The 144,179-nt window shown below is 34.5% G+C and overlaps 8 protein-coding genes across 13 annotated transcripts in view; 3 read left to right on the top strand and 5 right to left on the bottom strand.

Moving 5' to 3' along the window:
* The window catches only part of LOC106068912 (E3 ubiquitin-protein ligase AMFR-like), a 21,840-nt gene extending 1,782 nt beyond the window's left edge, over positions 1-20,058 (top strand). For both annotated transcript variants that reach the window (XM_056035520.1, XM_056035521.1), the window contains exons 2-16: positions 4,251-4,558; positions 5,272-5,364; positions 6,003-6,167; positions 6,314-6,466; positions 6,780-6,820; positions 7,786-7,918; positions 8,230-8,363; positions 8,456-8,566; positions 11,682-11,860; positions 12,244-12,353; positions 12,659-12,784; positions 12,961-13,035; positions 13,211-13,326; positions 15,119-15,223; positions 16,372-20,058. In XM_056035520.1, coding sequence (XP_055891495.1) covers positions 4,283-4,558; positions 5,272-5,364; positions 6,003-6,167; positions 6,314-6,466; positions 6,780-6,820; positions 7,786-7,918; positions 8,230-8,363; positions 8,456-8,566; positions 11,682-11,860; positions 12,244-12,353; positions 12,659-12,784; positions 12,961-13,035; positions 13,211-13,326; positions 15,119-15,223; positions 16,372-16,573 — 2,019 coding nt within the window. In that variant the 5' untranslated portion in view covers positions 4,251-4,282 and the 3' untranslated portion in view covers positions 16,574-20,058. The remainder of the gene's footprint in view (positions 1-4,250; positions 4,559-5,271; positions 5,365-6,002; positions 6,168-6,313; positions 6,467-6,779; positions 6,821-7,785; positions 7,919-8,229; positions 8,364-8,455; positions 8,567-11,681; positions 11,861-12,243; positions 12,354-12,658; positions 12,785-12,960; positions 13,036-13,210; positions 13,327-15,118; positions 15,224-16,371) is intronic.
* A 2,958-nt stretch (positions 20,059-23,016) lies between these two features.
* On the top strand, positions 23,017-32,145 carry LOC106068942 (cytochrome b-c1 complex subunit Rieske, mitochondrial-like). Its single transcript, XM_013228458.2, has 4 exons — positions 23,017-23,275; positions 29,315-29,458; positions 31,005-31,307; positions 31,682-32,145. The coding sequence occupies exons 1-4, from the start codon at positions 23,032-23,034 to the stop codon at positions 31,846-31,848; spliced, it is 858 nt and encodes a 285-aa protein (XP_013083912.2). The 5' UTR covers positions 23,017-23,031; the 3' UTR covers positions 31,849-32,145.
* A 123-nt stretch (positions 32,146-32,268) lies between these two features.
* On the bottom strand, positions 32,269-44,023 carry LOC106068930 (E3 ubiquitin-protein ligase TRAF7-like). Of its 3 annotated transcripts, none has more exons than XM_013228436.2 (14): positions 43,872-44,023; positions 43,242-43,475; positions 42,312-42,571; positions 41,135-41,354; positions 40,537-40,643; positions 39,866-39,983; positions 39,457-39,598; positions 38,673-38,777; positions 38,170-38,247; positions 37,459-37,545; positions 36,574-36,718; positions 35,356-35,504; positions 34,388-34,507; positions 32,269-34,032 (listed from the first exon to the last, which is right to left on the bottom strand). In XM_013228436.2, the coding sequence occupies exons 2-14, from the start codon at positions 43,451-43,453 to the stop codon at positions 34,006-34,008; spliced, it is 1,770 nt and encodes a 589-aa protein (XP_013083890.1). In that variant the 5' UTR covers positions 43,454-43,475; positions 43,872-44,023; the 3' UTR covers positions 32,269-34,005. The 3 variants fall into 3 exon arrangements, with proteins under 3 accessions (XP_013083890.1, XP_013083900.1, XP_055891166.1); XM_013228446.2 differs by having other exon boundaries at positions 36,583-36,718; XM_056035191.1 differs by having other exon boundaries at positions 43,899-44,008.
* Positions 44,024-44,304: 281 nt separating this feature from the next.
* Positions 44,305-60,752, top strand: LOC106068922 (mRNA (2'-O-methyladenosine-N(6)-)-methyltransferase-like). The gene is made up of 13 exons (XM_013228424.2): positions 44,305-44,386; positions 46,082-46,437; positions 48,079-48,272; positions 48,597-48,751; positions 49,044-49,275; positions 49,443-49,545; positions 50,260-50,422; positions 50,656-50,831; positions 51,435-51,521; positions 52,043-52,227; positions 53,111-53,305; positions 53,465-53,542; positions 54,139-60,752. Exons 2-13 carry the CDS (start codon positions 46,108-46,110, stop codon positions 54,296-54,298), a joined length of 2,058 nt encoding a protein of 685 aa, XP_013083878.1. The 5' UTR covers positions 44,305-44,386; positions 46,082-46,107; the 3' UTR covers positions 54,299-60,752.
* A 2,094-nt stretch (positions 60,753-62,846) lies between these two features.
* On the bottom strand, positions 62,847-79,670 carry LOC106075848 (lipopolysaccharide-binding protein-like). 2 transcript variants are annotated; one of them, XM_056036767.1, is made up of 17 exons: positions 79,525-79,670; positions 76,978-77,097; positions 75,795-75,894; positions 74,673-74,807; positions 73,161-73,234; positions 72,842-72,990; positions 70,741-70,804; positions 69,976-70,067; positions 67,282-67,461; positions 66,806-66,877; positions 65,478-65,642; positions 65,231-65,298; positions 65,073-65,115; positions 64,879-64,942; positions 63,559-63,635; positions 63,006-63,052; positions 62,847-62,864 (listed from the first exon to the last, which is right to left on the bottom strand). In XM_056036767.1, coding segments are annotated over exons 2-17 (1,443 nt in total). In that variant the 5' UTR covers positions 77,090-77,097; positions 79,525-79,670; the 3' UTR covers positions 62,847-62,863. The 2 variants fall into 2 exon arrangements, with proteins under 2 accessions (XP_055892742.1, XP_055892741.1); XM_056036766.1 differs by lacking the exon at positions 62,847-62,864 and having other exon boundaries at positions 62,985-63,052.
* A 4,461-nt stretch (positions 79,671-84,131) lies between these two features.
* LOC106073545 (bactericidal permeability-increasing protein-like) lies at positions 84,132-105,131 on the bottom strand. 2 transcript variants are annotated; one of them, XM_056034257.1, is made up of 16 exons: positions 105,046-105,131; positions 96,774-96,875; positions 95,625-95,724; positions 94,785-94,919; positions 93,876-93,949; positions 91,869-92,026; positions 91,407-91,470; positions 89,895-89,986; positions 89,614-89,796; positions 89,085-89,147; positions 87,400-87,564; positions 86,253-86,320; positions 85,698-85,740; positions 85,453-85,516; positions 84,858-84,934; positions 84,132-84,328 (listed from the first exon to the last, which is right to left on the bottom strand). In XM_056034257.1, the coding sequence occupies exons 2-16, from the start codon at positions 96,871-96,873 to the stop codon at positions 84,281-84,283; spliced, it is 1,434 nt and encodes a 477-aa protein (XP_055890232.1). In that variant the 5' UTR covers positions 96,874-96,875; positions 105,046-105,131; the 3' UTR covers positions 84,132-84,280.
* A 6,084-nt stretch (positions 105,132-111,215) lies between these two features.
* Positions 111,216-124,559, bottom strand: LOC106073546 (uncharacterized). Its single transcript, NM_001311300.1, is given in 16 exon segments — positions 111,216-111,410; positions 112,627-112,703; positions 114,164-114,227; positions 114,502-114,544; positions 115,121-115,188; positions 115,565-115,726; positions 115,898-115,960; positions 116,791-116,973; positions 117,108-117,196; positions 117,296-117,359; positions 117,867-118,024; positions 119,380-119,453; positions 120,142-120,276; positions 121,954-122,053; positions 123,636-123,737; positions 124,520-124,559. Coding segments are annotated over 15 exon segments (1,428 nt in total). The 5' UTR covers positions 123,736-123,737; positions 124,520-124,559; the 3' UTR covers positions 111,216-111,362.
* A 9,029-nt stretch (positions 124,560-133,588) lies between these two features.
* LOC129927136 (uncharacterized) lies at positions 133,589-137,664 on the bottom strand. Its single transcript, XM_056034367.1, has 3 exons — positions 136,905-137,664; positions 134,864-134,937; positions 133,589-133,692 (listed from the first exon to the last, which is right to left on the bottom strand). The coding sequence occupies exons 1-3, from the start codon at positions 137,255-137,257 to the stop codon at positions 133,589-133,591; spliced, it is 531 nt and encodes a 176-aa protein (XP_055890342.1). The 5' UTR covers positions 137,258-137,664.
* Positions 137,665-144,179: the final 6,515 nt, after the last annotated feature.

Here is a 144,179-nt window from a genome sequence, read left to right as displayed (position 1 = left end):
CTGTATCACCTCTATCTATATCAAAATCAAGAATTAAGTTAAATTCACATAGCGCCGATGGCACTAATGTGCTTTTTGGACACGCACACATACGATCGTAGTTTTCACGGCAGTAATAGGTGTGATGTAATCAACTTTCCCTGTTCGGAGCCTGCCAGTACTGGCGCCGTATTTTGTCAGTTACTGTTAGAGTCACCGGTATGCTGTAAAGGGGAAGGGCAAGGTACAGTGAGTTTACTGGGTCAATACTGATATCGTGGTTCACTTTCTTTGTTAGATCACTGACATACAGTTCAACTGAAGTCTAAGTCGAGGCTTAGGACTAAAATGTGATGTGACATAAACCATGTATCGATCAAAACTCTCTAGGTTGGATTCTATATTGTTGGCCCAGCTTCTTTAGATAGTTACGGCTGGCGCCGTATTTTGTCAGTTACTGTTAGAGTCACCGGTATGCTGTAAAGGGGAAGGGCAAGGTACAGTGAGTTTACTTGGTCAATACTGATCTCGTGGTTCACTTTCTTTGTTAGATCACTGACACACAGTTCAACTGAAGTCTAAGTCGAGACTTAGGACTAAAATGTGATGTGACATAAACCATGTATCGATCAAAACTCTCTAGGTTGGATTCTATATTGTTGGCCCAGCTTCTTTAGATAGTTACGGCTGGCGCCGTATTTTGTCAGTTACTGTTAGAGTCACCGGTATGCTGTAAAGGGGAAGGGCAAGGTACAGTGAGTTTACTTGGTCAATACTGATCTCGTGGTTCACTTTCTTTGTTAGATCACTGACACACAGTTCAACTGAAGTCTAAGTCGAGACTTAGGACTAAAATGTGATGTGACATAAACCATGTATCGATCAAAACTCTCTAGGTTGGATTCTATATTGTTGGCCCAGCTTCTTTAGATAGTTATGTACGACAAAAACTCCAGTGTTTGGATTCTATATTGTCTACCAGTTTCTATAAGCAGTTATGTATGGTAAATGCACTCTGCTTGTCACAGTGTCTCCTCCCCCTCCCCTATTTGGTACAGAGAAATAGTAACACTCATAAATAAAATAAATTATAGCTTTTATATAGCGCTACTTTCATGCTTATAGCATGCTCAGAGCGCTATGGTCCAATCTCATTTGTGGACCAGTGGGAGGAGGGGGTATCTGGGCGAAAGTTTTCGGTGCTGCCTTTAGGCGCTCAGTAAACACAACTCTGCTCGAGTCAGGTGACGAATCTCGAGCAGACATGCCTACCATCCTGTATTATGCTGAACTGTCCCACAAAATCGTCAAAAAAGCTCACATGTTCCACCATTCCGCATTCATGATTTTTTTGTTATGCCAAGTCTGAAGTCGGACCAAAAAAAAAAATTGAATCTTTTTTTTTTTTTCATTATTTATTAATAGTGCTTTGGAGGATTGTTTTCGCATCAGTTAGAAAAACAATCTGACTGTGTGGGGTACTTAGAAGAAGATTTGCTAGCATGGTAGCTGCTAGTTCTAGTGCTTTCCTTTCTGCTCTGTGGCTGTCAGAGAGCTCTCCAGTTGCAATGGGTTTTTCTACTTTTTCTCCATCGGGCCATTAGATGAGTATTCCAGCACTTCCATTTGTGGTGACTTAATGAGATGAGCCTGTAAAATCGAATCCACTGATTGCTAAGGTACTGATTTTGTAGAAGAGAGTTCACTATTTCCTTGAACTCTGTTGGAATGTAGTCAGATTTTTGGTTATATTTTCAAAAATGTCTCTTATAGTAGGAAGAGAGCTTTCGTCCCAGGGGGGAAATTCATTGTGATGTTTCGTGGATTCCAGAGATATTTTTTCAAGTTGGTGTTTCTCCCTCAACTCAAGAAAACATAAGGAAACTAGAACAAATACAAAATAGAGCTGTGAGTTTTATAACAAATGAATATTCCAATTTGATTAGAGTAACACCATTAGTAAAATCACTAAACTTAGAGACACTTCAGCAGAGAAGACTAAAAAGTAAAGTAGCAATTATACATAAAACACTAAATCATATCTTACAAATACAAAAACAAAATTTAATAAATGCTCAGAAAGACACAAAGATAAAGGCATTATTTTCCTCATTCCATATGCTAAGACAAATTTGTACAAAATGCTCCTTCTTCCCTAGTGCCATTAGAGTATGGAATGGGCTGCCTGAATCAGCCTGGAAAACCAACGACTTAGCAGACATATACTTATGCTTTGATATAGATCTAGATTTTAGATCTAAGTATATATAGGCTAGATTTTAGTATATGTAGGATTATAGGGCAGGGCATTCTTAGGCTGTAAGTCTAGATTATAGGGTAACAGTTATAAAATAATAATGTTTATATCATAAGTAAATTTGCCTTACAATTTGTGTATGACAACAAGAAAAAACAAAAACATAGATATTACTATAGAAAACAAAATATACATAAACACAAAAGCTACATGGGAATTGTTTATATCATATAGTTGTATTTATGATTTGTTTGCCTGGGGAGCAAAGGGAGTGTTAGTGTCTGTTTGTCTTTGTAATTGGTGTCTTGTGTCTCCTTTGTGATGGTAAAATCACAAAATCCTGACTTTTAGCTTCTTGAACAACTTGCTGTTTTTATTGTCACTACTTCTTTATGTTGATATTTAATACAAAACTACACCTTTTATTTTTTTTTTAAGGACCAGCACTAGATAAGGTCCCTTGTTTGACCTTTTCAGTATTTACCAACTCTTTTTGTAGAATGTACTCAACGCTTGTACTCTTTGCTTGAAACAGCAGAAGAAAAAAATATTAAAAGACATTTAAAAAAAAATTATGTTAAAGGTTAGGAAACTTGAAAGCTAGGGTTAGAGTATACATATATTAAACATAAATGAATAACAGCACCAGGGACCAAGTTTTTAAGAGAGAAAGTAGTGAATTAAAATGCTACGAAATTAAGGGACTGCGCCGACCGAGGCTCGAACCTGTGACACTGGATTCGACACCACCGCCTAGCGATAACGCACCAAGCGAAACTAGCCTCTAGACCATCGGAATGTCCAAAAAAACATTCTTCTGATCCAGAGTCATTTCGCCCGTATGCAAATTACCACCCCAGTGGTCAAAGGTCACAAGCTCCAGCTAGCCCCTCCCCCACCCTCGCAGCATCCGTTCACTAACAACTTCGATAGAGCCGACACAGACAGCCGTTAGGCATTAGCCGTTAGCTGTGTCGGCTTGTGACACAGACAGCCGTTAGGCATTAGCCGTTAGCTGTGTCGGCTCTATCGAAGTTGTTAGTGAACGGATGCTGCGAGGGTGGGGGAGGGGCTAGCTGGAGCTTGTGACTTTTGACCACTGGGGTGGTAATTTGCATACGGGCGAAATGACTCTGGATCAGAAGAATGTTTTTTTGGACATTCCGATGGTCTAGAGGCTAGTTTCGCTTGGTGCGTTATCGCTAGGCGGTGGTGTCGAATCCAGTGTCACAGGTTCGAGCCTCGGTCGGCGCAGTCCCTTATTTTCGTAGCATTTTAATTCACTACTTTCTCTCTTAAAAACTTGGTCCCTGGTGCTGTTATTCATTTATGTTTAATATATGTATGTATCATTTGTTTCAGCACCTAGCTTCAACTCTATGTTTACATTTAGGGTTAGAGTAGTCTACACTGAGTCTACTGTCATGGGAATAAACTTAAAAACACATAAGCTGACAGTATTATAGACAAAGGATAACATTTTTGCTTTATTTGTAACCGTAAACCATATCCTCTTTGAATGCCCCTCCCTAATCCACCTTAGGCAGACCCTACTTCCACTACAGCCCAATATAACCAACACCCTGTATGGCAAAGCTGAACAACTGAAGAAAACAGCACACTTTTTTTCCTTGGCACAGTCTGCAAAAGAGCTCACAGCTCAGCAGCAATAAAGCTGGCTAGAAGAAGAAGAAGAAGTAACATTCTCAACAACATATTGACCGGTTCTGGTATTTTCTCTTGAGATTACAGTCTAGAATACTCTAGATCTAATCTAGATAAAAAGTACTAAACTGTAGATTAGTAGGTCCTGAGTATTATATAGAACTTAGTTATAACCTATGTACATAGATGTCGATATAAACATTCTTTTAATTCCTTGGCTAATAGGCTCATATCTTTGAGTTAATATACATAGTTTTACTTAAGTGCATTGCTGTTATTACTCTTTCTTCTTTCATTGGATATTGATCATTTATTTATTCTATGGACCTTTTTTGTTTGTTTTATGCAGAAAGGTTGTCATTGAAGGTGAAGAAGTTGTGAATGAGTTTAGTCATCAACATGCCAGCACTTATATTGGAACGTCTTCCCTTACCCAGCCTGCAAACATATATTTCATTTTCTGTGGTGATGCTGGGTTTGGCCTCATTCTATGCCCATCAAACTGTCAACACCATTCTGAACTTTAACCCAGACAATCAGATTCAGGAAGAACTTGGCTTACCACAAGAACTGGTCAACATAACATTGCCTTACGATAGAGATGAGCATTTCCTGAATATGGTCTATATAATGAGGGTTGAAACCTGGTGTATCTGGGTAAGTAGGTCAGATGTGGGTTATACTTGTGACTGTGGCTGAAAATTGTAAGGGGTCTCTTTGTTGCTACTGCAACATACTTTAGTATTTGAGAGGAGACTGAAGTGTATAAGTAAAAGGGAAATTGATTGTTTTTTTGAGTTAATTTGTACATTGAAATAATTGATATTGGTTCATCTACACACCACACAGTCCTTTCTTCTACAAATTCTATAATAAAAAATCCTTCTTTATCAATGATAGCTTGTCATTAAACTGGCTCTCATCTCTATTATTATGTACTTATGTTAATTTGAAGTGAATATAAATGACATTATTATAAATTACTATTTTTTTTTATCAAAAAACAAATTTGCTACACAATATTACATATTTGATTTAAATATCTTCTTTATCAAGCATGATATTTGTGCAAAGTTTATTTGTTTAGTCCTCCAAAATCATTGTGTAATTTTTTTTTGTTTTCTTCAAAAAGACAAATTGGCACATCTTTTGAAATTACAACTTTCCTTTTGTTTTTAAAATTAGAAATATACATACTATATTCACTTGTGTACAAACATTTTAGTTGAAACAATATTACTAATAATTGTTTGTGATTAAGATTATCTGCAAACTCATTGGAATACAAAAATCCTCGTCAGCCCCCTATAATTGCTCACTGTTTTATATTGTTATTTCATCAAATGTTCAATTATTTTTTTTATCTTCAGACTCTTGTAAATAGTTGCTACTGCTTACTAATTCTGTTTGGTAAACTAATTCAAAATGTAGTCTTTGGAGAGCTGAGGGTTATTGAAAAACAGGTAAGCTATTTTATTTTTTTCTATTGCTTCTTCATAAACATATGCATGTTATAAATTAATTCTACATTTTAAAGCATAAACGTTTTCAGATATTTGGGGGAAAAAAAGTAGCTTTAAATTACTGAATAGATCACTAGGTAAACTGCATTGTAAATAAATTCTTAATTTCATTTTAGTTTCATTTTCTTTTCACTGGATAATTCTTGTTGAATTTAACACAATTTTATTAATGTCTTTTGAAAATTTAAAAAGAAAAAAATATTCAGAAACATGTTTGAGTAATTTAAGCACATAATAAATTATATTCATTCAGTATATAATAATTTTGTATCACACAGTCAAGGATATGACAATACATTTTTTAAATCTTAATAATTGATGCACATATAGAGAAAATGTAATGCTCATCAGTATTGTCAGATATAGTTGTAAATATAATAAAAATTCTAATCTAATTGAGGTTCATGTTATTGACTAGTCATTTTAACAATGTGAAAGCTTTTATTTTAAAGAGATACTGGAGCTTATCAGGATATATGCTGAACTTTTTAAAAATACATCTCTCTCATCATTTATTCATTTTCATAAAAAAAATATTTGAACAAACTCATATCTGTGTATTTTATATTTTATCATAGCATTTAAAGGACAAGTTTTGGAATTTCATCTTTTATAAGTTCATTTTCATCTTCGGAGTTATGAATGTTCAAAGCATGGAGGAGGTAGTTCTGTGGCTAGCCTGGTTTTCTGGATTGGGCTTCCTGCACCTTCTCACACAATTGTGTAAGGACAGGTTTGAATATGTAAGTCCTATACAGAAGCATGTTTTATCTGCTTTTAAACAACATACCATTACATTCTTTGATTTATTATAACACTCAGTATTATTAGATTTATTGGGAGCATTAATTATTTTATTATTTCACTATCTTGAATGTTTTATTTTCAGTTATCCTTCTCTCCTGCTACACCCCGCTATGCACATGTTAAACTACTCTCTCTCTTGTTGGTCATTCTGTTGACAAGTGGAGTAGTTTTGGTTGGATGTTTCTGGGTTGGAATAAACATCAGCTTGACTATATTTGCTTTCCTGGCTGCTGAGGTAAAAAAAAATCAATGTTTCTTTTTATCTATTGTACATACCTACAAAGTTAGAATGCTTACAACTTATAATCATCAATGAAATGAAAGTTTTTTACTATGTTTGTGATATCAAAATGTTTTACTGTATTTCAGAGATTTGAAAATCATTGTTTTACTTTATTCAGGACTGTATTCTTTAAAGTAGCTTTTAACTTTTAAAAAATAATTAAAGCATAGATCTAATTGTAAGGTGGAGTGGATTTTCTTAGAAGTTACTCTGAAAATTCTAGATTGCTTCATAAATTTTATTTCTATTTTTTTGGCTGTTCCAGAGTTTGTTGTTGATACTGAAGTGTTTGTATGTTGTAGTAAGGTAAGTTTTTTACTTAATATTTGATTTTAATTAAAAAAAAAACAACAACAAAAAAACACAAATGGTTCTTAACAAAGTTTTGCAAAGTTTCATATTATTTTTTATATTTTTTTTGAAGAATCACTATTTGCTAAGCATCAAAATGTAAACATTTCAAATTAAAATCTCAGTAAGATGAAAACTAAACTTTTGTGTTATCTTATATAAAACAGATGTTACTTCAAAAAGAAGATGATAACGTCCTATGCCTCATGCATCTAGTCATGCATGTTAACCAATGACTTAAATTCTGCCAAGTCACTGGTTTTCCTAGCTGGCTCAGGCAACCCAAGGGGGGGTGGGGGGGTAAATTTTTCTATAAGAAATACTTAAGAGGAACATGCAATAGACAAGGTTATTCTATACAGAATATTTGGAGGTTATTTTAAGTATTTAAAAAAAAAAAAGTGAAGTTCCCCTTTGGTCTATAGGGCAGATGATGTAAGGGTCATCTGTTTCTATGGCCTACGGTTAACAAGGGTGTCATGTGGCCAGCACAACGACCAACCACCTTTACTTTTCCCTAACTAATGTCAGGTACCCATTAGGGCTGCCGCTGGGTGGACTCAGAGGCGCCCAAATATCCAGAAATTAAAAATCCCAGTCTTCACCAGGATTCGAACCCCGGTTCGGAAGCCAAGCACTTTACCGCTCAGCCACCTCGACTCCTATTTTAAGTATTGGAGGAGAATAATTGATTTTGATCAAAATTGATAAAACAGGCCATGAAATTAAAACCAAAAATTTAGTAATGCACCCAAACAACTAATCATATGTAGCTAGTTTCTTGCGTCTATTCACACCAACAGCCTTATTTATAGGATAAAGAAAAATTAATGCAATAATAGCGTATAATTTTTTAAAAATTGTCAATCTCTGAAGAATTTGGTATCCATTAATAAAACAAAAATGATTACTTCTTCCAGGTATATCATCCAACTGTGGGACATGAGCCTAGAAGGTGTTTGGGAATCCAGGGCCATGTATGTCTACTATACTGAGTTGATCTTTGAACTTGTCTCTCTCTCAGTTGACTTCAGTCATCACCTGCACATGCTGGTAAGTAGATAGACTGATACATCAGGTAGACACTGATAGTTTAGAAATTTACCTGGGTAAAAATTGTAAGTTCAAAGATCTATATGTTGCGCACTGACACCTGATAGTTAAGGGTCAACAATGCTTTTGAAACATCTACCTTAGGACTTTATAAAAAAAACTTTATTAAGGATTTTTCTTTTTGTTATTGTATCAGTCCTGAATTTTTTTTAAAGTTTAAAAAAAGAATTTTTTTTTAAAAATTCTTAACTGATAATGCTATTTTTTTTTAAATACTATATCTAATTATTATTTTTTTTTTTTTTATTCAGTTATATGGAAACATCTTTCTCAGCATGGCCAGTCTAGTCATTTGTATGCAGCTCAGGTTTTTATTTTACGAGTTCCAGCGACGTGTCAAAAAACATAAGAATTATTTAAAGGTTGTCAAAGAAATGGAGTCGAAGTAAGTGTTGCTTTTTTTTTTCTGTTTCCTGCTATGAGATTGAATAATATATTTTGTGCTCTGTTTATTGTTTTTTTTTTTTATTTGTGAAGGTTTTCTATGGCCACTCAAGAAGACCTGGAACAGAATTCCGATGATTGTGCAATATGCTGGGAAAAGATGGAATCTGCCAGGAAACTGCCATGTGGACATCTTTTTCACAAGTACATAATTTCTATTATATAAGCTTTTTTTTTCTCAACAATTATTTTCAAAATACAGTAGTTTTGAAATTTTGATAGCATTTAGTTTTTTTTAAACAAATTATTCAAATTTGTTTTTTTAAAACTATTTAGAAATGAACTTTTTATCTGATAAAGATTTTTAAAGTACTTTAATTTCTGTTGGTAAAGAATTCTTTACTATTGATAAAGAATTCTTTACTATTGATAAAAAATTCTTTACTGTTGGTAAAGAATCAGAGGTTGTATATAGTGTTTGCTTTAGTTTGAGAAAAATTAAAATATTTGGATTGTCTTGGTCACATAAATGTGTTGTGAGTCATCTTCAAGATCTACTTTATTTACATCTGCAGTAGTATAGTTGCCTGGCCAATTTGTTTTAGAAGACTCGTTACCTGTTGAAACATTATCATCATCATTCTTTTTTTTTTGCGAAATCTGATTCACATTCCATTTCCAGTATTAGACTATCTGCAGCACTTTATTGTGAAAAGTTTTGCAGTTATTTAATTAAAACTAAAATCACATTGCTATAAAATAGGGGTGCATCGGATAGTTGCTCCGGCTTCTGCCGAATATCCGGCATTTTTTACTACCTGGTGCTATTCGTCTCTGGTCGGATATCACTACAGGATAGTAAACCGGATAGTAAAAAGTACACCTATTTAATATGCATAAAGTGGACCTCGTTCCATTAATGTCTGTTGTAGAATGTATTAATGTTTATATTAAAACAAAATAATGTGCTTAAAAATAGAGCCATTATGAATATGCACCAAACATAGTTTATTATAAAGACAAGGTGTGTTAATAACTTAATATAAATAGAAATGAAACTTTACATCATAAATGCGCTTTACATACAGAGCAGCAATGGCTGACACTTTTTTCAATTTGTCTTGACCTTTGAGTAGGTTAGTTAACATGTTAAAATGCTACATTCCTTGACTACGTCATGCTGACCAGATGTCTAGCTGTGCGGTTATAATCCAGAGGTAGAGATGAACAACTCCCACCCCTTTTATTTGTTTAGTCCATCACATTGAGTTTTTTTTATAGGCAGGTGACCACAAGTTAAATACGATGGACGTAGGTTTAATGTCAGCGTATTGACACTCTCTAGAGGTCACACCTTTCGAAGAAACTGAGTTTGTTTATTTAGTATTTAATCTTTATTACGGGGGCTGGACTACCATAGCCACACCTCTAAGGTAACTAGGACTAGGTATATTTCCAGATGAACAACTCCCTCCCCCTTTTATTTGTTTAGTCCATCACATTGAGTTCATTGATTGACAGGTGACCCCAAGTCAGATACGATGGACGTAAGCACTCTCTAGAGGTCACACGAGGGAACTATGTTTGTTTACTTAGTAGTTAATCTTAATTGGAGGAGGGGGGGTTGGACTGGACTTCAAGTCAAACATCTACACTGGTATCCGGACAAAGAGTTTGCTTATTTGGAGAAAAATGTTAATCACATGGTTGGGCTAGAGGCCACACCTTTTCAAGTGTGCCGAGTTACTTGAACATAAATCTCAATGAGTAAGCTGGACTAAAGATCACACGCACCTAAACGGGTGACCTTTAGCTACACAGAACACAAACCGCAAGTTTATATAGCCCAGTAAGCCAGTAACTTATTATTTTGTAGAAGACACGACCAGGGCTAAACACCCCCTACTCTTTATTTTATTTCTTTGGTCCTTGACACATCGCTATTTATTGATAGACATTGACCATTTTTAAGCCAGAATGAAAAAACACAACATGCTAACAAAGGATATTACACTGTCAATAAATATTACGGTTAAATAATTTGTCTAACGTGTTAACTTGAATATTACTCCTGCAGTTAAGTGTCTTGATTTGATAACAATATTCTTAATAATTTGTGACAGTCAATTAACTCCTTGTTATTACTATTTTTTTTAACTTAAGATGCGTACTTAGCCACTGTGTATCAGGCTAGGACGACTTTTACACACCTGACATCCATAGGCTTACTATCGTTCCCTTTTGTAACTGTTACTGAAACCACGAATAAAATAATTAATAAGTAATAATAAAGGAAGATGTTTCTAACATACGTTCTTTGCATTTAATGTTTCTTACGTACGTTCTTTGCACAATAAAATAAAACAAAGATGTGCATGTTTGCGTGTGTGTATTTTTTTTTGCCTTGTATTAAAATCATTAGAAAGAAAGCTAATTTCATTGTTTAATTCTTTTGACTTAATAAATTACGGAAAGCCTTACAGTAAATTTTAAAATCGCTTAAAATAAATTGAATATTAGTACCGTAGTTAGATCTAGCAAACAAAGAAACAATATGCTGGAGTGTAAAAAAAAAAAAAAAACAACCCTTGACCTCTAACTAGTGGACGGGTATAATTTATCTATATGCTTGACTGACCATGCCAATGTGTTATCTTTTTTGACTGACACTCAACTCTATTGCGTGCGTATGCTCAAGGAAAAAACAATGCTTGATGGTTAACACAAATAACTATACACACTACTCTAGGACTACATGTGTAGGCTCACTACGTATATCTGACCAGGTTGTTGGTCTGAAATTCATGAACACATACATCCGACCGCTATACAAGGGTAACAAGGCAGATTGCTCTTTACTTATGAGATTTACATTAGTAACTAGTTAAATATATACTAACATTATTTACATTGACCTTCCTACACATCGTTACAGTTGGTGGCATCGTACATACACACAGACACACTCATGCTATACAGATTTTTAGAAATACTGTTAAGCTTGAATAAATCAATCAGTAACAGAGTTTAAAACAATAAGGTATATAAAAGGAAAAAAAATAAAACCAACAAATATAGGTATGTTATTTAACAGTTTCGTAAAATGTTCAGCAACACAAGCTATTAACAAGACACTTAGGTATCCGGCCCCGGCCGAATATCAAATTTTACTATCCGGTCATATCCGGCCCCGGCCGGATATCAAAAAATACTATCCGGTGCACCCCTACTATAAAATACCAAACTGACTGTAAGGGGATATCAGTAGAAGAGACTCCTAGTTAGGAAAAACTATTAATTATATTTTCCTATCCATAAGTTCATGTCTACGGTCATGGTTAGAGCAGGACTCCTCTTGTCCAACATGCCGCACAAGGCTTAGTGAAACTACAGAGAGGGATGGCAGGAACCCAGGGGCTCCAGGAGTACCCAACATGGCCGAAGGCATAGTGGCCCCAGTGAACCCGGCTACCACCAATCACTTCTTTCACTTTGATGGTTGGTTCTTTTATGTTGTTTGTTTGTTTTTTATGGGGTATTTCTGATACAGTTAATTTTTTTTTGGGGTAGTATGAAATTCTTCTGAAAATAAGCCACTTTTTTACAGAAAAAAAATTTAGTGTTGCTGAAAAAAAAAAAGAATAATGATTATAAATAATAAAGAAATTAGTAATGGTTGCAAAAAGCTAATTTAAAAATTAAATTTAAAAACTTCTGTTACACCCATAGATCTTTTATTTATTTTCATTTTTGTTTTTCACTAATTTGAAAAAGGGAAAAATCTTAGACATAATTTCACAACTATATAGTCTGCCTAAACAAAATAAAAATTATGACTATGAATTTGGTTATGCCTTTTCTTGTGTTTTAAAATAAAATAGGTTCAAGGTATGTTAGTTGGTTACCCAGCTTTTCAGTGGAAGTAACCCATACTAATTTGTTACCTGGTCAACAAGCACATGCTACACAAACATCACAGCTGGACAATATGGTAGGACTTTGTTAGTGCAACATTGGTTTCATACGTGTTACTCACATGGGAGATTAAGGTGGTTTCTGCATAGAAAGAAAATACATTTGATTAAAGTATTTATTATCAAGAAAAATTCTACAATAATTACTTCTCTTTAAACACAGAAACTAAACTTTATCTTAAAGGTCAATCCAAAACTATTCTTTCCCCTAAAATCTTTTAATTTTTGTTGTTGTTGTTTAGACGCTGGATAACAAACTTTTTGATTGGGCTGGCATCACAATTTCCTCAATGCATATATTTTTGTATTCTCTCTTTTTTAGGCCCGTGAAGTTCAAGCTGTGTTCCCACATATTCCACAACAAGTCATCATGGAAGATTTGCGATTAACAAGATCTGTGGATCTCACAATAGATAATATTTTAGAAGGCAGAATTACTGTGCCACCTGTAAGTTTTTTTTAAGTTCCATACTTGCATAAAGATGCATTGCTTATCAGTACACTGAGAGATTAAGTTACATACAAAAGCTCAAAAATGTACATTCAATCCAATTTATATAAATTGAATAAAGTTTCCTCAGTCTTGCTTATTTCATAACATATGTTTACTTTTGTTGTTTTCAGCTTGCTATCACAGGTTCAGGACATCAAAGAAATGATAGTCACAGTAGTATCAGTGGCTCCTCTACAACATCTGAGGTAATTGTTAAGCTTTTTTAAAAAGTAAAAAGTTCTTTTATCTTGGTGATTTATTTACATATTTTCTTACACATTATCTTTATGGATTGTTTATTGTTGATACATACAGGCACCTCAAGTGCTAATGGTATTCATATAATGTTAATTGTTCACATTAGACTGTACTCTTTCCCAGGTGAGTAGTTTAGCAAGTGACAGTCCTAGGGTGAATAATATTCCTTTGAACAACTTAGATAACAGTTTACAGTTGACTGAAGGATCTTCAGAGAGAATTAGACAGTCAGAAAATCAGTGAGTATCAATTCATTGCCCTGATGACAAAAAACAAAAAAGCATTGGGGACATAAAATGTCAGTGGTAATTTTGTAAAACAGAAGCATTCTTGGACAAATTACGGCATGTTTAACACCTTTATCTATGGAGAAATGAGAGGCCAGGTCACTATTTTGACTTTTGTGTCCTTCAAGCTGATTGAGAAGGGAGAAGCATCTTGAAATCAATATAACTCACAGATCATTGTGCCTGTGTATCAAAAGCATTAGTTCACATTCCCTGTGCATTTGTCATATACATAGATGCAAGATTGCCAGCATGCCAGCAAAGTTTCAATTTGTGCTTAAGTCATTGTCCTGAAGCTTTCTGAGCTCAACCTTCCTTATATGTCTTGCGACTCTACCAACAAGAGTTCAATATTATAGAATAAAAGTTACTAAATTACAAAACAATTTCTAATGTTAGGATTACTTTATTTATTAACTGTCCAAATCCTTCTTTTTTTTAAATACATGTATTTATTTTAGATCTTTTGTTCACAATTTCAATTTTTTTTAGAAAGCTCTATATTTATGATCTGAAAATATATAAAGACATTCTAGTAGAAACAAGCTATTTTAGTTTAGCTTACTTAGCAGTGATGGAAACTGTTTAATAAAAATTTCTGCTGCAAATAAAACATAATAGGCAACGTCTACTGCGTTGACTTGTGACACCTGTGCTCCGCAGGGCTTATGCCAGACCATAAAAAAAAGTGTACCTTCTGTCAGTGAATTTTGTCCAGCTAGAGACACCTCACTGAGGGGTGAAAATGCCCACATCCAACCAGGCTAATTCTGTTTTCATTTAGGGCTCTCCTATATTGTGCTAAAGCCAACAGCACTTTTGACCCCATTCAAATGAAATTGTGACAGATAATGCTTCTCATTCTCCTGAGAAATATCCATGTCTTCTGAGCAGTAGTTATCAACACTTCTGTATTACTTTGACACATGGATGCTATTTAGAAAGCATTATATCTTCTTGAATGTTTTCAGTAAAGGGGTCTTCACTCTATTAAGCATACGATGATAAGACTACACTATAGATAACAATATTCTGTTGAATGCTGTGGAAAGTGTAGTGACTTTAGATAGGACACCATTCTTTAAATGGGATATGTCCATATGCAAAAAGCAATTTTTTTTGCGACCTTAAAGAAATCTGGCATAACAGAGGTGCTTCTGGAAATGCTTTAATGTCCAGCTCATATGTCAGCTTGCCCTCACTAGTCTAGAGCAGAAAAACGGGCAGTAAATGGCTTCTGAAAGGGAATCTGCAATGAAATACACTTGTGATACTAAGAAAATCTGTCCTAAATGACTAGTGCAGCCCCCCCCCCCCCCAAAAAAAAATTATCTTCCACAGCATCCACTTTGTCTGTGTTAGAATTGACAAAATATGTATGTCACAGCTAGGTCTGTATAACATTTAAATACTGCCCATTTTCTTAATCTATGCACTAAGACAGTACCTTAATAGGTGCATTATTTGCTTATACTGCAATTAGGCACGACTGCCATGGAAAAAGATTAGTGAATATTAAACTAAAAAAAATATTAACATCTCAAGGTTAAAACTTTCTCTAGATGTGAAATGCTTCTAAAAAAGTTTTCTTAATCATCTGATATCTAATAATTTATTTTTTAATTTGTAATGAAAATATATACAATCTATTTGGAGCATTTGATAAGAAAATTGTAAAATATTTTTGTTGGTAATGAAGTAAAATACCTAATTTGTTTTGTACCATGTATAATTTTATTTATAGAGAGAACAGTTACACAACAACTGGAGGCAGGTTTTCTAAATCAGCCACAGAGAGAATGAGCATGCTGGAAAGTCGCAAGCACTTAATGTTAGAGCAGGCTAGAAGGTGAGTGGATAACTAGAGAAGGCTTAGTTGATGAAGACAAGCATTTTCATTGTATACACACAAAAAAAAACTAACTAAAAGGACAATAAAATAAGATATTATTTTAAAATTCTTCTGTAAACATATAGTAGAAATTTAAATAGTTGCTTGGAAACATTTAGAATGTAATGAAATAGAAGCTGAAAAGTGCATCTATTCAAAACAAAATAAAGGGATTTGGTGAAATCAGGCATATGGAAGGGGTAAAAAATGCTAGGTCTTTTGTCTCTAGTTCTCCTTTTAGATCTTGTGATCTATAGGGCGAATATACTCTACTAAATTACAGTCTACATTCTAAACATATTGTACTACAGTATATATTAAATATAAGAATTTCTTTTCATGTATTAGTCTTTAATCGATTTAAAAATGTTACTCTTGAATTTGTTATTAGTGTTTGATGTAGTTACAATAGTGCTTCTCCAAAAGTATAATGTAAAAGTCATTTTTATAGCAGAAATAGAAAGGGAGAGGGGAAATCATGCTGTCTCAACATCAACTTCCTTACTCAACACATTAACTTACATTTATTGCTATAATTATCTGGGTGCTTTTCACCTCTTTTTATTCAAATTTACATCCTTGTTTCCTTTATCTATTAAAGACCATCTCCGATCTTTGAATTTTTGAATAGGATGGTTGGGGCTGGGATGATTCAGATGAATAATTAGTCATTAGTAGATGCTAGGTTGAAAAGTAGATATGCTTATCAGCAGATAGCATATATGATTCAAATTATATACTAGTCATTTTGGACTCAAGTTAAAAGAAAACATATGTTAGATCACCTCAAAAATATTTCCCATAAATCCCATAAGAAAAATTCTTAAACTCCTAATTTCATACCTATATCTTTTTTTCATAAAAAAAATTTAAATTGGGACACCTCTACTGATCCCTATCTTTCCTGTTTTCATACCAGTATATTGTTCTATATTTTAAACAAAAATTGTGTTTTAGCTTCAAGTGGCACATTTAGTAACATTCCCAGTGATTAGTCCAAACCCTACAAAGTATTTAAAATTTTACTGTTAGTTTGCCCTGTTTTTTTTCTCTAGTTACCTTATTTAATTATTCCACTAATCACATAGTATTAAATTACTTCTTAGGCGGTATCAAGAGATGCATGAGAATCAAGAGGGAGCCAGTAGCAGTTCTGTAGACCCACCCTTGATATACACAACCAGTGAACATCTGAGACAAATTCACTCTGAATCCTCTACCTTGTCAACTCAGGAAGACGAGCTATCCAGGAGAAGGGCTTTGCTATTACAAGCAACTCAGCGGCGCTTGGAAAGACAAACTGATTAGCCATTCCCTTTATTCTTCAACTGCTAGTCACAAGCTTGGTGCTGTTAAGTTAAATCTGCAAGTTGCCTCGAGTAACAGTTCATTAGGCACACATCAACTACCTTCTTGACTGTTGAATGAATTGAATGAATCTTTGACATAACTTTGTATGTTATACAGCATAAAGTAGTTTGTCAGTACTTGATCTGCCCCAGAAGTGTGACTAAATTTAGCTCTATATTTATATATATGAATTTAAGTTTACTTGTCCCTGAAACTGTGTGTTGATGATATTTCAATACTTACACATTTGTACTCAACCAATTATCAATGAGTATTATATGAATATGTTTGGAAATATGTACTTTTCATAAGGCACTTTTCAAAATTATAAGCTTAGAGATTTCATAATACTGTGTTGCGTATATTTCACATTATACTAAGACTGTTGAGCCATGTAGTACATTTGTCTCAAAACCTATCACTTTATGATACCCTTGCCTACCAACCATTAAATTTCCATTCCTCTGAACCTTTCAGGTTTCTATTATTCCAATTTTCATTTTTGTATTGCATAAACACAAAGCATGTGTGTGTCACTGTGACAAGGATTATTTTAATCTATGGAAACATGTGTCAGGCTGATAGATTGTTTGAAATATGGTTTCCCCCCATGTTGAGAAGTTATAGCCGTCTTTTCACTTAAAACTACTTTGTGATGGAGTTGTAACTAAGGCATTTTTTTAGGCGACTCTAGTGGATGATTATAATGTTGTTGTTTTTTTATTATTTACTCAAGACTGAATATCTGACCACAGGGGTTATCTGTAATCATTTAGAAAGTGAATAGGTCATCCTATCAAAATAATTCTCACATTTTGTTTTCAATTTCATTTTTATCACTGCACATTTACAAACTGTTTTAAGAAATATATTTTGCTTCCCATTGACATCTTCCTTTGCACATAGAATGGTTCTTTAGTACCTGTTGACTTGAACAAAATATAATTATTATAAGTCTGTAAGAGAAGTTTCAAAATAAATATTTATAGACTTGGTTGTTATTGATATTTAATTGTTATTACTTGAGTACTGGTATGTGTATGTTTTATTGCCAGGATTTCATTGGAGAATTTGACATATAATTTAAAGTTTGAAACAGTAAAAGATATTTTTAACTTTTGAAATTAAAAAAAAAACAATCTTAATTAATGTAAAAAAAAGATACTCTTTATGTGCATAGCATCAATCTGGCATAATTTTTCAGGACATTGTACATTACTTCATTAAAATAAATGAGTCAATCTACTAATTACTTTTAGCTAGTAAATGTCTTATTTAAACAAAAATTAAATCAACTTGGTTTTCCTTTTGATGTTCTATTCTATTGTTACAAGTTTTTTAGTTAACTCTATCTGCACTTCTGAGTTTCACCAGAACATTTTCTTGGTCATGGACTTGTTTTTCAAACTCTTTGTTTTAAAGGCATACTGATTTTTTTTTATTTATAGAAACAAAACAAAAAACACTTCTAATATCATCTCCTGTTTAGCAGCTTGAAGCCAGTACTTGCCTAATGAAATACCAACTGAAGTAATTAATTCACACTTGACTCTACTCTAGGTCATTATTAAGTTGCTGACTTTATTTAAGCTTAACCATATTTAAAAAAACAACAACAATTATTAAATGATAGTTTTACCATTATTCAAATTCAGTTTGTATTTATAATTTATTTCAGCATTTTCTGTAATTTATAAAAGACACAATGAAGTGACCTTTATTCACCTTTTTTAGTTTTTACTTTCATTTTTTTGTGATTTAGTTGATACAGAGATCTATACTTAGGATGTCATTGTACATAATAAATTACGAGTACTTGTAATGTTTAAAGGGCATATCCTGAAAAAAATATCACTTAGCAGTTGCCAATGTATTCCATTTATCTTTTGGACAGCACTTTGCTCATATTTAAAACAAGTTTATTATTTGTCTAGAAAATAATTCCTCAATTTCAATTCTGTGGATACTGTTCTTAGACTAAATCTAGAAAAAGACATTGGAAAGAAGTTTAGAAAATCTGATGTTTCATTAGCCTAGAATCTTATTGAAATTTATTTTTGTTGCCTATATATAGAATCTGTTTTTCCTTTGTATACTTACTTGCCTCTCTGAAATATTCCAGATGATCAATTTGTTTACCTTACCTGTAAATAAATATACATATATATTTATTTTATTACATTTCAAAATATTATTTTGTGAGATATTCAAGTGTTGATTGTTATGAATAACATCTTGTTCTAATAATTGTTTGTCTCCTTCCCCGCCCTCTCCATCCCTCCAATGATCTGTGTGGAGTTATAGTAAAAAAAAACAAAATCTGATTTTAGTAATATTTGGTTATTTCTGATCTGTAACTTAAATAGAGGCAATATTTTGCATTTAAAGTTACCTAATACTACAAAATAAGCATTCTTGTGTAAAGATTTTTTTCCTTAACCACTAGAGTATCTTTCTAAGTATGATTTTATATCTGTATCTGGAAAGTTTTTAATTTTTGACAAACCGATTTTGTATAAAAATACAGTCAAATGTTAGTGTATTGTTCAACATGAAACTGGTTTGACTAATTTATCAGATTTTTGGTTGATAAATGCAACTGCCTATGCTTAGCTGAGACTGACATTTTTAAAAACAAGTTGGTTTCCAATAATGTAGTTGTTACATTATGGATTGGTTGTATTCATTATTGTTCTTACAATATTAACTCATTTTCAATCTGGGTGTTTGAAACTTTCCTCAAAATTAGTGATATATTTGTTGTCATTCACATTGTGATAGCTTATTTTTATGTGATGGTCTCTTTCTATTTTGACTGGCATTTAGTATAGAACAACTAAAAAAAAAACTTTTTTTTTTGTTTCATTTCTGATGGTGTTCAACAACTGTAATAAATGGCTAAAATTGTTCATTAGGTACCATCTTTTTAATTTCTAAAGGGCAAAAATTACTTTGTACAGCTTATTATCCATTAGGTTATGGTATATATGGCCAATTTTAATTTTTTAAAATTTGTCATATTTTTCATCAGGCTTATTATAATTTAAAATCGATGAAAGGTCTTCAGATGTGAAAAACTATGTTCATAGTATATACTGCATAGATTTGTTTTGAAAGAATATTATATATTTTTTTCCCCAAGCTATACCAAACATTAATTAGGATGGCAGTGGATTAAACTTTTAAATACTGGTAACAAGTGGAAATTAAAATGCACAAATTCCAATGTAATTCTTTTCATAGAAAAGGGTTTCAGCATTTTGTGTGTGAACTTTGACCATCCTACTTTGCTATTTAACTGAATATATTGACCAATAGTAGTAAAAACATTAGCAAAGAGATAAGCTTAAGTAATGTATTTATGTAAAAATTCTAAGTAAACTTTAGATCTAGTATATAATAGTATTTAGTTGTACATATGGACAATACATTTGCCATATCTGTTTGATTTGTTCTTTATGTTTGTATTTATAGTCGTGTGTGTTACGTTGTCCTCCTTTAAACTTGCCCAAAAAAAAAAAAGATAGCCTTTGCTATGCGGTCAACATCCATACGTGATAGGTGTCTGAGCCAGAGCTGTTGTTGTAGAGGAAGTAGGGTTTTTATGCTGTCAACACCTTCAAAAAAGTTCAGTAGGGAATCAGCGCATAAGGCGCCGTTGTCCCGTTGATCGTAAGAAAGGCTTTTATCCAACGACCAGGCCTGTCTGAGGGCCCCCAGCAGTGACGACCATAGACCGACTGGGCGACCGTACCACGTACTTGGGTCCCACTCGCTACAAGTGGCCGAGAGCAGCGCTAACCATGGGGAGTTTACCTCGTATTCCTATACTGTAACCGCCACTATTCGATGTAAGGACAGCCTCTCCAGCTTAATGGCTTACTGATGACGGCCCCCTGCGTGGAACGGTGTGGCGGCAATTTCTTCCATCCCTACCCCGAGTGATATATAAAAAAAAAAAAGCTCACCGAGGGAATCCTGCAGGGCCTGGTTAGGGTTCCACTACTAGACATTTCCACTGAGGCGACGGGTAGCTAAAATTCTCCGACTGTCAACACCAGCCTCCTGCAGAACCTTTTTTTTGTTTTAGATAGTCTTGTCAGTGTATGTCCATTATAGGCTGGTACTTTTGATACCATTCATTCCATAAGCCCTAGATTCCCATTGGAAGTGCTAGAAAAATAAAAATAGTCACCGTTTTGCTCTCACTGGCATGAGCAGATGGCTCTGAAAGAAACAGCTGGAGGGCTCTCAAACATTTGTAACCAAATAGAAAAGCCTTCCCTGTTTTCAAACGGTTTTGTTTATAATAGATGTGGCAAAATATGCAGGTCGCTACTGGGTTTGCATGGTCATGTGAAATACTGCACTTGTCCTTAATGTTAATGGAATCAAAGGCAATACCTTTATATATATGTATGTGTGTGTCTTTATTTTCTTTATTATCTTTTTTTAAGGTAACACAAATAATTTTCTGATTCATTTCATATCAAGTCAGGTACAGTGAGAAATATTTTATCAAGAAAGGTATAATGTTCATGATGATGATGCCTAACTATCATCATAGCTTTCTTGATATGACATCTATAAGTTATTCAACCATAACACAGCAGAATGCAACTGCACAAGGATAACTACTCGACATTTGTTTTACAATTGGGCATTACATATAGTAAACAAAAGCACGCATCCAGCGCACTTTTCAACAGTGGATATGGACGAAATGTTTAGACAAGCAGGAAGAGAGAGTTGATTTCCGCCAAAGTGAAAGGAGAAACAGAACTAGAGCTTGGTTTGATCCTCTGCAGTTATAGACGGGATCCTACACAGTGGACGGTCCAACAAGCTGAGATGCGGCATCGTAGGTTCTCTGTGTGGGTTGTTTGGTCTGGGAAATTGTGGAAGGGTCGTTCCTTCAAGTGGAAGACTTTCCTGTTGGTTTCTGAAGGTATCCGTTTTTTGAGACAACCAGAAGACTGAGTGACACGCAGTGGCGTCACTTAGGGGGGTGCGGGCCTCAACGGGTGACACCCAATAGGGGGTTACACGCAAGTGGTAAAAATGCACTTTTAATAATAAAAAACAGACAACTTTAAAAAATGTGACAGTAAAAATATTCAAAAGTATCCGATTTTTTTTGTCTAAAATTATGCATAATGGGTAAAAATAATAATAAAAAAAAAACAATAAGTTTTACCACTTTTGTGGTTAAAAATTGGAAAATCACGAGAAGACTGAAGAACTTTTATCAGGCTTTAAGATTCGGAAAACTTTGGCACCCTGAAAAAAAATGACAGGGAATTCATTGCTATGATCAACGTAAAAAAAGGGGGGGAAATGAGAAGCCTCTTGCACAGACTGCTTGTTATCACAATGTTTCTTGCAAAAGACAATGTGGCATTTCGTGGAAAATTGTTCAGTTGATGTTAAATATTTTTCTTATCTAAAATCTTACATTTTAATCTATGCAATTACTAATGATAAAATGTCAGAAATAACGAAATTTTAAAATAGAATCGACACTCTTTTTAACGTTCAGTAACAACTATCATCGGATGTATAGGTAGGCTAATTAGCTCACTGTATTATGGCGCAACAGAAAGAACTAAACAATACGTTTTTATTGGGTATATTTGAGGGAAAAGCTGCGGGGGGGGGGGGTGACACTCTGAACTTACCGCACCGGTTGACACCCACCGTGGTGACACGGACCATGCCACCCTGTGTAGTGTGTGACTGTGGTAGTGAACATAAAAAGTTTAAGAGCGAGACGGGCGGCAACAGTGAATCTTGTGTGAAAGTGAAGACAGCAAGAGAGGCGGCGACAATGAAAAGCCTGCAGGCAAGGGGGGGGGGGGGGAGCTAGAAGATGTGAAAACCAAGACTGACATTTATGTTTATTGTGACCATGTCACAACTTTTTATTACATGTATCTAGAATCTAGGCCAACCACTATTGCCCATATCTTTACATTGATCCATCGTAGAGTTGTCTCCCTTAGATTAGTTAATATTTATATATATATATATATATATATATATATATATATATATATATATATATATATATATATATATATATATATATATATAATCCATTTCCAAATTTCTTTCTCTTTATATATAGGTACGTGATCAGAAATCAATAAGAGTGGTTAAACTAAATAACGACTTTTCAAAACAAAACTGCGTTTATTGGATGCGACCAAATTTTATATTTAAACACAACTTTGTGTATACTTTGTCGTATAATATAGATCGATTATTTTTTGAAAATTTTAAAATTAATATCATCCATTTAAAATCTAAAAATTAAAGTAAATTTACGTTTGTACCATTAACATAGACTCAAGATCTAATTTATTTTTTTCCTCGAACTTTAATTACGTTTTTTATTTCGAACATTAGATGAGCCAATGACTTGTTCGTCCTTTGCCATTGAAGGGATAGCAACTCTAAAAATGATTTCGCTGCCCAAAAGTTCAATAATTCAGGCAGCTGTAAAGGCAGTTCCAAGAGGAAATCTGTTGTCTGTTAGTTTGCCAACAATTTCAACACCATCTAAAATTACAGTTGAACAACCAGCTAAGAAACTCACAAGTTTTTCTCTTTCTCAAAACCTCGTAAGAACTGTTCCGAGCGTTAGCACATCTTTATCAGGTAACCGTAATTTGGCGTAATTCTCGTAATCACAATGATATCACAATCACAATGTGAATGTCAATCATTTTTTTTATCATGTTATCATGATTACCATGATATAGTCAATATAGAGATCTAATCATGATCATCTCATACTCATAATTTTAAAATCAATTGTTTCAATGGTAATCTCACTCATTCTGGAGTCTAGATAAAATAGATTAAATAGATACTATGACTATGGATAGGGAGGTGATATAAAAAATTGATCTTTGAAAAAACAATTTTTCGTTAGTACATCATTAAAATACTTATAAAGAACTTTCCAATGGTGTTTAAATTATGACTGTATGTCTAATAGTTAGAAAGTTATGATTTTTTTGGTGTCGTTTTGGCCTAGGCCTAGCATTGTTGACATGGAACAAGTAAGATGAGTCATCATGAGAGCGTCTCTCGCTAAGCCAGCGAGACACACCCCCCGCTCAAAAAGTTAAAAAGTTTGAATTGAGTTTCGTAGAGGATAAATCTACTTATTAAATAAGAAATTTAATAGTAGATTTAGTATTCATATAATAGTCACATAGTGAATTTCTAGCTCACAAATCTGATTTAATTTATATTTATGAACTTTACTTGTTTAAAATGTAAATATTGATGAAATAAACAAATTATCGGGTCTAGATCTACAAGAATTGTCAGAGAGGCGGGGACAAAATGGCGGCGTTCTGATGGCAGAAAATAAAAAAATATTTAAAAAGTGGGATCAAAATCGTCTGAAACAATTATTTTTCAAATGCGCTTTATAATTCATGCGACGACGATTAATACATAAAATCTATTTGAATATATCCAGAATATTAGGCCTTACATGGCCTCCAGTGGTTTTACATTGATGACGAAATTTTCTTATCAAAATTCAGTAAATTCTGAAAATCCCATAGCCCCCAATGGTAAACCGTATTTTCAAGTTTTTGAGCGATGCGATGTAGATATCGCGATAAAACTTGGTAGAATTATAGCCAGGCATGATATCTACCGTGGAAAAAAAATGAATCATTGATCATTTTCCTGGACCCTGTATTGCAAAAAACAAAAATTGAGTATTTTTTATAATAAATGTAAAAATGACAAATAACTTTTAAAAAAGCCGTAATTAAGCTTTATATAGGCCATTGTCTAAAGTAATCGATAACACAAGTTTAAAACTTCTATTACCGGTATTTCATTCAAAAGTGTACTAAATTTGCAAGTGTGGTTTATGTGAAAAAAAGTCAAAAACGCAATCTCAAGTTTATCGGTCATTTTTTACTTTCACACTTCCGCTTTTTTCGCCTAGCTACTATGGACCATGGCAGGATTTTTTTCGGACCCCCCCCCCCCCCCGGAATTTTGTGTGTGTGTGTGTACTTAATTAATCTTTATTACATTCTGACCCTTTCGGAAGACGTTTATTGTGTACTAGAATAGGTTCTTCCTGGAATTAGTGGAAAACTTGTAGACTCCCCGCCCTTGCTAGCAAAGAGGTTTGGGGGAGCTCGCAGCGCTCCCCCAGCGCCCCGCACTATTTCTGGTATTGAAAGTCAACAAAATGCATATTCTGAGGTATCTACAGTGCATTATCTTGCTATTAAAAAGTTTTATTTCAAAAACCTAATGTGCTTTTCTTACTGACATAGAGTAAAGTGCGAAGTTCGAGCAGCCCTGATTTGTCAAGAGGTTCGAAAAGTTCACTTTTTATTGCTAAAACTTTTTGATTTGAATGTTTACCAAATTACTACTATATTGCTACTGCGCATGCACCTTTTTTCTTTACTTCCGACACATACTATTTCCTTGTTTGGCTAAGTTCGTGGTGAGGTCAAACTCAGGAGGTGTGGAATTATTCTTTTTTACTACCCGGTAGTGAAGGAAATGGGTAATGGGCTTAAGGCTTTTTTAAAGTCTGATTGCTCATCAGCTTAAAGAGACTATTTGAAGTTGTGGAGGGTGGGAAATGGTGCAATGGATGGCGTTCTTGCGCTGGAGTAAAAAGAAAATGACTTTATAGTGAAAATTAAATATTAAAACATGTTTTTAGATATATTTTCTTTGATCTGTTCGAACCTTCCATCAACTCATTTGAGCTTACTAACTGGGGAAAAATCCGCTCGAGGTAAAGTACGCTTGGCGATACCTACCCTACACCTCTTTGACCTCATATTTAATTTTAACCAAGCTTAGTGATACATTAAATCCAATCTATTTTTATAGACAAAAGGACGAGGAATTCAGAGATACCATCAGTTTTTTCATAGGTCAGACCGTTACGGTGCTATAAAAATCCAAACGTGAAAATTGCTGCCTGCGGGCTTAATAATTTCGAACTTCGCACTTTACTCTAGATCTCTCTTGCGTCGTTCGGCGCATTTTCCGGCAAGCTGTTGCCGCAACTCTTATTATGCGTAATTCATTTTGTCGGGGAACATGTCCGGCAAAACCTCATGCGACGCTCTGTCACAACCTTATTAAGGGTACGACTTCCAGTTCGGCATATGATTTTTTTATTTAGACCCGATCTCTATAACTGATTCCTAAAATCTGTCTTAGCCATTTTTGTTGAGCCACATTTAGTGTTTTTCAATTTCGGCAGATGACTATTCACACTTTATTAATGGAGCCCAGCCACTGGTAGAAATTTGTAACCTCTCTCAACTACGCTCTTGGAATTACATGCCTGTATTTCGCTTTAGATTTTATTTCGAAAAGGAAAGTTTTATCGTCAAAATCATCTGTTGAGGGGTTTTAAACTAAAAAATCTCTGGAGTTTTTTTTTTTTTTTTTTTTTAAATTCAAAACCCCATTTAGCTTGTGTCATAGAATTTGGTCACTGTAGTTTGCTTTAAAATAATATTGAAGAGAGACGTTTTCAACGCTCTGTAGTGGAATTTTAAACTCAAAACCATCTGGAGGGGTTTTGCATAAAAAAAAAAAAGCCATCTGGAGGAGGGGGATTTGAACTTAAAACCCCTCATTAGCTTAGCTACGCTCAAAGAATTTTAGTGTGTAATTTGCCTTTTTTATATTGAAGAGGTATTTTTTTAGCATCAAAACCCTCTGAAGGGGGATTTAAACTCAAAACCCCCTTTGGCTACGCTCATAGCATTTTGAGTGCGTAATTTGCTTTTTTTTAAATATTGAAGAGGTATTTTGCTGCTTCAAACCCCGCTGGCAGGGGGTTTTAAACTCAAAACCCCCTTTGGCTACGCTCATAGATTATATCTAGTGTGTAATTTGCTTTTTTTTTTATTGAATAGGTACTTTTTAGCTTCAAACCCCAATTGGAGGAGTGGGGATAAACTCAAAACCCCTTTGGCTACGCTCATAGAATTTTGAGTGTGTAATTTGCTTTTTTTATATTGAGAGGGGGTTTATCGTTATTTTTGGAGTCGGTTTTAAAGTCAAAATCTTCCTTAGCTGTTTTCTTGGAATTTGGGGATTATCGTTTTTTAGTTTTGCTTATAGAAGAGGGGGATTTAACTGCAAAACCCCTGGTAGGAGGTTTTAAACTCAAAACCCCTGTAAAGGGTTTAAAAGTCAAAACCCCTGGTAGGGGGTTTCAAACTCAAAACCCCCTGGTAGAGGGATTTTTATCTCAAAACCCCCTGATAGAGTTTTTGAAAAAATTCAATACCCCCTGGTAGAAAACCCCCTGATAGGGTTTTTAAAAATCTCAAAACCCCCTGGTAGGGGGTTTTAAACTCAAAACCCCCCTGGTAGAGGGTTTTTAAATTCAAAACCCCCTCGGCTGTGCTGTGGTAAGTGATGATTTAGTATTAAAATGTCACCTAAAATAAACAAAGTGAAAGCAAAAAATCAGTCACTGAATTCCGCCCCCCCTTCTATGCCCATGCTATGGACCTGGAATATATTATAATATTTATATAGATGATAGATCTAGAGTGATTCTAGACTAGTCACTAGCAGTCTAATTATTATATTATATACAGTAACAACCTCTGTCTAAGACTAAGTCTAGGGCTAGGGAAGTGAAATAAAAAAAACAATTTTTTGTTAGTAGATAGTAGATCTACATCATTAAAATACTTTTTAGAACTTTTCAATAAATTATGACTGTATGTTTAACAGTTAGAAGGTAATGATTTTTTTTTTTTTGGCCTTTTGACCTAACATTGAACCCAATGGAACAAGTGAGAGGAGAGTTTGTGCTGGCTAAGCCGAGCTTGGCTGGGCAAGACACATCCAGGTCAAAAGTTGAATTTGAGTTTCGTAGATGATAGAAATACTTATTAAATAAAAGTAAATTTCTAACTCACAAATCTGATTTTATTTTTATTTATGAACTTTACTTGTTTAGAATGTAAATTTTATATTGAAGGAAATAAACAAATTATCAGGTCCTGAGTTACAAGAAATGTCAGAGTGGTGTGGACAAAATTGCGTAGTTGTGATGGCTGCCTGGTCGTGCGGTTTGCGCGCTAGACTGTCGTTCGGATTTATCGACGGTCGAGGGTTCAAACCCTGCCCGCTCCCATCCCCCGTTGTCCTGCGGGAGGTTTGGACTAAGAAGTAAACTATCTTCAACTCTGAAGGAACATCCGAAATATGTAAAACATTTTACAAACATTTTTACAAATAACAAAATATTATAAAATTGTGATCAAAATAGTCTTGTAAAAGAAATTTAAAAAAAAATGCGCTTTTAAACTAAAAAAAAAATAAAATTAATATATGGAGTATATCAGGCCTGACGTGGTTTTATGTTTTTTTAAGAAATTTCTTTATTAAAACTGTAAATTTCAACTTTGCAATATGAAGTGCATAAGATAGCGTGATAAAACTTGGTAGCATTATAGCCAGGCATGATGTCTAGTGTGAAAAAAAAAATGTTAGACAATTTTCTTGAACCCTGTATTGGTAGAAACAAAAAAGGGGTATTTGCATAATAAATTTAAAAAATATAATAAACTTGAACAAAATCTTAATTAAGCATTAAATAGGCCATTGTCTAAAGTAGTATATAATATTTCTTTTAAACTTCTCACATTTCAATTAAAAGTATTCAATATATTTCCAAGTGCAGCCTATGTGAAAAAACACACAAAAAAAGCAATGTCTAAATTATCAGTCATTTTTAACTTCCGCACTTCCGTTTTTTGTTTTCGGCTAGCTACTCTCTTACCTTTGAAACACCTTTCTTTTTTTAAATTTTTCCCTTATAGACTCTAGAAGCTAATCTAGATCAAAACTTACTTAAATTAGTGTGCCATTTTAAATTATTTCTCTTATTTAATAAATTTAATTCTTGAATTTATGTTTCTATAATTGCGCCTTCAGCATACATTATAATGTTATCTACATGCTTGTGCTCTAGAGATCTATAGTTACTAAGTCTATATTAAATTATTTTGTTATCAAGAGGAAAATAGGATGTGTCATGTATTCAAACTTTACTTCTTTGCATAAGTTGCTTTTTTGTTTTCATTGAACTGGCAAATACCAAAGCTAGTTTTTTTTCCTCCCAAAGTTTGCATGTACATATATTTTGTATACATTGCCCGCACCATTTACAAAAATCCACAGGAGGTTAATGGAAAAAAATGCTGTTCGGTAGCTGTTGACTTAGGTAATTTACAATTAAGTTACAATTTTTACTAAGCGCAGGAATCTGATCCAGCATATATATATATATAGGCAGAAAGGGTATCTTTTACTGGTGTGTTTGGTAATAAATTTAGTGTTTTAATGTTTTGTATAACAATTGTGTTAAATCAAATAATGAGGAATAATGATTTCTTCACTTGGTAGGGCCTATGTCTTAGTTATTTACATTGTTGGTTTGTTTTTCATAGCTTGTAGATTAATGGATAAGTTGTCAAAGTAAATGATTCAAATGTGCCATACAAATAATATAAGAAATTTATTAGAATTTATCTTTATAAACCATTCTGCACACATTATTTTGTTGTTTTTCAAACTTTGTTTGAATTGAGAAAGAGCACATTAGTTGTAAAATGTCTTATTTTTACTAAGTTCAAGTGATTGTTTTTAATTTGATAGGTACAACACAAGTACGTTTTGCCCACACAGACTTGAAAGTACCAGATTTTTCTGCATATAGACGTGACCAGGTTAAGAAAGCTGACTCACAGTCTGGACAGTCAGATGCTGAGAGAAAACTTACATCCTACCTTGTTGTAGGAGGTTTGTATAGTATATTTTAAGAGTCCTTAGCATGATGTTAAACTGCTCCATTTCTTTTTTCTAAAGGCAAACAACTTAATATTTAATACATTAATTTGTATTATGATAGAATGCAGTGTTTACACGTAACTCCTACTGTGGTATAATCCGATAGGAAATTACCAGCAGTCTTTTTTAACTTTTATATAATAAGAGCTTTTTATCTTGTACAGAACAAGTTTGTCTTTTTTTTTTTTTTTTAAATTAAAAACCAGATGTTAAAAGCTTTTTATTTTAAAAATGTGCAGATAGAACAGTGTGTAGAAATTAAGTATTTATAAGTTGTTGTTTTTTTACCTTAAGGTATTGATAGCTTTACAAAACAAAAAATTTAGTTTTGGATTATGACTATTTAAAATTAAACACATTTAAAACACATACAATGGAAAACTTGAGCTCATTATCCATGGCACTATCATTGGAAAAATGAAAAATTCCAAACTGTGAACAATCATTTAGCTCTAGGCTAGCTTTAGGAAATTAATTACAATCCAAATCAATAATAATAGTTTTTGTACGATATTTATCCATTTAAAACACATACAATGGAAAACTTGAGCTCATTATCCATGGCACTATCATTGGAAAAATGAAAAATTCCAAACTGTGAACAATCATTTAGCTCTAGGCTAGCTTTAGGAAATTAATTACAATCCAAATCAATAATAATAGTTTTTGTACGATATTTATCCATACTTTCAAAGAGCTTAATATACAACACATTTTACTACCATTGGAAAAATTAATATTAAGAAAATATAGACAATTTAAGCATTTTGTTTTAATTCAACCCAATAGCTTCTACCTTGCTCTGATGTGTTGTGGAATGCTAAACAGTAGTTTTATAAACTTTCCTATAAGAAGAGCTCATCATGTCTTGTCGAGAACGTGGTGATTTTTACTAATGGATGTGTATATCGCTTTATTTATTAATATTTTTAATGACTTGCCAAAGCTAGATGTCCTCAACCAGGTTAATTTGGTATTTTAAAATTTAATCTACATTCTAAAATGGGGCTTGGTGTCCTAGTTTCGAATCTCAGTGAGGACTGGGATTATAAATTTTGGGATTAAACTTTGACTTATTGCTTTTTTTTATTTTAAAGTGATTTATTTATTTATTAATATAAGATCTTAGTTTTTTTTATTGTTTTTGCAAAACAATTTTTTTTTTAGAATTTATTCAAATTCATAGTTATTTCCCTTGGACATATGCTAAGGATTTTTTAAACCATAAATAGGAACTAATTTGTTAAAAGCATTGTTTTTGGTAAAAACGGTTTGCTAAGGGAAACTATTCTATAATAAATTCTAAGTCATTAAAAAACATTTTGGGAAGTAAGAAAACGCAACAAAAACTTTTAAAGCATCAATGATGAGTTGGTTGCATAAAAGAAAAGTGTTAAAACTGAAGAAGTGAATTGGTTAATATTATATTTTATTACATATTTATTTTTTTTTTCCCTAAAATTAGAAGTTATCTTTTACATTTATTTAAAATATTTAGCTGGAGCAGTAGCCTGTGTTTACAGTGCCAAGGCCATTGTCAGGGGTATTGTGTCTAATCTGAGCTTTGCTGCAGATGCCCTGGCCATATCTAAAGTAGAAATCAAGTTAGGAGACATCCCTGAAGGTCGCAATGTGACAATCACATGGAGAGGCAAGCCTTTGTTTGTCAAACACAGAACAGAAGAAGAGATTGCCACTGAAGCTGCTGTGGATATCTCTCAGTTAAGGGATCCCCAGCCTGACTCTGAAAGAGCTAGCAATCCTAAATATCTCATTTTGATTGGTGTGTGCACACATTTAGGTAAGTGTCTTGTATATTTCATTAAAAAAAAATCTTTCATGAATTTTAGTTTTATTTCTTTAAAACAAATATATTTATGTAAACCTTGTCCATATTTTAACAAATGACTAAAACATTTTTTTTTATAAAAGTAGATTTGGAATGTTTAAAAATGATATATGGGAACATTTCACAATAACAGTACTCTATTTTACTTATTACTGGTCCAGGATTCTTTTATAACCTTTTCCTTACATATTGATATATTGCATTGGTTAAAAAGAATTGCAACAAATTGTTAAATAGAAACCTATATCCTTTTTCACTAGTTTTTATCACATAATTATTCTCATCAACAAATTAGTTCATCAATTTTTTTTTCTTCTTTGTTTTAGGCTGTGTACCTATTGCTGAGGCTGGTGATTTCTCTGGAGGTTACTTCTGTCCATGCCATGGTTCACATTATGATGGCTCTGGAAGAATCAGAAAAGGCCCAGCCCCCCTTAATTTGGAGGTCCCCCATTATGAGTATTTAGATGACACAACAGTAGTTGTTGGTTGATTTAGTTTCTTACTTAGGAAAATGACATATTTTTTATTTGTAAATTGTTTCAATTTTTGTCAATTGATCAATATTGTTAGAGTTAACACTTTTTATGTAACATATTTTTAAAAAAATTGCTACATTTAAGTATTGTTGTTTTTTTAAATTAAGTGTAAAAATTTGGTCTACTGGTAGTTTTGTAGGCCCCTCCTATTCACAGACCATATTTATTGCTGATTGATAAATAATTGGATATAAATAAGAATTTGTCATGAAATAAAAAGTCCAAAAGAAATAAATATTTATTATACTGTTGACATGTATTGCTTTTGATTTTACTACCTGCACTTGGTGTGATTGTCTATCTTCAACTACAAATTAGCAACTCAGAGCACAAAGTTTACAGTACACTCTTAAAATATAACACTAGAGCGACAGGTTTAAAAAATTAACAATGCATTTTATTTCTTTCATTTAATCATAGGTAATAAGAACATAGTTAAGACATAGATCACAAGTCGAATGGGTCTTGCAGTAAAACTGACACGAAATACATACATCATCATCATCACAATTTCATATAGGTTTTCTTTTTAAACAATCACAAAGTTATGACTATGCTGATGTTTGTGTAGGTTTATGCAAAATGAATGGAATCAAATACTTTGGAACATTATGCAGATTTGCATAAAAGAGTACATATTTATATATGCTCATTATAGTGCTACTTGTGTACTATCTATTACTGAGTGTAGGGAGAAAGCAAAACAAACAAGTATTTCTTGAACTTTATAAAACTTTAAACAATTGATTCATAATTAAACAATTGATTCATAATAACATCTTGTTTTGTTATTAGCTAAATGGAAGGTGCTCAAGATTTATGCTGGGATGAGTGTGACCTTTGCATTTCTCTGCTCTAAATTTATCCCATTTACTCAGCAAAATTGTGTTTTCAAAATGATTCAATTAATGTGTCAGTGTCAGAAATATATTCATCAGCATTAAAAATATGGCATTTATGGAGCTAACTTCTTAATTCTTACAAAAGAATTCACACTAAGCAACATTTAGGATTCATATCTATTTCACCAATGAATTGGTCTGTGCACAGCAATTGTTGACAGTTGAAATATGACCCAATACAAGTAAGATAATGGTCTTGCAAAAAAAAATTAAAAAAAAATGCTTGTATTTTCCAAAATAAAGTCTAACAATGTGGCTGCCACAGAGAAACTGAAGGAATGTATATGATGAAAGAACAGTAAAGGAATAATATTTTAATATACCAGCATTATGACAAGATAAAAAATGTCAAAAACTTGTGTAAGGCAATATTATTAGTCAACTAAGATTTGTCATAACAAATTAATGAAAAAGTCAGTAATACTGGTTTACTGTTAAGACAAAGCATCTTCTTATTAGGCTAGAACCTATATTACAGATAGACTGCAGAAATATAATTTCAGTTAAGTTAAGGCCTTGGGAAGAAGATATTTGATTATTAACGCAACTACAGAACTTAATAAAACCTTAACTATGTCTATTGAAATGCATTTTATATTAACATGGTGTAAAATGCTGAAGTACAAAAATTACAATAAAATTAGATCTATTACCTTTATCAATAATAGACCCAGAAACATTTTTTTAGATTTCAGATCAACAAAATTGTACAACAAATTATTAGCACATACAGTAAAAAATGTAACAAATAAATAGCTCTGATTTAAAAAGCATTAATATTGATAACAGTAACAGAAATGAAATCTCAGGAAAGCACCAGGAATAAATGTAATGCCATCAATTGAGATGGCAGATTTAAAATCAACAGTAGAAGATACAACTTGGAAATGATAAGTCATTTTCAGTTGTAACAAAGTAATAAAAATAGAGTACCGGTAGATACAAAAACACTTTGTAGTAATAGCAGCTTTAAGTTAGTATCATACTAAATGTTGCCTGCATTCTTTCTAGTTCATTACTCTATAATATTAAGTTGTCATATAGAGCAAGTCCTATACAGATACAATGCATTAAAATGAAACAAATCTTGTTGAAGTTTTACTTTCTCTAACTTAAAAGCAATGTGCTCTATGATTTTACAACCAGTATGAAGTCTTTGTCCAGAATGATGACATTTCACTTCACATGATGCCATTTAACAGTTGGAACTTATTGCAGAGGAAAATACCTAAATACCTGCCAAACATTAAATTGGTCTTTCAAATGACAGAAAAAAAGTGTTACTGGTATTAAAATATATAAAAAAAATTGTCATATACTCTTCAGTACCCTAAAGTTAGTTTATGTTGGTCACAGGTTAATAATGACCCCTAAATAAACAATAAATTCAACTATGAATAAAACCTGCAGTAATTAGAAGCTAGCTCTGCTCTAAGAAAACATTAGCTACCGGTAGCCTCTGAAAACAGATGGCTGAAAAATAAAACTTTTAATATGGAAGATTAAAGTCTCAACTATCAGGAGGGGAAAAAATCATTAACTGGCCATCACCACAAGAAGATGGAAAGGTCTATTTGTATCAGTGACTTACCTTAATCTCATGGTCCTCTGAGCCAGACAATAGAAAGTCTCCATGAAGAGTCAGGGCGTTTACACTTCCTTGATGCCTTGACAATGTCTGTATGGGTAACAGTTTCTCTAAACCCCACATCTGGACAGAAGAAATAATAATCTTATCTATTTAATTAAAGACATTCCTTCAAAAAACAATTATGTTATACACTTATCCAAGTGTTTGCATTGCCATTCATGTTAATCAGAAACTTAAAACTCTACAAATCATATGCTTTCCAGGTTGACGCAGTACACTTGTTCCATAGTGCTTGGAAAGAAATAGTGCTCATTATTTGTGTCAGCTTTTGGAATAAGAAATGTTTGTCTCACGTCTTTCTTTAGGTTAAAATTATTTTATTTGTTAAGTTTTGGTTCAGTGTTACATGATGTATTCTCTCTATGTTACATTTAGTCTTCTCTCATTAAGTGCTCTTAAGTTTAGTCATTTCACCAATGGTGTTTCTGTAGTTAAATGTCAATATTAATTTGTAATAAACCTCACAGCTCTATTTAGGATTTGTTCTAGTTTCTTTGTTTTCTTGACCTGAGGGATCCGAATAATGGATGCATATTCTAGTATTTTAAATAGCATTTTTTCCCCTATATTCTTGTTTGATTTGAACAAAATTCTTCAGATTTGAAAACTTATTAAATTCATCAATAATAATTTAATATACCGACATCTTTTTTACCCTTTGCTTATTTGCTTATGTCCTTTCCTCTAACATTTCAAAATGTAAATTAAACCCGTTATGTAATTCATAATAGAACTGAAAGATTCATTACAATTTATAAATAAAACAGAATATCTTTAAAAAATTCTTGAAAGTGGGAATATGCTCAAGTTTAAAGAGAAAGAAATTATTTTCATCACAAATGTGGTGAGTAGACTAATTTATAATACAATGGTCATAACCACAGCACCATGCTGATTCATGGACTTGCCTGTATATTGGAATCATGGGATGCTGAAAACAAGAAACGTCCTGATGGGGAGATGACTAGAGTGGTGACAGTGCCCAGGTGTCCACATAGGTTCAAGACAAATTCATGGGTATCAATGTTGAAAATGTGAATGTTTTGGTTATAAGTACCTGAGATATAACAAATAAGCACATGACAATAAATTTCAAAATTTAGAAGAATATGGAGAGACAATATCCAATGTCAACTTATTCACAACACAGATATCAAAAGAAAATATATAATTGGTTATAAACATTGTAGTTGAAAATTTTGCCTTGAGCTGTATAAACAAAGAGTAAGGGTGCTGATAAATGTTAGTGTTGGAAAAACAAGTTAAGCCTTTAGTACAAAATTTTTTTTTCATTGCCCCCCCCCCTTCTTTTTAAATTCTAGCCCAGGCTAATAGTAACTATTCCCGCACCCTTTTCTTTTTAAATATAAGTACAGGTTAATACTAAGTATGTTTCTTTTACATTTTATCTTTTTTTTTTAACTAAGAAAAGTTTTGTTTAGTATCAAAAATTAATAGTGATAAACAAAGCCACAGTTCTAAACACAAGATAAAATGTTAAGCAAATTTTAGACTTAATAAGGAGTACAATATTTCATGTGGCTACACAGTCACAGCTGAGACCTACATATTTGGCCACATCCAGTGCAGAAATCAAAACTTTTCTCCGGAGGTCAATTTAGGTTCTTTTGTAAGAGACCTCTGTCTCGTTTGGAGACCAACTGCTTCAGGGGCTCTCTTCAATGGCAGTTAAAAAAGCATTTAAAGCATTTCCAAAGGGCACCTCTGTTACACTGACTACCTTTTATCTCACCAAAAAAGATTGCCTTTGGCATATAGTTGTTTCCCATATGGGATACAAGCCCTGCCCAAGGTGTAGCTGTCGAACTATAAGCAGTCCCTCTATATTCTCCATACAGACATTCACAAGAACATAACTATTTGTGGTGCAGTCTTGCCATCATATGTTCGTGATGGAGAGAAGACATCTTTGGTGAAAGCTTTCAATAAATCTTAAGTCACTTTCTCATGTCTCAGAATCACTGCTTGGTAAACAATGATTTATTAGGGGACGCAATGATTTATTTAGCCATATACATATTCAGAAATTACAAACAAATAAAAGAAAAAAGATTGATGCACTCTAATTTAACAAAATGTACAAAACCAAAGTTGACAATATTCACCTGAAGTACCTGCGATAATGTAATCTTTGCTCACCACTAGAGAATACACAGATCCAAATTCCCTTTCAATTGTTGCCAACTGCTGAAAATTTTCACTGGTTTCCCAGACATTGATTGCATTATGGGAACCACTATAGAGTTTATCCTAACAGAAATAATAAAGTTAAACAAAAGACTCCTTTGAGGATCATAATGTCTAGAGGGCTAATTAAGTAAACTTTATCAGATTTTACAGTCAATGGAATTTTAAGAGGGTTTGAAACAAGACATGAAATGCAAGTGTTTAAATACTTTGCTATCAAACCAATGAACATAAAATAAAGAATTGTTTTTGTTTTTTTTGTAAATAAATATATATTTCATACAAATAGTGTATGATTTTGATTTTAAAAATCTGCTAACATTCTTAAAATGTTGGTTGCCATGGTGACAGAATCAATTTTTTTTTTTAAAGCAACCACTTTGAAATCTTGATGATTAAACAAAAAATTAAAGCCATCTTTCATTAAATTTTTTTTTGAACAAATGAGGTCAATTATAAATTATCTAAATATATAATTAACATCTACACCAAAAATAGTTCGATATGTTGACTTCAACAACAGAGTATTAAAATAATGTACAATATTAAAAGAATACCTGAAGCCACAATTGCATTCATGTTTAAGGGCATACACTTCAATAGTTTACAAAGTTATAACGTTAAAATAAATTTTATTTGCAATCATATTAAACAATTACTTTTCAGTGATGCTATGTATATAATATTTGTATTACATATATGCTATGTATAATATTTGTATTACATATATATATGTATATATATAATCACAGAGACATATTTTTAATGAAAATAAATATAAAAAAAAATTGCCATGTACTTACTTTATTTTCACTAAGAGCTAAAGCCCTAACCCAGTGCTTGGCCCCTTCTATTGTTACTTTATGTGCCAATGTTTTAAGGTCCCAGACCTAATAGAATACAAGTGTTTATCATTTCAAACATTACTCCTTTAAACACACAATTTAATTTGAACACTTAATCTAGATGTACGTAAATTTTAGAAATAAATCATTATTGGTTCAGTTATTTGAGTTTAGTGTCTACCAGCAGTTTAGTGTTACAAGTCAACGACCGGTAACAACATGCTGTTCAGGTGGTGTCTAAAACAGTACATAGCTTGCTTTATAATTAAAGGATGCAAAAGTAAGGTAAAACTAACCATAGATGCTATACATATAATTCAAAAGCTGAAATGTGTGTGGTGAAGGGTTGATCAATTGATAGATGCTAAAATAGTTAAAGGTTGTCTTTGTAATAAAGAAAGACAGAAAAGTGTGTGTGTGTGGGGGAAATTTCAAAAACAAGAACTAGAGATGTTCTGGGCAGAACAAACAATATAAAGCCTGTGAAAAGATCAAATGACATAGCCAGTTTTTAATGCTAGTAGCTATATATTTGAAGTCTACACATACATTTTTCATTTAAGTTTTACAGCTACAGATTACAGTTATGTATCAGTCACATATTTATTTTTACCAATACCCTACAGTTATGTATCAGTCACATATTTATTTTTACCAATACCCAAATACCTTGATGTCAGAAAATGATGAAGAAAACAAGAATCCTTCACAAATTAATAAAGAACAAATTGTGTTGTCCTGAGCATTCTGAAAAAAAAAAAAATCTAAAACAATTTTTAACCTATTAAATTAATATCACATTGCATCATTTTCATTTCCCTGGTATAAATCTCTAAATAGGGAAAAATTAGTTTTGAACAAAATGCTAGCTGACCAAAATGTCACAAATCACTTATGGTTGAAAACAAAAATACCACTCACTTTTTTTTAATAAAGAAAATAATTACAGATAACAAAGAGAAGTGATTCATTAGAAACTTAAGTGACAGTTCAACATTGCAGATAGTTAAACTTTAAAAGTTTTCCACAAACTACGAAGAAATCTAATAGATCATTAAAAGTCTACAACATATACATCTTTGGGTCACATTCCTCTAGGGTTAAAATAATGAAATTAAACATCATCCAAATAAATGAAAACAATTTGGTTCCAAGATAAAAATAGTGCTGACCTCTATGACTGACTTGAGTTCATATGTGTCAACATCCCAAAACTTAATGGACATGTCAGCACCAGCTGAAATAACAGTGTTGGCCCATGAAGTCAATGTACAAATCTGATATGAAAATATAAACATCACACATTTTGCACAAGTGCAATATAATCTAATTTAAATTAACATAAATTTCAAATATTTAAATTTTAAAACTAAAAACAAATATCACAGTATAATAATAAGCGTGAAAGTTTGATAATAGAAGAGTCACCTCACTAGAGACTAAAAGGCTTCTCAGGACATACAATTTGAACATTTTTTTTTAAATTTTGGTTAATTATGTTCACATCATTTACAATATATGCAATCTTATTATCTTTTCCCTGGTGTTATGCTAAAAGGAATTTTTTTGTGAATAACTTTTAAGCATATTTTCTGAGATAAGTTTAAGGCGTATGCTTTGTATTTTCATTTGAGGTATTATTTATGTGATTGTTTTTGATGGGCTCAACACCAATTTAAATTTTTTCCCCCAAGTTTATAAATACTTCATGAGAGCTAATAAAATATAAACAAAATGAGTTCAAATAGTGTTGTTTACCAAAATTTAAAAAAATGTATGAATCAGAATCAAGTAGAAAGTAAGCATAAATAAATAGGCCTAAGAGCAAAAGTCTTTATGAAAGTATTAAACAAATTCAATTTGGTCAACAGCAAACTCTTACACAAAATTTCAGTTAATTACAGCATTTTAAGTTAAGTCAACTCAATGATTGAGGTTTGTTCAAACTGTACTCACAATTCCTCTATGAGCATTGATGTTGGTGATACACCCTACAGCCAGTTGTTCCAAACTCCATATTTTTATGATTCCATCAGCACCACCACTGTACAGTTTACCTTTCCTAGTGGTCAATGCCCATACCACATCTTTATGACCCCTACAAGTACAATGAAAAAAAAAAAAAAGAAACATTTTAATAAAGGACATAAAAAAAAAAGTACAATAATAAGAACTATAAATAATTTCACCAACAATTAAGACTTTATATTGATAAATTCGACCATTTAAGCAAACCTATTTGCAAAAGACAGTTAAAGATGAAATAGCATACAAAACAATTTATAGATGATAGGACTCTTAAACAATCTTTGTTGCAGTCACCTGAATATTTTAATAAATTTTAAAATTGTTCAATGTGTATTACCGGAGTGTGCCTATACATTTAAACTGAAAGGGCATCTCCCACTTTTCTAAGTATTTGCCAGAATTGGATGCTCTTGTTGAAGTTAATGGATTGATGCTGGAAATGAGTGGACTGCTAACTGTAACACCAAAAGTGAAATATTGTCTTAAAATTGAAGAGTACTTTTAAAAATTAGTCATTGACTAACAAAGACATGCTTTCTTTTCACAAAGATATATCTTCAAAAAATGATTTAATAAATTTTAAAAAACTTATAACATGATGGTAAAATGCATGAATCCTTTAACAGTTTCTGAAATAAGGATGTTGAGATGAATTTTTAGTGTCTGAGTACAGCCAGTTTTTAAACTGGAATGTAAGTGATACATGTTGATAAAAAATAAAGCCATTGGCCATCGATCTGGCCAAATAACACCATGGTAAACCAATGGCTACATATCAAGGAGAATATTATTTCCACTGTCCTAAAGAGTCTTTTTAATCTCTTTTTATGATAAATGTGAAAAAAAATGTCTCCCTATTTTTTTTGGCTTGCTTCACACTTATGGTATAAAGCATTTATAGACTTTCTAATTCGTTACTTTGAAATAATACATTTACACGCAATACAATTTACATATAATTATGAAGATAAATTTTTTTTAAAAGAAAAAGTCTAATATGCTAATTACCTCCATCTAATACACCAGAAGTTGGTCGTTTAGGAGTGGATGGTTCTTTCAACTGATCAATTTTTAAACTAAGCGTTTCTAATTTTTTATGCAAAGTCTGTATAAAACTGAAAAGAAAAAATATATGCAAGTGAGACATAATTAAAATCATGTTTACAGATGACTAAACTGTTGGGAGCAACAATTTTATTGTGATCAAACAATTATTTAGCAAATTAGAACAATTAGTGTAATATAGAAAATACAATAATGAAGATTTGTTGTAATCAATGACTAAAAAAGAAAGAGCCAATGACTAGTAAGTTATTGGATAACCTATTAGCCTCTTGAAGATATTTACATCAAGCTTAAAAATGGTGATTCATAACAGATAGTAAGATTACGTTAAGATGAAAATGCTCTAGAGATTAGAAAAATCTTCCACCATTATTGGACTTCATCTCCAGAATGAAACACAGTCAATTGTCCCAAATGATTTTTTTGTACATCCTGACATTATAGACTACACTGACATGACACGCAAATATAATTAGTTATAGGGGTGAATAAAATGAAATGATAGGAGTACAACTAATTAAATTGAAATCGATCACATTACTTCCAGTTTTTTTCTAGCTGTGAAGCCATATGATTTTTTTCTTCTTCCAGTGCAACTACTTTAGAGGCTAACATAGCATTTTCACTTTGAACATTCAGCACCATAAGTTCCAACTCTTGAATTTTCTGTGCCAGGTGATTGTTAGGCTTACCACTTTCTTTAAATGCACATTGCTTGCTGTGATCGACCATGTTCACCTTGTTGCTCTGGAATGTGCATCATGCAAATAAGATTTGTGACATGTTTGATTATTAATTCCTGCAGATCTTATGAGAAAATATGCTGATGGCTAGCAATATAAATGGAAAGTAAATTTCTAGTTAAATTTAATAGAATGACAATAATATCTCAAAAAGAGCATTTGGTGGAAAGTCAATAAATATTACTAGATTATGACAGTAAAAAAAAAAGTTCTGATTAATGATGTTTTATAAATTTGAGTAGCTTCTAAATTGTTTAACTAATCATCATAAATACACTATGGTTTCTTTTCCCTTGCTTTGCAATGCTAGATCTCTTATATATATTACATTATGGTTAATCAGATCACACCAGAAAGTGTCATTTTTGTCCTAATAATCATCTGGTTTAATTACATGAACAATTTGTGTTACTAGAATGTTTAAGTGTTTTAGTATTGGGTACAATTAACTGAATTTGTAAAGTGGGATGTGTTGAGTGACAAAAACCTCTTGGCTATCAGATTGAGGTGGCTCGAGTTTGAAACATGATGTAGGCTTAGAATTTTCTTAATTTAAGATTTCATTTGAGCTGAATTGTGTTTGCTGTGCAGCTAAAAACAGCCAGGAACCTCCCTGATACCTACTTTACCAACATGTCCACAAAAGAGATTTGACTAGAGCACTCTGAACATGCTGTTGGAGCATAGAAGATGTGCTATACAAGTAATAAGAAAATAATAATGATTGTCCCTTAAATAATTATTTTGAAAAGTTATATATATAATATTATATGCAATTAAAAGAATACATTTTTTTACACTAACAATGCTTCAAGAATTTACCTTTCTTTACCCTTTTAAAATCAATAATATTTAACTCAACACAACAAAACTTAATTAAAACAACACTAATATATCTTTCCACTACTAATTGGGAACATTTTCACATAAATAACCTTTTTTTTTTTTTTTTTGTTAACTAACTTTTAAACTGACCTTGTTTGAAATAAGGGCAAGAAAGATTGACACAGTTGCTAAGATGACTCTCTAAATCTTTTCTTGGTACATGGCTGCACAGTTTGGAATTGGGGCACGGGACAAGAGCATAAGGACATGCACTCTCATGCTCAACACGTTTGCAATAGTTTAAAATTTCTGCACAGGACCCAGGAACAAGTTCAAAATCTCCATCTTCTTTCTTCTTTAACCCATGGCAACAGTAAATTTGTAAATCCTCTATCTGACCAACAACTAATCTAAAAGAAGTAAATATAGAACAAAGTTTTTGTAAAATCAAAATTTAAAAAAAAAAAAAGTGAAAAAAAATTGTTTTAAATATCAGACCTGCTTATTAGCATCAAACTTTTTAAAAATTTTAAATGCCTTGATGAAATACCAAAAACAGTCTACAGCTTGTGTCTACAGTAATTATGAAAATCCATGTTGTATAGATCCACATTTTAAAATTAAGATTTAACTGTTTTAGTGATTTATTTGTTTATTGATTGTTTAACATGTTTAGATTTTCCTTCAGAATTGAAGATTATTACATCCTAGCTCAAACCTCCCACAGGATAATTAGGGACGGCCGCAGGTAGGGTTCAAACCCAGGACCACAGAAATATAGTCTAAGAGTGCATACCACATAAACAAGCAGCCATCCATTTACATTGATATAATCTGTTCTTAAAACCATTTTGCTAATTATAATAATTTTTTTTATGTCTAGTGAAGAGGTAAGAGGTTTAAGAGGTTGACAAGGTTGCTAAAAGGGAAGAATTTCTAAAGCAAAATAAAATCTGAATATATGTGGCATCCTAACCCATGAGTGCCAGTATTTACTAAAACATGTATATATACTAGATCTAGATATTATATATATAAAGGGCTTGTCAGTCTATATGTTTCAAATGAATGAACTTCTACCTGTTGACAACAAGTTGGCTGGTATCACAATGGGACTTATCCAATGGGCAGTAAGTAGTGATGAATGCACAGTTTTTACAAAAAGTATGCCCACACTTGATATTGATGACTGGGTCATGATAAAGCCCACCACAAATAGGACATCTGAGATGAGATGATGGAGGGACAACAAATTTTGTAGGTAAAATATCTTTAGTATCTGAGCTCATCATCAAAGTACATCATAGTATCAGTCTACAGTGGAAAAAAAAAATTATCACATAATTTACAAATATTTTCTAAAACAGAAATGGACAAAATGTTATTCTTTCTAAATTTTGGGATTTTTGTACTTTCTAGGTAAAAAAAGAACTTTAAAAAATTCTACACTAATCAATGGAAAATAGGTGAGAACAGCCTTGAAACAAACATTATTAATTATTATATTACTTTTCACCAAACAAAAAAATCTACAAAACTACTCTGACTCTAGACTTTTGAGTTTGAGACAATAAATTTGAGATCTACAGACAGTACATTAGTCATTAGTGTCATTAGTCAGTGACAATTAGTCATTTAGAGTCATTAGATCTAATCTAGATCTAGATTCTATATAAATTTTTGAAAATCAAAATTAAAACTCATTTTTACGTGTTTTTAGTCTATCATAAAGTCTACCAATAATGTATTTTTTATAACTGATATTTGAATATAGATGTCTAGATCTAGACTAGACTCTAGATCCTGTCTTTGAATCTAATCTAAATCTTTTTTTTTTTTTTTCCCTTGATTCTAGCATAGGATCTATCTATATTATGTATCGAGACGTGTTAGAGAAGCAATTACAAATTTTGGAGTGGGAAGTAAATCTAATATGTAATTTTAATTAAATGGTAGTTTGATGAATTAATGTCTCTATTTTTATATCTAATTTTTCCTAATAAGGCACTAACAAAATTTAAAAGTTATTTTTCATATTTTGTTGAATAAAAAAGGCATTTCTTTCTAAATTTGCAGATAACCAATTGTTAAAATGTTTTGTTCTACAAACACTGGACATGTTTTTAAAATCACCAAATTTGCAATTCCCTTGCGATTGATGCGCAAGATGGCGTCTTTGCATTCGAGCGGATTGTCGACTAGAAAAGTTTTTGCTTACAGTAGTTGTAAGTGCTTTTCTGGGTGGCCGACATGCAGCTCATAAAGTGCATTAGCTTTCGATCTATTTATGTTCATTAAATGAACAACTTTGAATTAACCGTTACACAATGATCCATTAAAGAAAAATACAAATCACAATCAATGCCTTATCAAATCTCAAATTTTGCTTTACCTTTTCCGTGGCGTTGTCTGTCTCAGTGTCTGCCTCAGTTTACCTTAGTCACTCTAAACACTATCTTCGTTTATCTTTTGTTTGTTTGTGTGTATGCCATGTAAATTGTCTGTATTTTAGACTTTGTAACGTTTTTTATGTCTATCTTCCAAAATTATAGTTTTCAAAGTAAATCTAGTCCGACTAAACTTACTGACTAAAGTCACTAAAGATTATTTAATAAATAGAATCAAGTCTAGATCTATAAATCTATTGTCTATACTATAGACTGAAGTCAGTATTACAAAATTGAATTTATACTAGAGGTCTATGTAGTCTAAAGGTCTACAATAGACTGTACAACTGAAGAAAAAAATCCCAGCAAAATTCACTGTGCCTTCCTTACCTTAAAGTTACTGTCCTCAGCCTTCAGAAAAAAAAACACTAAAAAATACTGGACTAAAAATATAGTATAGTATTCAAGTACCTAGATTTATATTCAAGAAATGTCTGGAATTACTCTAAGGCTTGTTCACATTAGTCATAGATTCATAGCTCTACATTTTATCTTTCCAAAATGTGTTTTATAAGGCTTGGTGGGTTAATCAAGTTAATCATTGACTTCAGTTTTAGATTCTAAACCAGATTGGAGTTCACATTATCCTATTGTAGGACTAGATTTAACTAATAATGGTCATTAAAGCTAAGGTATAGTATATGTTATTTTGTATCTGTTTAAGGGTTAGGGTTAAAATTAGGGCTTACTACCTTGCACTTAATAAAATAATAAAACCTGTAAAATGCACAAGTTTTTAACAGCAGACAAAATCTTTATAACTAAAATTGGCCATGGTAACTTTATTAAAAATATATATGGGGAATTCTTTGAAGAAATTTTGATAAAAGGACTTAAGTACCAGTAGATCAAGCTGCTTTAAAGAACTAACCCACAGCAATTTTTAAAGAGAAACAAGATCAGTGTAAAATATATATATATATATATGCCAAATTTTATAGTTCAAGTAAAAACAGTCATCTACTGGTATTAGACTAGATATATTAATATTTCAAAAATAAAAAATATAGTAAATTTCTTTTTTTCACCGTTGAGAGCAAATAATAAAATTGATTTATCAAGTAACTTTTTTTTTTTGGTAGCATCTTCTACCTTTACTGGTAGAACTAAAAAATATAATTTTTTTGTGTAACATTTTTTTTAGTCTTATTTGTGTACCCAGTAACTACAAGTATGGTAATGAGTATATATGCTAAACATAATTGCAAATCCAAAACTTTAAATCAATGAAACAGACACCTTTAGGCTCATTCCTAATAATACAATGCAAAGGACAGAAAAGTTTCAAATTTGCGTTTCAATGTAATGTTTCAAAATGCTATACTTAAGCATACACATACAATTTGAGGCTTTTCATTAAAAATTTGAGATTAGCTAATATAAACACACTGAGGTTAGATAAATTTATATATTTTACATGGAAACATTATTTTTGAAAATTCTCTTTAAGCTTATTAAACTTGTATTCTTCAGGAATCTACAAAGACATTGAACTTGCCATGTCTGGGCAACATGTAATTGAGAGATCAGCTACAGGGCCTGTGACCTGCAATTCAGTAGGCTCTAAAAATCAAGCTGAACTTCATGTGCAGACACTGGTTACTGCATCTACCAATTCTAAGACTCGCAATCATGCAGATAGTCAAAGCTCTGATGGCTCTGAGCCATGCTCTCCACAACCCATGTCACCTGACCAGGTGCATGACCTACCTCCTGAATTGTTGCAAGCTGGATGGAGAAAGTTTTGGAGCAGACGTGAAGGGAGGCCATACTATTTCAATAAAATTACAAATGAATCTCTTTGGGAGACACCAATGCTTGGAATAGCGGTAATTCAACATAAACATAGCAGATGATGTAACTGAAATAACTCTATACTTACTCTTAGTACATCTCATTTATTCATTGATTAATCATTCATGAAGTCTCTAGAGCTGCCTAATATATTTGTGAAACTTTGTACACAGGTTCCTCTTCTTAGGTGCTCATTTAAGAAACAGCTTTTGATATATTCAAATCTAAGCGTTAAAATTAACCTACTTATTATTTCACCTAAATGGCTGTGGTGCATATTTGAATAAAAAAATCTATATAAAGCTTAAATACAAATGTTAAATTGCACAAAATAGACTTCATTCCTTTTTTTTTTAAACACTCAATAACTCTTTTTTTTTAACTCTTTGGTAAAAATGTGTTTGGGAGGGCAGGTTAACCTATTTTGCTTACCTTAATATCAAAATGCAAATCATAATTTTTCAAATAAATATTAGAAGTCACAGGCGAAAGGAATGTGTGTTGGAGCTTTGGCCTTCCTACATGTTTTTGCTTTTTTGTTCACGTTAATATCAATATGCAAACAATAATTACTTAATTAAAGGTTGTTGCATTTTTTTAATTTTTAAAAGCTTTGCACAAAGACAATTGGTATTTTACTTATATGGAATAAATGGCTAAAAGTTAATAGACATAAAAAGAGCAATAGAATTTAGCATAAAAAATCAATTATAAGCAAAGTAAAGTTTTTTTTAAAGCAATTAGAACATTTTAGCAGCATACATACATCATTTTCCCACACCCTATCTCGAATTAAGTTGAAATTTACACAATTATTTGTAGTTCCTGTCAAAACAAGAATCAATGTAAAAAACATTAACCATCTAGTTAATTAACTATTGGTAATTATTTATCTTGTTTGGTATAGAATAAGGGAATAAAAAATGAAATCTTATTTGACAGCTGTGGTGTTAAACAAAAACAATCGGTAAAAGTATTTCTACTAGCTCAGATTTATTATTGATAGTCTAGATCTATTGCAAATTTAATTACATTCATGACTTATCCAAACAAATTAACATAGTTACACTTAATATTTATAAGCTTTGTTTGTTTTTTTAAAAGTATTTTTTATATTCTTTTTGTTTTAATGTTTTATTGTAATAATCTATACACAGTATAATTTGAAAATATACTAACAAACACTGGCTAAGTTACATTGGATTTCCTACATTAATATAATAGAAGCTACCATGATTATAACGATACAAATTAATTCACAATAGAAGCTAATGGTGGCAAAAGTAGTTTTTTTTTTTATAGGTACCAACAAATATTGCATGAAATGGATGCAGAACTATGTCCCAATGTATCCATAAGAAGTGTCAACTTAAATATTATAAAAGAAATAACTTAAACACCTTGAATTATAAGTCTATGACAAAAAAAGGCATGATATATTGAAACGGGAAATAAGCTGTTAAAAGGTCACTTATGCCATTTGACTTAAAAAGTTAAAGAACATTCTGACTTTGTTTAAATAACCATGTTTCAGTATATCTAATGTGAAAGTCCATGCATTACTTAAGAGCTTGGCTGAAACTTGGAAGAATTTTCTGTGATCAATATGCTGAATTTTGACTTTAAATTTATTTCCTTAGCAACATACTTAAAACAAATATTTATTTTTTTTACAGCATGACCCAATCACAGATCCTTTGGGCATTAACACAGAGCCTTCCAATGGCTCTGTTCCTATCCCTGGAGCTTTAGACAAGAGATTGAGTCGACCTAGTACAGAAATTAATCCCCTTGTTGCTATCACAAAGCGCAGGGCAAGCTCTGAGCTGTGTGTTGGAAGTCCCTTAAAAAAAGCCCAGCTAAATTATAAGTATGTGCATGCTTTCTAACTTGTACTATTCTTACCCTTTTATGCTTATGGATATATATGTTTTTGACATTGAGATAAAAAATCTCTTTCCATAATGCCAACTTGGTAATGTCCCCTTGAAAAAACATGAATGCTTAATAATGAAAAAGAAAAAACTTTATGATAAAATTTACATGGCTCAAAGAATTAAAGTTTTTTATTATTTAATGTTGTGTTTAGGTCATTATTCTAATTACATGTAACTAAAAAAAAGTATTAATTGACAATATATATTACTTCAAATGATTTAATACCACTACAATAATATGTTTGTAACTATTGCAGACCTTTTTGGAATTTTGATATACATACGAATGCTGTTATAAAAGAGCGGGCACCTCTACATTTGCCGCCCCCTCATCCTGAGATTGAGTCATTTCGTAGTACACTTGTCACAAAGATTAGAAAGAATTTACAAGACATGTGCTCTCAAAGAGAAAGTAATTAGTTTTCCAGTTCTTGATACTTTAGTAAGGCAATAATGTAAAGTTCTTTAATCTGTTATTATAAGGTATATACAGCTATTATAGAATTTAAATTGAATAGATATTTTAAAAGGCAAAATACTATTAATTTGCATAAATTGAATGTTTATTAAAAGTTGTAAGTTGTAGAGACAGTGGTACATAATAAATAAATAAATAATGACTATAGTTAAACATTCTTGATGGAAAAAAATCTTTCAATATCAGTAAAAGCATGCTAATGAAAATTTTGAATTATCTTATTCAGATATCGACGCTCCATTGGATTCTTTTAATCGATGGCTTTTAGAGCGAAAGGTCATTGATAAAGGAAAGGATCCTCTTCTGCCTTCAGACTGCACTCCAGAGCTATCTCGGGCACTTGTTGATGAGATAATGAATGATATACCACTCAAATTAATCAGGACAACACTTATAGTGGATGCTCGTAGACAGTTATTCAAATATGCTGAAGCTGCCAAAAAAATGATAGCGTCAAGGTTAGTTTTGATAATGTGAGCATTTTCCAGTAATTTTACGTCTGAAGTTCCTAGTCATTCCATTTCGAAAAATGCTTATTAACTTTGTGAAGGTATTTGTGTGGAAATAAAGTATTATAATCCAAATTAGCATCTTCTCTCAATTAATTTACTTTCTCATTTTGTAGCAATACTTCTTCAACTGAAGGTAGAAAAGTTGTGAAGTGGAATGTTGATGAAGTTTTTAAATGGCTACGCAAGAAAAACAATTGTGCTCTTGAAGACTATTTGGTAAGTTAAATGTCTTTAACTAATAGATTTTAAAATAGTTTTGAATGGTAATTTTTCAAAATTTAAGATAAAAATGAGCAAATAAATGTAATTCAATCAGACCTAAAAAAAAAAGTGTCATGTAATAGTAAAAAAAAAAATTATTATTTTTACTATTTATTTTATTCATGTTAAACTAATTTGATATAATATTTTTTAAAATCTTAAAGGAACACTAAGCTAAAAATCTTATATGTCCTAGTTAGGCCAATTCAAGAAAATGCATCTTCTATTTAGGATTTCTCAAATCAAGAAAATATAATAAAGAAACTAGAACAAACTCAAAAGTTTATCACTAGTGAATCCTCACACATTCACAAAAATAACATCATTGGTAAAATTCCTAAACTCAAAGATGCTTCAGAGCAGACAATTACAAAGTAAAATAAGAATATAAAACTAAAATAAAAGTTGCTTACAAAAAACAAACAACAACATATAAACAGACACAAAGAAAAAACATTTTTATTTTCAGTGCAATTTTAGCATGGAATATATAACCTGAATTAGAAAAAATAATGACTAAGTAGATTTTGAATTTCTAGTTAACATGAATGGTTTGATTAACAAATAAGTAATTTATAGTAATCTAATACCATTAGATTTTTTAAAATTCTTGTTATTTTTGTTAGCTAAACACAATTTTGTATGGTCTCCTCTATTTATTTCATTAAGGAACGTTTGACTCACTTGAAAAGACAATGCCAGCCTCACTTGTATGAAGCTGCAGAAGAGTCAGTCAAAAGTATTGTCAATAAAATTTACAAGATGTCATCAGAGAGTGTTCAGAAAATACAGGCGAAAACTTGGGAGTTGTATAAAGAACAAAATATAGCAGGTAGTTTTTTGTTTTTTTTTGTACTTTTATTTTTGAATTGGCAGAGGTTTAATTGATCTTAAATAGCCACATTTCTCACACGCATTGTGTAAAGTTCATAAAAGAAATTTCAGAAAAGTAGCTTTGTGGAAGTTTTCATTTATTTGATGAAATATCTACTTTACAAAAAAGATAATAATCTTTAGTTTTTTTTTTCAATTATTTATTTTTGTAAGTTTCTTTTACCATTTCAGAAGGTCAACCATTGCCACAGCCCACAAACCCACGCCTAACATACTGCTATTCAGTTCAACTGAGTATTCCATCTATGCGACTTCCTGTGGTAGAAAGACAGATTGAAAATGAGATTGCCAATTTGAAATATAAAGGTGAAACACTTAAAATGAATCAAGAACACTTCTGGAAAATGGTGGGTGATATTCAATATTTTCTGGTAACATTATTCACAACTACCTAACATTTTACAACTAACAAGTAACAACAGTTTTAAAAAAAAAGTATTCCTCCTTTATGATGCTAATAACCTCCCAAAGATATAGATCTACATAAATTTTCCAATTTCCAGGAAAATCCAATTAGTTTGAGTTTTTCTATAGAAAGCTTAAGCAAAGTAGGAAATAATGAAGTTGTTTTTTTCTAGCCTTGATTTTATACTTAGCTGGTAACATTAAAATGCTATTGTTGACAAAAATAGCAAAGATCTCTGAAGTTATTGCATCATTAACTTGTTAGAAGTATGTTTCTTTTAACCATTTTTTAAAAATATAAAATGAAGAAAATATTTTAGAGTTATTATATTTATTTTCTTTTAATTGAATGTGCTAATAATGTCAGTTAACAAGTTTATGCCTGGATTTATCTCAATAATCATATTAGATTCTTTTAATCTTTTGTCCTGTGTCTAATCAGCCCTGAAATATGGAATTAATATACTTTTGAATATTTATTGCAAAATTTGTTTTAAATTTCCTTTTCAAAGATTTTTGTAATGTCATTTCTCATTACCCTACAGGAACAGTTATATGGATTGAATTGTCGAGATGATCCAAGATTTGATAACTTTCTAGCAAGAGTTTGGTGTTTACTGAAACGATATCAGGTACAAATTTAGTGAGGTTTTGCTGGTTGTCTGAACTTTCAGTATTATAGTTATTATGAAATCATCGTTTTGTTATGAAAATATATTTATAAATGATGTATACATATACAGTATATATATAATGTATAATAATGAAAATGAAAATGTTGGAAATATCTGAAGAAATAATAAAGTTTTTATTTTTTTCCATTATGTTGATGTTCTGGTCAATCGTGACATATTTTTATGTCCCTTATATTTATATTTGAAAAATGTATTTTGACCTATTTATTTCATTTCTAAACATTAGAGCAATTTTAGGGAAAAGGCAGCATGTGCAGAGTTAGTTTCTGCTTAAGCACACACAAAAATTTAGGATGTAAACAAATTAGGAGAGTTATTTCATTGTACATAAGAAGAAAAAGAACAAAAATAGTAACAATAACAAAGATGGCCGGAAAATATGTTCATATTCTAAATTTCCTTGTGAAGGAAATTCCATATACATATAAATGATGTAAGTATTTTAATTTCTTTGTTAGGCTTACTTTGGAATTAACCCCAATGAAGGCAAGGGCAACCAAGGTGCACTAACTCCAGCTGTAATGGAGTGCCTCCACCGGGTCTTTGGGGTCACTTTTGAGTGTTTTGCCTCCCCATTCAACTGTTACTTTAAGCAATACTGTTCAGCGTTTCCAGACACTGATGGCTTCTTTGGATCCAGAGGGTAAGCATTAGCTCTGCTGACCTGTATAAATATTGAAGTTCTCTAGTTCTTGCAAGAATTGAAAACTTAAAAAAAAAAGTAATAATCTTCAGCTTACACATGATCATCTTCTTTTTTTTTTTTTTTTTTTTTTAATCTATATTATTATATACTATGCTCAAAATGCAGGACTTGTACCCATTGTTTGACTTTGAAGACTTAGAATTAACTTGTTGGAGTGATCCTGAAAGCTCTTTTCTTAGGGAAACGAAGGAAAATGATATTGTTTCTGTAGCTAGAGAGAACATTGAAATAGTGCAAAATACCTTGGTACTGCCTTAGACAATAAATTTTACTGCAAATACTGATTATATTAGTTCAGATCAGTCATGTAATTAAATTTGAAATAGATCTAGACCAACAATAATAAATCTTTGCCTTTAATAATATTTGTACCAATTGTTTTTGTTTAGTGCTATTTCATGCTTTTACCTTTCTCAATACGCTATTATCCTATCACTTATCTGGACCAGTTTGAAAAATGGGTGGGTGAGCTAACACTGTTAATAATTTATAATTTAATTAGTCTATAGTTCATATAGTAATATTAAATTAAAATTATAAATGTAAACTAGAAATGTTAACAAAGAAAGACTTAATAAGTTAAGTTTATTTTGTGTTGTTTTTTTCCCCCTCCTCTACTATACACAAATGTGTATAACAACCCAAATATGTACAATTTCACTTTAAAGGAATGAAACTTGTAAATGGCTTATCTGAATCAGAAGAAAGGTTGGGTATCCCTGATATAAGCTTTGTAAAAAGAAAAATACTTAGGTCTACCAGGTTTTCCTATATTTATGAATAATGTATATTCTAACCAAATCTTTGTTGAATATTTCAGACCTTTTTTAGACTTTTATCCTACAAGTGGATCTTTTGAGGCCAATCCACCATTTTCAGAGGAACTGATGGTAGCCATGGTAGATCATATTGAAAATCTACTTGAGGAGACTAATGAACCACTTTCATTCATTATCTTTATTCCTGACTGGAGAGACCCACCTTCAGAAGCCTTGCTTCGTTTAGAGAGTAGCAAGTAGGATTTTCTATTCTATTAATTCTCTTTAGTAGCAAGTCTGATATCCTAAACATAAGAACTAATTTATAGGGCACAGAAGTTTTAGTTTATAACAGAGAATAGTTTGAAATGCATTTGTCATGTTATTTGAAATGTTATTTGAAATGTTCTTTTTAGATTTAAAAGGAAACAGTTTGCATGTCCTGCTAAAGAGCATGAATATCGTCATGGGTTTCAGCATATGCCATTAGCAAAGTAAGTGTCTTTATTGTTTTGACTTATACTTGTAGGAATTTTAACCCAAATAAAAGATTATTATGTCATAGCTCAAATCTATTGTAATATATAGATATATAATATTTATATAGTTTGTCTGTCTTGGCTCGATGATGTTCACTTTCGTCATCCAGGGAGCTAAGGACTTTGCACTGTGGTTTTGTGCTTCTTCATGTGTTTGATGAGATCTCTATGAGCCCAGAATGGTCGACTGCACACTGGGCAGGTTATTCCAGTTGGAGTTTTGTCAGTTGACTTGATTTTTCTCTGGCACTTTTTTTCTGCCAGTGCTGCATTTTTGTGCACTGCAATTTTTATGCCAGTTTTCACAGTGCCACACCATGAGTGCTCTCTTATTTGCGTCCATCTTTGGCAGGCTCAACGTTAAAGGCTTTCAGAGCGTTTTCTTTATCTAACTTGTGATTGCTGCATTTTTTGTAATCGACCATAAGGGATAAGGATAACAATGTTCAAATATTTTTTGCAATGTAACTGTATATACTGATCGATTTCTTTGATGAATGGTGTTTGTTGTGGGTAGGTATTTGCCATTCAAGAAATTCTATATTTTACAGGGACAAAATGAATGTCAAAGCAGCTTTCAGCACTCTGGTTGTCTTTCTTCAGAATGATGCAGGCTATAACAAATGGACCCCAACAACAGAGAAAATTAAGGAACTCGTACTAGCATCTAAAATTAAGGATCCATTGTCCAGCAGTTCTTTACCATCATAGAACATTCTCAAGGTAGCATAAGTATGTTGAGCAACATTGTCTAAGTCACCTTCATACAACCTTGTCACTTTGCCTACCAACTCCCCATCCTGCAGTGATCTGTTTTTTTTTGTTTTTTTTTAATACAAATAACTTTTTCTAACAATTTTTTTTACTGACTGGAACATGCAATGAACCCATAGAGTAGCATTGCTAACTACATGGGAAAAGTAAGATTATTTTTTATTTGTGACTTCAATTTTTTTGTCTTTTTGTTTTTTTTTGTCTAAACAGTCTAATAATTGACATGTTGTCCACGAGGTAATGATGTGAAGATGCTGAATGATATCCAGCTAAACGGACCAACATTAACTTTATTTTATGTAGGGTTTTGACAGTATCAAAGTTTTCTGATTTGTTTAGACTTACATTTATATTGTTAAGGAAACTTTTGTCTGCACTATTTTTAAAACTTAATTTCTTAGTAAGTAGGCATTGATGATTAATAAGAAAAAAAAAATGTCTCACATACCTAGTTCTTTGGTCTCAGCCATTGTTTCATTTTTAGATTTATTTCAGACATAATAAAGCTGGTACTCTCCTATATGTCCTGTCACATCATAAAAATGTCATAACTTATTTTGTCTGATTTCCAAGTTGTTTTATTTAAGGCTTATATCAGATTTAATTTTAAGAGATGAACTTTTTTGTTTCAAGTGATAAAATTAGTAGAAGACATTTTATTTTTAGTTCAGTTTTATCAACCTTTTGAAAGAAGTGATCATGATAAATAAAGTAAGACTTGAAATAAACTTGGGATTTTTTTTTATCCATTTTGTAAATGTTTTGAAGGGAAGGATGTGGTACAAATTCTTGTATGGCTACTGGCAATATCATTTAAAAATAAACCACTTGTATTGAATGTTTTAAAATCCTAACCATATTCTTAACTTTTTTCCTTGTAAATATTACATTTCTTTTTCCCCAAGCAACTTGCGCTATGAGAATTATTTGTCATGTATTCACTGTAAATATTACCTTCTTTGCCTGATTGTACTCTTGAATATGGTTTGTAACAAATAATAAATGTTTTTTTTTCTTTTTGAATCTTGTTGAGCAGGTTGAAAGAATAAACATGAATATAAGAGTACTAAACATTCAACCCAAAATTATGATGAGATTAAGTCTTATTTTTTTAATTGACTCACTAGGTTCTGATACCTTTTGTTCTACTAGAGATCTAAATACAAAAGGATAAAGGGTTTCATTATTATTCATTTGCTCAGATTTTCTAGATTTTTAAAAATTTTCAATCTAGCAACACATATAATATGTAAAGCTACATCTTCACTTATAATGATTATCTTGACTCCTTATGTTTTTAGTGCTTCATAAATTGTATAAAAACATATTAAAGAGCATAAAAACAATATTATGTTATTTGTAAAATTAATACATTTCTGAAGAAATAATTGTTGATAATTATCTTTATGCATTTTCCTCTTAAAAAAAAAAGTCAATCATCAAGATAGCCAACAGAAATGTACAGAAGTCAGCAAAGTGTTGAAAAGTTTGCTTGTTGTTTTCCTCAATGTTTGTAGTTGCTTTAGTTAGGTCTAACACAGTCAGGTAATAGCAAAAAAATACAAAATTTGTTTAAACTCAGGGAACAAAGGAATAGTTTAATAAAATAAATACATACATTCTTTCAAAATAAAGGATAAATATAATTTGCTGCTAAATGATAGCATAAAACCTTAACCAATCTCAAAGACAGTTACTACATTTCTGAAATTTTATTATTGTAAACTTATTCTCTTTATGACATCATGACACTGTTCACTTTTTGTTTCATTATGAAACAAGCTTCCAATCCAACAAAAGCCTTCTGTTTTTATCTTATAATTTTGTATTTAACCTAAATTTAACTTTGTTTTATGTATTTATATTTTGTTTTATTTAGTTTCGAAGAATGGTACAGTTTATAGAGATATATTTTATAAACTAAGCTAATTATTGTGAAAAATATAACTTCAGAAGTTAGATTTAGAATCAGTTGTCTAAATGATACCTTCAGTTTTATCCTTCATAAATGGAAGTTTTAGTTTATTTTTGTGTGTTTGTGTTTAGGGGTTTCATTAGAGATGGGCTCTAAATTACTTATATATATACATATGTATATAGAAAAGTGCAATACTAAAATTTCACGTGTCTGTGTCCATTTCATTCACATTGTAATATATACATTATTTTGTCCTTATTCTTTGTAATATGACATGTTCTTGTTTTGTTTTAAAGCAATTATGAAATATTATTTTACTTTCATTTCAAATTCTTCTGAAACATGTGTATGACCCATTATATTATTTTGAAATGTTGTATCACTGTGAACCTTTATTATTTTTCATAGACATCAATGTATATGTGTGAGATAAAATCACATTTGCAAGGATCATTCTGACATGGTGAGCTACTTATCATGAAGCATTGCATGTCTCCACTCAGTATCATCATTTCTTGCTATGATGAATGTGCAGCTAATGTGATCTTTTGTTTTCTGTGCAAGAGAAGAAAATAGTCAACAGAGTTTTGCTACTCAGGCAAAGTAAGCTGTTTAGTGAAATTCATCATAGATGAAGAAAGAAACTGGGACAGTATTTGTTCCTTTTTTCTTGTCAGATATACCTGTATTATAATTAGTTCATTGGTATTTTCTTTGTACATTATTGAAATTAACATGGTGTGAATAGTATAAAATATACATCTGGATAAAATCTTTATCTGACTACAAATTATGTTTAAACAGATTTGGTCCCAACTTTCAAACTCTGGAATGGAAGGCAAGCTAGGTTAATTAGGTTGAATGCTACAGAACTGATTCTCCCTTGTAAAAATGTTGTTAGTTGATGCTTTTGTCCATCCTTGATGAATTGCCCAGTGTTTTGAATGTGAGGTTGTAGAGATTCTGTATTTAAACACATTATATTATTTCTAAATAAAAAGGTAATCATAAGATTCTAATATGATCACAACATTAGGCATCTAATATGGGTATCAATGTTTTCAAATATATTACAGTTCAAATTACAATTTCATTATCTGATCTATATTCTGTTTGTTTTTGTTTCTCAGTTCATACCCAAATATGCTGGGTTTCTTTAGGTTTTAATTTTCTCACTGGCTTGTTTTCATAAAAAAAGCTTTGAGTTTGGCTAACAAGATCTTCTGTCTCTCTTTTTGTTTGTTTGATGCTGTCACCAACAGAAAGCTGTTTCCATGTCACTTGCAAGCTCATTTTTATTTCTCTATCCTTAAGAACATTTTTAACATGAATTATATTAAGCTGAAACATAATTTCTGCTAGGATGTGGTATAACTTAACTTTTAGTGTTTTGGACAAAAGAGTTTGTTCAGTGTAATAATTTTATTTTGTTTGTCTAAAAAAAAACTACTAGATGTATTTCCATGAGAGTGTTTTGTTGAACTGATGTGATTGACTTTTTTTTTTTTTTGGCTGACATGAATTAACTTTGTTATTTTATTTTGGCTGACATGAATTTGTTATTTTATTTTGGCCATTAATGTTTGTTTGAAACTACTTGTTGAAAGGCAGCAATAATTTATTTAGTTGGGTGATAATACAATAGTAGGAAAATTGTTTTGTTTTGTTTTATGCTATGTGCTGACTCAGTATGAATCTGTGTTACAAAATGTATATATATTTTGAATAGTACATTTATGCCTACCCTTTCTTATGTGTGTGTGTGTGTTTTCATATTCTTCATTTTTGAAATGTGATCATTTAGTTTAATTTTCAAGATTTGTTGTTGTTTTCTTTTTTAATTCATACTTTATTTTTAATAGTCCTATTTTGTTTAATGTTTCATCACCCTTGTAATAAGAAATAACTGTTGATATAGTCTTGACTTGCGAATCCCTTCCCTCCAAACTTTCCAGGTGTTAATACGCAACAGATTTGACCCTGGTTTGAAGTAACATCTTTTAAGAGAATACTCATTTTTATTTTCCTTTAAGTGTCATTGTCCTCCAGGACTAAAGTTTGTTTCTTTTTCATTCCTCCATCAGATCTACTTGGCATGCACTCTTGTTATATAGCAAGACTTAACTGGCGTGGTTAAAGAGTGCTACGAGCTAAGGAAAAAAAAAAAGTGTTGGTTGCCTTAGTTTGGAGCCTGACTTAAATCAGATGAAATGGTCTATTTTATCTTCCTCATGCCTTTATAAAGAAGCTAACCTTCCCCATCTATTGACCAACACATTACCACCAAGTGTGAAGTTATTTTTTGAGTTGGGGAATACTAAAATATAATTGTACACTGTTTCCTGGTTGTACAAGACATAACTCACATACAAAGTAATCAAAATTTGTTATATTTGAAAAGATATATATATATATATATTTTTTACCAGTACTTCAATCTATTTTTAATTATTTATAAAAACAATTTTTTTTGTGTTCACTGTAGATGTTAGGTCATTTTTATCTGCCTTGTTTTATTAATTTATATGTCAAGCCTTTCATATCTGGCAGTGTCTCAAATTGATGCCAGAACCCTGAGTTTCTGGGTACTAAATATCTTACTATAAAACTATTTCTTTTATCAACTGTAAATAGTTCTTTTTTATTAATGCACTTCTTATCTTATTAAAAAGCCATGGTATTGAGTTCACTAAAAAGAAAAAAAATATTTGTAACTTTTAAAATGTTTTTTATGTGTTTAATATGTTGTTATTTAGATAACTTGAAACATTTTTTTTTTGTTTTCATTATTATCCGTTTCTAATTTTTAAGATTATCCATTTTTTCATTTCTGCACCAGTAATGTTCAAGCCTAGAAAGGAATGTCAAATCAGGGCAGCCTGTTCAGGTGCATGTGTATAAGATAAAATGTATGTACATAATATTTGAATATTTTGTATCTGTTTTTGTTCCTTAAGTGTAAGTACTGTAGTTGTGAAGTGCTTCAGAAAAATGAAGACATATGCAGTTCAATTGTTTCTCAAAACCCAGTTATGTCTAGGAAACTCTTTGGTTTGATGATTTTCTATTCTTTTGTTGATACCATTTTTATTTCCACTCTTCCTTACTCTTTACAAACCTGCATACCTCTTGTAGTGATCAGTTTCTCTCCACTTGTTTCTTGTGTTACTTCTATGCTCCCCAACCCATTGTACCTTTTTTAAAAGTATAGTAAAGAAACAATAAATAGAGAAGAATAATTTCATTGCTGTATATATCTTCTTTCTCTCTTCTTGAGCACCACTACTGACATAGGTGTCAGAAAGTTGGTCAGTGACAATAGCTGTTGATCAGTTTTTTAGTTGCTGTTTTATTTTTATTTTTTCAGTATTTCATATAAAGAGAACATGTATGAATTGTTTATGCCAGTGAGGCAGTGACAAACTAATTGGATACCATTTATTTTTCCTTATTTTTCTCTTTTTTTCAATAGCTTCATACTTTCACATGAAATGAGAAGAAATTCTCTCTGTTGTTTGTTAATACAAAAGATAAAGATCAGCTTTAAAAAAACACTGACTAGATTTGACTGATGAAAGAAATGCTGAGCTGTCTTGGCCATTTATTGAATGTAGTGGGTTTTTTTTTATTTTTGTTTCATCCTTCCTTCATTTTTGTGTTTCTACTTCATTGGAGTTGATTGAATCAATGTTTTTAAAGTTTCATGCTTACAGTTGATATGCAAGTACAAAAAAATATATATATATACATCACTACATATTATGTATTCTTTTGACTAGTTCTACTTGTGGACTTGTCATTGTCACATTCATGTATTATCATTTAATATGTTTTAACACTAGCACCATTAACTCTCTCTCTCTCTCTCTCTCTCTCTCCCTCCCTCCCCCCCCCCCCCCCCCCGAAAGTAAGATAAAGTTACCATTTTCTATTTTTTAGGGTACAGGTTTATCAAATAAACAAGAAATATAAGTTCATTTTTTTTTTATAGTTCAAGTCTTGTGGAGATCTTGATATTTAGAGAAAATTGTCTAATGTATAAATACTTTTAAAATTGTGTAAACTATTTATTTTAATAAAACAAATCAAGTGTATATTAAAGTTTTGTGTAAAAGCACTTGAAGTGATGTGCATAAAAACTTGAAGGTACCTAGAGAAATTCAGTTGGCAGCCTGTCTGAACTGAATTGACTTAACCTTGATTTTGTGTGTCCATTATCTCTAGCCACAGTCATAGCTACAGTAGGACTAATCAAGTGTTTATTTTTCATTCCTTCCAATGTATAACTGAAGTTGCCAACTAAGACGTTTCAGGAGCTCCTTGAACAAATGACTTTATGTTATGCACTTCAGACATCACATTGGAAACTTAGTGCAGTAAGGATCAATTATGAAGGATTGTCAGAAGCTTGTGTCTACATGAAGCAAAAAACTGGTTGCTAGAGATGCTAAAACCTTCAAAAGTGGCTTGAAATAACACAAGTCATGCCAATTGAAATAACATGTCTATCTGATTTATACTGTATTCCTTTATTATTCTGTATTTCATTTTATGTTTTGAAAAAATACAAAAACAACCTATTTATTCTCAGCCTAAGTTTTTGTTCCCACAAAGAATTGGTATCACAAGACAGTAGAGCTGTCACTTTAACACTTTTTTTTAAATAGCATGGTTAAATTATTGAAGTTATTTTTTGTATGTTTGGTTTTCTTTCCACCAGAGAAAGTTAAATCCCTGAGGGCTACTTTCTTTTGTCCAGATTTAATTGTTCCATTTTAACTGTTGATTTAAAAAACTCTTGTATATTTGTAAGATTTTAGGTTTTAGGAACTTGGGGATCTTTCATATTTTTTTTTTTAATGTGTAAATTATTGATAAGCATTTATGAACAGTGTGTCTGAATGAGAGAACACAAGCCAAGTCTCAATGGTTTGCAGTAAGACTGTTAGAGAGTTTGTCTAATTTGTTTTCAATTTCCTTTTATTTGAAACAAAAAATATCTGAACAGATTTTTGTTTTCACTTTTTGTTCTACTCGCTTTTTTGGTCTTTGAAGTGCTGGAAAGAGGCCGATGTGTCATATCACTTGTGTATATAATAACCATCAATAAAGTCATAGATTTATCTATTTTGAAACGACGAGTTTTTTCAACAATTATTCCGATTTCTTTTTGAGTCTTTGTTTTGTGTACATGTACTTGTGAAATCCAGCGTGGGACAAAGTTTTTGTTATTAGATATAAAAGAGATTGTGATGAAATCTCTAGATCGACCATATCTCATTGAGTTTCATGCAATGAAATCTCTTGATCGACCATATCTCATTGAGTTTCGTTCAATGAAATCCCTAGATCGACCAAATCTCTTTGAGTTTCATGCAATGAAATCTCTTGATCGACCAAATCTCTTTGAGTTTCATGAAATGAAATCTCTTGATCGACCATATCTCATTGAGTTTCATGCAATGAAATCTCTTGATCGACCAAATCTCTTTGAGTTTCATGAAATGAAATCTCTTGATCGACCATATCTCATTGATTTTCATTCGCTCAATTGACTACAAAGTTATGAGGATTGCCAGCAAAATGTAGGTAAAATTGTTTTGCATGTGTAGTGCTGGAGTTAAATATGTGGAGGCCCTGTTCCATTTTAAAGACTTGAATGAAATATTAACTTAATGCTGACACCTTTATACTTGTAATATTGTCATGTTTTGTTTTCATAGTACATGTGTATGTTTAAAAGATTTAAAAATTTTTAGTTTATGTGTGTTCCTGAATTGTGTTAGAAAGAAATAGACATTAAATGAAAGACTGAAGAATTCAAACTTCTCTACAGGAAAAAGCAGTTACAAAGTAGAAGTTAAGGTCACTTCATCTAATCCAGTATACTAGTGTTTCTCAAACTGTGGTACACTGACCAGGAGGGGGGTGCCAAGAAAGATGAAAATTGTATGTAGTTTTAATAAATTCTTCGCTAAAAGCCAGTTTATTCGATCGGATACTTTGACTAATAATCAATTCGCTCCTCGCTACTGTTTCATATTTATTACGTACTATTCTATGAAGACCTAAACCAAAGATTTGAATTCACTTGGATATTCCCGACTGGATATTGAATCATTTTGCCTGTAGACAAAATAAAATCCCAATTACAGATGAACCCATATTAGTGCAGGAGCAGCTTATTGAAATATCCGCAAACGAGGAACACAAACCAACATTTGAAGAAGGAGACCACACATTCTGATTACACAAATCTATTCCAATTCATATTCTTCCATTATGGGCTATTGTCAAGAAGTTGTTGATTGCTTTCCTGTCTTCTTATTTGGTACAACGTGGATTCCTTGCTGTAATGAACGTCATCACAAAGAAACCATCACTCATGTATTTGTGTATCTTTTTCCGTGAGTTTTGACTATTAAAAAAGGGGGCCCCGGGTCAAAAAAAGTTTGAGAACCTTTGATCTAATCAATGTCAATGTCAATCTATCGAATTCATCTAATCGTCTTCAAATCATCGCCATAGGAATAAAATCAATCTGTCACCTAGACGCTTTGTTCTAGATTTCCAGTCTCCAACTTTCTACGAAATATAAAATAGATTAAAATCCATCTCTTCAAACTCGAATTCCTTTTTAATTAAAGGCAAACTAAAACAAACAGAAAACAAAAATCAGGCTAAAAAAACACCAAAGATCAACAAATCGTTTCAAGAAATATTTACTATTGTATATTTTGATATATGACGTCAGATGACAGAACAATGGCACCCTGAAAAAGAAAACAAAAAGCCACTAAGAAATATGCAATCAATGGGGATCGCAATCTGTAGGTTTTACAAAAAATGTTGAAGTCGTATTTCAGTAGCCTACACCCAAGATTAAACGATGGCTTGATTGGCTAACTTAATTAACTCCTAGCTTTCGACAGCTCACGAGTGTCCCGGGTTCGAATCCTGGTGAAGACTGGGATTTTTTATTTCGGGCTTTAGGGCGCCCCTGCGTCCACCTGACATTAGTTAGGCGGAAAATCGTGCTGGCCACATGACATCATCGTAAACCGTGTTTCCACAGAAACAGATGACCTTTTAATCATCTGCCCTATAGATCGCAGCTCTGATGTGATTGAAAAAAAAAATCCAACTTATTTAATAATTCTACAGCTAACTAGATAAAATACTTCTATCGAAATGCAAATCAGGTTTCTTATATCATTATAATAATTACAAATACTTGAAAATTAAACCATTCCATTGCTTCCCCTCCCATGCTACTCACCTGCACAAATGTAACATCAGGACTCTTTAACACCAAGTCAGTGAGAACTGGAACTTTAATGCCAGATTTGGCGATTGCTAAATATTAGGAATTAAACAGTAGTAGTTAATCATTGTTTCTTTCTATAAGTTCCGAATATTGAATAATGATTAATTGGACGATTGGAGCTGTAGATGTATACTATCATTACTATGTCTACATTTACTACTGCCAGACCATGGCTGTATTCTCTCTCTTATCAATAAGTGTTCATCTCTCAACTATGACCATCTAATGTCAATAAGCACGTAATGGACAACTATCTTTTAAGCATTTGAATATATTATTTCAAAATTTGTCTTAAAATTAGAAAAAAAAAAAACAGTCCACGATGAAATTCAATCGATAGGTAGACACTTAAATAACTTGTATAGGAAACTTTTGATCTTAATCTAAGGATTCACTTTTCCTTCTGGCGCTGGATTTTACACTGGAAATGAAAATACAATTTTTGTAGACTCGTTTAAAAACAATATTATCCGACAAGGGATATCATATCTCGTGTTTAGTTATTCAGTACAACAACAACAGTCAGTTGGTCCTAAGAGGTAAAATATAGAGGTTCAGTAAATCAGTTAATAAACTACCTAAACCTAACAAAACATGAATAATAATTTTAAAAACATCAATTGGTCGATTAATTTTGGACATTAATTATTTTGTTTGATATCGAATAATAATGATAATATTATTGATATAGTTTTAAGGACGGAGTTCTTCCCCTTTAGATACGTTTTTTTTTTTTAAGGATTTTAATAATTTGCTTCTTTAAAATTGAATATGTCTTCCTTGCAGAGTAAATAGCATTCACGTCTAAACAAGTCTAAAAGCTGTAGACCTTCTTGTAAACTCAACCACTCACTTCTTCAATTGGTGTTAACTGTTAATGTTTTTGTTTTGGGATACGTAATTTAGAATGTACATTCATATGATACTGATAACGATAGCCTCGACAATGATGTAGATCAGGGGTTCTCAACCTGTGGGTCGCGACCCCTTTAGGGGTCGATTGGCGATTTGCTAGGGGTCGCCTAAGACCATCAAAAATATGGATTGTTTTTTGTCTATTCTTCTATTGTTGTGTGGATGGGGGTCGCCGCAGAGTGGGGATTGTAAAAAGGGGTCACCGAGCTTAAAAGGTTGAGAACCGCTAATGTAGATAAACATATCTCAATTTTGCTGGGAAAAATAAACTGGTTAGAGAGCTACTGGCAATCCATTCTAAAGTAATCTATGAAAGGATTAAAAAAAAGTTTTGCCAAGACAGACTTATTTAATTACCTTTAATCTCAGGAATAACTAATATATTGAGACCGGACTCCAGAAAGTCAGTGACCTGGTTTACCTGTACAAACAAAAGAATGAAACGAGTTGAGAACAGAGTTATACATCTGTTAGGCTGCTGGTAGGTTACAGTACCACTGGCAAAAACATTCAAATGTATTTGAAGCTTCCAATGAACAAAGGCACCTTACTGTTACAGTTTTAATATTCGATATCACGTCAGCCAACTTAACCCTGGCAGAAGAAAAATAAAATTAAGTTTAAGAAAAGATTTTACTAAAAAAAAACCCCAAAACAAAACACTAAATCAGAACACATCTTTAAAAAGTGAATTCCCAGAATTACTTACTCAAAGTCATAAATATTTCCTGAAATCGAATTATTTTGAATGTTGACGTTGCCAGACATTGACAGGGCCTGAAACATGACCAAAACAATGTCCATGTCAACACAACTCAGAAATGTATGGCCTACAGGACCTAACGTTTTAACAACGTACCTATTCTATAAACCTAAACAAATATTTTAAGAATGTCTAAATATACTCTACATAAAAGAAATAAAAATAAAAAAGAAAAGTGGAAAAGTATCTTCACCATTTTAGCAGAGATTAAAAACTTCAAATCTCCACTGGGTAACCTGGCCGATATGTTCACCTGACCCAGTAATGACACGTACAGCTGATCACTGAGACTGACGTCTGGTACACTGGTGGACTTGATTGTTACTTCCAGCTGGGATTGAGGAAATGCTTCTCCAATCTGTAAAGATTTGCAGACAACATGCGAAGAATAACTACACTAGTGATTGTATTCTATTTAAGATTATATTTGTCCCTGATTTGATTATTAATCTAATTTATCATGATGAATTTTTATAGGGGAAATTTATGATTACTTAGTCTTAGCTAATCCTTTATGATTAACACAATTTTAAATATATAAAGTTAATGTTTAACAGTTCAGAAGGCATTCAACTTAATTTAACCAGACTTAAATACAATAAAAAATGTGTATCTTTGTTATATAACCTACACGACTACAGTTATATATCTTCGTAATATCCAAGCTGCTATTACAAAATCACATTTTCACAATGTTATGTGTGCGTGTGTGTTTCTATGGTGACCGTGAGAAGGAGTTAGCGATAGGTTGTTAATGGTGCAAGAGAGCAGCATTGTTATCAGCTTTTTTTTGGTAGGGGAAACGACTCCAAATTACGAAGAGTAGAAAGACGTATTATTTATTACTAAAGACTTCTACATTTATTTCATTTTATCTCAAGTAGAGTGTGTCTATATTGTAATAAAAGTTTTATATAATATTGTTCACAAAGAAGTTATTCAACTTATTTCAAGTTTTAAAATTTAAAATATAATAATCCTACAGCGGTTTAGTTGTCTATTCATAGCATAATATAACAAGGGAACGACCGGCTACATCACACCGTAACCTGTGTCAAGGATGAAGAATAGCATGTTAGGCTCAAACTACTTTCATTGTTTGTTTGAATAGGATCCCAACATGGATCTATGATGTCACAGACAATGATTTGTAAAGTATTAAATGATTAGTCAGGGTTTCATAAACCATCACATTAAGAGGGAGACACAGCCCAACAAAGGAGGACGAAAGAAAACAAAATATAAAATGTCCTATTAAAAAAAAAACAAAGCTTATCTTAAGGGGAAGAACTCCTTTCATTAAAACTATATCATCTACCAATAATGTAAAAGTTATTTCCCTTATTCGATATCAAACAAAATAATTAATGACAGAAAAGGAGCTGGGCATTTTCACATTTACGCCAATGCCTTATGAACGTAGAATATGACCTCCAAAAAGGAGGATGTGTCCTCCTTTTGCCGGACGTCTGATAGCCTTAAATATACACCCATATTTATGCTCATAGTTAGTCTTCATACCTTAGGCATAAAGATTCCAGCACACTTAGAGCTGCAAGATGTATCTAAATAATGTTTGATAGACTCAGGCAGCTGTAGAGGAACAGTTAACAGCTATTTAACAATATTTATCTAAAAAAGAGAAACATCTACAAATTATATTTAAAAAACCTGCCACATTGCATCTATTTATAGCACACAGTACAACTTGATTTATTGTTAGTTTTCCTTTAACCCAGAGGTTAACTATGGTTGGTTACAAAGTTCTAGGGGTATTTTCTTTTAAAGATTTTCAGTAAAACAAAATATACTACACTTAAACCAGACTCACTACATGCTCACTGAATGAAACAATGGAGACATTTGTTCTCTAGTACCTCAAACTAAAAGCCCATGTTTAGGGCAGCTCTACTTCTAAACACCAAATTCTGCTTACCGTAGATTATTTTAGAATGGCAAAGTAATGTAACAAAAAGAAAACAACATTTACTACGTACTGTGTCTTTTGATATCGTGTACTGCAAGTAGTCGTGGGTGTGTGCCACATACACAAATGACCGCAGCAGGTAGTCAGACAGCCAAAGATAAACCATTTTCGAGTTGTCAACACCGTCAGGTAAAGGGTTCGGTGTGAATGGACATTCTGTGATCAAGTCATTCTTCCAAAAAACTTCCCCCTGACGAAAATTAAACAGAAATTAAAGCATTCAGTAAGCGCATGACATGGATTAATCTATATATATTTATAATTCACGAGCGTAGCCAGGATTTTTTTTCGGGGTGGGGGGATTTTTCTTCCCTCCTGCCAATATATATGCATCTATGTATGTATGTATGTTATGTATGTATGTATGTATGTATGTATGTATGTATGTATGTATGTATGTATGTTAGTATGTATGTATGTATGTATGTATGTAAGTAAGTATGTATGTATGAATGTATGTATGTATATATGTGTGTGTGTGTATGTGTACATAATTAATCTTTATTACATTCTGTCCCTTCATTCTTTCGGAAGACGTTTATTCGTTTATTGTACCCTAGAACAGATTCTTTTTGGAGTTAGTGGAAAAATTATAGACTCCCCGCCCTTGCCAGCAAGAGGGTCTGGGGGAGCGCTATGAAATGGTAATTAATTATTTTGCTTGGTATGGAACTAGGGAAAGAAATAGTACTTGACAGATGTGGTGGCATACGTTAAATTAGTCCCATGGAGGAGGCTTAAGCTTTGAGTGAACAAGTTTGTTTTTTTTTAAAGCGACTACGGTAACATTTACAAAGATACACCCTCCAACTTATTTTTCTCAATCGGTCTATACATGTGATAGGATTATAGAGCTAAACGAAAACAACTGGTAAAAATACTTCTAATCGCACAGATTTAATCTTGTTTGTCTAGATCCATTACAAATGTAATCACATGACTGATCCAAAAGAAGTTTCAAGTTTTTTTTTGTTTTGGTGCTCTTGTTATTCGTTTGTTATTCAATGCCAAGAAAGATTAAACTAAAAAAAAGTTTTTGCCATCGCATTCTTTTGAGATCAGAGAAAATCTCATGTCGTTGATCAAGACGAAGAATGTGTTCAGCCCCAACCCCTCTACCAATAGGCCTAAATAAACACACTTTTTTCTATTTTTTTCTCCCTTATTTGTTGTGGGCGTTACAAATTTAATTACTTTTAAAGCTATTAAAGCATTTAAAATTAAAACTACGGATTTTAACTATTTGAAAAAAAAATAAAAATAAAAACAATCAATAGAAAAATAGATTACTAAAGAAAAAAGCAAAAAAAAAAAGGGAAAGAACCACCAATTACTGCCATTTATCCTTTCTGCTACTTAAAGCAAAATTAATTAATTTGTATTAATTGACTAATTATATGATTAATATTTGGATTGATTCGTGTATTGTCATCGACAATAAATAATTATGCAAAATTTCAACTTGATCCGAGAATAGCAATTGCGAGAAAAACAACGTCGTAAAGTAATAAGGGGATTAAATCCATATATACATCCACATCTTCATTAAGTAGCATTTATTTCCCTTTTTTCAATATCAAACAAAATAGTTTATTACCAATAATTAACTAACTAATTGGTTAATTTTTAATGTGACTTGACAGGTTCAATGAATAATTATGCAAAGTCTTAAGTAAGACTAAAACTAAGACTAAGACTGGTTTATTGATCCTTACGGAAATTTTTTGTGATTACAAGGACTCTTTTCTTATATAAAGACAACACAACAGAAAAATACACATAAATACAACAGACACAACATAAAGAGTTCATTCAGCGACTACACACAGGTATCTTGGTGCTTTTTATGTTCCCTGATCAACGAGTGGCGGTGATATAGTCTGACCGAGTGAGGTACGAACGAGTTTTTGTACCGCTCCGTTCTTGTTTTGATTGACAGCAGTCGCCCACTTCGCGACGACCTGACGTAGTTCTGATGGAGCGGGTGGCCGTTGTCTTCCAAGATTTTTTCGATTTTTCTTAGGCACTTTTGTTCAAAAAGTTCCTTTAAATCTGGTAATGTTGTGAGTGTTATTTTTGATGTTTTTTTAATGATGTTTTATAGACGTCGCAGCAGTTTAGATGAGGTGTTGCCCTGCCAACAAGTTATTCCGTATGTTAGCAGATTTTGTATAGTCGCGCCGTAAAAAGTCTCAAGGATCTTTTTGTTTTAGTTTAAAGCTATTACGTTTGTATAGAAAAAAGAGTCACTGGGCTGTTTTCTTTGTCAGAATTCCAAGGTGGTCTTCCCATGAAAGCTTGTTGCTAATGTTAACGCCTAGATATTTATATGCCTTTACTTGTTCTATAGATGTAGTGTTTATTTGCAGTTCACGTATAGTTTGTTTTTTCTTTCTGAAATCTATTATAAGTTCTTTAGTTTTTGTGACATTCAGTTCTAGAAATGTGTCGGTGCACCAGTTTGTAAATAGATCCGAGAATGGGAAAATTAGAAAAAAAAATATGTTCAAACTTTGTACCAGTCAAACAGATAGACAGCACATCTCCATGTCTGATTAACTCGACCAACATTTACGGTAAATGCAAATCCTGTCCAACACTTTGATTCTATATTTGGAAAAGAGGTAGGAGACTTGGATTTGAGCATAGTCCTAATGAATGTTTGCCCATCCTGGTGCATTAAGGCTACTCAAACAATTCTTACCTTGTGGGAACTCTCCAGGTAGCTGGAAGCTATAGTTAGTGGTGCAACGAGCCTATAGTCTATCACAAAAGTGTTAGCGAATTCGGCTGTTACTGTAAAGTAAGTAAAAAAAAACAAAGATGAAATAGTGACATCATAGAGACCAATCCTAGATTTGATTCACTTTGACCAACAAATATTAGACTCTATACTATAGTTGTAGTTATGATATAGTTAGAGAACTTGGTTAGGCCATTTAATACAAAGCTTAAATCAACTGACTCTGTGTCTGATACAAGTTTTGTTCACGTTGTTTCTCCTACACCCATTCTCGGATCCAGTTGAAGCTTTACACAATTATTTGTTGGATCTACTAGAGTATGGACATTAATTATTTTGTTTGCTATTTAATAAGAAAAATTGAGAGATATGGGGGCGAGATGTCTGAGTGGATAAATGCCTGACCTCTGAAATTTAGTCGTATCAATACATGAATCAATTAAAAACTAACGAATCTATCAATTAATGGAATTACTTAATTTTGTTTTATGTATAGAAAAAGGGAGATAATTCATACAGTATTGAGATATATGTCAGTGATTTTTATGGTTCTTCCCCTTAGATTCCCTTTGTTTTGAAAAAAGATTATTTAATAATTTTCTTGTTTGATGTACTCTATTTCATAATATAACTCTTTCTTCTTATTCACGTTCTAATTTCGAGAACGAGTCAAAACTAGCGGCGTAAATAAGTAAACAATAAAATAAAAAAATATAGTCTACTTACACGGCATTGTCTTCACCTTTGCATTTATATTTTCATTGATTTCCTTCTCTAAAAACGGACAGATCTGAAAACAAAAGTTTCAATTCTAAGCTGAAGCATTACGTGTTGATGATTATTGTGTTCGAAATGAAAGGCACATCCAATGAAGGACAGAGAAGAGAAGAATTCCTAACAAAGGAGGACAACAACAACAACAGAAACATTAATAGCAGCAGCAACAAGAACAATAACAGAAACATCCACAGAAACAACAACAACAACAACAACAATAGCAACATCAGTAACATCATCAACAACAACAAGAACAATAGCAACATTAGTAACATCAACAATAGCGACAGCAATAACAACAACAACAGAAACATAAATAGCAACAACAACAACAGCAACAATAACAACAAGAGAAACATTAATAGCAAAAACTACAACAAAAACAGCAACAACAACAACAACAATAGCAACAACAACAATAGCAACAACAATAACATCAACAGAAACATCAACAGCAGCAACAACAATAGCAACATCAGTAACATCAACAATAGCAACAACAATAACAACAACAACAGAAACGTCAATATAATAGCAACAATTGCAACAACAATAACAGCAACAACAGAAGCAAATTAAAAAAAAAGATAGTTAATTTTATTACATAAATAAAACTAAGGAAAAAATGCATTTAGCTTTCATATTTCTCAGATGAAGAAACACTTCAGTACTTTGTGAGAAGAAAGCTGGAAGTCAATCCTTTCTGTCCAATGAGTGGAACAATGTGTTGATCAGCGAAAAATTCTTTTATTAAAAAAATAATCACTGAAGTTTTGGAGTTTAATATAACTGGGTCACACATGAACATTTTTAGAAAGCTTATATTAACTCACTCATGGTTCTTCCGGGTTCAAATTTTCTTCACTTTATTTCCTCCATTTCCCATTATTTGATCAAGTTGAAACTTTGCGCAAGTTATTCACACGAATAAAAAAAAATTAACCAATGAATTAATAAATAAGTCGTGACTAATTAATTTGGTGTCACATAGAAAAGATACTAAGCTTACAGGAGATAAGCTTTGCAATAATGAAAGATATGTCAGCCATTAGATGGTGCTCTCCCCCATCCATCCCAAAGTGCTGGGTGGACTCAATGCAAGATAGCAGACTCGTGCTTATATGTCGCAAGATCTGAAGAGTAGCTGAGGCAATTGATTCAAAATAATTGATGTAATTTCACTCCATATAAGGAGGCTTTTAAAAAGTAGTTGTAAATATTTTACTTGATTTTCTGTTTTGCAAGTGGTTTAATTAAACGCTTTAAAGTCCATCACAAAATATCCGATTTCCTGGGTTACTGTACGCATGGCAATGCTTCATATAAGTGACTTTGTGTGTTCTACAGACGGTGTAAAGGATTGCGCTTTCGACAGTTTGATAATTTGCCATTGGGTTAGGAATGTAAATCAAATAAAAGCAGAACATTTTTAGATTTGTGTTTGACGGTCGTATTGTACTTTAACTTAATAAAACTTGAAATAAATTTTAAAAACCTCTTTGTGAACAAAAATACCTTTTAGTACAATATATAAACAAATTCAACTTCAGATGAAATACAATCAACTTATATTTTAAACACCAAGTCTCTAGTACCCAAGACATTTTTTGACAGTGCCGCTTTTCTTGCATCATTCGCACTGCATAGCCAGCAACCAATCGCTGACCTCTTCTCATAGTCACCATAGTAACACACACACACACACTCCATATTAACATTTTAGACTAATGCGACGCAGAGCACGTCCGCATAAAGGAGGACTTTTTCTCCTTTTGTCGGACGTCTGGTAATCATAAGGTTTCATCCAATGCCTGGACTAGTCTAGCAGTAATTGGTAACGATATTTGTTTTCCTTGTTAGCCTATCAATATCCCCCCTTATGAGCATCTAGGACAGGGTCATCTGACTAGGACAGGGTCATCTGACTAGGACAAGGTCATCTGACAAGGGCATCTGCTTTAGATGTCAGACTTCTCTGCTATAAACAAACAATATTGCTCATTGTCATTTCCAATATAATATGAATCAGCGTTATAAACTGGAGGTTTACCTCTTCCATTAGTTTGCTCTTGAGATTATTCTGAAACAAGCCTTTGATGAGATTCATTAGATTAGAGTCTTTAAATTCTAAACTGAATGATCCAATGTTTGCACTGCAGCGTCGAGAAACAATGTCTGGACGAGACTGCGAGTCAACACCTAATTGTTGTCCAGTGAGATCAAGTTATAATTTTAAATAAGTATTGTTTTAAAATGATTATAAACGATAATATAAGATTACATTGATAAAAAGAATAATACATTTCTTAGAAAGTTCTTGCTTAAAAATTTTTAGAATCCAATCAATATTATATTGCCGAAATATTTACCTAGTCCTACTGTAAGAGAGATACTGGAGTCTGATATTTTCGCATTTAGTCCACCGGAAGCACTGATTGGTATGCTGTCAAGGAATTACAGATAACATTATTTGTCTATAATCATGATGATACTAATGATCACATGTAGCTATTCTTTAATCCCTATATGTATATTTTGTTACTACCCTAGCTCTTAACCCCGTGATGGAGCCGTCGGATAATAAGACTTATCTTTACCTTTCCACCATCACAAAGTCGCTTCTAATGAGAGACGGTGAAAGGAACTTATGCCATCAGTTCGACATTTGAACGGAAATTATGCTCGTGTTTAATGCAAGTCTATTTTTTTTAATGTGTATGGTCACTGTATAGTACGCTATTAGGTTGGGATAAATGTATTATTATGTATAACGTGCAAATTAAATGCATTGTGTTATGCTATCTTGAGTACAAGTACTATGTTATGCTATCTTGAGTACAAGTACTATGTTATGCTATCTTGAGCAAGTACTATGTCATGTTATCTTGAGTACAAGTACTATGTTATGCTACCTTGAGTACAAGTACTATGGTATGCTACCTTGAGTACAAGTACTATGTTATGCTATCTTGAGTACAAGTACTATGTTATGCTATTTTGAGTACAAGTACTATGATATGTTATCTTGAGTACAAGTACTATGTTATGCTATTTTGAGTACACGTACTATGATGTGTTATCTTGAGTACAAGTACTATGATATGCTATCTTGAGTACGAGTACTATGTTGTGCTATCTTGAGTACAAGTACTATGTTGTGATATCTTGAGTACAAGTACATGCCGTGCATACTTCCTAGACCGAACAATTCTTTTTTATAAAGTCATTCATTTTCAAATAAAAAAGTTCCCACCCCGTGGCGCCTGCTTATGCCAGGATAGTTTCCAGACACATTACCCATCTTACCATTGTCTACTATGTCCGGATCACATCTTTCACCTTGTGATTTACTTTGCCTTTTACCTAACTATCGTAGTCTTGAAAACATTTTTCCTTGTCCCCCCCCCCCCAACTTTTACGCACGATGTGAGCTAGGGCAATAACTATACATAATCTACGTTTCAGAAATCAAACTTGTAGAGTCTTTGCTTCATACCCTTCCCCCCAAATCAGTAAATACATTTTCGATTTAACATAATGTGCTAAAAATAAAATCGGATTAGATAAAACTCTATCGCGAGGGCAACTTTCATAAAATTTTGAATTCGACCTTTTCTTTATAAAATTTTGAATTCGACCTTTTCTTTATAAAATTTGCGAAATTATAGAATTATTTAGAATTAGAGTGTCTCTGAATTCTTTCTGATACCTTGCATACACAAACTAGGACGTTATAACAGAAACACAATTTTAGACAAATCTGAAACATGCTTGAATTAAAAGCATATTTACTTTTAAATGTTAACGCTTTTCAAGAGAATGAGGCTGTTAACTACTGCAGATTTCTGAGACTAAATGTCATGCTTTTGGTAAATACTTACAATAAAACTTTGTAAGTCAAGTCGTAGTCTGTATACACATCAATTCCAAATTGCTTTAGCTCAATAGTAAGACCATTCTCTGCTGGGGTGAAGGCTACGTTACTGACAATATCACTCACACTTTTACTGTGTATACTGCCAATATATGTATATATATGTTCCTGTTTATCTATCTATCTATCTATCTATCTATCTATCTATCTATCTATCTATCTATCTATCTATCTATCTATCTATCTATCTATCTATCTATCTATCTATCTATCTATCTATCTATCTATCTATCTATCTATCTATCTATCTATCTATCTATCTATCTATCTATCTATCTATCTATCTATCTAGTTATAAAAATGTATTGTTACTTTGTCTTTTTCTCAAGAAAGGCCAGCAACTGTATACTGTTATATTTATTAGATCGGTACGTAAAACACAAAACCAATGTAAAAGATAGTTAAAATAATACTCGGAAACATATATGTACATACAATACCCTCGCATACAATATAATCTGGTATGTATGTTTCTCCACTGCATGAAGTTTGGGCATTAGTGAATGCTTTTTTCTGTCTATGCAAACAACCTTTAGTAACTATACCTTTAACTCTTCAAGTTTAGATGATAGTGAAACCAATATAGCCTACACTAGTGCCAAGAACAAAGCAGCTGCCCACTGAAGTAGATATCCTTCAGAGACGCTGGAATTGGATAGGTCACACCCTTCGCAAGCCTGCATCCAACATAACAAGGCAAGCCCTAACCTAGAATCCCCAAGGAAAGAAGAAGAGGGGACGGCCCAGGAATACATGGCGCCGCGATTTGGAAGCAGATGCCAAGCAGATGGACAAGACGTGGGGACAGTTGGAGAGACTCGCCCAGAACCGAGATGCCTGGAGGAAGCTGGTTGGTGGCCTATGCCCCAGAAGTGACTACAGGCAGAGATGAGATGAAAGCCAAATTTTAGTTGTTTTCTTGTCTGATCTATTTTTCAGCTTCAACTAAATTATTACATCCCAGTTTTACGTTTCTCAATTTTGAAGTACATAACACAATTTTATCTTACAGATTTTTTTTCTCTGCTTGTTCAAACTGGTTCCAGTATACAGTATATAACCAACTTACTTTTTCAAGGAATATTTTAAACTGCCTTGGTTTCCAGAGATATCAGGAATCGTCAAATTTTGGAGGAAGGTTTTCAGTACTTCTTGCGCAACTCTATTGGCTGAAAAACAGTACAAAACTTCACTTGTGGTATCCTATGCTAGAGCTATCTTTAAAAATAAATTTTGAACTATCTTTCGGAAATAAACTTTGAACTATCTTTGGGAAATAAACTTTGAACTATCTTTGGGAAATAAACTTTGAACTATCTTTGGGAAATAAACTTTGAACTATCTTTGGGAAATAAACTTTGAACTATCTTTGGGAAATAAACTTTGAACTATCTTTGGGAAAAAAACTTTGAACTATCTTTGGGAAATAAGCTTTGAACTATCTTTGGGAAATAAACTTTGAACTATCTTTGGGAAATAAACTTTGAACTATCTTTGGGAAATAAACTTTGAACTATCTTTGGGAAATAAACTTTGAACTATCTTTGGGAAATATTTCTTGTTGATTTGGTTTACATACAAGAAGAAATGTGCGACGGACGTAGTAGTTGGATTCAACTCCAGGTAGAAGTGAGGAATTTCTTCTTTTTACTGAAAGAGGTTCCTGGGATTGTTTTTTTTTTTCTTTTGGGTATTTTTCGTACTATCTTTGATGATCAATTACACATTACCATTCTTTAATTATGTGAAGAAAATTTTACCGGAACAAGATTTGGCCCAATACATTAATTTTTAGTCCTCATTTGTTGAACTTGTTTCCATTTTGCTGTTGTTCTGAACTGGGCTACAAATGTATACTTATTTCTTCAGTTCAGAAAGTGATTCAATGCAGAGACTTCTTTTCTTCTTGAACAATGACACATTCTTTGGTTCATTTGAACAAGGCGAGACTCATTACATTCAACCTTCGGTCAATTTATTACAAGACTTGATCTTTGTAATAAGAACTTAATTCGCTTATTCAATGGCTCTATTCTTGTTTTAGAAATTCAAATTTTTTTTCATGCGATTTTTTTTTTATCTATTTCATCTTATATATATAATTCAGAGTCATGATGACTGACTTACTGATCACTACTTCTCTCACTTGCCGTGGACAGCAAAATAAAAACAAAATAACCAATTACTGAAGTCTAAAATAACGTTTGCAAGTCAAATGTTATGTAAACAACACAATGCAATCTTTGTATTACCATAGTTTAAACCGTACTGTGTAAGTCTTCCTTTGGCGCCAGGGTTGACAGCCAGACTGACACAAACAGCACCGACAGTAACGACCAGCCATACAGGTACAACTCGCAGCATGTCGAGAACTGAAGACATTATTAAAATAAAAAAATATCAGTTTATTTACTGACCTAGTGGTGATAGTAACTTTTAATCAAGCAAAATAAACAAAAATACTAAAAAAACCAAATCAAACAGGATTATTGAAGGGAAAGAACTGCACATTTATATATGTCACAACACTCTATGTTACGATGTGTTGTGATGCCGGGGATTTTACTTGAAATAAAATAGTTAAATAAATTGAAGATCTAGGATGCACAATTAACGATTCTTTGATAAAACAAAACTCTGGAACTTTATTTAAATACAACGTAAGTACAGCTTATGTACAAATTACAAATCAATGCTTCATAATATTACAAAGGCTTTAAAACAGAGCTCCTAGAAACGTGACTGTCTACAGGGACACCATCTCATTGACTGCCTCTACTTTCTTACCCCCGCCAATTTTCTGGCGCTAACTCTTTTTTAAAAAAATGTCTTTGTTTAATTTCAAATCAACCAATAGATTTCAAACTTCATAATTACGCCCCTTGGTTAAATCCTGACGTGATGTCAAGTGTCTAAATTTGAGGGGTAAATCCCGAGACTCATGTCGAGGGTTTATATTTCTTTTAAAAGTGAAATGTACAAACAATTCTATAATGTTATCTGTGACAATATATATATTTATTTTCCTTTTATTTTATTTTCCTTTTCTATATAATCACAATTAATTAATTACCACTATTTTGTTATTAAATTATTTCTTGTATTGATTCATTTTTTGTTTTTCATTTTGTGTTTCAACTCGATCCAATAACGGGAAATGGGAGAAATAACGTGTACAAAATTTGTCCCAGACAGACAAACGGAGCTTCGTATTAAATCTCTTGAGAAGACCTACAATTCTGTTCGTCCTTTCACGCCCAAAGGAGGACTGAAAAGAGAAGAACGTCTTAGAAAGTAGGACAACCCCCCCTCCACACAGACAAACTAGCTTTGTTAGTATCAACTAGTCATGTAATCAAATTAGTAACTGATCTAGATCAACAATATTAAATCTGTGCCATTAGAAATATTTTAACCAATTGTTTTTGTTTAGCGCAATTTCATGTTTTCAGCTTTCTCTATGCGCCATGATCCTATCACTTGTCCGGACAAAAGTTGAGAAAGAGGGGGAGGGAGAAAAGAAGAGGGTATCTGCATCAATGTTACCGTGATCGCGCTTGAAATGCATTAAAATAACAACCAATTGCTTAAGTCTCCTCCTAATTCAACTTATACCACCACATCTGTCAAATACGATTTCTTTCTCTTGATCGATACCAAAAATTATGTTTTACCAATAGTTAATAAACTAATTAGTTGGTTGTTTTTTTTTAAATTATATTGATCCTTGTTTGTCAGGTTTAATTAATAATTGTAGGAAATTTCAAATTGATCCAAGATAGGGTGAGGGAGAAATAACGTTTACAAACTTTTTACCAGACCGACAGACAGACAGAATGATTTTATGTACAAAAAAATGTACAAATCTTGAGGAGCTCTGACCAGCCTGAAGTATACAAACCCAACTGTTTACGAAGGAGGCTCTTCTATAATCTACCGACGTTCCTTTTCAACAGAAGATAATGACAATTTACGATGTGTCAATCTAGTCGTGCATGTTAATAACAGACTTTAACTCTTTCTGTCCTGAAATAATTTTAAGTTGCATCACTGAGTCAAACAACTGAACATTATTTACATCTTTTTGTTAGCATTTCGATTTACATTCTTTAAGCCATACAATGCAGTGACATAGAAATAGCAGGGTAAGCAATCTAGAGAACTGTGAAGGCGTTGTAATGGAATATAAAGAAAAACGTACGAAAACGGAGAGGAAGATTGGGAAAGTTTTTTTTAGACGAACTGTTAACAAAGTCAAGAGCGCCATATTGAACGATCGCTGTTGTCAACAAAATGGTAGAAAATATATTGTGCTAGAAACAAAAGAGTTTAGAAAGTCACTTTTACTGGGCTCGAATCTAATTCGCGCAAAAAAAATATTTCCATAACCTTTTAAAATACGTTGATGATAACCTTAGATAAACACTGCCGATATTCTGAACTCAGGATAAACAGCTATTTGTAATTATCTGCTATAGATAAAACATCTAATTATGAAGTCATGTTGCTGATTTAAAGTATTCCATTTTTTTTAACGCTAATATGTACTTTCAGATGTAACAACATTTATTTTGATTGACATAAAACAGATCTTCGCGTTTAATTAACTACACTTTATCATTTCTTAAATTTTAACTAGCCGCAGGGTCAAATTCAAAATTTATGAATACACTTCAAAATTAATTTTTTAATACGAATAGTATTGTCCATTGTATACTACAATCATTCGATTGAACACAATTCTGTTTGTTTGACTATTAGCTGAAAAGGAAAAACTTAGCTCTATATCACGTAAATACCTTTAATGAAATGACTTGACACTATAGATACACCATATGGTTCTACTTCTACTTTAACGAAGGATTTAAATGTCAGCCTGTAGCTAGCGCATGCACTCAAAAGTATCACAGATCAAAGTGAAACCATTGGTTTACCTAGTCTTTCTCTATTAGTAGAGTTACAGGATATGGAGGGGTAGGATTGATTCTGCTGGCCCGTGAAATCTCATTACAAAACCATTGTAAAGGTGTCATCGTGAAATTCTCCTCCCTCAAAAAAAAATAATTGAGTGGTACAAAACACATTTGGGGGGAGGGGGCGGAAGGATTGAGGGAGTGTGTGTGTGTGTATGTGTGTGTGAGAGAGAGAGAAAATCACGCCAAAATCTCAGATGAGATAGCTAGTAGGTGAGACAGCTAGTAGGTGAGACAGCTAGTAGGTGAGACAATATGTGCGAGCCATAAGTTGCCGAGCATTCTGTAAAGATAAAGACGTCACGAAGGTCAACATTGACATTCATGTCTCATTGGACATTGTTTTTTTAAAATACATTTACATCTAGTCTATGACTTGTGTGCAGTTCGTGGAACAACTCAAGTAGGCGGGGGACATAGTGGCACAACTGTCCACACTTGGGAGTGTTTCGAAGTTCGCACAACTATTCACAACCATCGCAACAACTATTCACAACTATAATGATAATGAACCAGACAACCACTCACCGTGGCTGCTTTATCATAGGTTTGACCTCTGCACGGATCATAGTCCAGTCCAATGTCTTTTTCAGAACAAGTTGGTCATAATAATGAGCATCTCGCTTCACTGTTTCAAAGTACCCAAGGAATGACTCTTTTATTTCAACATTCTCAACATCCATGTAACAAACTATAAAGGGATCACTGTATTTCATGAGAAACAATTATTGACAACTAGTATGATAATGAAAAATAAATAAATTCCAAGTTACTCCCTGAGAGTAACCCCGCACGGAAAGAGTTAAAATTAATTTGTGTGCAATGCATGCAACAGAGTTACTAACTTACAAAAAAAACAAACGTGAATATCAAGATTACAATGGCAGTGGCATAATATTTAATATTTACTGTTATGGGCCCTTAAGTGGGGGTTACTTTCCAATTTAGACCCCCCTCCTCCCTTCTTCTTAGCTACGCCACGGACCATAAATCAGAACAAAGATTTTTATACAATTCTTTAGTGTTACGTGTTTCTTACAACTCTGGAATGTAGTATTAACGATAATAAGATTTTCGTAAACCTTAAGAAAGTACATTAATTGTAGTATAAGCTAGGTGTGCTGTTTTATACAGTTATAATTTACATATGAAATATACTGAACAACCAATTTTCCATTATGAATTTTTTTTGACGTTTTAGCGAGAAAATTAATTGTTAAAAAAATGGCGTCATAGGTGTGCTTTTACAGCACTTATAACCAAATTTCTCAACTCCTCCCTTACTTACTTAGACTTGAGTCCTCCCGCGCCGTTAGGAGCATTGGAGGCAAACTGTCTCCACAAAGATCTGTCACTGGCAATGTCGGATGCCTCCTCCCACCTGGTGTCCACTGTTCTGAGGTCCTACATGAAAGTGTGGCGCCAAGTTATACCAGGACGTCCCTGTTTGCGTTTTCCTCGTATTGGCCTCCATGTCATCGCAACTCTTGGTATGTGTAGTTCATTTTGTCGGAGAACATGTCCAGCAACCCTCATGCGACGCTCTGTCACAACCTAAGTGTTCGACTCCCAGTTCGACATAGAATTTCCTTGTTTGAGACTCGATCTATATAGCTGACTCCCAAAATCCGTCTCAGCCATTTTTGTTGAGCCACATTTAGTCTTTTCTCAATTTTGACAGAAGACTTCCATGTCTCACATGCATATGTTGCTGTTGGGATGACGATTGTGTTGAGAAGGTGTATTTTTGTCTCAAGACTAATGTATGGCTTGTCCAAATATGCTGCAGCCTTTGGAAAATGCTCCCTGCCTTTCCTATTCGACATGCTACATCATGGTAAGCATCTCCATCATTTGTTATGATGCAGCCAAGGTATGTGAACTTGTCCAACTCTTCAAGCTGTGACTCGCCAAGTCTGACAAGGGCACCCTTTGCCTCATATCCCACTCGCAAACTTTAAGTCATATCCAAGTTTATGCGGAGGCCAAATTTGGGAGCCTCTCTATCTAGGCTCTCCGTCATTTCTTGTATGCATTTATTTGTAGCCCCGAGTAGTGCAACGACATCGGCGAAGTCCAAGTCCGTCATTCGATTTTGTTCTCGAATCCTGTTCTTCTTTTGTTAGCAAAGTTTTGCCTTGTTTGTCTTTTATTGGTGCTCCATGCCCACTCTTTGCTCCCGTGAGATCTCGGACAATAGCGAGACTTGTGCTCAATGTTATTATCTTATCTTATATTGTAAAATACATATACAAAATAGAAGATCAAGTCCTACAAGTGTCCCTAGGTAAATCTAGTCATGCCTGTTAATCAATGACTTAAATTCTGCCAAACCATTGTTTTTTTTCTTCTGGCTCATACCATATTATCACGAGGGAAGAAGGAGCATTTGTATGAATGAATCCCAGCGTAAGGAACAGGGAATGTGCCTTTATCTTTTTATGTTTCTGAGTATTTTATTAGATTATGTTTTTATTTTTGAAGATTATGATTTAATGTTTATCTTATCTTATATAATACAGACGTTACTTCAAAAAAGAAGATGATAACGTCCTACGCGTCATGCATTTAGTCATGCATATTAACCAATGACTTAAATTCTGCCAAGTCACTGGTTTTCCTGGCTAGCTCAGGCAACCCATTCCATGCTTTAATAGCACTAGGGAAGAAGGAGTATTTGTACAAATTTGTCCTAGCATATGGGACGAGGAATGTGCCTTTATCTTTGTGTCTTTCAGAGTATTTTATTAAATTTTGTTTTTGTATTTGAAGATTATGGTTCAGTGTTTTATGTATGATTGCTACTTTACTTTTGAGCCTTCTGTCCTGAAGGCTTTCTAAATTTAGTGATTTTACTAAAGGTGTTACTCTAGTCAAATGTGAATATTCGTTTGTTATGAATCGCACTGCTCTATTTTGTGTCTGTTCTAGTTTCTTAATGTTTTCTTGAGTTGAGGGGTCCCAAACGGAGGATGCATATTCTATTATTGGCCTTACCAAGGTTAAATAACATTTTAGTTTAATGTTCTTATTTGATTTATAGAAATTTCTTTTAATAAATCCTAATGCTTTGTTTGATTTTTTTGTAGTTTCATCAATATGTGGATTCCATCACAGTTTTTCATTTATTATAACACCTAGGTATTTTGCGTTTTTAGTCTGTGTTACTGGTTTGCCATGAATAAGATAAGTGGAATTAATTTGTTTTAGTTTTTTTGTTACTCTTAACAACTGACATTTTTCTGGGTGGAAAGACATGCTCCAATTTGATTCCCATTTCTGTAATTCATCTAATTCTCTTTGTAAAATATCTGTGTCTTGTGTTGTTTTTATTGTTCTATATATTATGCAATCGTCTGCAAATAATCTGACTTTTGTTCCTGAAGTAATGCAATTTGGTTTTATGTATAATCGCTACTTTACTTTTTACTTTTAAGTCTTCTACCCTGAAAGCTTTCTAAAGGTAATTACTGTACTAATGGTGTTACTCTAATCAAATGTGAATATTCGTTTGTTATGAATCTCACTGCTCTATTTTGTGTCCTAGTTTCTTAATGTTTTCTTGAGTTGAGGGGTCCGAAACAGTGGATGCTTATTCTATTACTGGCCTAACCAAGGTCAAATAACATTTTAGTTCTATGTTCTTTTTTGAATTTGTAGAAATTTCTTTTATTAAACCCTCATGCTTTGTTTGATTTTTTTGATAGTTTCATCAATATGGGGATTCCATGATACTTTTCATTTATCATAACAGAGTATTTTTAGTTTTTAGTCTTTTAGTGTTACTGGCTTACCATGAATAAGATAAGTGGTATTTATTAGTCGGAGTACACTAGGGTTAATATACAGGGCTGTTTATTTTTCATTATTCTTATTCATTTAGGGCCTCCAATTATCTAAGGTCGGCCCGGATACATATACAGTCACACATGAACACTAGGTTCAAGTGCTAATCATTTGAATATTTTCTTTTTTCCTACATGGAAATATGTATCTCTTCTCTGTGTGGAAACACTATATTTTGAACGTTTTCTGACATAAGCCACCTATTGATTGAACTCATTTGTGGTTAGGAATATTACTAAGAACTAAGTTCAATCAAATCTAGAGTTGTGACAAACCTCGTCTTCTCAAGACGTTCACTGTATCTGTTATTACCTGCATGGCATCGATCTATAGAATTACTATAGCGTTAAAGCATTACTAGGACATGTCTCCGATCTCTGAACTAGTTAATAAAATTCACATGTTCAAGAGCATAGACATTTTATTTGACAGTGCTTAAAAAGAAAACAATAAATCATTTACAAAATACACAACTTAATAGTATACCGGAAATACTTGTATGAACATAATTCCAAACTTCCTTTTTTATTTGGCTGAGTTGAATTTGTGTTCATTATTAAATGAACATTGAACAGAACACTATAAAGTCATATTAGTAATACAATGGTTTATTTTGTCCCTGTCAATTAATACATCTGTTCACTGCCGACTCTACGCTTTAACATTCTACGTAGAGAGATGTTGCTGTGGCATCGTTCTTAAAGGAGTTTCTTCTCCCTCATTCCAATTAATAAAGTTAATCAAAGTCCTTGTATTGGGCATCAGTGGCCAAGTTGACAGAGCCCTGCAGAGTATAAAAACACAAGACATTTGACACACCCTAATGGCATCTTCATACAAAAGTTTTATAAATAAATAATAGCTATCCTAACCTCACATTCTCTAATGAGAGGAACCTAATTTCTTTTATTAGGAATAAACACTTAGGATAGCAAGATAAAACAAGCAAAACTGTATTTAAAAATACTTAAAAAAAACAAAACAAAACAAAACCAAAGCTTATATATAAAAAGAACTGCACCTTTACAGCCATATACATATCGCTAACTGCTGTAATAAGATTTATTTCTTTTTCCATATAAAAAATAATAATTAATAATAATACTTATTAACACTAATTAATTAAATACTTGTTAATTTAAAAAAAATGATTCATTTGTTAGGAAGAATGAAAGGTTTTGTGCTAAGTTTCAACTAAAAGATAAACAAGTACAAGGCATCATAGATAGGAATAGCGTAACAAAGTTTTGTATGCTTCCTCGTGGAACATCATTTTTGTTTTCTTTGCAAGAAGCAAATGTCTCTGAACTTACATTGGTGAATCTAATGGCTGGATCAACGAGACGAAGATCTGGGAGTGACATGAGTGGCAGTCCTCTTCTCGCCAGCTCTGCAAACAAACAAGACACCAACTGTTTAAAAAGTCTTTCTAGAGAAATGTGTTTATATGTTTTAACTTGAATGCCAGAATGGCAGCCAGCTCGTGTGGATTCTTTGAGCCCTGTACGCCCCCATCCCCTGCCAACTTGCAGGAAGTTTGGACTAGAGAGTAAAACTCTACAAATCTGGAGATACGTCCCAACACGTTTAATACCATGAACAATGAACAGACTGCTACAGAATGCTACAGACTGCTTGACGAACATTTAGTAATATATTTTTAACTGAATAATGTTTTAATGAATAAAAATATATTAAAGACATTTAATAACACACTGAATATGGTAAATTAAAACGGTAAATAATTTAATATTGATACGTTTTAAATGGCAAAGCAATTCAAAACAAAATTAAGAATACATACACACAAAAAAGGATAAATGTCATATCATTTGTAGGCAACAGACATCTACAATTTTAAACAATGAGGTCATTTATCAATAAGAATTATGGAAGACTAGAACTTACTGTCAATCTGCTTTACAGCGATTTCTCTAACAATCATGTGAGTGAATTTCAGAGCATCGGCCTCCTACGTTTGATTAGAAAATAGACAAATACAGAACATTAGCTCGGCATCAGACTTGACATCAATCACATCGATGAAATAATGCGTTTTCTCTTTCTCTCTACTTCTTATAGATATAGAGTTTCTAATTCCCATTATTTGTAATAATTTTCTAGTCAGTTAAGTGAAATGTTAGCAAACATACCTTGGGATTGATTTGCATCTGAGTTAGATCTCTAGTTTCAACACTGTTGAGAAATTACAAAGAAAATTGTCAAAGACATTTGACTAATAGACTTTTTCACACAATTTCTTCAAACGATTGTGGAAGTCATGAATGGGATAGAAGTGTAAATGTCTCTCAAAGATTTCTATTTGCAGTCTATTACTTACGAAATGATAAGTTGTTTTGTAATTTTCTTTTTCAGTGAGCATATTTAATCAGGTAGTGTGGTTGTTGTATAAATATGTATCTTCATTACAATACTTCGAATGGGCACACAGTAAGTCGAAATACTTATAATGGGCACGCAGTAAGTCAAAATACTTATAATGGGCACGCAGTAAGTCAAAATACTTATAATGGATACATAGTAAGTGAAAATTACTCGGAGGGAAAAAATCTGTTTTTGCCTTTGGATATTTTTGTTTATAAACACTGTATACTAAACAAGTAATAGTTGTAAACTATCAATTCTAATATCTAGACAACTGCAATTGAAACTATCAAAGAAAGAGACAAGAGTCGCCTAGTACTCACTCATAGCTCAAGATGTCAGGTACAAGACTGTTGCCCTCAACATGAGCTCTGGCTAGGAGCTTAACACTCTGAAAAGTGAAATCATTAAGACATTTCATTGTTTGATCCTTTGTGTAACTCATGCCATGATTTCCTAAATGGGCTACTAAGAAAACTTAAAACGCGAGTAACTCTATTTTAAAACATTTGAGTCAAGGAATAGAATATTCGTCAGTGTTGGCTACTGCAGGGACTATTAAACCTCCTGAAGTTTTACAGTTATACCCTCTTCTTATCAAATGTTTTCCCCAAAGTCAAACATTCGTTGTTTTTGTCTTATAATAACGTGGTAGTTCTTCCATGTTTTGAGGTTGTGACGTCCCCACGTCTTTCCTTTCCTTCTTGATCCTCACCTTGACACTTTCAATTCGTGGGAGGGACCACTTCCTCTCCCCTTAAGCTGTCTTCGCTTGTTACAGAGTTTGGTGTCTGTGGCATTTTACGTTTCGAGAGACAATCTTTTCCCTTTGCAACTTCTTGTGTGACTAAAAAGGCCAATCCTTGATACACAGCTGCGATCGCAGGTTGGCCATATGTAATCACCAGGCGCCGTTGCATTTTCACCCTTCTTTCTGCTTCTGTTGTGTATGACATCTGCAATCCGTGACCCTTCCTTTATGCTCTCTCTCCATGTGGATCTATCCAGTGCCACCTCTTCCCAGCTGCCAGTGTCGATTTTGAAGAGCTTCATGTCGCGTTTGCATACATTCGTATAACGTAAAAGTGGGCGACAGCGTCTCTCCTGCCTTCTATTAGATCGCCATACAGAATGTCCTGTGGAAGTCGACCTACTGGCATTCTACGAACGTGGCCAAGCCAGCCAAGGCGTCTGCTGCTGATAACAGAGCGGATGTCCTGGCCCCCTTGCTCTTCGTTGCACTTCCTCATTGCTTATCTTATCTTGCTACCTTATTTTAAAGATCCGCCTTAGGCATCGGAGCTTCTGTAACCCAGGGTCTTTAAAATGAATTCCCAAAATCACAACTATTTGTCATCAATATGACAATGATTAACAAAGCTCTTAAGATTAAGATCGATAATTGGATTACGGAAACAGAGAAATCAATCAATATGATTTAATACTCATATATTCAACGTAAGTACTCACTGTTTTCAATTTGAATAGCTGTTGAGAGTTAGAGCCGCTGCCAGAAGAAACCTGAACATCGCCATGGAGTTGAATTCTGACACCCTCCTCTGAGATCTCAACATCTGGCACCTTGTTGGAGCTGACCTCAACTTGGAGATAACTGTCAGGGCTGTTGGAGCTGAGCTGAACACGAGGTTAAAAAATAAACATCTTTAGAGAATATTGATACAAATAGTGGGCGCTGTATATGAGGTTTGCCCTTGAGATTGCATGCAAATGATGTTATTTAGAGTAATGTATCTAATGAGCGGATAACCGTAATATTGGAGAGTCCCATCCATAATGGATATCTCCAAAAATCTTGAAATTTCGGTGGTTTATGGCGCACAGAGCAAGGGACTTTATCTCCAATTCTTCCTCTTTTTAAAAATGTTCTCATTGTTCCATGGACCAGTTACATCGCCCCTCCCCCATCAATTTTCTACATCGATTTCTCATCGTTTGTGAGGTCACTGTATTTTACATGCAAACTGGATCTTAACATTAAAAAAAACAAAGTGAAGATAACTGTGTTTACAAAGCATCACAAAATTCCCCAACAGATAATAAAATAAACAAAATCTTTAAAAAAATCTTTAAAAAAATAAAATAAATAAAGCTTATCTTAGGGATCTTACGACCATGTCTCTCAATAATGTAGTAGCTATTTCCCTTATTTCATATAAAACAAAAACAAAAAATAGTTACCAATAATCAATTCACTATATTTATATGGTTAACTTTTATTATTGATTCATGTACTGTTATGTACGGTACATAGCAGTTCCAAGTTTAGAGCAATATGAAGTATAATGAAATACAGAAATAAGAGTAGGAGAAATAACCAGTGCCATTATTTAAGATGACAACATTGCTAGCAATATCTGTGAACACTGAATCACTAATTTCATACGTTGTAATAAAAAATAATAATTAATAACCAGTAATTAATTGATTAATATGTTATTTTTTTATTGCTATATGTTTTATTAAGTACTATAAATAAAAAAAAAAGGTTTTAACTTGATCTGTGGGTGTGGGAGAAAGAACACGTACAATTATTTAAGTGGGCAAAACCCTACATATCTAGTTATGTCTGTGAATACTGAACGACTAATTTCTCTTTTGGTATCAAACAAATAATAAATAACAAATAATTAATTATTTAATTGGTTAGTTTTTTTTTAATTAATTTATGTATTGTCTACGCCAATGAACAATTGTACAAGGTTTTTACTTGACCCAAGAATGGGTGTGGGAGATACAACATGTACAGACGTTAACCATAAAGACAGACAGACAGACAGACAGATAGATATAGTTAATAAAAGCTATGTAAAATGTATCACGATTTTCCCTAATAGATAAGAAATAATTTTTAAATTTAAATTTCAAATTATAGTTACCAAAATTTTTTTTTTACCTTGACCTTTCCGTTGTTTGCATAGTATCTTCTCCAGCCCTTAGAGAACGTAACGAGGTATGCCTTCTTTTTGTATATCAGCTGATTACCTTTTTATATTAGCTGATTACCTTTTTATATTAGCTGATTACCTTTTTTTATATTAGCTTAATACCTTTTTTATATTAGCTGATTAAATTTTTTAAAATATTAGCTGATTACCTTTTTTGTATTAGCTGATTACCTTTGTATAAAAACTTACCTCAGGAATAAGACTGCTAGCGTAAGATAGACGCAATTTCTCTCTCTGATCTTGTTCTGAAATCTGTGAAAATGCGTAAAAAGTTGTGAAAATATGTAGCCTACATTTCATTAAATGGAAACAAAAAACATAAATAGCAAACTTTTTGGTCTATTGTGGTGGACAGATTACATTTTCTTTGAGCATTAAAAAAAACAACTGTACATTCAAATTAAAAAAAGTAAATTAATAACAGATTTCTGTAAATAGCCGATACGGATAAGTTTGTTCATCCTTTTGGTTTAAAACGTCAACCTCTTTATTATGAATAAAAATTCATCACACAATGTCCGTGTGTAAAATTCAAATATATATAAAAATGTTTATAATTTATATTTAATATTAATTACAATTAAGTTATTTGACTTAAGATGTGTGATAGTTGTTTAAATATTTAAACAAAAAGAACTAGAGACTAATTTGACCACATTATGTGAATTAGGCCGTAGGTAGAGACTAAATTGTTATAGTTAAAAATCAATTATTATACCGTATCTTCGGCAATTCTGGCTTTAAGATAGTCGTGGCTGTGAGCAGACTCAGCGAAGGTCTTGGCGACGTACTCTTCGAGCCAGAGGTTGAACATTTTGTTCTCGTCATCCTGGTCTTCCCTGGGGAGGTCATCGGCCTTCAGGTTGCTTCGGGAACTGTCTGATTTCCATGAAACTTCACCCTGAGGGAGAGCGACAAAATTCAATCATTAGATATTTACGCTACATAACAAAACGATTTCATTTAAATTTATTGCTGTGACAAATAGTAGATGGTTACCCTGTGTCCGGCCTCGATAGATCTGTCAGAAACACTGACTTTGGAGAGTGGACTGTAGTCAACTTTGAACAAGTCATCCATCACTGAATGTACTAAAAATAAGCAAGATCCATTTATTAATTAGAAGTCAAAACTGGCTGTATCCCCAACTGTATCCCCAACTGTATCCCCGACTGTATCCCCAACTGTATCCCCAACTGTATCCCCAACTGTATCATCAACTGTATCCCCAACTGTATCCCCAACTGTATCCCCAACTGTATCCCCTACTGTATCCCCAACTGTATCCCCAACTGTATCATCAACTGTATCCCCAACTGTATCCCCAACTGTATCCCCAACTGTATCACCAACTGTATCCCCAACTGTATCCCCGACTGTATCCCCAACTGTATCCCCGACTGTATCCCCAACTGTATCCCCAACTGTATCCCCAACTGTATCCCCAACTGTATCCCCAACTGTATCCCCAACTGTATCCCCAACTGTATCACCAACTGTATCCCCAACTGTATCCCCAACTGTATCCCCAACTGTATCCCCAACTGTATCCCCAACTGTATCCCAACTGTATCCCCAACTGTATCACCAACTGTATCACCAACTGTATCACCAACTGTATCCCCAACTGTATCCCCAACTGTATCCCCTACAGTATCCCCGACTGTATCCCCAACTGTATCACCAACTGTATTCCCAACTGTATTCCCAACTGTATCACCAACTGTATCCCCAACTGTATCCCCAACTGTATCACCAACTGTATCCCGACTGTATCACCAACTGTATCCCCGACTGTATCCCCAACTGTATCACCAACTGTATTCCCAACCGTATCCCCAACTGTATCACCAACTGTATCCCCAACTGTATCACCAACTGTATCCCAACTGTATTCCCAACTGTATCACCAACTGTATCCCCAACTGTATCCCCAACTGTATCACCAACTGTATCCCGACTGTATCACCAACTGTATCCCCGACTGTATCCCCAACTGTATCACCAACTGTATTCCCAACCGTATCCCCAACTGTATCACCAACTGTATCACCAACTGTATCCCCAACTGTATCCCCTACAGTATCACCAACTGTATCCCCGACTGTATCCCCAACTGTATCACCAACTGTATTCCCAACCGTATCCCCAACTGTATCACCAATTGTATCCCCAACTGTATCACCAACTGTATCCCCAACTGTATCCCCAACTGTATCACCAACTGTATCCCCAACTGTATCCCCAACTGTATCACCAACTGTATCACCAACTGTATCACCAACTGTATCACCAACTGTATTCCCAACTGTATTCCCAACTGTATCCCAAACTGTATCCCCAACACCCTATTGTGTCATTAAAATGTCTTATCTGATCTCATATTTCAACTAAACTACTTATTGAAAGTTTATTAATTTAAAAGAATGTAGAAATATTTTTCAAGGGTGAATAGTTTACATTACTAAAACTAGCTTATTTTTTAAAAAATCGTTTTTTTTTTTTACTAACATTTGACTGATTTAATGGTCTCTTGTGTCTTGGTGTCAATGTATTCTGAAATGACCCTGCAAAACTGGAGAGAAAAAAAAACATATTAGACACCCTCTGCATATATTGATCTATTTCTTGTTCTAATGAGATTAATACTACTGAATGGTTGATGTTAAGTTTGTTTGAATGATACTTGTAATGAGAGAGAGAGAGAGAGTGAGAAATAGAGAGAGAGACAGGCAGAGAGACAGAGAGAGAAAGAGAGACAGAGAGAGAAAGACAGAGGGAGAAAGACAGAGAGAGACAGATAGAGAGAGACTGAGAGAGAAAGAGAAACAGAGAGAGAAGAGAGAGACAGAGATAGACATTAGAAGAGAAATAGAGAGACAGACAGACAGAGACACAGAGAAAGAGAGAGGCTTATAATAAAAGGAAAAAAAACACCAGAGAGAGAGACATATCCTAAAAATCCTATAATACCTTTTCCTCAGTCCATTGACGGAGTTTGTTTGGTATAATTTTACTCATTGTTGAGTACATCCAGTGTACAACGATGGACGAGAAGCTGAAGTCACATTTCCTGATACTGGCTTTACAATCCAGAGTTCTTAATGTAGGAATGCGATCAGAATCCATTTCTACAATGTAAATAGTAAACATCAACCATTATGCGAAGTTGGACTTCATTTTACTAAAAGTTAATTTAATGGCATTATTTCGGTTTAATTACTGATTAGCATTTTAAAACATATTTTCGAAATTGTTTTGAAAAAAAGAAATAAATGACAAAAATGATTTTATAATTAATGAAACAGAATCCAATTCAGAAGGACTATATCAAATATATGCATATATTATTTTCATGCTACAGATAGTTTTATATGTAACGTAATGTCAAAACGAATTTTTCAAATGATTGCAATTACAGTAGTAAAGGTCCGCTTTTAGACCTTGCGGTTGGCGGTAAATAATGCAGTGGGTACCGAGTCACATAGGTGTTACTGGCAACACCATTGCAGACTCCTTGGCCCATTAGGGAGGGCTAACACCACTTACCGAGCAGACTGTGAGTTTTCATCATGCTTTGGCAATAATCGAAAAATAGAAATGGAAAAGTGGTTTGAGTGTTGGGACAAGTCCCAAATAGCCCATGGAGTGTGGAAAGACGATCAAAAGATTATATATGAACCAACAGACAAAGGGATAGGTGATTTGTGGTCCAACAGACTAAGGGATAGGTGATTTGTGGTCCAACAGACAAAGGGATAGGTGATTTGTGGTCCAACAGACAAAGGGATAGGTGATTTGTGGTCCAACAGACAAAGGGATAGGTGATTTGTGGTCCAACAGACTAAGGGATAGGTGATTTGTGGTCCAACAGACTTAGGGATAGGTGATTTGTGGTCCAACAGACTAATGGATAGGTGATTTGTGGTCCAACAGACTAAGGGATAGGTGAAGTCGAATGTGATGGTAGTGTATTATAAGAATATGAGACAAACTCCCCGCAGTCAGCACTGTTCTCGGCCACTTATAGCGAGTAGGGTCCAGGAACGGGGACGGTGCGCTGTGTACGCGGCACGACCCGGTTTGGCCCGTTCAACCAATATGGCCGTCCACGGGATGGGGAATCCTTTGTCCAGGCCTGGTTGTTGGATAAAAGCCTTTCTAACAATCAACGGGATAATGGCGCCCAACGTAGGCGCCGATTGCCTAATGGACTTCACTGAAGGTAGTATAAACCCTAGCCTGTTGTTCCCAACTGTTCATGGAGTATACAAAATGACCAGACAACAACTTTTTTTTTTGGTGTCTCAAAGCGTAACAGAAATTTGTTTCGGTTAATGCGTGAACCTCTAGTTACTTTTTTTTTTATTATAGAGAACTCTTGCCAATAAATGTCTTCCGAAAAGATTGCTTACCAAAAACAAAACAAACTGGAACATATACTTTTAAGAACCGAGGTCAAATGGAAAACACCTCAAAAGTCTACAGTCGTATTTGGCTCTGAAGAGTTTTTTTTTTTTAACTTTATAGTCTTTATTCAGGAAAGAAGTCACAAACATCCCACTTTGGAGAATGGTGTTGATGTCAATTGAAAATTTCAAAACTATCAGAAATAAGTAGGGTGAGCGGGACAATAAGTATGGGAGAATGTGCGTACGTGAGAAAGAGCGAGAGAGAAAGAGAGTGAGTGAGAGAATATTTCTGTGACGAGAGAAACAGAAACTTAAAAAAGAGAAAGATCTCGTTGGATTGTGGGATTGAGAAAGTGAGAAGTAGAGTGACACACAGACAGATGACGTCAATAATAAATTAGCCTTTTAGTTTCACATAATTATTCGATCTCCCTGCAAAATTCATTCTTGATATAAAATGAGATATCATATCTGGTTTTAACAGGATACAATGAAAATAGAAATAGGAAATTTTGTGAATTGTAACAATCAAAGTGTGAACCTGAATATATGAATAGGAACATCTTACCAATGGCTATTTTCACATCAACATCCACATCTTTAAGAGAAATCTGAGCACTGCCGCTGTGCTGCATCGTGGTACTGAAACACAAACACAAAATATTCATCCATCAAAGTCAATGTTATCAGAGACGGGGTCTTACAGGTCAACTATTGTAATTAAACGTTAATTCCCTTAACTCATCTATTTCTGGACAAAATAAAAATCTGCCACTATTTGATTACATTAAATTTTAATTAGTTTGTGACAGCGGAAGTGACAACCTGCATGTTGCATACAAATCTATCGGGACTTAAGGCTTAGATTAGGGCCAGATGATTTACATTGCTTCTCTCGCATTCATAAACAGAAGCCAAAGTAAAACACTTAAACAGAAACTAATTCTACAAAAAAAAAAAAAGCCTGTCTAGTAAGCGGTATTTCTTAATTTGTTCTTACACCTTTAGCTGTAAAATTATTTGGCGACCACGACTCAGTAAGCAGGTCACTTCATCCTGGTTACCGGCAACTCCGACAGGACTTTAAAAAACAATCTTGATGTTGCATAGCGCATATCTGAAGGGTTAGGGAAATCTCTTTTTTTGTCCAATCTTAGCTGAAATTTGACAGGAGTTTTTAAGGCAGTCCCAAACTGAGATTGTACTAATTTAACCTGCGATTTATGAGTCCCATTAACTTTAAGATCATTTCGTTTTAATTACTTTGACGGTCATTCAAATTAGAACTAATAGTAAAAGCTTTAGCGAATATTTTTTTAAAAAATGTACAATTATAAAATTAAACATTTGTGATTGAACACAACAACATATATTATAAAATTATTCTGCAACCATATAGTGAACGAGATGTGTTGATATTGGATTCAGAAACCCCAGAATGATTTAATACTAATAAAACTGTTATGTAATAACTTACAGGACCATATCGATGGATGATTCATAATCCATACTGAGTGAAGAATCTGAATTTTGCAGAGTGACACTAATGCCATTGATACTTGGATCGAACTCCACTTTGACATTTCCAATCTCTGTCTGCTCCAGGGAAACTCTAATAAACAAAAGTTAAAAAAAAACACAACATAAAAATTTACGTTTCCAAAAATAAATCAAGCAAAATATATAAACAAATCCTTATCTAAAGGGGAGAAACTCCGTCCTTAAAAATATATCTACTTTATTTAATGGAGATAAGAGGAGTGTTAGCCGAGTGATAAAGGGAACCGAGGGATCATGATTACAAATTCCGTTGAAACATCTTTTTTTCTGAATGCTCTTGAGTCCACACAACTTTAAGGACACGTGTGATACGTTGGACAAGTCAAGTCATGTGGACTTTGTGCAGGCCACAGGACACCCTCTGCTATAGAACAGATTAGCTTTAAATCATCTCCGTATCCCGTAAGGTCTGACAAGGGTGAAACATTTGTATTTTTAGGACGCCCCTGAGTCCATACAAGTTTAACGGTACCTGACTTATGTTTAGGGAGATAAAGCTGTTGGTCGTTGTGCTGGCCATATGACATCCTAGTTAACCATCGGCAATAGAAACAAATGAGCTGTACATCAACAGCTCTATAGATCGTAAGGAATACTTTGTACGTTTTATTAAATCTAGCGTGCTACAGAGACGCTGCTAGTTGTGAGAGTTACAGATGTACGCTATTTGTCAGGCGTAAAGCAAACCTTGGTTTGATCCTCTACATTTCGTCTTGGTTTTAAAGTCAATGTATTTATTTATATATCATCTACTCACTTGTTGAATTTGTAGCTGACTAGACCATCCTTGTCTTCGAGGTTCTCAAAAGTGGCTTGGTCGAGTATGTTCTGAAGAATTCGTGGGGCAATCCTTGAACCTTTAACACGAAAACACAGAGAAAAATGTGACCACAGGCAATCTAACTCAACGCCCATAACTAATAGCACAATGAAATGAAGAATGAATAAGAAAGTTTGTCTCCATCAGTTAATGCAATAGTTCTCAAACCGTGTTCCGCGATACCCTAGTGTTCTGCGAGGCCTGAATAGATGTTCCTTTAATTTTTAAAATATTAAGTAGTGGGCCACCACGTGACTTTATCTCTATAAAAAGTAAGCAAAGTGTTCCGTTAAATACTCAGAATGTGCCAAGTGTTCCGCTAAATACTCAGAAAGTGCCAAGTGTTCCGTTCAATACTCAGAATGTGTCAAGTGTTCCGATAAATACTCAGAATGTGCCAAGTGTTCCGTTAAGGAAAATGTTTAGGAAACAATGAGTTTATGTTTTTTGTTTTCAAGCGTACATGTTTCATAAACGTAGAAGCCTATGAAATACATAAAATTAACTCAAGAATCATTTTATTTTAACAAGATTTCTTTCACCACTGATTTGAATAAAATTGCTTACATTTACTTAACGTTGTTTCGTTGAATATATGCAAAGTGCCATACAGTTGTATTGGTTACGTCAAGCTCTTATATTAGGATTTGAAATGAGACATTTCTCAGTGCCAGCTAGTGTAAATAACGCGAATTCTTTACGGCGGCCAACCCTAAACTTTTTATGTAGCTAGGAATCAAGCTTGGAACCATTTAACACACTTTTTTATATTCGAAACACAAAAGATTTTGTTTTTAAGATGGTGTGGGGGGTATTTTTTAATTATTTAGTTTTAAACTAAATTTATTATTGAATAAAATATAGAAACATGATTAATTGGGGACAGATAAAATTATACATGTATAAAATTATATAATGAATCATACATATTTAATTCATAGCTCTCACTTAGATTATCAAAACATATTAATAACATCATTAGAAAATTCTCAATGGAAACACTAAGGGAGTACAATATCATTTGATACATTTGAGAATCTATAAATGTCTAAAACGAGGAGGACATTAACATCTTATTCATCTTACCATATTCAAGGGCTTCTTGTTTAAGTCGAAGTATGGCGCCAGGCTTTTCCTGGGCAAAGATGCCAGCGACTAGTGCGAAAAACAGGAAGATGGTGCTCATGGCTGTACAAATAATAATGATGAAACAGGATGCTGAATTTTAGTGTCTAACTGTATGTTTTGATTGTATACTTAAAACAACAAATGATAAAAATACTTAAAAAAAAAGAATATACAGCTTATCAAAGGGAAAGAACTCCACTAAACATCTCAAAAATATAAAAGTTATTTCCCTTTTGGGAAAGAACTCCACTATCTTATCTTATCTTATCTTATATAATACAGAGGTTACTTTAAAAAAAAAGAAGATGATTACGTCCTACTCGTCATGCATCTAGTCATGCATGTTATCCAAAGATATAAATTCTTTCAAGTCATTGGATTTCCTGGCTGGCTCAAGCAACCCATTCCATTCTCTAATTTCTCAATAGTATAGATGCTATTTCCCTTATTAGATATTAACAAAATGATAAATTAATTATCTGTAATTAATTTACTAATTGGTTAATTTTTTTCTTTGTCGGTATAAAAATTATTGAATTACCGGTATTTAATTAACTAACTGTGTATTTTAAAATTATTCTTCACAAACGAATAATTGTGCAAAGTTTCAACTTGATCCGCGAATGGGCGTGGGAGAAATAACCTATTTAGACTTTTTTCCCTGTGAGTGAGTTGATCTAATCTTTGTAAAAATGTTTAATTACTAAATTTGCGTTGGAAAGGAAATTATATTTTCTTAGAATATTTGCTTCAAGATAAACATATTCAGTGTTTAGGGATTATTTTTCCAACACAAATTTTAATTGCAATGTTGCTTTAGTTGTAAGTAATTTTATATCTAAACAAAGAGGTTTCTTCTGGTTGCAGAAATTACTTTTATTAAAAAAAAAATAGGCCCATGGGATTTTGCAGAACATAATAACAGCGATACTTGTATGATACATGTGAATAACACAGGTGATTGATAAAGGGGATTGATACAGTTGATTGATACAGGTTATTGATGCTACATGTGAATGATACATGTTGTTGACAACTGTCACAGATTACATTATAGAATTGTTTGTACATTTCACTTTTAAAAGAAATATAAACCCTCGACATGAGTCTCGGGATTTACCCCTCAAATTTAGACACTTGACATCAAGTCAGGATTTACCCAAGGGACGTAATTATGAAGTTTGAAATCTATTGGTTGATTTGAAATAAAACAAAGACATTTTTTTAAAAGAGTTAGCGCCAGAGAATTGGCGGGGGTAAGAAAGTGGGGAGTCGATAAAATAATGTCCTTGTAGACAGTCACGTTTCTAGCTCTGTTTTAAAGCCTTTGTAATATTATGAAGCATTGATTTGTAATTTGTACATAAGCTGTACTTACGTTATATTTAAATAAAGTTCCAGAGTTTTGTTTTATCAAGGAATCGTTAATTGTGATTCTAGATCGTCATTTATTCAACTATTTTAATTCAAGTAAAATCCCCGGCATCACAACACATCGTAACATAGAGTGTTGTGACATATTTGGCACTCTCCGACATCTGGCACTCTCCCATATTTGGCACTCTCCGACTAATAAAAGTTTATGGACAACTTTTAACGAAATTTATTCAAGATCTAGGACCAATTTCTAAACTCTTCAAAGGAACTTCATTCTTATTTAACGGAGGACAGAATTTCTGTGTTTAACAGGTCAGTTGGTTATCGATAATTCCTTTATAAAGATTTTCGTTAGAGTTACGTCTAACTCACGAAATCTATTATTATATGTAATTGGCAAAAGGAATAAGACCAATATACATAATAACTGGCATTATTAAAAGACCAGTAAAGCAAATAACTGGCATTATTAAAAGACCAGTAAAGCAAATAACTGGCATTATTAAAAGACCAGTAAAGCAAATAACTGGCATTATAAAAAAGACCAGTAAAGCAAATAACTGGCAATATAAAAGACCAGTAAAGCAAATAACTGGCATTATAAAGAAGACCAGTAAATAATCATTTGTCCAGCACAAAGTAAACAGAAGACCAGATTTAACCAACTATTAAACCAGTAAAAAGTACTCGGCTCAATAGATCTATATATCAATCATACAACTCCAGTAACTACAAGTCTACTGTCAAGAATTTATTAGCAAATTGAGGCTTCAAGAACTTTGTCACTATATTATTAATATTATTATTATATCTGAGATAAAGCCAAAATCCAGATATTGAACATTTTGCTCCAATACAAGAAACTGATAAAAAATTAAATATGGCTTCCAGTTCTAGAACACAACGACTCTTCGAATTGATAGAATTAGCCAAAGAAAAGCAAATTCCAAAGCCAGACCAGTGGGCAGAGAAACAAGAAGAGAAAGAATATCAAGAGCAAGAATCTGAAAAACAAAGGCAAGAATCTGAAAAACAAAGGCAAGAATCTGAAAAACAAAGGCAAGAATCTGAAAAACTCATGCAATTAGAAGAAAAAAAAATGCAAGACGCTGAAAAACAAAGGCAAGAATCTGAAAAACGCATGCAATTAGAAGAAAAAAAATTACAAGACGCCGAGAAACAAAGGCAACATGAAAAAGAAAAAATGGAATTCGAAAAACAAAAGAATGAAAATAAAGAAAGCATTCCAATTCAAGGTCACTCAAATATGTTTGACAAATACAGATTGATGAACAAAATATCGGCGTTCAACGAAAACATTGACAATATGGACTCGTATCTCATAAGATTTGAAGAAATAGCTACAACATCCGGTCTACCTGAAGCACATTGGTCGAGCTCTCTCCTTACCCTCTTGACTGGCAAAGCTGTCAACATTTGCTCACAACTGTCTATCAATGAACGCATCACTTACTCTGATATCAAGGAAGCTCTACTGCGCCAATACGGAGCAACTTCAGCCAACTATAGAAAGAAATTCTATAATGAAAGGCCACAGCAAAATGATGATCCTCAAATTTTTGTAGCTAACATGTCAATGTGGTTTGATAGATGGGTATCCATGGCCAAAGTAGAAAAAAGTTACCAAGCTCTTCGTCAACATATTATTATCGACAACATCACCCATGCTCACTCAGAAGATATTCAATCCTACATTATAGAGAGAAATCCTACTGATATCCAGACATTAACCAAGATCATCAGACAATATAAAGCAGCCTATCCAAACATGTCAGTCAAACCATCTGTTGAAGAAAATTTTGTCAGCTTTGCTCAAGACAAAAATTCAAGATATAAGTCAGATGACAAAGTCAAATGCAACAAATGTCATAAACTAGGGCATTTCACGTCTCAATGCCGCAGCAGAACCACAGAATGTTCATATTGCCATAAAAAGGGTCACCAAACTCATGAATGTTGGAAAAAACAGGCAGTCTCCAAAAATCAAAATTTTGATAGACCCACATCACCAACTCAAAGATACAGCAATAGAGAGCAATACAATCTCAACAAAGCACCTGGAAACAATAAACCAGATAACAAACCTCGCTACAGAAGTCATTCACAGGACTCCAGACCACAATATATGCCAAACAGAAGCTCATATAACAGAAGCTATTACAATGGCAGTCATTGCAAAGTCCAATGGTCTCAAATTTTATCCAGGCTTCGTAGGAGACAAGAAGGTGGAAGTTCTTCGTGACACCGGAAGTACGTCCACATTAGTACATGAACGCTTTGTACACGCAAACCGTTTCACAGGCAACCACGTTCAAGCCACTGCCTTCCACGGAACTGTCAGCAAGTTACCTGAAGACATCATTTATGTTACTACACCTATCTTCAGTGGTCAAACAAAAGCATTAGTAACACCCAATCTACCAGTGGACCTAATCATTGGAAACATAGAAGGAGTTAAAGAATGCACTCCTCAAGAACTTACGGAATGGACAAATGCCATAGAGCAAGGTCAAAAATGTTTGGCAGTAATGACAAGATCCATGTCCAGACAACAAGAACATTTGGCACCTGAACAAGTTAGCCAAAATAATCACATGGCTACTTCAGTTACTCAAGTTATGCAGAATGCAACAGAACCAGTTACTAGTCCAGTAGCCAGCAACAATCAAGAACATTCAACATGGACACCCCCAGTTACATCAAGCCCATCCCTACCGGTCATAAGTCCACCTCCAATTCCCGAATGTCCATTGTTGAATTTTGAAGAACAAGACGACATGCCCAGAGTCTCTAGCAATGATACAAGAACTCTAACTGGTCAAACTGAAGCCCATCAAGACAAGTCATATTTCACACATGATGACTTCAAAGAAGAACAGAAGCAAGATCCAACATTGCAAATACTTTATCAGAAGGCTCAAGCAAACAAACAGCTGAATCTACCAAATAAACCATATTTTCAAGATGGCCTCCTGGTGAAAAATGCCATGCATAAAGACAATACCATTCAGCAAATAATAGTGCCACAGAAATACAGGAAAGAAATACTGGCAACAGGACATAACATTCCACACGCCAGCCATATGGGTGTAGTCAAAACTAAAGCCAGAATCCTCAAAGAATTTTATTGGCCAAGTATCATTAAAGACGTCAAGAAATACGTGAAGTCATGTCATATTTGCCAAGTCAAAGGACCTAAGAACAACAAATCACAGGCACCTATTCAAGATATGGAATTGACAGACAAGCCATTCCAAAAAGTCTCAGTTGATTTGATTGGTCCTATGCCAGTAGCTTCAGCAAGAAACCATCGATATGTCCTGACATTGATTGACACATGTACAAGATGGACAGAAGCAGTACCTCTAGTCAACATTACAGCGCTTGACATCACCAGAGCTTTGTCAGAGATATTTTCTAGAATTGGTTTCCCAGAAGTTATCCTCTCTGACAGAGGCACACAGTTCACAGCTGACATTACCAAAGACTTCATGAACATGTACTACATCAAGATGAAGTTCATCATCCCCAAAGCAACGGGCTTTGTGAACGGTTCAACGGTACTTTGAAGAGGTGCATTTCAAAAATAGCACACGACAATCCGCAGAATTGGGACTTATTGCTACCAGCAGCTCTGTTTGCATACAGAGAAAGTCCTCAAGAAACCACAGGATTCTCACCTTTCGAGATGGTTTATGGCGCCAACCCACGAGGACCGATGGCAATCCTCAAAGAAACTATTATTCGCCAAAACTCAATCCCATCAGAAACCAAGACAGCGTTTCAACATGTGCAAGATACCAGAAACATAGTCATATCTGCATGTGAAAAAGCAAATGAAGCCACAGCCATAGCAAACTCCAATACCAGAATGAGAGTCAATAGAAACAGAACACTGAAACAATTTGAACCAGGAGATCAAGTATGTCTGTTACTACCAGACAAAAGCAACAGACTATTCATCAAATGGCAAGGTCCGTTCTCCATACTCAGAAAGATAACAGATGTTGACTATGAGATAGACATACACAACAAAAAGAAAATCTATCACGTCAACATTTACAAAAATATAACACAATAACAGAAGGTACAACAAGCCCAGAACAAAATGAAAGAGCCATATCATGTCTTGCAGTCATACCAGAAGAAGATGAAAATGACACGTCCGAATTTGACGACATCAATATGCCACAAACAACTACCAAACAAACTGAATTTTGGCAAGACATCAAACTCAATTCAATGACACCGCAAAAGCAGAAAGAACTGACTACCATTCTCAAAGAAAATTCAGACATATTTACAGATGTTCCAGGCAAAACTTCAATTGCGGAACACAACATAATACTTACTGATTCCAAGCCTACAAAAGCAAGACCTTATCCATTACCAGTACACTACAAAGACTTTCTGAAACAAGAAATTAACCAACTATTAGAGCAAGGAATCATTGAACATTCCAACTCTCCATATGCTGCACCAATAGTTCTTGTCAAACGGAAGCAAACGACAACTCCAAGAATGTGTGTCGATTTCAGACAGTTAAATAAAGTAACCCAACTCGACTCATATCCTATGCCAAATCCTGAAGATCTTATGACCAAATTTTCAGAGGCAAAGTTCTTCACCAAAATAGACCTGTCCAGAGGTTATTACCAAATACCAGTCAGACAAGAATGCAAACAGTTTACGGCATTCACCACAGCTTATGGACTATTCCATTTCAACTTCATGAAATTTGGTCTAGTCAACGCCAGCAGCACCTTTAATAGAGCCATTCACAGCATACTAGGCAATCGCTCTGACACAGTGTCATATATAGATGACATTTGCATATTCCATAAGACATGGAACGAACATATCAAAGGACTACAAGAAGTTTTCAGCATACTGAAACAACATGGTTTTACCATAAAGCCTAGTAAGGTAGAACTAGCCATGTCAGAAATATCCTTCCTGGGTTATAAAGTCAGCTACAATTCGCTGAGACCACAAGAGAACATTATTCAACGCATACTAGACATCAAAGTCCCCACCAGTAAAAAGCAAGTGAGAAGTATTTTGGGTCTGTGTAATTTCTACAGACATTTCATACCAGGTTACACAGCACTCATAACTCCATTGATTGAACTCACTAAGAAAGGACAACCAACGAAGATTCCATGGTCTACAAAGTTACATACCACTATTGAGAACATTAAAGCTGAATTCTCAAGAGACACTATTCTTAAACTTCCGAATCCAGAGAAGCAATTTTACCTCGCCACAGATGCTTCATCTTCAGCTATAGGTGCATGCCTAATGCAGAAATACCAAGACACTTCACAGAAATGCCAAGAGACTTTACACCCATTATTTTTCATCAGCAGAACAGCTGAAACCAGATACTCAACCATCGAACGTGAATGTCTAGCCATTGTATGGGCCATAGCCAAGTTCTCCAGATATCTACTAGGTGCTCATTTCACACTCCTAACTGATCATGCACCACTAGCATTTCTGAAGAAGTTAGCGAACAGTCGTTTAACTCGTTGGAGTCTACAACTCACAGACTACCAATTTGAGGTCAAGACAATTCCTGGACGTGAGAATGTCTTCGCTGACACACTTTCCAGATGTATTTAATTCTTAAGATAATTGTATATATATTTTTCTTCCACAGGTGTAGTACATCAGTTTTGTATTGTCATATTTTAATTTCATCATAAGGCACCATGAAGAAAAGTAACCTATTCAATTCAAGATTTAATTTATCCAAGTATTATGCTTTGTACAACTTTTGATATTGTTCATGACAAGCATTGTCTCATTTTCATAACCACTTGATTAGTGAAACAGGTGTTCAAAGTCATCAATAATTTTATTCACTGCATTTACATTTTTTTTATTATTGTTGTTATCTCCAAGTTGACTTTATTTTGTCATATGTTACCTCAACCATTTTTCTATAATTTCATGTATGGTATTTTGTGTATATTTAAATAATTTTAATACATATGAGCATTTCTATTACCATACAAATGCTAAATGGAGGGGGGGGGTAATATGTCACAGATTACATTATAGAATTGTTTGTACATTTCACTTTTAAAAGAAATATAAACCCTCGACATGAGTCTCGGGATTTACCCCTCAAATTTAGACACTTGACATCACGTCAGGATTTACCCAAGGGACGTAATTATGAAGTTTGAAATCTATTGGTTGATTTGAAATAAAACAAAGACATTTTTTTAAAAGAGTTAGCGCCAGAGAATTGGCGGGGGTAAGAAAGTGGGGAGTCGATAAAATAATGTCCTTGTAGACAGTCACGTTTCTAGGAGCTCTGTTTTAAAGCCTTTGTAATATTATGAAGCATTGATTTGTAATTTGTACATAAGCTGTACTTACGTTATATTTAAATAAAGTTCCAGAGTTTTGTTTTATCAAGGAATCGTTAATTGTGATTCTAGATCGTCATTTATTCAACTATTTTAATTCAAGTAAAATCCCCGGCATCACAACACATCGTAACATAGAGTGTTGTGACAACAACTGATATGTGAAATTATTGAACATAAAAATATGACACTTGCATGACGTAGGCACGAGTATAGGCCTGAATAGGTGTTCCTTTAACTACTGGAATATTAAGTAGTAGGCCACCACGTGACTTAATCTCTCTAAAAAGTAAGCAAAGTGTTCCGTTCAATACTCAGAATGTGCCAAGTGTTCCGTTCAATACTCAGAATGTGCCAAGTGTTCCGTGAAGGAAAACGTTTGGGAAACAATGAGTTTTGAAAAAAACAAACAAACAAAGAAACAAAACAATAAACATAAAAGTAATTCTTACCTTCGGGCAATAAGCTCTTCCAAAGTTCTGATAGGACTGGTCGACTGGGGGAATTTTTAGGGCTTTTATACACTTCACCTCCTAGAGGGCAATGACATGTTTACTAATTAGCTGTTAATTAGTTGCCTTTTAAGCGCATCCTCATTAGGGACAAGCTATTGATAATCAATGGACTTTAATTTTTTTTTTAAAGTGAATACTCACAATTTTATACCTATATTAATCTTTATGTTAATTTACAATTTAAACAAAATATTATAAAATCACAAGGGGATTTTAAAAGTCAGATTAGAGACAGTATTTGTAAATCGATTGACCTACCAGTTCTGAAGATGTTTCGTTTTTTCGCCTTTTTACCAGACTCTTGTAAAGGGAAATCCACTATTAATTTTGTGAGGTATGTTCGTCTGTTTGTAAAATTTAGATCCCCAAAAACAAGAAAAGATGTTGTAAATCAGACTTCCTCTTTTAGCTTGTAAAGTCTGTGTGCAACAGCTACTTCTGATTTTCACAAAGTGAACCCTTTTGTTATTTCATTAAATATGTCAACAGTTTTTCATACAAATCCCCCGTTAACAATACACTATTTAAGACTTATTTACTTATACTAAAGTACTGATTAAATGACATACATACCATTAATTTATTTTTCACATTTATATACTACAGTTGTAACCCTATTGGCGGCGCGATAGGGTTAAATGTACGATCAGCTTACTCGTGAACTCAGGCAAATCACTCAGGTCAACGGCTGTCGGTGGACAAGGGACAGTACTGCTATTACACGCAAATATGATCCGTGTTATGCTCATGTGATCGAAAGCCTTCACGGACGAAAGACATTGTGTAAAAAGGGACAGATGAGTCCAGGACAGCAGGGCAGCAAGGACGGTGCGGTACAAAGTGAGTCCTTGAAAATGTAGCTGTATGAGTCTAGAAGTAGACAGAGAAAGACTTGTAGTGTTTAGTACTTGTAGTGTTTAGTACGCAGTTCTATTGTGTTTAAGCATTTGAAGTTAGTGTAGCCAATAGTGTTTTATTGGCTGTTGATGTAATTGTCATTAAACCGCCACATTGTTACTGGAAACTCTTGTTGTCAAGTTCTTGTGTTAGATGTGCTGTGTTGAGCAATGTTTACAGAAGGCCTGACAGAGAGAAGATCGTAACATTACTTATTGTGTTTTCCTCTTGGTCGACTCCAGAAGCCTTTCCCGTATTTATATAAGCTGCAAGGCAGCAGGGGTTTGAATTCAGAGTTAACCTTCTCCTAGGTGGGTAGCCAGCCAAGGCAAACAACCCCTTCAGCCCGAAGATTACAGGTTTAAGCGCCAGTTACTTGTCTTTGCCCCTTCTCCTAATAGTAATAAACATTTCCGCCGGGCCCAATAAATAAGTCACTCGTGAAGGCCAGGATTTGGAATGGTTTGTCAGAGGCTATCCAAGAAGCATGCTATCGGAAACATTTTATAGTTAGACCTTATTACCATTTTCAATGCGTGACCGGAAATACGACAAATGGTTTTAAGCTTGAATGTCAAATGCAAAATAATAATTGCATATGAATGGACTCTAAGACACCCTACAAGGATCCGAGATTCAGAGAAACTAGAATCAAGCGCTTGACACATCGGCCAGTTGGTAAAAAAAAAGATTCTGTGCTCTAAAAAAATCACCGTTGAAAGTACTGGATATCAACAACTTTACTTAAAGATCATCAATGGTGTGTTGTAGCACATGTACTAATTGAAAAGTATCGATTTGTGTTGGCGTGATACAAATCAATACTTGATAGTGTTCTGGTTAAAAGACTTTTGCCTTTTTTTTCGCCTTTTAAAAATGTTATCCACTTACTAGTATCATTAGTGATGTTAAGAATTACTGTAAGAAAGACATTCTTTGTACAACCTGACAACTATTTCAAACTTATAAGCTTAAATGTTTTAACGTTGTTTTTTCTTCTTTACTATATTAGTATATTTTTTAATTCTATAATTTCTTTAAGAGCCAAACAATATCAAAGAAAACCAAAAAGCATAATAAAACCAGCAGCAATATATGCAAGTGAGACCTGGACACTGATAAAGACAACCGAAAATCTACTAAATGCTTGGGAATGAAAAATTCTTAGGAAAATCTATGGTGCCATACAGGATGAGACGTGGTGGAGGACACGCACTAACCATGAGATAGACCAATTGTATGAAGACCCAACGATAGTGACAGAAGAGAACAGACTACGTTGGGCAGGGCACCTTGAAAGAATGTCAGAGAACAGAAGAGCGAAAATTGTATACCAGCAAAAAAACAACAACAAACAAAAAAAGGCATTGAACTAAACGCTGAGCCCGAATGTATTGATGATGTGGAGGTAGATCTACAACAGCTTGGAGTTTGGGCGTGGAGACGAAAGGCCCAGGAGAGATCTGAATGGAGGGATGTATTGAAGCAACCAGAGCCCTCCATGGGCTGTAGCGCCACTGGGATGGATAGATTGTATTGGTGCCAACGTGTTCCATGTCTTAGATTACGTCCTACGCGTCATACATCTAGTCATGCATGCCAATGACTTAAATTCTGCCAAGTCACTGGTTTTCATAGGTGGCTCAGGTAACCCATTCCATGCTAGCACTAGGGATTGGGTATTTCAAGTTCATCGGTTTAGTTTGTTTGTTTTGTTTTACATGTTTCGGATGTTCCTTCAGAGTTGAAGATATTACTTCCTAGTCCAAACCTCCCGCAGGACGACGGGGGATGGGAGCGGGGAGGGTTCGAACCCGGGATCATCGAAAAATCTGAACGACAGTCCAGCGCGCAAACCACTCGACCAGGCAGGCATACTTAATCAGAAAACTAATGATGCAGAAAAATTAATTTAAATCTAACATAGTTTACTAAACTATCGATGGCATTGTTTCTCAGTTCCATGAGACGCCACGCGCTTACTCACAATGGACCTCATTCACCAATCGTAAACAAACAACATTTAGCCACGTGATTCTCTATCTCTTCTTTACAAATTACGATCTAATATTAATACACAAAGGATATCATGTGACAGTTTATTTTCTTTGTTTTATCAATATTATTATGTTTGTTTACAATTGGTTAATGAGGTTTATTTATTGTACAGTACTATAGTGTTAGTATTAGCAGAGCCGGCTTTTAGACAAACTATGCAAACGCTGAATGCCTCCGATTAGCTGTTTTATTATCATTTACGAACCAGACTACTGAGGAGAAATTTTACTAGCTAGGATCATGTGGTCGCTGGTGGGATTACTGAAACTTGGAAAGAAATATTATACCCACTGATAGAATAGGAATTGTATACCCACTGATAGAATAGGAATTTTATACCTACTGATAGAATAGGAATTGTATACCCACTGATAGAATAGGAATTTTATACCTACTTATAGAATAGGAATTTTATACCTACTGATATAATATGAATTTTATATCTACTGATAGAATAGGAGTTTTATACCTACTGATAGAATAGGAATTTTATACCCACTGATAGAATAGGAATTTTATACCCACTGATAGAATAGGAATTTTATACCTACTTATAGAATAGGAATTTTATACCTACTGATAGAATTGGAATTTAATACCTAGTGATAGAATAGGAATTTTATACCTACTGATAGAATAGGAATTTTATACTCACTGATAGAATAGGAATTTTATACCTACTGATAGAATAGGAATTTTATACCTACTGATAGAATAGGAATTTTATACCTACTGATAGAATAGGAATTTAATACCTACTGATAGGATTGGCATTTTATACCTACTGATAGAATAGGAATTTTATACCTACTGATATGTAATGAATGCAAACATAATTAGATGTATGTGTGGCAATGTTCAACAGTTGCTACTTTTTTTTTCCAAATGTAAATTAAACAAGGTTACAAAGACAGTTGGTGTGGAAACACAAACTTAAAATCTGCCCTCGAAGTGGTCCACCTAGGCAGATAAAAAGGCAGGTTTCAATATTTTCAGAAAGAACATCAGAATGAAATTCCATCAAAGACAAATGACAGGGAAGAATGGAGAGAGAAGGTTGACAGATCTTGTGTGGTTCTCCCATTGTCCAGCAGACCAAAAGATAGGTAAAAGTGAATGTAATTTAAATGTGAACCTGGCCTAACTGGTGTCTTATAATGAATATCTAATTGATCTAATCGTTTTGTAAAGGGTAAATCTATTATTCAAGAAAAAAACATTTCCGTAAAAAAACAAGTTAACAAAAGACAGTTTTTGTGGAAACACAAATTCAAAATCGGCCCCCTAAGAGGTCCACCCAGGCAGGTTTCAATATTTTCAGAAAGAACATCCAAATGAAATTATATCAAAGACAAATGAGAGATAAGAATGGAGAAAGAAGGTTAACAGATCTTGTGTAGTGCCCCAACGGCGAGGGTGTCATGTAGCCAGCACAACGACCAACCGCCTATACTTTTCCCCAACTAATGTCAGGTACCCATTAGAGCTGAGTGGACTCAGATGCCCCCAAAGATTCCAAAGTTGAAAATCCCAGTCTTCACCAGGATTGGAACCCGGGACCCCCGGCTCGGAAGCCAAGCGCTTTACAGCTTAGCCACCGCGCTTCCCTAGCCTAACTGATGTCTTTTAATTGATCTAATTGTTTTGAAAAAGCTCAATCTCTTATTCGAATCCTTAAGAAAAAAAAAATTTCCGCAATAAAAAAAATTGTTCAGAAAAATGAAGTTTATAATATTATTATTCATTTTAAATTAGATCTTACTTATAATGCATACTAATTAGCTTTTTCTCTTTAAAAAACTGCTTGCATAACTGATTTTAAAAATTAGATTTTTCGCTTTCAGTAAAAAAAAAAGTAGCCATTGCATCAGAACTTTGAATGGTTTAAAATATTGTGATGTCGGATTTTCAATATCTTTTCTAGTTTACGAGATCTAAACGGGACGGACGGACAGACGGATTGACGGACAGACATTTCGCACAAAACTAATAGCGTCTTTTCCCATTTCGGGGGCCGCTAAAAATAGAAAAAAAAATCCTTTAGTTTAGTGTCTTATTGGTTTCTGTCTCCCACAGCTAACAGGACAAGGGCTCACCATTCTCACTACTAGATAGAAAGTCTGGGTGTTGCACTTTGTGCTGCAAACTGCCTTAGGGTTACCAGCTCATGTATTTTTCCTCAGTTGACTCCCGAAGCCTTTCACGTGTTTGGGTATAGCAGCAAAGCAGCAACGGAGGTTCGGATCCAGTAATCATATTTTAGTCTATTGGTTATTATATCATTATAGACATATTGTATTGTATGCAAGACACATTTCTTTATGGATAATAAAGATTATTATTATTATGTTAGAAACGAATGAGTATTCATTCCCTGGCGCTGCCAAGGGAAACAAATTCATCGTAGTCCCTTAATCAGTTTCCACTGAGGAATTTTCTGATGATGTGGCAGGTGTGCAGCAGTACCGCCCTCTGACGGGCAACGAGAATGTTCCTAGGCATGTTAAGGGCCTTGAAGGTATCTGTGAAGTCAGTTGTCATTATTCCCTCAGTTGATATAAAAATGGAGTATATTCTTATTTTGGATAACTTCCATAAACGGCTAATCTCCAAAGCTAGGTTCCCATATTTTCTTTGTTCTTCTGTCTCAGTTTCTCTTATATAATTATTACGATTATTATATTGTTCAGAGAATCCCGTACATTAATGATAAGCTTATTTCGCTTGAGAGGAGTGGCTGCTGAGTGGTAAAACGCTTGGTTTCCGAGCCGAGGTACCGGGTTCGAATCCTGGTAAAGACTGGGATTTTTAACTTCAGGATCCTTTGGGCGCCTCTGAGTCCACCCAGCTCTAATGGGTACCTGACATTAGTTAGCTAAAGTAAAGATGGTCGTTGTACTGGTCACATGACGCCCTCGTTAACCGTGGGCCAAAGGAACAGATGACCTTTACATCATCTGCCCTATAGATCGCAAGGTCAGAAAGGGGAACTTTTTTTTTAAATTTATGTTGCTTGAATATTTTTTTGTGTGGAAAATTAGATCTTATATTTATATGTGCTAGCATTTGACATACACCCACTTGGAGTTAAATCTCATTCTCAGAGTCACACACATCAACATGTAAAGTCATGAACAGATGGAAGTAACAAAAAGTGTTCAGTTTCCTGTTTATTTATTACTTCAATGCATCGTTTCGTTACTTGGTGGACTGGTCATTGTAGTCATTGTGTGGACACTTTGCCGCTCTACATTAGGTCTTGAAGTAATGTTCCTCTGAGAGTCTTGCTGTGTGTGAAGTTAAGAGTACTCCTTGTACTGGACGTCAGTGGCCAAGTGCATGGATCCCTATAGGAAAATAGAAGACAGTTTCACAATCAAGATCAATAGAAAGAAGTATAACAGAATGAAGACTTCTTCATCTAGAGAACTACAGAGAAGTATAGTACAATGAAATTCTCTTCATGGCTCAAGAATTTTGACACCAAGTAATGGAAAGATCACTCTTTTTCTGCAAGTCGGACGGACAAGAGTTACCCCATGTAATTTTAGAGGCGAAAAAAAAGAGGGGGGGGGTGAACAAGTAGTATTCACCTGTCACTAAATAGTAGGGCCGGACTTAACAATTGTGACCAAGAAGTCATGGAAAGAGAACAAGTAATCTACTCTTTATTCACCCGTCACTAAATAGAAGGGCCGGACTTGACCATCGTGGGGCCCTATGCGAAACGGATTTCGCGGGGCCAAGTTTGGGTAGGGATATGGACTATGAATAATAAGTGAAAATTAAGAGTTTGTATTACAAAATAAATTCGTCTTTGCATTTTATTCATTTGTTACTAGGTACAGATTTTTTTTACGAGCCTTGCGTGTAGCGAAGTCATACAGTATATCATAAAAATTCTATTTCCTATTTCCTACATAGCTCAATAGCAAGAATTACCAAATGTTTCAATCTATCTACGAGAATTGTTTACAGGACTTTTTCGTATATTTTGCAATTTCGGGAGATTTCCAGGAGTTCCTGGTAAATCGACAGAAGGCCGCGAGAAATCTGTTATAAGTTATAAAATGATTTAATTTAATAATTTATACACCTAGAATTATCGCGGGTTCTATGAAAGTGCTGGGCCCACTGCGGTCGCATATGTTGCAGCGGCCAAAAGCTGGCCCTGTAAAATAGCGGTGTATGATACGCCGCCGGTCGACTAGTTTTACTCGAAATCCTAAATGAGTTGGTGGTACATATGAATGGAGAAAGGAGTTCGACAGATCATGTGTGGTGACCCAACGGCTCAACAGACTAACGGATAGGTGAAGGCGGTAGTGAACATCGGTAAATCTTCCAAAAGAATCCTTTTAAACGTGTGAAATGGTGGATACATCGTTTTGTTGCGTTTTCCCCAACCATTTCTGATGTTGCCTTCAATACGACTAGGTGCCAGCAGCTCATTCACTGGCAAGCAAGGCGAATGCATAAACAATATTCTTGTATTGGTTCCAATTTTTTAAAGTGTGGTATCAGAATTTTTAAAGTAAAAAATGTTGATTAATTTCTACTTACATTGGTGAATCTGACGGTTGGATCGAGCAGTGAAAGATCCTCAAGGGACATCAGAGGCAATCCCTTCCTCAGAACCTCTGTAAAATAAAATAAGTTTTGGGGTTTAAGTAGGTCTGTTGTAGAGTCTAGTAGAGTCTAGTGGTCTAGTCGAGTCTAGTGATCTAGTGGAGTCTATTGATCTAGTGGGATCTAGTGGAGTCTAGTGATCTAGTGGAGTCTAGTAAAGTATAGTAAAGTCTAGTGGAGTCTAGTGATCTTGTGGAGTCTAGTGATCTAGTGGAGTCTAGTGATCTAGTGGAGTCTAGTGGAGTCTAGTGATCTAGTGGAGTCTAGTAAAGTATAGTAAAGTCTAGTGGAGTCTAGTAGAGTCTAGTGGAGTCTAGTGATCTAGTGGAGTCTAGTGGAGTCTAGTGATCTAGTGGAGTCTAGTGGAGTCTAGTGATCTAGTGGAGTCTAGTGATCTAGTGGAGTCTAGTGGAGTCTAGTGATCTGGTGGAGTCTAGTAAAGTATAGTAAAGTCTAGTGGAGTCTAGTAGAGTCTAGTGGAGTCTAGTGATCTAGTGGAGTCTAGTGGAGTCTAGTGATCTAGTGGAGTCTAGTGATCTAGTGGAGTCTAGTGGAGTCTAGTGATCTAGTGGAGTCTAGTGATCTAGTGGAGTCTAGTGATCTAGTGGAGTCTAGTGGAGTCTAGTGATCTAGTGGAGTCTAGTGATCTAGTGGAGTCTAGTGGAGACTAGTGATCTAGTGGAGTCTAGTGGAGACTAGTGATCTAGTGGAGTCTAGTAAAGTATAGTAAAGTCTAGTGGAGTCTAGTAGAGTCTAGTGGAGTCTAGTGACCTAGTGGAGTCTAGTGATCTAGTGGAGTCTAGTGATCTAGTGGAGTCTAGTGATCTAGTGGAGTCTAGTGGAGACTAGTGATCTAGTGGAGTCTAGTAAAGTATAGTAAAGTCTAGTGGAGTCTAGTGGAGTCTAGTGGAGTCTAGTGGAGTCTAGTGATCTAGTGGAGTCTAGTGATCTAGTGGAGTCTAGTGATCTAGTGGAGTCTAGTGATCTAGTGGAGTCTAGTAAAGTATAGTAAAGTCTAGTGGAGTCTAGTGGAGTCTAGTGGAGTCTAGTGATCTAGTGGAGTCTAGTGATCTAGTGGAGTCTAGTGGAGTCTAGTGATCTTGTGGAGTCTAGTGATCTAGTAGTCTAGTGGAGTCTAGTGATCTAGTATAGAGTCTAGTGGAGTCTAGTCATCTCGTTAGAAATAATTGCAAATACTATTGAAGTAGAAGTAAAAAAAAACAACTTAAAATGTTGAGAATTCTTTTAACAAATAACTTTTTTTTGTCTTTTAATTCCCCCTCCCCCCAAAAATTGAATAGAAAGTTTGAATTAAAAAAAAAAAGTTTGATTATTAGTAACCTCCCCTCCCAACACAATTTCATCAATATTAGTGCATCCCATAGTGGTAAAAAAAAAAGCCTAAACATATTTTCAATACTGAAGAGTGCACATTTTTTACAATTTATATTGACACCAGACTAGTACTCACTTTCAATCTGTTTCACGGCGATTTCTCTGACGACCATGTGAGTGAATTTGAAAGCATCAGCCTCCTGTGTTTTTGTTGAATAGAAAAAAAATGAATGTTTAATAAAGCTTATGGGAGAGACAGAGAGGGAGAGAAGAAAGAGAAAGAGAGAGGAGAAAGAGAGAGAAAGAGAGAGAAAGAGAGAGAGAGAGAAAGAAGAAAGAAAGAGAAAGAGAGAGAGAGAGTTACAAGTAAATATAATCTTGTTTGTACACTATATAGAAGTGTTTACTACAGGCAATGTCTAATGTTGGTCTCTAGTTCTAGACTTGATTCAACAAGTTTGTTCATATATTTACCTTGGGATTAATTTTGATTGCAGTCAATTCACTAGTTTCGACACTGTTCAAGAGAAAGGACAAAGATTAATTACAAAATTGAACTTTAGATGAATATGTGCAAACTATATTTAAGGTTATTTTCCCTAATCCTACAACCAAACTAAAGACTGTTATTTCAATGATAGATGTATAGCTGCAGAGGCGCAGTGAGCAACATGTGCAACCGGGGCAAAAAAACTTTTTGGCGCCCCCACCCCCACCCCCCATTGCCCATTAACATCACGTAGAAATACAGGCTTACAAATAAAATTAAGTATTTAACAATAATATAATACAAATAATCTTAGAATGTATTACCTAACTAAAATATCTACAATAATTTTTTGGCGCCTCTCTGCGTGTAGTGCCCCCCTGAAGGTAGCGCCCGGGGCATCGTGCCTCCCTTGCTTCCCCTCCCTTCACTACGCCTCTGTGTAGCTGCTTTTCTTTTAACACTCTTCTCTTGACAGTGTTACAGAGATACTGGAAGATTTGGCCTACTTTGGTTCTTCGGTCAAGGCAAGCTCAATCATGTATTTTGTTGTGTTTAGATTTAATTCTCACTCTAAATATCTGACTGCTATAAGATACTACATACTCGTAGCTGAGGAGGTCTGGAATAAGACGATTCTTCTCAATGTGGGCCTTGGCCAGGAGTTTCACAGTCTAAAGGCAACACAAAGAAATAATGTCAAATTTACACTTTCGAAAGGACGTTAGACCTTAAAAGGTAGGTTGTGAAGTTTATTCGTTTGTTTCTGTATCAATGCTGCTATTGTCTCACTAGTAATGCTGAGGCTAAAAATTAGAGTCCAACTCAATGTCCATTTGTTTGGACCAATACGATTATCTTATCTTATTATTATTAGACAATCTTTCAGATTTTGATATCATGAAACGATAAAGAAGGAAAAGGTTACCATCTGAGACATACCTAATTGGTAGATTCATCTTTTGTTTTCGGAAGGTTACATTACAAATAAAATACTGTTACTTTATAAGCATGTTAATATAAGTTTCTAATGTTCACTTATTCACTCACTGTCTTCAGTTTGAACTGTTGCTCAGAGTTAGAGCCGCTGCGAGTAGAAACAAGGACATCTCCATGGAGTTGAACTCTGACACCCTCTTCGGAGATCTCAACATCTGGCACTTTGCTAGAGCTGACCTCAGCTTGGACGGAGCCAGCGCTGTTGGAGCTGAGCTAGAGACGACATTAAGACAAGCATCTTTAGACAACACGGATGTAAGGTCCTAATTTGGATGTATCGTGTACATAGGAAAGCAGAAACACGAAAAGTCCATTATCTCCTCCAAAGCTAAACTAATTCTATCTGGTGTGTCTTATTGGCTTGTAAAGAACGGTAAAACTTACCTCGGGGATGAGGCTGCTAACGTAGGATAAACGTAGTTTCTCTTTCTGGTCTTCCTCTGAGATCTTTAGTCAAAACGTAAGAATGGGTTAAAATTTGGCACCTTTTTTTTAAAATAAAGTCAAGATCACAGACTTATATATTATGTCTAGACTGGAAACCGGAAATAAATTCTTATCCGGGAATGATCGATTCACAGACATATCTATATTTACATTTTTATGTACGTAAACTCTTTTTTTCAGGCTCTAGGGGGAGTCGCCCTAATCAATCTTTTCTGTCTTAGAAAAGTAATGACCTTTAGTTTTCAAAGTTTAGAAATAATGCAAAATCATTTCTCGGATGTTCACGCAAATATATGAAACAAAGCCATTTCCTGTTTGTTTCCATTGAGATAATGTTTCAAAAATCCTAGATGGAAATAATTCATGTTGATTTAAATCATCTTATGTACATTTAAATACATTGATTGCCTAGATCTTTCTAGATTATGTATCTAAAAATTGCAAAATAAAAATTAAGAGACGAGAATACTCTTATTTTTGATGTTCAATCACTAGATCTAGATCTAAAAATAAAATTATATGTTTCATAGGTTAGGGTTGAAAAAGAAAACAACTGTTAACTGCTTTACAAAACAACGCCTTGATCCAACTTTCTACAAAATGTTTCACGACATTTTTTGTAGTGTTAAAAAGTCTCAATGTCCAGTCTAGATATAGTATATAAGTCTATGGTCAAGATCTATTTATCAAAAAGAAAACAACTAAACTAAAAGTGTATCATTTTTTATTTGTCGTAAGGGAAAAATCTAGTTTATTTAAATGAGGCTTTAAGAAGCCATAAAAAATATTACATTCAGCCTCTCCTAAACTCTCTGGCTTAAATGACTCACTGTGTCTTCGGCAATTCTGGCTTTAAGATAGTCGTGGCTGTGAGCAGACTCAGCGAAGGTCTTGGCGACAAACTCATCCAGCCAGAGGTTGAACATTTTGTCCTCGTCATCCTGGTCTTCTCTGGGGAGGTCATCTGGCTTCTGGCTGCTTGGGGTACCGTCGGATTTCCATGAAACTTCACCCTGAGGGAGAGCAAAGACAAAAAAAAAGTCAAGTCATTTAAAAGACAAATATTTAGTTGTATAGTAATGCTCAAGGCTAGGCCACTTGAGCTTGCCAAATTGGCTAATAAAATAATAGAATAGAAAAACGTTACCCTGTGTCTGGCTTCGAGGGATTGCTGAGAAACGCTGACTTTAGAAACAGGGCTGTAGTCAACCTTGAACTCGTCCATTTCAGCAGACACTGAGGAAGTTACAGACCTTTCAGTTCACTGACCTATACAAATTGTGTAAGTATTTATAAATGATTGTATAATTACAGAGTAAACATCGCACTACTCACGTTTGACTTCTTTAATGGTTTCAGGCATTTTGTTGTCAATGTAGTCTGTGATCACACGGCAAAGCTGAAACGCACGAAAAGACAGACATAATAACTTAGATACAGCTTTCAAAACTTAAATATCATGTGCTCATTTGGTAGTTTTACTTTCTTATAATGCGTTAGTATGGATTTAATCCTGAGACAGCGTCCATTTTATTTAAACCTGCCCAAACAAGTTTTCCATCCAATTAATATTAGAAGTATACATATTCTCACACCTTAAAGAGAATCAGTTGAAGTTTTTCTCTAGTTAGTTTTTAAGGTTAAGTTCAAAACAAATCATTAAAAAGTAGACCATAAAAATGTCAGAGTGAACAAAAAATGTCATGAAAAAATGTTTGCACGTTGGTCTCCCTTGGTATATCATTCTAGTTTTTTTAGACCGATTGTCTCAATGCCAAACATGAAAATGGAAAGTATATTTAATTCTACAATGTTAATACCTTAAGTTAGAGAGAACTAGAGGAAAGAAATTCTATAATGAAAAAGATTGCCATATGGACCATATAAGAGCATATTTATGACTGACCCTTTCCTCGGTCCATTCACGGACTTTGTTTGGCAGAACTTTGGACATGGTTGAGTACATCCAGTGGACAACAATGGAGGAGAAGTTGAATTCACTGTCCTTGATGCTGGCTTTGCATTCCAAAGTTTTGGGCTTGGCACGACGATCTGAGTCAGCCTCTGTGGTGGAGAACAGACAGTTTTAAACCACAACCAAGGATCAAGGATGCGAAATAATTCCAACGTGATAAGGCGAATGAAAGTAGATGTCAAAAGTGAAATGATATGTAAGCTTACTCAAAATACAATCTGTCTCGCGTCTGTCGCTTGTTCTTCCCTTTTCATTCTGTCTCGCGTCTGTCGCTTGTTCTTCTCTTTTCATTCCGTCTTGCGTCTGTCGCTTGTTCCTCTCTTTTCATTCCGTCTCGCGTCTGTCGCTTGTTCTTCTCTTTTCATTCCGTCTCGCGTCTGTCGCTTGTTCATCTCTTTTCATATTACACACTCGTAAATAATATCTGGAACATCGGATTTCACCAGAATCTATTCTGTTTACGTAACCAAACCATCCACTCATATTTTCCCGTGGCTAGATCAAAAACGCGCACAAACTACATTAAGGGGAAAGAATAACGTGAGAATATTTGTCCAAATACAGTTGTACATCTTATCTCTTGTGTTTCTTCTACATATTTCTCAACGTAATTGAAAGCTATACACATTTGTGAATAAAAGTTTGATTTATTTGGCTTGAAAATATACATTTGAGTTTAAGTCAGTTTGAACGTGAACAAATACGCCTACAAATGGGATGTTGGATTAGCTGTCTGGGGGCTGCAATCACAAACATATTAACATTGAAAATATTGGGGTTTCTTTTAGAACGTGGATCTCTTTTCTCAAAGTGAATTCAATATATTTAACCAAATAAATAAAGAACTAATTAAAACATATTTCGCGATTACCTTTCAAAACGAAAGAAAAAAAAAGCCCTAATAGTTACATTTGCTCCGACATAGCGTTTTTTTTTTAAATTTTAAATGATTGTCAAGAGAATGGTCTTGTATTAAACTCTCTGTTTAGATAATAGAAAAATAAAACGAGGGAACTGACAAGTGTGTTTGTATGCATATTAACGATGGAATGTGTTTATAAGGTTTGTATTTGAGTCACATGATTACGGAAGGGTGCAATAGTTCATAAGCAGTCCTAGCTCTGACCTACATATTTTGCCTCATCCAATGCAGACAGAAACGTTGTCGCTGGTTGGTTTAAGCGAATGTGGCGTAAAGAAATGGAATAGAGAGAAATGGAATAGAGAAAAAAGAGAGAAAGAAAGAGAGAGCGAGAGAGAAAGTATTTTATCATTTGGTCCAGACTCGAGATTAAGATTTCATTTAAAGTTTTTCCTTTTTTTTTTTAAAACTATAATTCACCATTAAGGACTACAGTCCACAGACAGTTCAACAATAGAGGATGATTCGGTGTACAATACCACATTGACAACACCCTAACCAGTATCGAAGCCTATTTCTTACCAACGGCAACTTTCAGGTCCACATCTACATCCTGAAGGGAAATGTCAACACTTCCGCTGTGTTCCATCTTGGTGCTGTACATAATAGACAACAACATCTATTATACAAGCAGGTGGGGGGGGGGGGGAACATAGCAACGAATCTTGTATCGGTGAACTTGTAAGAATAAAACTATTTTACAAAGTATATTTTTAAAAATTAATTTTATTGTGAGAAAAAAAATGAAAGCATCAAATGGAAATCTAAATATGAATTATTTTCAACACTGAAAGACGCGGTCTTGATACTAAGCATATTTCAATGGAAAAAAAAAGTATATTAAAAAGTAAAAAAAAACAAACTTTTAAATTATATATAAAAAAATAAATGTATAATGTTAGAAGCTGACAATGGGAGCTAATGAATAATGCCTTTATGGATCGTCAGTAGAGAGTACCGACTCTGCCATCGAAAGCTGTATCGAGTATCGAAAAGAGTATCAAAAGGACCGGACTTGAGACTTCCCTAAAAAGACACCAATAAAAACTATACGGAAAGGTGCCTGATGTAGAAATTATTGAACAGTTCAGATATAGTCTAGGATTAGTTATCTTAAGCATTCAGCATGATCTTCAGAAGACAGACAAAAGAAAACGAAATGTGAAATGTATTTAAAGACTGAGACTAACACTTGACAATTAGAAAGTGAACAAGAAGAATGAAGACAATGTAAGGCTTCTAGAACACTATCATGTCAATGGATGAAACCAAATAAATACGTACATGGACATATCGATGGATGATTCATAGTCCAGCCTAACGAATGCACTGAGTCTCTGAATGCTGGCACGAATACCATTGATGCTTGGATCGAAGCTGAAGTTGGCGCTCTCAATCTCAGACTGTTCCAATGAGATCCTGGTGGTAAGAAAGTCACACATTTAGAGACATCTCTAGAACATCTTACACTTTGTAAGTCACACATTTAGAGACATCTCTAGAACATCTTACACTTTGTAAGTCACACATTTAGAGACATCTCTAGAACATCTTACACTTTGTAAGTCACACATTTAGAGACATCTCTAGAACATCTTACACTGTGTACTTTCCCATCACTTTCATGTTTTATGTTTATGACGTATGAATTAATCCTCCATACCAGGGTTTCCCAAAGTGGGATACGCGTACCCCGAAGGGTTCGGGAAGACTTTGGAGGGTGTACGCGTTGCACCTCAATAACCATGCTGATTTTTAAAAAATATCCATTTATTATGTTCTGTTAATAAGTTTAAGTGTGGTGGGGGTAGAGGGGTACTCGGCATTACACAATTTCTAAAGTTTGGGAAACACTGATCTACACTATCACTGTAGCAGAGCACACTTTCTGAAATGAGATTTAAATTCTGTCTCTATTCTATATAGTATCAATATATCTTATCTTATATAATACAGACGTTACTTCAAAAAGAAGATGATCACGTCCTAAGATTCACGCATTTAGTCATGCATGTTAACCAATGACTTTAATTCTGCCAAGTCACTTCTTTTCATGGCTGGCTTATGCAACCCATTCCATGCTCTAATAGCACTAGGGAAGAAGGAACATTTGTACAAATTTGTCCTAGCATGTGGAACGAGAAACGTTGCTTTATCTTTGTGTCTGTCTGAGTATTTTATTAGATTTTGTATTTGTATTTGTATTATACTATTATTATGCCAGTTTAGTAAGTTGTGAGGGACATAATCTCAACTGGCCTTTAAAGCGATACACGTTTTGGATAGTAAAGTGAAATTCAGAACATGATTTTCATTGGAGATTTTAATACAGAAGTTAACCACAATAAACTGCTTTTTTGTTTATATTTTGACTTTTTGTAAAAAAAAAAAAGAATGACTTTTTGTACTAGAAGCGTAAGAGACTCAACATTTGATTCTGTAGTGCTTCAAAGTACATACATTGTATTGCTTGCTTTTTTTTTATAAACTTATATCAATTCTGTCGGTCGGTCTGTCTGTCTTATAAAACATTTCTACACTTTAATTCTTTCACACTCATTCTCGGCTCAAGTTGAAAATTTGCACAATTATTAATTAGCATTGGCAAGATAAGAAAAACAAACAAACTCATTTTCAATTAATTACTTGTAACTAATTATTTTGTTTGATACCAATAAGGGAAATTAATATTTCAGTATTAATTAGATATGGCATAATATGTAAGGTTTGGTCCCTTGACACTTTATTTCTCCCACAACCATTCTCGGATTAAATTGAAACCTTAAACAATTATTTATTGTACCTCACAAAAAGGAATCAATTTAAAATTAACCAATTAGTCAATTCATTATTGGTAAATAATTATTTTGTTTCATATCGAATAAGGGAATTAACTTCTATATTTATTAGAGATATAGTTGTAAGTGCGGAGCACTTCCCCTTAGATAAGCTTTATTTTTTTTTTTAAAAGGATGTTTTAAAAATTAAATATAGAGAGTACCAATGCTTCCGTATTTTGTGTACACTATTCAATTAAACGAAAATAACTGTTAGTAGTTTTGTTACAAGTTGAGCAATGTTTTTCAAGAGACTTACTTGCTAAACTTGTAGCTGACTGGGCCCTCTTTGTCCTCTAGATTCTCGAAAGATGCTTTGTTGAGTACCTTACGAAGAACGTCTGGAGCGATCCTTGAACCTTAACACAGAAAAACCCAAACAGTAGTTGGAACGTTAACAAACAAAATAAACGCGTATTTGAGAAATACATTATATGCATTTTGAAAAGAAGAGCTGATTGGATAAAGTGATGGCCATCTCATGGACAGTGGTGGTACATTGTAGGAATGCGTAGGAAACCCCTCGTGGCTCAAGAAGTCATGTCTCATGGTAACAGATGTTATTAAAGGAACATCTAGTTGATGGGGAACCCCCCGAACAGAGATCGGTGCTGAGACACCTCTCCGTCCCGGCCTTGAAGTAAAGCCCCTCACGTTTGTCAAGGGTCATGATTGGGAGCAAGCTCGACCTTAATGGACACTCATTGAGGATGTTGGACAAGGAAGTGGATTAGTATTCTGAACCTTGGAAATGGAAGGTCTTGATGGCGTGCATGGTATAGCCTCACCCCACCCGCCCAAACGACGTTTTTTTTTAATTCTGCAAAACGTTTCCAACAGAAAAATTAATCTTTTTATTTAGTTCGGAGTTTATTGTGCATTTTTATTCAGCAAGTTCTCGTGTGCATTTATTTATCTCCCTTAATTTGTACACCCCTTCGTTTCTATTTCCTATTCCAATCTCGTCCAAGATTTGAGTGCAAGCAATGTGAAGCTTCTTCTCTGTGGTCGAGTTAGTAGTAAGTAAAGTTCCCCTTGCGATCTACAGGGCAAATGATGTTAAGGTCAATATATCTTGGGCCAACGGCTAACGAGCAGGGTGTCATGTGGCCAGCACAACGACCAACCGCTTTATGTCCCCCGAACATGTCAGGTACCGTTAAAGTTGTGTGGACTCTTGGGCGTCCTAAAATATAGACGTCTTACCATTTTCAGAACTTACGACCTTATGGAGATGTTATAAGTCTAATCTGTTCTATGGCCGACGGTTAAAGAGGGCGTCATGTGGCCAGCACAAAGTGAACATGAATTTACTTGCTCAACTATGACAGGTACCCTTAAAATTGTGTGGACAGGTTCGGAAGCCAAGCGCTTAGCCACTCAGACACCGAGCCCCCTTTTGTGGTCGAAGATAAGCGCTATCTAATTTCCCTTTACTTCACAGCTGAATTACAATTATTTTAAATGAATTTGGTTCTTCTATTGAAAAGATAATACATTAAGAGCACGGAACGGTTTTGGTTTTCACGTGTTCTCGGCTTAAAAACATTTCTTTGAAAATAATTTTATTTTAAGGTTATTTTAGGGCTGCTAGTCTAGAATTTTCGTATTTTGAAACAATTGTAGTCAATCTTTGCGACAGAATGTTGCTGTCAATAAAATTATCATGTTTTTTTTTTTGTTTGTTTTTGTTTTCTTTTTTTTTTTATCATCAGAGCCCTTTAGACACTCAAGTGTATTTAAAATTTTGAGAAGAAACGTGAATAATTAGTCTAATTAAACAGATTTTAGTAAGGGATTTAATTACCTCTACCTCAAAGCTAATTCTGTTTCGTCGCGGAAAAGTTGTTTTTTTTTCTATACAAAAAAATATGCCCAGAAAGCGTTAACACTAAGAGATATTCCACCATACGCATTCTTTGTTTTGGTCAATAATCTTACCATAATCAAGAGCCTCTTGGTTGAGTCTGAGTACAGCTCCAGGCTTTTCTTGGGCAAAGATGCCAGCGACTAGTGCGAAAAACAGGAAGACGGTGTTCATGGCTGTTGAATTCAGAACACAAAATGTATCATAGAAATGTTTTGTTTTTATAATTTAAAAAAATCTTAAGAGATTTAGGTCTACTCCATTAGGATTTTTAATTAAACTTCTTTTTTTTTCTGCAAATGGTTAACTAGGGCGTCGTGTGGCCACCACAACCGCTTATAAAAAGCCATGGTTAATGTTTGGTACTCAAAAGAGCTAGAGGGGACAACGTATGTGTACAGTACTGCAGAGGTGTATTAAAAGATGACCTCCCTGTAAGGCCTGTATATCAAGTCACTGCGTACTCTTGAGACTTGGAACTCACCTTTGTAATAACAAAGATGGATATAGAAGCAGATGTCGGAAATACAAATCCGATGACCTAGTCAGTTTTAGGGACGTCTTATTAAATGGTCACTAATTTTAAAGTGTTTTTTTTTTAGTTAATAAATAAAATCGCCAGTAAGATATCACTGTTTTGTTTTCCATTGTATTTCGTAAAGCAAATACAAACAATACTTCTCACATTACTGAGGCCATACATCAAAAATTTACCTTTTTAATAAACAAATTATTCATTTGGTATGCACAAACACATAAACTAGTTCCTTTTACAGCAAAAAAAAATATTTTAATTTTAATCTTTATGAGACTACCGGACGCGGAACATAGCACATAAGAAGAGTAGCCTACTGTGCGTTCGTGTGCTTAAGTTGTCTGGCTATGTAAAACATTTTGCAAAATATACAATTAACAGTGTTGCATAGGGAGAAATTGAAATTATTAAAAATTCTCTTACCTGCGGGCAGTGTGCTCGTCCCAAGTACTGAACTGACTGGATGAATGTGAGTAGACATACGGTCTTTTATACGATTAGTGACCCAAGGGCATTGACATGTTCATTAATTAAGCCTTGATTTGTGGCCACCTCAAGACGTGAGAGGCAAAGCTTGAGGCATCGGGAATCAATGCTCACTAATTGTAACATGCATTTAAAATCATCAATAACTAGATAGGTCAGCACTTTTTTACAAACTCCAATCCAGTTACCGACTTAGTCTTTCTGTTGAAACTTGAAAATGTTGAGGTACTAAATAGTTCACTCCTTTGTGTTGTATTGTAAATGTGTAAATGAACGATAAATTGTAAATGTGTAAATAAACTGTAAATTGTAAATGTGTAAACTGAATACAGGACTGGGAGGAGCTCATTCACAATCTTTCTTTCTTTTTTCTTCTTTAGTTCTTCTCTATCTCTATAGTTCTCACTCTTTCAAGCTCTCTCTCTTTCTCTCTCTCTCTCTTTCTCTCTCTCTCTGTCAAACTTTATCTCTACCTCTCTCTTTTCTCTTTCTTCCTCACTTCTTCCATTCAAACTCTTTTTTAATTTCTTTTTTCTGTTATTGACGCTTGTTCTCTTTTTTTTCATCTTTTTCTTTTTCTCTCTCTATTTCTACCTTTCTTTTTTTTTCTCTCCAATTTTCTCTATATTTCCCTAGCTCTTCTTTTCTCTTTTTCTTTTTCTGTTTCTCCTCTTTCTCTCTCCTACCTTTAACACACACACACACACACTCTAGCCCTCTCTTTGCTTTTTCTCTTTCTTGCTCTCTTTTTCATTGAGAAGGAACGATGTGTACAATACTATATGGGTACCAGTTCCTCATATTTATAAATAAATAAATACTGAATATGGAAAGACAAAGGCTTAGCCCTCTGCACCAAAATCAGACTGATGATCACTTTTATATGCTTGTGAGTCTTGGACGCTGACTGCAGAGCTAGAGACGAGTATCCTAGCAAAGGAATTGAGATTCTACAGAAGGATCCTAGGTATCACATTTAAAGACCGCATCACAAACCAAGAGATTAGAGACAGGGTTGCTGCAGCGATTGGACCCCATGATGACCTGCTAACTATCGTAAATAAAGCAACCTAAAAATCTATGGCCATTTCACAAGATCTTCGGGGCTCGCTAAGACCTTTCTTCAGGGAACACTACCAGGAAAAAGAAGAAGATGCAGACAGAGAAAGCGATGGGAGGACAACATAAAAGAATGGACGGGCATGCCATTGAATGAGGTTCTAAAAAAGGCAAAGGACAGGGAGGAATGGAGAAGGACGTCGACGAATCTTGCTTGGTGCCCCATCTGTCCGGGTAAATAATGAAGGATTAATTTCCATTGTCGGTATCAAGCAATAATAATTAAGTACCAGTAGTTGAATAACTAATGGATTTATTTTGGTATTGATTCATGTCTTCTCTATGCCAATGAATATTTGTGCTAATTTTCAACTTGATCCAATAATGGGTGTGAGAGAAATAATGTGTACAACTTTTTACCAGACAGACAGACAGACAGAGTGAGTTGACAAAAGCTTTGGAAGAAAACTATCCCTATCAGTTAAAGTTCAAAAAGTCTTCTTGTGTCCTGACACACTCCTTAGAAAAGTTAGTGTCAATGTTTTATGTGTAACTTTGGAAAGAAATCCTTTTTTTTTAAATGTTAAAATTATTTCTAATCGCACAGATTTATTATTGTTAATCTAGATCTATTACAAATTTAATCACATGACTGATTCAAACTGCTCCCTGAAGGAAGATGTGACCCCTGAAAACCATAGAGCTTTAGTTTGCGTTTTGACAGTACTTAGCAGGTCAATCGTGTACTAATCATGTCTCTAATCTCTTTGTTTGTGATACGGTCTTCGTATATGAATTGTATAATCTTTCTGTAGCATCTCTATGTTAGACTACAAGACTGGCAAATCAGAATGGTCAATGGAACTTTCTTATTTGGTCCTACACATTTAAATTATGATTTTATCTCAGTACTGCAGGGAAATCTTTCATAGAATTTCCGTCTGAAATACCTATCATAACCTATCATAACATTAGGAATACAACATTTGACAGGCTCCCCAATATCCATTGGCCTCCTTCAGTCGTAGAACGACTATGGTTCATCTCAGAGCACACTTCCTCATGTGGCTGTGGAGCCCTACTTTGGAGAGACACTCCGTCCACAGATAGCGCAGGTTAAGGTGGCTTTTGCTTCGGCGTTAGAAAAGCTGGCCGTTTTTCGTATTGTACAATGTACATTATATTCAAATATGAAAAGATGTTAAAGAGAGTTTCCAAGCATCTAGTAGTGATACCCTTTTTATTGTAATAACAACTAATTAACATGCTTATTAAGAAATGTCGCGACAAATTAAGTATCACCCTCACCTATCCTTTAGTCTGTTGGACCGTTGGGGCACCAGTTTTTCTTGAGCCAGTCGCGAGTTGTCCATAGAGGATGACTTTCGGGATGCATTTGTCCTCCATCCGGCGAACATGTTCTAGCCAGCGCAAGCGGCGTTGTCTGAGGGCTGTAAAGATGCTGGGAATACCTGTTGGTGCAAGGATCTCAGTATTGCACACTTTTTCTTTCCAAGTGATTTTCAAGATCCTACGGAGACATCGCAAATGGAATGAGTTAAGTTTCCTCTCTTGCTTTGCGTAGGTGGTCCATGATTAACTGCCATACAGCAGTGTGCTCATAACGCATGCCTTGTAGACTTCCATTTTGGTCACTGTAGTGAGCTTCTGGTTTTCCCAAACTCTTGACCTGAGTTTAGAAGAAAAACTGGTCTCCCTCACCTCGGTTACATAGATGTAATAAAACGGGACCTCAAATCAGTGAACATCAATACTGACCATTGGGAAGACAAAGCTCTAGACCGCACCAGACGGAGAGAGACAGTGACCAAGAAAGCTATGGATAGCGAAAGAACATGGGCCTCAGCCCTGGAAGAAAAACGGACAATGCGAAAAATGGCCAGCTCCTCTACCACCGAAACAAACGTCACCTTAACCTGCGATATTTGTGGACTGGAGTGTCTCTCCAAAATAGGGCTCCACAGCCACAAGAGGAAGTGTTCCTCTTCTTCTTTTTCCTGGTACTGTTCCATGAAGGAAGGTCTTTGCGAGCCCTGAGGACCCTGTTATGTGCCCATAGAGTTCTGCATTATTAACTATACTTAATTATACATTCATATACTATTAAGTAGTTCAAGCTCTACAAAAGTTCGTAATGACCCTAATTAGGCTTGTTTATTTGGAAATCTACATCTACATTATGTTTTTGTTTTAACTTTATGATTTATGGATCTTCAAGAATTCAAGAAATAGTCATGCCAAAAGAAAAGTCACAATATAATGCTAGTTTCTCTTTGGTCTTTTAAAACGTACCAGTGCCATAAAATCCCCCTTAAAATGGGTATGACATGTCCATATAATGGAGGGACAGTGCCCCCTAATCCACTAGCAGTGTCCTCTGGTAACTGAAATAAGTTTACTGTCCTGCTCTTGGGGGTATTAAATGAGGCAGCAGAGCTCTGCTGAAAGAGGTTTGGGGGAAGCGCTGACATGGTTCTTGCACGCTCGTCTGGTGGAGTCTGTCAGGGCCTAGAGTTAATGTTGACATTGATCAGCCGCCACCATGAAACCTAATGAAGGGTCAAGCTTTTTTTAATAAAAGGTCACCAGCCTCAGTTCCCGTTAATGGATTAAACCCTGCCCATTCCAATTCTCTCCGAATATTGCAATCAAGTCCGAATTCTAAACCAATGTTATTATTATTTTTATTATTTTATAAAGCTTATATATGTCTATTTGGCAGGACTATTTAAGATGTCTTTATTAACTTCCCTTTCTAAGATCAAGTTGAAATTTATCAAATTACTTAATCAATTAGTTTTAAATAATTAATAATGTTATTTATATAAAAAGAAACCTTGCAATATTGAGAGATGTTGCAGCTTTTGTGCGGTTCTTCCCCCTATGTTTTTGCTTGATTGTTTACAAAACATTTTGTTTATGATTAAGATTCCATGTCCGCCCTCCGGTTTGGAAAAAAAATTTGGAAGTGTAATTGTGTAATCAATAGATTGAATAGATTGAGCTTGATGGGTAACGCAAACGACGAATATTTTAACATGTTTTTTTTTTACAGCTATACTAATAAGTCCAACGATTTAATATCCTAATATTTATACATATACTATGTTAGGCTATGAAAAGCGCAAACAAAGATAGCCGGCTATTTTTTTTCGCTACACTTTCATGAAGGACCTCATAACAGTGGACACGAGGTGGGAAGATACTACAGAGCAGTGGACACCAGGTGGGAAGAGGCTTCAGACATTGCCGGTGACAGATCTTTATGGAGACAAATTGCCAGCCAATGTGCCAAACGTTTGATGAGATAAGTCTAATCTAAGTCTAATAAAAGTAATGTTAGGCTATATAGAATTCTGTAACAGCCATTGCTAAAATCTCTATATGAAAGAACTTTACTTCTTATATAAATACAGCGGATCATTTTGCCGTTTCACAAAATTTGCTCTTCTCTGCGTCTCTTAAAGCTCAATCGCTGACTTGCTAGTTTTTGCTATAGATCCTTGAAACTGATGTCATTATGTTTTTCTATCCTAATTAGCCCCGAACACAGGTGGTAGCGGATAAAGTCAAATGTTAGCACAAGACAACAGCGTAATAGTCTTGGTCGACTTTTAAAGTTTTTATATGCTTAGAGTGGAGATTTGTGTAGTTCTTGATAACATGACAAGTACATCATTTGTTGTTACCTGTCTAATTGATGTATTGACTGCGTCTTTATTGTGTATTCAAACTTTGTCTCCTCTGTGTGACTCTAGAGTTTGAGTTGATCTGGAGGGAGATAATCATGACAGCATTTTATGGCTCAAGACAGAAATGATCTTTTGTATCTTTTTGAAAAAATGGCCATGGAGGAAGAGCTTTAAACAGAAACTCCATATTGCTAACTTATTTTGGATCAGTGACAAATAACTGAGTATATATTGTTTTATGAAGCTCCCATAAAGATAAGCTGCTATTTTGTTTCTCAGCTGTCTATGTGTGGTAAAATCGTATCTTATAAAATACAGACGTTACATCATATCCATCAGATCGACTGTCTTCAACTTTTGGGTCTTGGTCTTTAGAAAAGAAAAAAGTAGCCGTTCCATCAGAACTTTGAAAGGTCTAAAAATCATGACTTCTGATTTTCAATATCTTTTCTAATTTACGAGATCTAAACGGGACAGTCGGACGGACGGACAGACAGACCACACAAAACTAAAAACGTCTATTCCCCTTTCAGGGGCCGCTTAAAAAAAATGACGTAGAAAGCTTCGACACAAATTTCTTTATCCGAAGTCCTTCTCTGTATGCATTGTCCAGCATCTTCTGAATCTTCTAGATTGGGAATATCAAGGGCTCTACATCATTTTGTGCTGAAAAATAAAGACAAGTGATTATAAAAGGCTAGACAAAGGAAAGTCTATTACTGCTTTCAGTAGGATGTTCAGTACTCCCCCCCCCCCCCCAACGACAGATTTGTGCACATAAGAAAATGTTTTCCCTATGCCACCTCCATCATATTGTTGCCACAAGGTAGGAAGATGGGGATTCCAGGACCTTTAAAATCTGAATGACATTGAAAAGCTTTTTAATTTAACGAAAGGGAACTTCGAAATCAGAGAGGAGGGAGGAAGTGGGGCGAATAAAGAGCTGTTTTTCTAGTCTTTAGTATCTAGGATGTAGAAAGGGTCGTTAGCCTTGGCTAGCTCCCCGACTAGGGGAACGAAAACTCTGAAATAACCGCTGATCCTAAACTGTGTAGCCCTTCCCGATCCTTTGGATAGATCGTCTGCTTGGGGGGGGGGGGGGAGAGTTATAGTTGTGACATCGATCCGACTATAGCTAATGACCAGGCATTCATCATATCCCCATAAGATGACCCATAGTCGTTTCGCGAATGTGTGTTGAGGGGGCATACTAGATCTAATCAGGTCAAGATTTTGAGATTCAGAGGGTGTGAGCCTAACCTAATTTCTAAATGCTACCTTGTATGAAAGGCTACATTGGCAGTGGCTTACATGAAAGGAGTGGACATGGACAATCTAGTCAAAAGTACAACAGAAAACTGTATTGTATCTTTGTTTTAAATTGAAATAATCTTGTCAAGCCGTGAAACAGGGGCTCAAATTCAAAGGAATAAACAATGTGTTAGTTACGAGTTCTCTGCCCATGTGTTACTGTTCAGGAGTGATGGAGAAAAAAAAAGGGGGGGGGGGCTTTGCTGTAATAATTGAGACCAATCGTTATGGTAGGCGACCTGCGACGTCGCAACCTGTTACTTGCAAGGACCTATTGGTCTCCACTGCCTACAGTGTGCGACTTTACAGGTCAGTGTTCACACCTTCTATGACGATTTGTTTCGTAGCTATTAACAGAAGGCAATAGACTTTTAAGTCTTTCTACATTACCCCCCCCCCCAAATTAAAAAAAAAGATTTCTTTTAAGAAATACATTTTGTTTTGTTAATTTTTTTCTTTTTTTTTTCTAAATATTCAACATTATTTAACTATACGGAGCTGAACTTAGGTAATTGGAGTTTCTATGCAAAGCGAATAGGGATGTCCTAGACGAAGTGGATGGTCTCAAATGAAATAGAAAAGCACAAAATTAAGACCGATAATTACACAATGAGTTATAAACTGTCCTGTATGTATCTAAATCAACAAAAAGTCTCCTATATAACGCACGTATGTGCTTCATGGACGATTCACGACCATAAGACTAGAACTAACGTTTCGACATGTCACCAAAAGGAAGAAACATTGGTCTTGCTAACAAGTAGATCTAAATATTAACAAGTAAAAACCTTGGATCCTAGTCGAGACTTAGAGCTAGGCAAGTAGACACAGAGCCATAGAGTTCTGCATGTTTGAGATTTGATCTCAATTTTTTTTTTTTGCTAAAAATACTATATGATTGCTGTGCGAGGCACCCTAGGCCGTAGGCGGTTTCCCAATTTGCCTTTGCCTAAGGCCGGCTCTGATATTTATAAAGAATTATAGATCAATTTAGCATGTTACTGAAAAATATACAAGCATTCTGGGTATATTCTGATTTAATTCCACTATGTTACACTTCACTTACTGCTCTCAAGAAAAAAAAAAAGCTTCTAAAATTTCTATACACACGGATACGACAAACAATTTTACTATTAAAATAAACAAACACCAAAACAAGAATACCAAATATATTACATATATACACCTGACATAAATATTATTTTATTCCGTTTCATAATTAATGACACAATAAAAGTGCTCGAGATCTAAGTCGTACTCGAGCAGCGTATAGGCAGCACGTACACCATGTATGACGTTCACACTGACCATGTTTTGAAGAATGAAGTTGAACAAGCATCAACCCGATAGCTAAACAATAGCCTACCAAGTTTTGTTTTAAGCTAACCCGAGCATGAATACACTTGTTTACCTAACGACAGTCTTGCCGCCAGCTACACCTGGACACAGTCGTTTTGTGTCCATTTGACTGGTCTATACCCTGGGTGGCACATAGAGCTACTTTATAAGTTAAAGTAAACTTGTTCCAGGAAAGCATTTTATACTTTTGATTTAATGTTGTATGTTTCAACGTGGGAGTCACTTATTGTTTTAATGTTGTATGTTTCAACGTGTGAGTCACTTATTGTTTATTACACAAAACAACCAACAACAACGTCAGAGCGATAAAGAACAAAGTATTCCATTGGGATTCGATGATGATCACGACGTCAACCATGAGTATGAGTGCTCTGCACAGCGGTTTTATACCTCCTCATGTGGCTAGTGGGACCTATGTGATCCCAGAATGTTCAGCCTATATTTGGGTCACAAGATAAAGTGAGCTCGTGTTACTATTGACAATGCTGCAGAATTGTATGGAGCTGGATTCTACTTTGTTTTCCTGATTTCTAAAACAAACAAAAAACAAAACTAGAAATCCATCCGAGACCATTGTTTGGCCATACCTCTCACTAGTTTGTGTGGCTACTTCCTTGGAGTCGCGGTGGCTGATCGGTAAAGCGCTTGACTTCCGAATCGGGGTTCCGGGTTCAAACCCTAGACTTGGATTTTTAATTTCGGATCTTTGGGCACCTCTGAGTCTACCTAGCTCTAATGGGTACCTGACATTAGTTGAGGAATACTAAAGTAGGTTGGTCGTTGTGCTGGCCACATGACACCCTCTTAACCGTAGGCCACAGAAACAGATGACCTTTACGTCATCTGCCCTAGGAACCACAAGGTCTGAAAGGGGAACTTAACTTTTTTTTTTACTTCGTTGGAAACATGGATGCGTCATAATAATTGTAAATTGGATTTATGTTATCTAATACAGATAGTTCTATAAAAGAGATTCTGAACTCTAATGTTTTTCTTAATTGCGATTTTGTTTTAATAGTGGGATGCGTGGTCTAGAGGATAAGTACGCTTAAACTTGGCTTGGCTACATGTGAAGGGGGCTTGAGGTTCGACACCCGACTCGAGCAGAGTTGTGTTTACTGTGTGCCTAAAGGCAGCACGGAAAACCTTTTTCCAGATACCCCCCCCCCCGGGTCCACAACTGAGATTAGACCAAAGCGCTCTGAGTATAAGCATGAATGTAGCGCTATATAAAAGCTATAATTTTTTTTTTACTACATTCTTTCCAAATATTTTAAAATTATTTTGATGTTTTTAAATCTACATTTTTTTATTTTCACACACATACACAACAATGAATTGAAATAATAGTTTGTAGGACGTAATGGCCTTTTTTTGTTTTTTTTAGAAGTAAAGTTTGTAATATTGAAGATAATGAAGATAAGAAGAAGATAAGATAAATAATAACAACAACAACAACAAACAGAGCAATGTCATAGATTCACCTAAATAGAAAAAAAAAGATTTGAACTCGAAGATTTGTTTGTTTTTCAAATTTTCAGCAATGAAGTTCACACAGTATTAATCAGTTGTCACATTCAGGGGCGTCGTCAATGAGCAGGTCAGCATTCATCAATCTCATTCGTCTTGATTTCTGGTGTTCTATCAAATGATTGCGCTTATTTTTGTCTGCAAATAACACAAAAAAGGTATTTGTAAACAGCTTGACCAAATATCTGACCAAAAATAACAACAAACAAAAAAAAAAACAACAACAACAAACAAAACTTCACATTTTTAGATCTGGTCATTATTCTCAGCAGACGTTATTTTTCAACGAACATGTCAGCAATGGGTTCGCATCGCGTTCCTTTCCGATTGTAACACTTTGAAATGTAAATATTAATGTTTAAGTGATATACGAACCATAAAACTTTGTATCAGGTTCTTTAGTTTGTTTAGAAATGTTTCCTTTTAATCAATTTGTTACTAATGAGCTGGACGTCTTCTGCCTCCACAGATAGAAAAGGTCTGTAATGAGAACCTTCCTCTATAGAGCCTACTCTGTAGATACAAAAGGTCTGTAATGGGAACCTTCCTCTATAGAGCCTACTCTGTTTCTTGTTGCAAAACTTAAAATTGTAGTTATTTAAGTTTAGTTTATTTAATATGTAGCAATAATGGTTCTAGCTATATAAGATATCTTTAGATATATCGTATTAGCACAGAACAAAACAGAAGATAATTTCATCCTACGCGTACGTATCTGTTAATCTACTCGTTCTTGTTAGAGATGTTAACTCTGCTAGGTCATTGGATTTCTTGTCTGATTCAGGCAACTCGTTCCAAGATCTAATGACGCTAGGGACTTTTAGGAATTTTCCCCTAGCATTAGGAATAAAGAAACGTGCCTTATAAATTGTAGATGGGGTCGAGAGTCACTAGAGACACTTATTCAGCTATTTTAATAATAATAATAATTCGTTATTGTCCGTAAGGAAACTTGTCTTACAGTTTTGCGCATTACACCAAACAAAACATTATACTATAATTTACGTGTCAAAATGACCTGAAATGTGTCAGGAACCAAGGTACCATCTGCGTCATTGTGCATGGACTGTGATAATTAGCATATAACTTATTTCTAATATAAGCGAATATGTACAGTCATTGTACTAGCACTGCCCCACAGAGTTTAAGCCCTTTTTTAATACCCACACGATAATACCAAATAAATATATAAAAAAACAGTGACAATCCTAGTATAACATTATCACTATTAGTTGGCAGAATCGTTCTCTAACTCAGGATATATTACAGTCATTGTGTCTCTGTGGGGAGGGGGGAATCATCAACTTACTTTGAATAGCACACAAGTCCAGAACTAAAGCTTTCAGAGCATCTGGAACATTTCGCCAGGGCGGTAACGAAGAGCTGAAACAGACGAGAGTATAAGGTCGAAGGTTACAATTAACTTGTTCATTTTGGTGACTATATGTGTATGTGCGTCTGTGCTATATAAATCATTCCAAGGTGTTAAGACAATAAAATAAATGTGTATATCAACATATCAATGACGTCACATTGTTCCAACCTAATCAAAGAATCGGACAAAAAAGTTTGTGATCAATTTATTTTCTAGTTTTTAAAAGTGCCTGAAGGGGACGAAGGTGAACGTGGACATTGTGTCAGAGATTGTCGTGTGGTCGTCTCAAGGGTCCCGGGTTCATACCCTGCCCGCTGGCATCATGCGGGAGGTTTGGACTAGGATGTAAAACATTGTACTACTCCAAATAACACGGTGTGTGTGTGTGTGTGTAGGGGTGGAAGGGGAGGGAGAGAAGGGGGGGGGGGGGGGAAGACGCCTCAATAAAATGTTATCATCTGTTTAGTTTGTCTGTTTTGGCCATTCGCTTCCTTTTCTTCCTTTATTGGGTTAAAACACCAAAGATTTATCCGCTTTTGTTCCTGACACGCAACAGTGGTGCTGATTGACGGAACTAATTTTATAATATTGGTAGTAATCATACAATACATACTCTTTGTTATAATAAATTTTCTGTTATAATATTGTTGTTATGCAAGATCCCCAGTGAAATCTAAAATTTAATGCAATCGACGATTTGATGTTTTTTGTTTTTTATATTATCCACAACTAATGAGCGTCATGTGACCGACACAACTATCGAACTGCCAACAATTTCTCTGATAAAAATGTCGACACAATAAAATTGTATGCATTCAAACTTCTTATTACACCGAATGTAAAAAAGTCTGGATCTATTGGGATTTGATCTAAGAACACAAACACTTTATCTCTGAGACACAACATCTCAAGAATTGGTAAGATTAAAGTTATTGATCTATGGACAAGTAAACTCGGACTTATATATTTTTAACATTTATCTTCTGTTGAATCAGCTTTTCAAAACTTCTGATTAACTTAATGAATACTCGCACTGTTCATTATAAACATACAAATGTTTATTGAAATGTTTACCACAAAGCTATGTCGGAAAACAAGATCACATTTTTAGTTTCGGTTTCAATAATAAAAGTTAAATAGAAGTTAGTCCTTCAAAACTACATTCTCTATCGAAAGGTCCTGTGGCGTAGCTAGAGATATTGGGGCCCCAGGGGGCTTGGCCTTTTTAGGGTCCCCTGCATTTTGACATTCAACATCATGACATGAAATAATGTACTTAATAAATATATCTCTAATGTGTGGAATACATGTAACCGGATCACTAAATTATGTAACAACGTGAATAGAAAAATTACATGGCAGTGGCGTAATATTTAATGAAAAAAGCTCAGACACTCATTTAGGCGTCCCCCCCTCAGGTAGGGGCCCTGGTGGACTTTCGAATTCCACCCCTTACCCTAGCTACACCACTGGAAAGGCCTTAACAAGACGCTGGCCCCAAAATACCCTAATAGAAGACAAACTTAATGGAGAGTTGCCTGATCTGGAAACCACTGCCCAGTTTATCTCAGGGTTTTTTAAAATCTGAACCCTCAAACATAGTAATAAGAATGCAGAAGAAAAAAAAAAGACAATTATTAAAATTTGTATTAAAACATGAACTGATAGCCATCTCTACCAGGTAAGAGATTTGTTAAAGGGAAGTAACATTCACAGTAACCTACGTTGACAGTTGGTATCTAGAGCAGGAGACCGATGGTATAGCAGGCCTACAGCAGTACAGCGCTGTGACCAGTTGCAAGACTTTTTTTAGTTCTGTTAAGGGCCTCAAAGATAACTGCTAATTGTGTTACCATAATATCAACATTGATGTTGACTAAGGAAATTATATTTAAATAAATGTTTGAGCTGCTTTTCAAAATTTGTCTTCAAATGAGCAAGAAATAAAATAGCAATATTTAAAAAATACACTTACTTTTGTCGTCCATAAAAAAACGAATAATCTCTTTCAGGAATCCAGAAGTTGTTGACTGCCACGTAATGGTCAATGTCCTCCTTACTCCTCCACGTCCCCATCTCTTCCTCCAGTCTACCGTCCAGTCTTCTGGAGACCAGGAAACAGTCCTGCAGTGACGTCAGGGCGTGGTACAGCAGAGGAATATCCCTGCATTCTCTGAGAAAGCTGCTTTCTCGCATGTATCGTGAAAGGTCAGTCACAATCAGCTGGAATCGATCTCTATCCATACGAATTTGACTCTGATGACCTAGCTCCAGCAGAAGAAGATCTCTGCAGAAACTGGCTAAATTTTGATACTGATAGTTGAACATTATTTTAAAGGCAAAAATTACACTAACTAGAACTGATTGGAACAGAACTTTCTCAAACCTAAGCGTAAGAATTCAGTTACTTGTGTAGTTAAAAAAAGCACAGAATTATAAACTGTAAAACTCAGCAATAATCTAGCTTTAATTTTGTCTTTTTTTATTCAGATGTTAGTATTAATAGAATGTTCAAAATCGTGTATCCATGGTGGTAAACTTATCAGCAGTCGTACAAATCTGGTTTTATACAACAGCTAAAGGATGCATGCCCCACCCCTTTCTTATAAGTTACCAACATATCAATGGACACAAATATTGTCAGCTTTTTTTATTCGTTTTCTCTAAATCAACGTAAAACTACCACGTGGGTGACCAGTCCAATATGTTACTGACCATTGTAATAGCCAAGATGGCCCAACTTCCTATCTAAATAAAGAGCGCGTCACTTATCATTGTATCCTTGACTTTTTGTCTTTTGTATTGGCTTAGCCTATCACTCGTCACAGTTGAGTGATCTGAAGTCTTCCCGTCTTTTCATTCATTGTTACACGGACAAAATTAAGACACCTACCTGATTGGCTTATAGTATCTCGTGATTTAGAACCTGCATAAGAATTTAAAAAAATGTTGCTTTTTAAAAACTTAGATGCAGACAACATTAATGACAACATCTACGTTACGATTTCGTCTGATGTCTAGGATAATATTAAGCTAAAACCATTTAACCATTGTTATAAGGCTACATTAAAAAAACACACACACACTTTAATTAGTGTAGCTACAATGTAAGTGTTTCCCGAGAATATACAGATTAGGTTCTATAGAGCTGTAATTTAATTTATGAACATTACATTTTGTAGAAAGAAGATAAAAAGGCTTTGTGTACTTTCGTCGCAATCAAATAAATATTTACACTTCTTAGTGTTACGATTGGAGGGAGCGCGATGCGAATGCGTTGTTGAAAGGAAATGTCGTCTGCTGAGCTATTCTCTGACCTTATTTTGTTTTATCAGTGTTGACAAAACTTACAATGTAAACAATGGGCTCGTGACATAGCAACAGTTGACCACTGGACATTTAGGTTTTGTTGTTTCACTTCCGCTTCACTTATATTTAGTGAAGCATTGCAACAAGAGTTTGCTTTTTTTTTAAATAAAATTTTATATTAAAAAAAAGGAGGCCCAAAAAAGTGGCATAAGCCCCCCAAAAAAGAGGTGAAAGAAATACCCCCAAAAGAGGCAAGAAAAGAGGCAAGAAAAGAGGCAAGAAAAGAGGCCTAGGGCCCAAGGATTCCTAGAGGAGGAAAAAGCTAAAAATAAATAGCACAAATGTTGAGGTCTCCTATTAAAGAAAACAACAACAACAACAGGAGTTTGCTTTTTAGTGGGTCGCTGGGTTCAGAGGCTGAGGTGGTAGGATAAGAACAATTGTATTGTTGAAAGTATGCGGCTTGGCAACCTAACAAGGAAAGCTCGAGTTCGAATCACAACTCAAGCAGAGTTGTGTTTAAGAGCGTCTAAAGGCAGCACGGAGACCTTCTCTGATATACCTCCTCTCCCCCCCCCCGCCCCCACTGGTCCACAAAAGAGATTAGACCAGAGCACACTGAGTAGTCTACAAGCGTGATAGATGCTATAAAAAAATCAATACTGCTATAATGGTTCCATATACACGGAAACTGTATTAAATGAAACAAAGGTCTGCTGTCAGTGCTGTGTATCTCATGAAATTAACATGTAAACATATCAAGTCTCAAACTATACGTTGTAACTGTCACAAATGGCTGTGAGCCCACAACCGTTTGTGTGTGTGTAGCAGAACAACCGTAACCCACTACGGGCCTAGCTAAGGAATGTTAACCTAGCTGACCCTTAGTTAATGTGTAAAGTTTTAAGTTGATTTCTGTTATTTATATTTTAGATCTAATGTCATTATTTATGTTTTAATATATTTTAATTAGATTTGTTTTATTATTGGAAGGGGAAATAAGTATTTTTTGTGTGCTTTAATGTTTATTTTGTTGTCACGGGACCAGAGTACCTAGGCTACAACGAGGGCGGGGTGATCTGGGAAATCTAGGGAAAGGGGCAGTGGCGCGGCCTACGTCATCACTGGTCAGATACCGATGATGCATGTAGACGTAACCACTGAGGTTAGGCGTCACTGATGATGCAAGGGGACGTAACCACTGTGTAGTCCACGTGGGAGGAATTTTTGCTCTGAGAAAGGGAGTTAGTTGGTGTGGGTCTTGTAGAGCGGACGGTTGTATTTCCCGCTCCTGCTAGTTTCCTAATCTGGTACGAGAAAACTATAGCAGAAGGACTTCATGATTAGAGACATAGTCATTAGAGATCTGAGTTTAGTTTTAGTAGTTGATGTACCTGTATATAACGTTTCATTTGGAAGTTTATTTGTTGTGTGTAAAATAAAGTTACAGGTTAAAGTGATAGCCTCTAACTACATTCCGTGTTGAGTTGCATATCTCAGTTATATATATGTGAGTTATAACACCAAAATCGCGACAAGGCTAAAGCTACCAAAGTTCCAGCGTCAACAGTCGGGCCTCCTGAATCACCCTAGACAACGACCAGTTGCAGGAGGCGCCAGCACACTGCTAGCGTCTTGTGACAACTAAAGTGGACGGCTCGTCCGGGATTGATCAACTGCTGTACGTTTGGAACTAAAGTGGACGGCTCGTCCTGTATTGATCAACTGCTGTACGTTTGGAACTAAAGCGGACGGCTCGTCCTTGATTTATCAACTAAAGTGGACGGCTCGTCCTTGATTGATCAACTGCTGTATGTTTGGAACTGTTGCTGATTTGTTTTTTTCGGATACTTTAGCCACAATCGTCGCTGGGGGCAGAGCCATTATACTAGAATCCAGTGGAACCAGTCAAATGTAACTGACTTGATAGCCTACTATTCAACTACAGTCTAGTCTACATCTCCAGAGTCTAAGTCTAAGTCTACACCCGTAAGGTCTAGGACTTTACTATAGACCTCAAGCCGAGAAACCACTACAGTCTAGTCTACATCTCCAGAGCCTGAGTCTGAGTCTAAGTCTACACCCGTAAGGTCTAGGACTTTACTTTGACTTTACTGTACTAGAATCGAGTCCAGATTGTGCTGTCGATACTGCTGATGTGTTGTTGTGAATCGTATGGATATAATTTACTTACAGTGGTGGTGACATTGACTTTAAGTTAATTTTATGCCACTGTATTTCATTTTTTTAAATACCAAATCAAATTAATCAAGAATTTCATAAACAAGTTTCGTCGACGGATCAGCGCAAGAGACTGGATCTTCAGCTGCTGTGTTTTTTTTTGTTAACTAAAATTCCACGCTTTAAGGTAGGCTGACTTTTTGCACTATATCATTTTTTTTTATTCAGTGGTTACCTTATTGTCGCCATACTGTCCTTGCTAGTGGGAGTTTAGTGTTAACCTATAGTTAACCTATAGTTTACATTGTTTATTTTAAGGCTGCTATTTTTAACCTGGACCTTGATTTGTCTATTCATTATCGTTAGACTCTATTCATATTCAGATATCTTTTCCTACTTGACTATTCATGTGCTGGTTAATTCTTATAAATTAGTTCATTTTCTGCTGTATGCAAATTGCCGTTAGAATACTCTCATAGTTTCTAATTCTCTGTAGCTCCTACCTTCATATTAAATAAAAACTTGTATACTTTCAATTCTGTAATGGCTAAGGTAAGAGACCTCCAAGAGTTCATTTCGCTAGGTAGGAGTATCGGTGTCCCTGAGTCGGACATTCTCTCGTTTGCTCAGAATGAGAGGAAGTTAGAGCTAGAGTTACTTGAGGCCGATAGGGCCGAACGCCAGGCTGAGAGAGAAGCACAGAAGGCAGATAGGGAAAAGGAGTTAGAGTTAGCACGGATTGCATCCGAAAGGGCCGACAAAGATTTAGAAATAGCTAGGTTAGAGTCTGAGAGAGAGCTAGCTAGGAAAGAGTCTCAGAAGGAAATAGGGTTAGCTAGGTTAAATAGACAAGCGGACACTAGTGATAACTCGTCAACAAGCTCTTCTTTAGGTACACCCCGTAATCCTGTTAAACCCCCACAGCTCCCACAATTTGACGAACGGGTGGATGAGTTAGATAGTTACATCACCCGCTTCGAACGCCATGCACAAACTGTTGGGTGGTCCCAGGATGACTGGGCCACTTATCTGCTGTCCCTATTGACAGACACAGCCCTCAATACTGCAATGAGGTACGAGGTGAAGGTCACGAAACATTACCCATCTCTGAGGGAAGCCTTGTTAAAATCCTTCGAATACACTAGTGATGGGTATAAAGGGAAATTTAGGACTGCTTGTATAGAAAGGGGAGAAACTTATCAACTTTTTGGGACAAGAATCAAAGGGTACCTAAATAAATGGGTGCAAATGTCTGGGGCCGAACAGACATTCGAAGGCCTTCTTCAGCTACTGCTGATTGACCAGCTATTGGATGGGGCATCAGAAGGGCTTACAATATTTCTAAAGGAAAGAAACCCCACGTCCTGGAACCAAACCTTAGAGTTGGCCGAAAACTATAGACTGGCACATGCGACCAGGAGTTTAGAAACATCGAAATCTAAACCCAAGGGAAGAGAACCCAGTCTAGGATACAGGGGGAGTCGTTCCACACCCCATACCAATTACGCAACTGATAAGAGGATAACATTTAGTCCAAGGGGAGGCTTAGATGGGAGACAGGCAGGCAGGTACGATAATAGGCGAAACGAGGGCGATGCAAAAATTGTTTGTTATAAGTGTGGGAAGATAGGTCACAAATCCACGTCATGCACCCTTCGGATGGTGAGTCCGCTAGGTGCTGTACAGGAAGTGAGGGCGACCGCTCCCAAACCCAAAGCAGGCCATAAGGGAAGGGGGAGGAAACCTGTGGTCTGGCGAGAAGAAGAGGGAAGACGTCCCATAGCTGATGGGTTCCTGAACGGAACTCCTATTAAAGTGTTACGCGACACTGGGAGCTCAGTGGTAGTTGTGCGATCTACCCTGGCACCTAAGCGTACTGGTCGATTTAGGTGGATTAAAACCATCGACAGTACTAGGTTGAAAGTGGCGACTGCCATGGTGCAGATAGATTCGCCTTATTTTACTGGGGAAGTGGAGGCCCATTTGTTGGATCATCCACTCTATGATTGTGTAGTTGGAAACATACCTGGCGCTGCAGATCCCTTCCAACCTAATCCTAATTGGAAGGATGCAGCTAAGGTAACTTTTGAGGAGAGTGAGGCCAGAAGTGCCAAGATCTCGTCCTCTGCAGAGGTGAACGGGGTGATTCCCCCATACTCACCTAATTTATGTGACGCACAATCTGAAGAGAGTGCGGCCAAGAGCGCCAACATCTCTTCTTCTGCTGAGGTGGCTGGGATGATGTGCCCAAGCTCACCTATTGTAGTTGATACATTGGAAAGGAGTGAGGCCAAGGGGGCCAATAGCTCACAATTTACAGAGGGAGCTGGGGTGGATTCCCCAAGCTCGCCCGTTGAAATTGGCCCAAAACTATACCATGGGAACTTGCTTAAGTTCTATACTGATAGAGAGAAAGTAGGAAAAAGTCAGGGAGACTCAAGCCCTGGACCCCAACATTCAGGGGAACATAATGTCTCTGTTGGGGCCGTTATAGACCTGGAAGAAGAAGGTCCGGACACCGGAAGTCCGTTGTTCCCTACTGATGGTGGTAAGGAGACATACAAGGATGTCCTTTTATCTCCGGAGTTAGATAGAACCCATCAGAAGGAACTCGACCTATTATTACAGCGTTTTGATAAGGTGCTTACTGAAAGGCCGGGCAGAACGGATCTCATTGAACACGAGATTCGATTGATTGACGACCACCCAGTTCGTCAACCCATGTATCCGACCCCGTTCGCTATGAGGGAAACTATTGAGAAGGAGGTGAATGAGCTGCTGGAGATGGGCTTGATTGAACCCTCGAAGTCTCCTTACTCTTCTCCAGTAGTTATGGTTCGAAAGTCCGATGGCGGGAACCGCTTTTGTGTGGACTTTCGCAAGTTAAATCAGGTCACTAAGTTTGATGCGGAACCACTCCCTAACTTAGATGCATTGTTAGCTCAGGTTGCTCATGATCCGACTTATTTTCTTTCGAAAATCGATCTTAGCAAAGGTTATTGGCAGGTGCCTCTAGCAAAGGAAGCACGTGAAAAGACAGCTTTTCAAACACCATCTGGTCACTACCAGTGGCTTGTCATGCCCTTTGGCCTTGTTACGGCTCCAGCTACATTCTCACGATGTATGCGGCGCCTACTCCAGGGTTTAGAAGGGGTCATCAATTATCTGGATGATATCTTGATTTTTTCCTCAAACTGGGAGGCTCATCTAGAAACACTAGGTAAAGTTTTGTCTAGGCTAGAGCGTGCAAATCTGACTGCACGCCCAACCAAATGTATGTTGGGTTTCCGATCACTAGAGTTCATGGGATACCAGCTGGGCAACGGTTCATTAAAACCCGAAACTGGAAAGGTTTCAAAAATTTTAGACATAGAGGTCCCTAGAACGAAGACTCAAGTCAGAGCAATCATGGGGCTCATAAACTATTATCGACGGTTTGTCCCAAACTTCGCAGCTATTACAGCACCTTTATCTGACTTGACTAAGAAAGGGAAGCCGAATCAAGTGGTATGGACAGATACATGTCAACGGGCACTCGAGTCTGTTCAGACCATACTATCCAGCGATCCCATTCTTAGACTGCCTGATCTTAACAGGCAGTTCATTGTAAGAACTGACGCATCCGATCAGGGGCTAGGGGCAGTCCTGTTACAAGAATTTCCAGATGGGAAATTCCCAATAGCATATCTTAGTCGAAAGTTATTGGACAGGGAAAAAAAATACGCGGCTATAGAGAAAGAAGGCTTGGCCATCGTGTGGG

The sequence above is a fragment of the Biomphalaria glabrata genome, chromosome 7 (genome assembly GCF_947242115.1).
Source record: "Biomphalaria glabrata chromosome 7, xgBioGlab47.1, whole genome shotgun sequence".
Taxonomy (NCBI): Eukaryota; Metazoa; Mollusca; class Gastropoda; family Planorbidae; genus Biomphalaria; species Biomphalaria glabrata.
Note: the sequence above shows the minus strand (reverse complement) of the source record. Positions and strands in the feature narration are given on the sequence as shown.

Coding starts and splice junctions, on each gene's coding strand:
- LOC106068942 (XM_013228458.2), top strand. CDS start 23,032: ATGACTTGTTCGTCCTTTGCCATTGAAGGGATAGCAACTCTAAAAATG. Junction 23,276..29,314: donor CGTTAGCACATCTTTATCAG/GTAACCGTAATT, acceptor TTAATTTGATAG/GTACAACACAAGTACGTTTT. Junction 31,308..31,681: donor TGGTGTGTGCACACATTTAG/GTAAGTGTCTTG, acceptor TCTTTGTTTTAG/GCTGTGTACCTATTGCTGAG.
- LOC106073545 (XM_056034257.1), bottom strand. CDS start 96,873: ATGAGCACCATCTTCCTGTTTTTCGCACTAGTCGCTGGCATCTTTGCC. Junction 95,725..96,773: donor ACAAGAAGCCCTTGAATATG/GTAAGATGAATA, acceptor TTCGTGTTAAAG/GTTCAAGGATTGCCCCACGA. Junction 92,027..93,875: donor TGATGTGAAAATAGCCATTG/GTAAGATGTTCC, acceptor TTTACATTGTAG/AAATGGATTCTGATCGCATT.
- LOC106068922 (XM_013228424.2), top strand. CDS start 46,108: ATGTCTGGGCAACATGTAATTGAGAGATCAGCTACAGGGCCTGTGACC. Junction 48,273..48,596: donor AAAGCCCAGCTAAATTATAA/GTATGTGCATGC, acceptor TAACTATTGCAG/ACCTTTTTGGAATTTTGATA. Junction 49,276..49,442: donor AAAAAAATGATAGCGTCAAG/GTTAGTTTTGAT, acceptor CTCATTTTGTAG/CAATACTTCTTCAACTGAAG.
- LOC106075848 (XM_056036767.1), bottom strand. CDS start 77,089: ATGCTGCGAGTTGTACCTGTATGGCTGGTCGTTACTGTCGGTGCTGTT. Junction 65,643..66,805: donor CTGGAATCTTTATGCCTAAG/GTATGAAGACTA, acceptor AAATCTTTACAG/ATTGGAGAAGCATTTCCTCA. Junction 63,636..64,878: donor AGTTATTCCTGAGATTAAAG/GTAATTAAATAA, acceptor CCTAATATTTAG/CAATCGCCAAATCTGGCATT.
- LOC129927136 (XM_056034367.1), bottom strand. CDS start 137,257: ATGTTCAACTATCAGTATCAAAATTTAGCCAGTTTCTGCAGAGATCTT. Junction 134,938..136,904: donor TTTTTTTATGGACGACAAAA/GTAAGTGTATTT, acceptor CGTCTGTTTCAG/CTCTTCGTTACCGCCCTGGC. Junction 133,693..134,863: donor GGACTTGTGTGCTATTCAAA/GTAAGTTGATGA, acceptor TGTTATTTGCAG/ACAAAAATAAGCGCAATCAT.
- LOC106068930 (XM_013228436.2), bottom strand. CDS start 43,453: ATGATGAGCTCAGATACTAAAGATATTTTACCTACAAAATTTGTTGTC. Junction 41,355..42,311: donor TTGCCCTTATTTCAAACAAG/GTCAGTTTAAAA, acceptor TCTTATTTGCAT/GATGCACATTCCAGAGCAAC. Junction 34,033..34,387: donor CAGAGGACCATGAGATTAAG/GTAAGTCACTGA, acceptor AATGTTTGGCAG/GTATTTAGGTATTTTCCTCT.